Here is a 121896-nt window from a genome sequence, read left to right as displayed (position 1 = left end):
GGAGCTGGTGACATAGGAGAGGCTCTGTCTGTCCAAAGCTGGCCTCTTTTCTGGTCAAGGGTTTTTACTTGGGAGGGTGTGGGTGGGGAGTGGTGGTGCAGGGGATGGGACACTTCAATTTATACCTCATTTTAGCTGCTGTACCTGAGTTTATTTCTCCTCTGGTAAGAAAGTGACTGTACTTAACACCAAGCAAATAGTGAAAATTAAAGCTGTTTCACTTCACTGTCACAATATCTTTCTTTTATTTTTTGAGTTTTTTTTTTTAAGAAATGCACACAGAAACCGTGCAGAGAGTGCTTCAGGCTTGTGTTCTGGTTTATATTACCAAAAAAACTTTCCTTTCAATATAAAAAAAGGATTACAGTAGGGGATACAGGATAAATTAGCTCCACTATCTAATAAAAAGAACATTTACATTTTTTTAAAATATATTTCAAACATTATTTCACACGCAGCCCTTTTCCCAGGCATTTGTGATAGTCATTGGAGCATTAAATAGCAACCAGGAGGCAGGGATGCTGAGAGGGGCCGGGGGCTGGCCCAGGCTGGTCTCTGCTACTCCCTCCAAGGTGCTTGGGCCATGGTCACAGTGCTACAGCAAAGGAGACAGCAGCTCCTTCTGCTCTCCAGCCTGCCCAGAGTTCTCCAGCCAGCAGTCACTTCAGCTTGAGCCCCTGGCCCCATAATACTCACCAGAGCTGTTAAAAACAAATACAAAAATACAACTGCTTCTCCTGCCTACAGTTCTGAAAACTACTGTACCACAGAGGGGACAGCCACGAAACCAAGGGACAAAACCAACAAATTTACATGCTTTGCCATACAGTGGGAGTCTGCTTTCTGGGCTTGCTTGTTCATTAAATTCCCCCAAGGAAATTCCTTCTGCCTGTTACCAACTGCTAAAGATCCTCTCAGACTTGCACATATCTTTACAGCTATCTCCATTTCTTGTTTGGAATTGCTGCCTGGCCTTTTGAGCTGTGTTCCCAGTGGCACATGAGCCAGCCTGCAGAGAGAATTTGAAGTCTTCACACAGCAAAGAGCAGTGGGGGATCAAAAAAGGTAGAAGAGGAGAAACAGCTGTGCACAGCCCAGAATAACAGATGAAGAAGAGATCCTTTTGAAGGTACAGGGGACTACCACTAGGGAGAGAGGGAAAGCAAGAAAGCTAAAAACAGACAAAGCAATGAGTACAGAATTAGGAAAGCCAAAGAGAAACAAGCCAGCCAAGATCATACTTCAGGCATGTGTATTTAGTACTTAGTGCTCTGGCTGCTTTGGTCTGGTTGCCCCAGCTCTAACAGGTTTTTTTCCCCATGCCACTGGTGGCAGAAAAGGCTTTTAGGCTTTTTTCCCCTTCAGCCACCCACCATGCACAAATGAGGATAATTTGCCAGCCAGGCCCTGACCTGAGAACTCTACATAATAAACTGATGGGAAAGGAAGAAACTGGAGACTGGGGGAGGCAGTTCTGCTTCTTTCGATCACCTCCAGCCAAATTACCAACTCTGCTGACAGTTTTGTTCCTTCCCTGGGAATTGCTGTCCCAGAACAGTCACTGACACCAGCTCCTGAGGCAGAAGGAGAACAGATAAGCTTGCTTTCTGCTCAGCCCATTCCCTACAAGACTGGTAGATGGAACAGATTTTTCTTATCTTAAGTGCAGCATCTGCGGTCCAGGACAAATACTGCTGGGTTTTGGCTAACAAAACTGTTTTTCTTTATTAAACAACAGACCAGAGATTAATGCTAGAATGCCTCATTACAAGGAGGTCCAGAGGGAAATAGTTCTGAACAGATTTCCAGAAGGTTTAATGCAACATCTGACGCTGCTCAGCAGCCCTGGCAACATATTTTGTTGCTGGAATATGCTGACTGCAGCATGGGGAGGCTGCAGCTCTACCTGTCCAGCCCTCTCTTGCCATTGAATAAATTGTTCTCAAATGAAGCTTGGAAAAGCTCCTAATGCCTCCTTCCTGTTCCCTAGTATCCTGATTCCCCAATCTAGATACTTAGCCATAATCTTTGTCTATTGTGGCCCCAGCTTTCTGGTGCTTTCCTTCCTTGCCTGTAGTCTATGCAGTGCCGCTGGGAGAGCTCAAGGGACACAGCCTCAGGGGTGTAAGGCAACAGCCAGAGGATGAACGTGCTGCTGCTGCAAAACCTGGGCACAAAGTTTAATGCTCTGCTCCTTCCTTGCCAGAGATTACAGCTTTCCGAGGAGCTGGTTTGAGCCTATATAAAAGTGCTCCCATAATCTGAGCCTATAAAATTTGTAAAAAGACCTAATCTAAACAAGAAACCACATCCCCTTCTGTCATTCCCCAGTAAAATGAGTTTGGGGTCAGGGAGTAAGTGACCAGATGAACAATTAAGGCAGCAGGGATTGATGATTCCAGATGAGAAACTAGTCACCTGTGCAAATCAATATCCACGGCCGCAGCAGCAGCTGGAGCAGTGTGGCTGCACACAGGATGTTCTTGGATCATGCCTGGCGTCTCACTAGCTCCAGCTTAATCTCTGACCAAGGTCCAGTCCCAGCCATCTTTCTCAGGTTCACTTCCAAATGATTGAGCAGGTGACATGTTAGTTAAATACCAAACTATCTCAAGGGAGGAAACACTATCAACTAAAACAATTCTGACTTGATTACTTTCATCATAAGCCCATGGGAGAATCTCAGGGGAAATTCTCTGACCAGAAATGATTCCACCAGACTGGTCCAGGAAACCAGCATGGGAGTGGTTGACAAACTTCAGCCTCTTCAATCCAGCACCATGTCTGGACCTCTCCTTAAGGCTGGAAAAACATGCAGAAACCACTGCAAATATTTATGCTAACAGAGCACCACAAACCATTTTTTGCAAGTATCAGAGAAAAGGCAAAGGCTGACAAGATTTAAACAGTATATCCTCCCTTCTCAGGAAGGCAGCAGTATCAATGATGCTTGACCAGAGCCATTCTTTTCCCCAGGAGATGGGAACACAGCAGGGAACCACTTGGTCTCTTTCACAACAGTGAACAATAAATCTTAGTAAAAACAGAAAGGTAGGCACCAAACTCTTGACCCTCAGCCAGCCTTAGCTGAGTCCCATTGTTAAGTTAGATCACGCTGCTCCTGCTTGGAGTTCTAGAGAAAAGCCAGCCTCACTGAAGTGCTTGATATCTCTGACAAGTTTCACATGACAGGGGCAATGCTTCCACTGAAGAATGAGTGTTCTCATCCTGTGGCTGGGAATTAAAGCCAGAATCTTGCAGATGTTGACTACACCTGCTTAGACAAGCCACCACTGCTTGTTTCAAACCCACCTGGACAGATAAGGCCAACCTGTTGCCTTATGCAGCCCCTGCATGTCTGTTCTTGGGTCCTTTGTTGTCTAAAGCACGATGAAGTGGTGAATGTAGGCTCAGCCTGGTGTGAGAGGCAGCTGTGCTCCTCCTCCCTGACCCCCACCAGCTCCATCCGTCTCTAGTGCAATCGGCGGCTCTGGGCTCCTGCTCCACAGTTACTGCGGGTGGCTCTGGGCAAGGGTCCGGTGTACAGTGTAGTGCACATCACCTCAAAGTTCCAGCCCCTGAAGTACAATCCTTTTGGTCATTCATATATTACAACCCTCTTTTTTTCTTTTTATTTTTTTATCCCTGTCCCGTTTTGTTAAAAAAAATAAAGTTTTTTTGGGCGTTTTCAGGTTTTGTTTCTTCGGATTTTCCTTCTTTCTTCTGAGCATGTGGGGAACGTGGTGGTTCATGGGCCACTTACTGGATCCCTCGAAAGAGACACATAGCAAAGATCATGGCAAACAGCTGGGAAGAAGAGAGCAAAAACAAAACAGAGAACCATAAATGTCAACTGCATCTTCCATAACATCAGCAAAGCCCTCCCTGGCCCTGGGACCACCCCCATTGCTTCCTCCTACCCAGCAGTCAGTGATGCAGAGAGGGGGACCCATACCACCCACAGGAGGCTGTGGCAAAACTCCTCTGCCCCTCCCTGCCCCCCAAACTGTTAGTGGCTACAGCAGCAGCCTGACTTCATTCCCAAACTGCTCTTGGTGCCACAGGGGCACAGGATCCACAGTCCCTGCTCTGCACATCTCTGCTACTGCCTGGCATGGGCACAACATAGCCTTTGTGGGAGGCTGCTGCTCCTCTGCCCAGATCTCTCCTTTGCCCAAGATGGGGGGCTTTTAAAGTACCCAGCCTTTCTCTGCAATGCCACAGAGACATAATTTCTGGGCTAAAACCATGTCTGGTGGATGCCTGTTCTCCAGAGACATCGCCAAAGAAGTGGGTACTAATACAGGACAATGAAAGTGCTCTGGAGCCCATCTTTTCAGTCTCTAAACAGGTTTTAAAGCACAGGCAGGGTTTGAGCACATTAACCAAGTGACAGATTAGTCAGCTGGCCGGGGCACTGTGGCAGTGGGAGCAGTGGCTGTGCAGGGTCCTGTGGAGAGCACCAGGTCCCCAAAGCCCCTGTGGCCAGCGTGGCAGGGCATGAGCTCTGTGCAGGCCCAGCACGAGGTGGCACTGCAGGCATGTGGCACCCGTTACTTCCCTGCCCTTTGTGTCAAAGGCTCAAGGAGCCTCTTTCCAGGCAATTAAACCCACAAGCTGATAGCCTGCTTGCACTTTGCCAGAGCAGCTTTCCCTGGCGAGAGGGAGCAGCTGCCTGTTTGCCTTGCTGCTGGCACCTTACTGACACTGCTTTGTTCCAGTCACACAGCAGTCAGTACCTCAATAGCCAGCACTCCGATGGCAAGAGCTCCTGCCAGGTACACGTACGTCTCAAAGGAGTTCAGGATCACGGTGTAGCAGCCCTAGGGAAGACAAAGCATGGTGAGATACACCTGAGCAGCACATTGTGGTGTTCTCACAGCAGACACGAGGTGCTCTCAGACCAGGCACCACAAGCATGGCCCCCTCTCACCACCTCACCCAGCCCCACAGGAGGCAGAGGTCCATGGGACAGTGCAGGGGAAGAGGAAGGTGTTGCTGTAGTGCACTGGGAGTGGTTCACACCCCTCACTGACCATGAGGAACTGTGAGTTCCTGCAGGCCAGAGAGGAGCAGCACAGAGAGGAGCTCCATCTGCAAAGGGCAGAGACTAAGCACAGAGGGAAGGACACACTGCAGGTGACAGACATCCCAGACTGGCTAGAGAAAAGGATTATTTATTTAAAGCCAAGGTAGGAAATTCTTGATTCATCTCTCACAGCCAGCAGCTCTTTACCAACCCAGGACCTTTTCTCTGTGTTTCCACCCAAAGAGGCTGGCTGAACACCTGCTGATCTTGCTATAGAAGAAGAATTTCATTAGGAACTCAGGGCCATGCACTATGGCAATTATTCCATTTATGAAGCATAGCCACCATCACCCTTAATTAAATTTATGATTGCTAATACAATTAACAGCAGGTAGATCTTCTTGCAAAGTTTACAGGATATTTCTGGAAATCACCAGCTTACCCTGGCCTCAGTTTTCCCAGCCTAAAATTTCAACCCACTGGGAAATTTCTGCAAACATAAAGAAAAAAAAAAAAATAAAATTCTGCAAACATAAAGAGAAAAGCAGATTGGAGTTTGTCCAATATGAAAAGCAGATTCCTCTCCACAGAGAATATACTTCACACATACATTTTAATCCTATCTATACTGCTAGGATATTTCAATCACCTGTTTTTTTCCCTTCCACCAGTCTTGGAACTGCAAAGACAGCACAATAGTTATGTACCTGTATCCATGCCACACCCTGCTCACTGTGAGTGAGGCACAACTGGTGGAGAGTGATGGAGGGCATGAAGAAGATCCATTCATGAGGTTACCCCAGGGAACCCAGACTGCTGGGGCAGTAACTGAGCTGTTAAAACCATGCTCTTGCCAACATGAGACCACTCAGCATCAGTTTTCTTCCAGCCATGTTTCAGCCAAATCTTCAGAGAAAAGCATCCAGCTCAGCAACAAATATTTGTGTGCTTGCCAGACCTCCAACCTTAACCCAGCCTTCAGCATGCTCTGCTCAGCTGGCTACAAACCCGAGCAAGCACAAATGTGTCAGCACTGTCCTACCAGCATGGTGGCCCAAGAGCTTGACTTTGCTCCAGCAATGCCTCAATTCAGCTCTCAGTTGCTCAGGATTGTCTCTCCTGTTTTACAAAGTGTACCACTCTGTGCTTGATGACACCTGCTGTCTACACAGCTTCTTCCACCAACACTCTGGGACACGGGCTTGCAGGAAGCCTCCCTTTCAATGGAAATGGTAAGCTTCAGCATTGCCACTCAGGGAAAACTTTAACCCCCTTTCTCACAATGCATTTCTCTTTCCCTCCCTGCTGTCTGTCATCTCTCTCCTCCCCATCTATTCCCAGCAATCAGACCTGGCAGAAGCAGCATGGTGCTGTCTGCTATGATCTCTCACCCAGAGTGCCTTTGCCAACCATTTCCAGCTGCCAGGCAGGGAACAGTTGACATGCTGCTTCCAAAATCCTTTCCTCTCTTTCTCAATCTGCTCTTAAGTGCTGAAAAGAGGACCACTGCCTAGTCTGGAGGGAGAAGGAGGCTTGGTACATATGATCAGTACAGAGCTCATTTGGTTTAACTAATGCTGAGGTGAACACAATCAGAAACTTTGCTGGAAAGTTTCTTAAACATCACGTCTTGGTGACATTGGAAAGAAACTCAACCCTGCATCAATAGGATGAACTGTATTGTCATAGTCCAATACTGCAAAAAATTGCCAAGTAAAGAAGCCTGGCAAAAGAATCATAGATTAGAACTATAGAATGGTCTGGGTTGGGCAGGCCCTAAAGATCACCTAGTTCCAACCCCTCTGCTACAGTCAAACCACTGCCACTAGACCAGGATGCTCAAAGCCCCATCCAACCTGGCCATGAACATTTCTAGTGATGAGGCATCCACAACTTCTCTGAACAACCTTTCTCCACATCTCACCACCCTCACAGTCAATAATTTCCTCTGTAATATCTAGACTAAAGCTACACTCTTTCAGTGTAAGGCAATTCCTCCTTGGCCTATCATTACACGCCTTTGTAAAAAGTCTCTCCATCTTTCTTTGTAGGCCCCCTGCAGGTACTGGAAGACAGCTATATGAAATGCCCTTTTTCTGCAGTAAAGAGTAAAGAAGCAGAGAAATGCAGCTTTCCAAATTCTCTTCCTTAAAAAACAGACATGGTTTTCTGTGTCTGTTTAGCCCTTGATATTTTGATTGTATATATTGATTAGGAGTCTTTGTGAACTAAATTGGAACCATTCCTGCAGCAAGAGCCAACTCCATCTCATCCTACCTGACCTGTGCTAGCTTGCTAATTAACTTCTCAGAGGCAGTTCTAACCTTCATAAACACAACAGAACTTGATCTAAATTTCCACCTTACCTCTCAATCCCTTAGGAAAATATTTGTATTTCTGATGATACAGCACAACATGGACTTAGCAGTGTATACAATGAAAGGAGATTTTCAAAATCAGCCATATGCCATCACTTCAAAAGCTGTCAGCAGGAGCGTAATTAGGATGTGAGGTACAGTCAGGACCTGCCAGATTCACCATCTACCCAAGACCACTACAGCCATCTCTACCCACTGTGAAGCTCCTTCTTCTAGTGTTCAGCCTCCCTTACCTGCCGGTTCTGAAACCTCTCAATGCCTTCTAGACAAGCTTCCTTGTTGACAAACATCCCCTCCCGGCTCTGGAGCTCTCGCTGGCAGCAAGCCTCTGGTGTTGACTTTTCCAAAGAAGAATATGGCAGGTGACGAATATCTTCAAAATCTTCTGGTCCATTCACTCCACAGCAGGCAAACTGGAGAAAAGCACAGAGAAGAAAGGAAAACAGAATTGACACTTTTCCCTCAAAGCAAATTTGGGAAATCTAATACCTATTCCTGTAGGGATCGAAGTTTTAGTCAAAGCAGGGACAAAACAGCTATTGCTTCCCAAGAATTGGGTTGTGCTTGTTCCTTGGAGCTTCTGTTTCAATGAAACTTTATGAAGTCCCAATGTTTCTATGTCATACTGTAGATTCTAAGGTGCTACTGGGAATATTGCTGCAAACTACACGGGGCTTTGGGGCATATCCAGAATGACTTGAGATCACCCAGCAGTATGACCCAGGCTCCCAACCACCCTTTCTCCTCATAGCTAATGGCCAGAATTGTTGCTGCTCAAAGGCATTGCTAGGTGATTTGAGTAAGGTCCCTCTTTAGGATTCCAGTCAGATGCTTTTTAAGGATTCAAGTCATTCTCTGACTCCGTCTCCTTTCAGTCAGCCAAAGGAAATGTCTTTATTAAAGTCCTGAATCAGCATGAAGGGCAGCAATCATCCTTTCCTTTTAAGATTAAAATTGACTTTTCATCTGCAGAAGCTGGCATCCTGCTTTTCATTCCTGAAGGTATACACCATGGGGTGTACAGAGCACTAACACATGTGTACACATACACACACACACACACACAGAGATTGAATTCCTTGTGGTAGGTAATAACAACTGCAGTTCCAATGACAGTTGACCCGTAACCTGCCCAATTATGGGTGTAATAGCAAAGTCAGTTTTGATAGCTAATATTTCTGTAGTGAAAATACATCATTAGGCACACTCCTGCCTAAACTGCTGTTAACTACAAAACACAAGTTAATGCCAGCTTTTGGCTGCTGTTGGCTGGGAATAATTTCAAAGCAGTCTGCAAAGTGAAAGGCCCAGAGCAAATACAGTGATACCCAGTTGCAGACACCTCCACTGCTCTCTGTGCCCAATATTTGAAAAGTGAAGGTACTCCAATGCCTAAGGCTTTGGCAAATCAGGTGACCCTGATGCAGTCACTAGGAGTGTCTCTCTCAGGACTGGTGGCAGCTCCATTTGAGAAAGATTGACTGCCAGCCAAAGTCTCACCTCCCTTCAACCACAAGCCCTGGTGCTAGGCTGGACATGACAGGATGGTTGAAGCAGGCTGGCCCTGGGAGAGCTGAGGGTGTGGGCTGAGCAGTGTGTTGGTGGCCACTGACCACAGGCAGAATGGGACTGGCACGGTCTGACTCACTGTGATCATAACAGAGTTCCAGGTGGAAGAGAAGACGTCCGTGTCGTTGTTCCTCTGGTAGTGCTTCTTCAGCTCCTTGGTGAAGAACTCTCTGGTCAGCTGAAATGCACAGACAGGTGGAAATGTAAAGGCTATTGCCAACACCTTTTCCAAACATTTCCCAAAGCCCCCTTCTGTGAATGATGGGCGTTCTTTGTTTTTTGGGTTGTTTTTTTTTTTTTTTTTTTTTTTTGCAAACTTCAGAGAAGAAACATGTGAAAAGCCATTGGCTGAGCCATATCTATGCAGAGGGTGAAGGGTACCTGTTCAATACAACTGTCACTCATTAAAGTCAGGGACTAAACTATATCTGTACTTCTAAAATAATGTTTACACTTAAATGTTGGTTGGTTTTAGATTTTCTTGGGGTTTGTTGTTGTTGTTGTTTTTTAATTTTCAGCACTATTTGAAAGTATTTAATAAATTGAAACAGGCCTGAACCAGAGTTTAGAAAGATTGTCAAATCCACATCCAAACTGTATTTTCACTTGCTATGCTTTATGAGGTCTGCAAGCAAAGCTTGATTTTCCCCTCCACTTTTCAGTCAAACCAGTTAACTTCCTCCTAACAATAGAGGAACTGCTCTGGATTTACTTCAATATGTGAGAAAACAGAATGAAGCCTTAACATGAAACTTTATAGAAATTATAAAGTAAAAAAAAATTCATTAATAGCCACTAGTCAAGTCATCTTATGAATCAGAAAAAACGCTATTTGCTTGACAATGTTTTTGATTATCTAAATTAACCTGTATACATGAAGGAAAAAAACCCTCTTTATATTTAGATAATGTAAACATTTTTCCAAAAGTCAATAATATAAATTATTGGAATTTCATTTACCCCTGTCTATATTTACAGTAAAACAGATTAAATGCACAAACAATTTGTTCCAGAGTCTTCTTGAGAAGTTAGACACCTTGAAATTACATTTACTTATGATGAGTCTCTGGAGAAATAGTGAACATACAATCCTAATAATCATGTTAAACTGAACATCCCAGTTCAATCTTGTTGCCTTTCTGTCACTTCAGGACAAAAACTTCAAGAAATCCTCTTTCACGTTCCCAATAGATCTGGACTTGTGCGGTCCCTTCTCCAAAATGTCTTGTGATTTGTGATCCAAACAGACAAAATCTTCTGCCACTGCAAAAGCCACAGTGAAGGGGGCTGGCCTTGGCTGGCTGCAGCGCTGCTGTGATGTTGCATATTTGTAGGATCAGGAATTAAGCTGCCTGAAAAATACCCTTTCTATTCCCCCCCGTTGTTCATACAGCACTGCTGACGCAGTAACAGAGACTGCTACAAGCTGGTTTCAGGTTCTTGATATGCAACGTGAAATATCTCACATACACATACATATGTATGAGCTCTATGGGTGGGCACAAAAGCACAAGCACAAAACTGTTTATTTCATTTGTATTACAAAATTTAAGGACAAAACCCCCACTTTAGTGACTTTTTAAAAGACCCTGGATACCACCTAATATTGGCTTCTCTTTTACAAATACAAACAAAGGCCAAATGTAATTACTACATCAGTACTGGGTAAAACTTTGTCACAAATGCTTGAATTGTGCAATTAGCTCAATCTCACGACCTTTAATTAGTTATACCATTTAATTCCTAAATTACTTTTTAGTCACAGATATTAACTATTTTTTTTGCTTTTGAACATTAAAATACCAGAGGACATGGCATTTTTGGGAATTTGGTGCACTGAAGGAAGGTGAGGTTAGAAGATGCTGAAATATGAAATATGTCCTCAGTGTTCTCCTTTCCTTCCCTTTCTCTGAGTACTTTTATCTAGGCAGCACCCAACCCTGCAGAGAGCAGCACATTTTTTTGATGCTCGTCTGTTCCTGAAGCACACACTTTGAAACTGATATTACTGCTGGTAATAATCCCAGCCGGCTGCCTTTGTTGGGGTCTAAAACAAAAGAGTAATTTAAATATAAAGTGAAACCTTTATTTTGACAGCAGCAATCCCAGAGGAAATTGTTCAGAGTTTGTGTGTGATTTTTACAACACTTGGCCGAAAACAAAGCCTAGTACTGGAAGAGTACATTTGCCAGGAAAATAACTGATTCCATTTTGTTGGTCTTAAACTGCTTATCCTGAGCATCTCAAGTTCAGAAGAATGGGGCCAAAAAGAAAAAATTCCTGTTTTAAAGAATTGCTGACAAAGGAGGATGAAATAAGACAGTCCTATTGCCATGCCCAGGGCTCTCCTCTAGCTGAAACAAGTACCGGCCCTGATGAGATCAGTGCACATTGGACTGTTATGGCAAGAACCATTCAGAAAGGAGCACAGGATCTACTGATAAAACTAGAGCTTCACACAGGCTTTGACAACACAGTGGTGGCAGCCACAGCCATGAGCAATAAGGAGCTGTTCAGCTGTGCTTTGGGCGGGGCGCTTCCAGCGAAGCACATGCACGCATACATTTACATGGCAGTGAATGAAGTGACACTGCTTTGTCACACTGGTCAGAAAATAGCTTTGCTGGAATTAGTGCAGCCAGATAAAAGGGGTTTAGAAAAAGGAGGGCATTTCTGCGCAACACAGGCATGCTGGCACTGCCCAGGAAGGTCAGAGCCTCCTCAAGGATACTGAGTGCTGTGCAAGAAGCTGCCTTCATGGTGCCTGCTTGGGGAACAGGACACACTCCTGCCCATCTACATCAGCCTGGAACATTCTGCTGGGTCTGGCACAGTACAGGGCATGGAGGTGCAGTCACCAGTGCTGCACTTCCCTCTCCTACCATGCCTTCCATCTGAGACACCTCTGCTCAGCTGAGGAAGGTTCACGTTCTATGTCTGAGGACATAGAGGCACTAGTGTCCAGGGTGGCTTTCTTATTACATGTTAGAACTGGAGCTAAAATCCAAACATCTGGACTCCACCCAAAGCCTGCCACTGGACTCTTCTGTTCCCTACCATCCTGCTTTCTTGCTTGCTAAGACAGTTCACTAAGAATCAAATATCCCTCCAAGGTTTTTCCCATCCAGACCTCTCAATGGCATATAAAGAGCAATTCCTATTGCTCTTTCAGAGTCTCTCTCTAGTGTCCATGAAAGTCATTATTTTATGGAGACTCTTCTAGATGATAAAGGGTTCTCCACCCCCAAAACCTCCTTTTCTAAGGAAGATAAACTCTGGTAATCACCTAGCTAATTAACAGCAGCCTTCTTCTTCAGAGACTGTTTTTAAATAGCTCTTTGGAAGTGCAGCTGGACTTGCAGATCACAGTAGTTCACCTTTGTGAACACCATCTTCACTTACCCCACCACCTTGCTGCGCTTCACTGACTCTTCCTCTCATGTCAAATCTCAGCAGAAAACATCTCTTTTCTCCCCTATTTTTGTCTCTTGATTTCTCTCACTCCCTTAGCTGTTAATAATTTAACCCCATTGAGTGTTTGGGAGCTGGTTTGAGTGTAAAACTATACAAGAGAAAGCTGCACTGAACATAATCTGTAAAGCAAACAGATAAAGTGTATCTTTTGTCTCATTTTACACACGCAGAGAGGCCACAGCCATAAGGACTGGTGCAGCAACCATCACAGAATCCTGCTTGGTAAGCTTCGAAGAAATTTAAATTGGCTAAGTGTGCATTTGCCATCACATGCCCTGAAAGTAATATATTTCAAAAGAAAGAGAAAAGCAAATGTGATCTTGGCTTTAAATTGCTACTGTGAAGTATTCTTCCCACCATGGGATCAATGAAAGACCACCTCTGTACATCCGTATAGCTCACCCTAACTCACACGTGACAGCTAAATTGGCCACAAGTAGCTTCCAAGTCAGACAAGCTACCACCACAATATACAGCAATGCCAAAACAATGGTGTATTTTTTCTCTCTGAGGAGAGAACAAACCACAAGGACTCGCAGATCAAGTTTGACTTCTGCATAGAGCCATCTCCAGCTATGCTGGGATCTGACGTTCTTCATTCCTTCTCATTTAAGCCCTTCCTGTCAATCATTCTGACAGAGTGGGAAGCTGGTGCTACAAACAAGGAGACAAGCTCAAGAAAGATAGAAGTTTGTTCCCCTTCAAGTCTTATCTCACAAAACACTGCCAGATGCCACAGAAGTCTAGAATAACCACTGCGACCTTATCTTGCAAGATAACATGATCTTACATGTCCCGTGGCTCCCATGGGAGTGGAAGGTACCAATGCTTTGCCCAGAAGCAAGCTGTAGGCAGGAGGACAATCCCAGGACTTGCAGCAAGCCTGGGCAGTTTCTTGTACCTTTTACCAGTTTCCCACAGAGAAGGGGGGAGGTAGGAGCCATCAGCTGGGAGCTGCTTGCCCACCTCCTGCTCTCCAGGGACTGTGTTCTGTCTCTGTCACAAATGAATTCTCTAAAAACTCCCAACAGCAGAGCTGTAATCACCACCAGACACCGCATACTGCAATATGTTTATAGGTGTTTCCATAAGAGCATGGTCTAAAAGCCTAAACTGGAATGGGGTACCCATTCTATGTGCAGAGTGCCATCTCTTCCCCACTGCCTTCAGATCTGAGGCAAAGACAAAAGACCACCAGCTCATAAATAGAAGAAAGCCCTCTCACTACCTCCTCTCAAGGCCATCCTACTATACAAATACCACACTCTCCTGCTGTGAGCTTCCTATGTTTTGATTCTTTTCTATCAAAAATGAATGCCATTAGAAGCATATACTGCTTTAAGAAAATCATCATTATACATGGCCCTTCTTTGCTCCTGCCACATTTCTCTCAAGCTCAGTACAGCATATGTGCTGCATATTCTCTTGCTACTGGCAGAGGCAAAACAAGCAAAACAAATATTAACAATCACTAGTGACCCCCTCTACCAGCCAATGTTTTTTCACAGCCATCACTCCAAGAAGAATTGACCTGCTTCAGTCAGGCTCTCCTTTGCATATGTGTGAACATGAAAAAAAGTCCACAGACCTTTGCTATTTAGAGGAAGAAATGAGACTGTGGCTGCTACTACTGTAACAGAAGTTTACCACTAGCCCAGGGCAGGGATGATGGCCAGGTAACAATATTCATTGCAGAAGAATAGAGAAAGGCGACATCATATGAAGCTTTGGAGACAAGGACAAATCTAAGCAGGGCAATAAGTGGGGTGGGATTTGCTTAGGGCTGGAGGGGGGATATCTTACAAGCAACATTGGTAGGAGTCTGGTGAGCAGCAGAACACGGAAAATGAAGAATGAATATGATTAGAAGATTCATAAGCGATTTTTTGCACTGCAGAGCAAGCATCAGCTCTGTCTGGAAAACAGGAGTTTTCAACAATTAATATTATTATTAATCTTGGAAAAGGAAAATAGTTGCTTTTAATTGCAGTGTGACTTTTATCATAAAACTTCTCTCTGATGGAATGTGCAGCTGGTTTGGCTGCAAGAGTCAGGAAGACTTTAAAGGACTCTAAAAACTTCAGGGACAACTGTGTCACCATAAACTCTCCATCCTGCACCAGCCAGGTTAGCTGACATTCCTTGACGTGCTGGCAGTTCTGCAGACAGGCTAGTAATGAACAAGGTTTGCTGATATGTTTGAAACAGCCACTCTACAGACAAATCAGCCACTGTCTAACACTCTGCTCCAGCTGTGTATAACCCCATTGGGGTCCAGAGATTGCCCACCATCAGATACTTACGTTTTCTCTGAATATAAAAGCCAGGATTGCAGCTGAAAGCTCCGCCAGGAAGATTAGCAAAATAAACATGAAGAACTGGAAGAGAGAAGATAAAAACCACAAACGTAGCATTAAATGTCTGCAATAGGTGGTAGGAATACAGAGTTTTGCTAATCACCAATAGATGGAATAAATAACTGAGGAAACTTTTTTTCCCCCCCTGACAATTAAGAAACTGTATGAGAGAGTCACTTGAAGCACACATTCCCTCTCTGACCTCATCACAGGACATGGGAGCTTGTGACACTTTTGCCTGGTTCTAATGAGTAAAAGTGTATAAGGTTACAGAACCCAGAGCATCCCCTGATAAACCTGCACCAGGTTAAAACAGTAAAGCCTGCTTTGATGGAAAAGTTATATAAATTGAGAACATGCTCACAGAGGTTAAGCTGTCCAGACACAAGCATAGGTATCACATGTCAATGCACACACACACCCCTGATTGCAATACAAACAACACAGTTTTACTGTAATATAATCACACCTTATCTTGTGTGGAAGGAGGAAGTGGGACATACCCTCAAATATTTATACCTATGACCTAAAATGGACTGTTTTCATTTCAGAACAAAATTAGCCTTGGTTAATATCCCCCCCACGCAATGGGGTTGCACTGAGTGAAGTACTAACCACACAGGACCTCTACAGAAAGTTGATAACACACCATAATAATTTAATTTGGTTATGCAAGTATTATCCCTGTCTTGTATGGTATCCAAAGCGTGCATATTCACATTCTTAAGATAAGGGCATGCTGCAAACTTGACAGAAAGCACAGCCTGCACATCAAAAGATAGTAAAAAGGAAACAGGCCTCCAGGTTGGAGTAAAACTCTTTACACTTATGCAATCATAATTTTACAAAAAGGGAAGGAAAGCAAAACAGAGAGGCACGTGGCTGTCCAATCTAAGCTGGAACTATATTTCATTCTGTTGCCTTTGCAACCTTCTGCTGCTTCAATCTAAAAGTTTGGTTTTCAGTCTTGCCAAAGGCACCTTGTTTAGGTGAGGTTACCAAGCCTGGGTGATGCCCTGTACCTTCACCCCCCACCCCAGAGAAGTAAATCAGATGCACTTCAGAGGTCTCATCCCCAGAGACTGACATGCTGCTGGGAGGGTGCTGTTCCTGGGACCTTGTCTACTCAGAACACTCAGGTACTCGGGAGTGTCTCCAGCCCAGGATGAGTGATGGGACTCTTGTGGGCTTCCACTTCAGATTCTGCCTGCTCTTGTGGCCAGTTCTCATTGACACTGATGCCTTGTGCTAATTTGATGCTGCTTCAATCATTACAAACCAGTAAAAAGAACAAACAGGGATGTGCCATTTAACATCCTTAAAACAATGAATGCTGATGCTGAGGAATAGCTATAGGAACAGAGGAGAAAGTGGATAGATTCATACTCTCTCCCGAAATGGCATTTATTCTTGTAGAGAAAATCATGGACTTGAGTAACCATAAGTCTGAACTAGGTGGACAATTTTAACATTCTTATTGCCATAAAGAGAAATTACCATTTGAATCAGCCTGCCTAAAATTCAAACAGGCCGAGAATTTGCTCATAGACTTTGAGATTATTTTACAGAACTGAGAAAATGTTAAGACATTAACTCAGATTTTGGCATTGTGTGAGAAAGGCAAAAGTGAGCGGAGAACCCTGTAAGACCACATCATGTAGAGGGTAATAAACTTGGTACATGTTACCAGTGAAGATAGATGAAGCAACAAGTAAAAATAAACACAAGAGAAGTCTGGATTTGTGTGTGTGTGTGAGAGAGAGAAGTTTATAGAAGGTCTTTCTGAAACAGAAAACAGGCAGATAGGGCCAGAAGTACTATTGTGATCCCCAAGCAATTATTTATAAACACTGTCTGAAAGGCTGTTCATTGTGCACTTCAATAACGGAGAAAGAATTCAAACTATCTGCTTGGAATAGGCAAAATGTTGTTTTGTTGTCAATTATCAGAGCTTTAAGTGATTTTTCCCCACTGGAAAAGCACATGCACCACCCTATCACATTTGTGTTCCTGCTTCTGCAGTGGAAAAAAAAAGAAAAGGAGCCTGGGCTCAAATGACAAAACAAGAAAAGTCAGATGAGCAGGGATTTTTGGGTTTTAACAGCATGCTGTTGCTTGATTTTACTGAACTAGTTAACTCTCTAATTTATTCTTAATGCTGGAGTTTTCTGGGTGGCTTCTTTTTTTCCCTGCTCAGAGACTGTTTTAATTTCACCACAGGAGGGCAAAGAACAAGTGATGAGAATGAACAACGCTTTGCAAATTCACATCATCATCCATCAAGGGATCTCAGCATAGTCACTAAGGTCTAAGGTGGTGATCAAGTGATTAATCCCATCACCCTGCTAATTGCATTTCATTTACTGATTACTGGGAGGCACATGTTCACCCAAGCTCCAGCGCAGGTCTGTGCAGAAGTGGAAGCAGTCATTCCCAGATTATCTGTGATAAGCTTCATTATCATTCCCAAACTGATTTACACTTATATTGTGCACTCTGCATTACAGATTTGTAAGTTACAGTAGGAAAAAAACTCACAAGAAGCCATTAGGGTTGATGAGAAAAAGATGGATCATCAGTGTTTCAGAACTTACTCCCATTCTGCATTTGAAGGGTCAAAATCTGCTTAACGTGTTTTCCTTCCAAAAATTAAATTGATTACTGATATGTGAGAGCACAAAGGAGCCAGCTGGTTAATGCCTGGGACACAGTAACCTCACATTTAAATTCAGGCTTGATTCTTGACATTTGAACATGGGTACTCCCCACATCCAAAGTGAACATCCTAAGAAATGGAATCTCTCATACTGGTCAAAAATTTTGCCTCAGCTCCAAGTGATGGTTACAGGAGTTTTCACAGAAATGGTCTATCAGAAGTTTCCACAAATTAATGCTTTTTGTTTATTTTTCATAACTCATCCAATGTTCCAGTTTCAGAACTGCTGTTCCAAAAAAGTATCAACTGTCTTTAACTCAAAGGACCTGGACCTGCATTCTCATGCTGAGAAATTCGAGGGGCTACTACATCCATTTTACAGGAGTGCAAAACAGGATGTCTGCATTTGAAACTAAGCCAAATGAAGCTAACACGGGCTCTTCTTTTAACAGAGCTGAATTCAGTCCCTTGGTACACAATGTTGTACATTCAATAGTACTTTGGATTCTGATTTTTACAGTGCTGTTTTGCAGTCGGAGGACCTTCAGCACAAGTCATTCAATGTATGACTTGCAGGCCACTGTTTGTTCCTTTTTGTTTTTGTGAGTCAGGTCCAAATGCCAGGAAATCCTCACAGCCTTGTGCTTAATGCAACATGTTAGGTTCCATAGTGATGGGGTTACTTTTCACCAAAATACAAGCAGCTTAATGAAAAATAAAAGTCCTTGCAAACACTGAAACCAGAACCTAGGGAACATGAATCTCTCTTGTCCCCTCTATCTTCTGTTTACATTTGGACTAAAAGCTTCAGGCATACATTATGCATCACTGAAATCTCACTCAAGCAGCTCTCTGGCTCATCAATTCTTTAACAACTTTGTAAGTGGACTTGATTTGATCTAGCAACTTCTCCCCAGGTACCACACCCACAAAGACTTACACTCTCTGTTTCGCAAGTGTTCCCAGTCCCTCTGGCATACAGTCATGAATCTTTTGCCTATCCAGTGTCTAAAACTTACTCCTATCAGACTTTGCGTTTCACAGATGTTTTAAGATTGGCTGATTTTAACATCAGCTGCTGTGGCCCCAAAAAAGAAGTTAGAAACATATTTCTTCTCCCAGGTCCTCATCCAAGTGCTTCACACTGCTGAACATGAGATGGCTGGCTGTTTAGCTAAGTTGGTGTTGATACAAAAAGCCCTCGAAAATCTGACGGATTAAAATAGAACCATAATTCCTTATCCAGTAATTACTTTTAGAGTTTCTCATAGTCTGGGGCATTACTTCCAGCTCATATTTTTCTCACGTCTCAAAATAATAATGAAGGTAAATAAATAAAGCAGCAGGGCTCAGAACTACCTCTAGGAGTAAGAAAAGTAATAACCACAAAATTGAATGTACTGGAGTATAACTAAAATACATGGAGAAACATTCAAACCTGTAAATGCTGGTATATCAGGAAAGAACATGGCCCAGAGCTCCCTTTTTCCAGCCAGGTCACCAGTCTGTGTGCAGCAGACTGAAAATATTACTCTCCTCTTCACTTACAGCAACATTTCTCATCAAACTTCACTTTTACTTTCTTAATCTGACAAGGACAGGCTTTGAAGTAACTTCAGGCTCATTGGGCCTCATCCTTTCCATTTTATTAGGTTCCTCTGGGCAGATCTCCACAGGCTTCACAGGTGATACATTTGTTTTTCTGATTTACTTCTGAGATGAATCACTAGAAATCAAACCCAGAGTGGCTTCCCCAAAAGAGCTCTCATTTGCAGGCTATGAACTCAAGGCATATGGGAGCCAAGGGCCAGAGAGAATTCATCTCAGTGAAGCCACGCTCATCTCTAGGAAAGGATGGTTTTGCATTCAAGAAAGAGGACTTTCCTGTCCTGTTTAAAGTTAGAGACAGGCCTTTTTTTGAACCATGAAGCAGCTGTGCAAGACACAAGCCTAAAAATACAGTAAGACCGAGATTTTAAAAAAGAAAAAAACCAAACCAAAACCCACAACAAAGCCAAAGTGCCACCAGACCCATTGGGAGAAACAAAAGACCACATTTTACAAAGAAAAAAGAAGCACACCAAAAGAAAAAAAAGGAAAAGGAAAAGGAAAAGAAAAAGAAAAAGAAAACTAATGTTTTCTTTTCTAATACATAACTGGCAATGCTTTCCAGCAGGAGATAATGGCTGAAAATCCTTCAGCATCAGAGCTTGGGAGGAGTGGGGAGCAAGGGCAGAAGTGGCTTATTTTAGCTCTTTGTGATTATTGATGACCACTATGGGCTGAAATTTAATCCTGTTATTCAAGGGAAAATTTGTCCAAAGGTATCAAATCTGGTTCATTTTAGGAGCAGAGCAGGCTGTATCAGGGAGTGACCAGCTATTGAGAACAGCAATGACAGCAATGACTGCTGTGATGTAGTTTTGGGCTGAGCATTCCTGCTGGCATGGGGGGCTCCCTTGCACAGAGGCTGTGCCCCAGTGTTCCCTCCTTTGTTGTGAACCCTCAGGGAATGAATCTACAAGTGGAACAGTGGGTTTTGAGTAGCCAAGAAAGGCTACTCTTTTTTGGTCACTTTATAAATGTAGAAAAAGACCAAACAACCAAATGGGGTCAATTAGAATGAAAGCTTAAAAGGATTAAAGTACATTCCCAGACTGGGCTCAAATCTATATAGGTGAAAAAGCAAATTAGCTGTATTAGAAGCAGTGTGTAAAAGTATCCTAAGCCTACTTATCATCTGAAGGAAGAATGGCTACAACAGCAGACACCCATTCCTGTGCTTATCCCAGCACCATCTATCCAGTCACCCCTACAAAGCACCAAGAGGCCAACACACACTGCAAGGGCACTTACAAAGAGCAGGAGGCATTTGTTCTCACGGATGGCACCACAGCAGCCCAGGAAGCCCAGCAGGAAGAGCATGGCTCCCATGGCCAGCATGATGTACGCTCCCGTGAAGAGCAGGGGGTTGGCTGCCACTATCTCTCGAAAACCTGTGGGATCCACAATGACCCAGATTCCGAGTCCCAGCAGGCATGCTCCTCCCAGCTGTCACAGCACGAGGACAGGAGAGAGAGGGAGACAGGTCAACACAAAACAACTGCTGCAGAAAAACTGCTGTCTTTTGAAAAAAAAAAAAAACATTGCTGTCTTTTGATCAAAGATGTTGATTTGGGGAGTTTGTGTTTCTGCAAAAGCATGCTGTGCAGGTGACTTCTGACATGCTGCTCTTAGTATCTCTTGCTCAATAAATGAATCATTTGCAGCAAAAGCACCTTTCTTTCTTGACATGTCACTCTACCCACTGTTTACTCCCTCTGTACTGCTGAAAGACAGTCTTGGTCTGCTGCCACATCTGTGGAGGACAGTGAAGGGGTTCACATGAACCATACCTGCCACAGAGGCCAGGGTGGCTGGGCACTCCCACCCTGCCTTTCAAAAACAAAACCAGCTAAGAATGACTCCATATGTGGTAGGGAAATTACTACTCCTGAGTGAAAACCTCAGCAGGGCACCCAGGACTAGAAAACAATTTATTCTGCCATTCAAGGATGAACTATGTGCATCATTAGTTACAGCTTTCCCTGTGGTTTCCCCTGTCAAGGACAGCAATAACTCAGACAACAGTGACCACTGTGCTGCCTTGCTGAATGTTTGGGCATCTTTGGATGCTGCAAAACACTCGGTGATTGCTAGTGCACAACAGAGGGGATATTCTGTATTGTGGCATCTTTACCACACTATAGCCTATCCTGCTGGGCAACAGCAGGCTGCTGGAAATGGGGATCCAGAAAAGACAGTGAATTCCAAATACTTACAAATATAAAGAAATTGAAAAGAAACATCAGGTATTTCATGCAGCTCAGACAGTCTCCCTCCATGGTCTTCAGGGTCCTTTGTCCAATTCCTCCTGCAAAACAACAGCACTTTCTTAGCACGCTCATTTTTATTGGAATGACACAATCCTATCTCCAATCTATTTGTATTTCCCCCAAGACCCTGTGGAGTTCATTATAGAGAAGAGCTCTTTTCTTACCTGAAGGGGGAACACAGCACAGGCTAGTAAGAGATAATGATTGCTGCCTGGTGCCTTTGCGTTCTTTAAGGTCGGAAGGCGAACACAGTAGTGAAGGGGAAGGGTTGCAGGAGACCAAAGGTCTAGCTTTACTTGCAGACTGAGATACTGGGGAAAAAATATGCCTCTACACATGAAGAATTTTTTTCCCCCGCTCCTTAAAGCTTGTCAAGTCTGAGAATCACTGGATGTACCTGTCTATTTCATGCTGAGAAAAGGTCATATTGAAACAGGAGCCAGAGCAAGCTGCGCCCAGTTAGAAGATGCACAAAGACATTTGGGACAGCTATCTTCAGCTATCTCCATACAATCTCCCTCTACAGAATGAACACCACACTAACATGAACAGCTTCAGGGAAGCTTGTAGACACTTGGGCTTGGAATGACAGCAATGCAAGGACATGGCAGGGACCAAGGAGGACATCCTTACATGGTTACTCAGCCTGGGCACAGCACCTGCTTGCCATGCAGGGAGAGATGTTCCTGTGCCAGGGAGATCCTGCTGCTCTATACCCCACCCTGCACAGGTCCTTTGCAAGAAGAACACATGGATCGATATTGGAAAGCTTTTGAGGCCAGGAAAAAATGCTTAGGAATCTTAACCAGCTCTGAAACTCAGTGTCTGATTTAGACAACAAACTCTTTGGCCAGTGCTTCTGTTGGAAGAGCAGCAATAAATCCTGACCAGGTGAGGCTACACTGGAGGAAAGTTCCTGCTTGCATTCATTTATGCAATGAAGTGACTGTGTGTCCAACCATGCCAGTACATCACTAAGTACCCTAGAGGGACAGACAAATAAATACATTAAATAGTAAAACTTCCACTGAAACAACGCAGTCATGGCACTGTGCACAGATGGAGCCATACATTTGCAAACAAAGAGACACAGGTTTGCTTGGCTCCCCAGAGGAGCCTTCCCAAAGCCCACATGCTTCTTAATGCATCTCATTCCCTTTCTCCACTGCAAATACCATTCCCTAACAGACCTGTATCTAATGATATGCTATGGAAGCAAAGTCCATTTAATTCACTTAAAATAAAAAACTGAAATTATTCAAGATCTTTTCCAGGCCAGAAATAAAACTGCCTTTCACTCCATTGTTTTTGTTAAACCACAAAATCTGTGAGTGCTCTAGAGCCTCATGAGATGCTTTCCTCTGTGACCATAGGCACTGCTCTGCTTTAGCCAAAGAGCAGAGACAATCCGTGGCAGGCAGAGCTCCCAGCATGGGGCTGCCTGAAGTAAGAGCCAGATTTTTGTTACACAGTGTGTGTTGGATATACTGCTTTCACTTGATTATAATCAAATCTATTCCTTCTTTGTGAAAAAGCTGAAAGGCTGAGACACAAATGGTGTTTCACAGGAGCTCACGTGGGCTGTTTTCCCTCAGCAGCTGCCTGTACCTGGGGCAGAACAGCAGTGTGCCTCTGCTGGCTGTGTACTGCCTAGGGAACTCTCTTTGCTGCAGGAATTGCTTCTGGACAAACACAAACCTGAATCTAAACCTGAGAGTGAGGACAATGTTTTTTCTTTATAAAGTTTATTTTCTTATACCCCTGGTACATAATTGTTCTGCCCAGAGAAATTCAAGGACAAGATGGTGACTACAGGAGATGGGGTGGGACACAGAGCTCAGATGTGTGCCTGCAGGAAATGACCACAGCTCCCTGACACTGTTTAAAGCCATGTCTGCAAATCTGACAGAGAAAAGGGGTTCTTGAAGTCCAGAAGGCCAAGGAGCTGGGCAGGGAATTCTTCAGTTTTGTGGGAAAAGTGAGCCTTCAGCTCCACTATGACTTGGACACTAGGGAGGGATATGAAAATACAGACAACTCACTAGGGTACTGGGATTTCAGGAGTCCCACAATTAGTGTCACATAGATGTTCCCATCACCACACTAAAAATTCATGCTCCAGTGAAACATAGAATGGCTAAATCTTGGTAAATTAGTCAAAGTCTTAAAGTAATCTCAGAAATTTCAAAGTCCGGCTGCCTTAAGCACCCACCTGTGTGATCCATATTATAGTAGATTTTGTTAAAAAAAAACAAACAAAAGCCAAAACAGTTTAGCCTTGTTGTGACACTATGCATAATTCACACACCCAATACAGTCACCCACACAAAAAACAATGCCTGTGGTCCAAGCAAGAAGCAGCAGTTTCTAAGCCTAACACTGTCTTGCTGCTTTGTAGTGTTGATAAATCAGGTTCCTGCCTTACTTTCCTTTCCATGTCTAGGACAGCTTCCTCTGTAAGGTGAGCAAGCTCCCTTGGGACTGCTCCGATTTACATGAGCTGAATACAGGTCAACTTTTATTTACAAAGACAAACATAGGCTATGATTATTTGCATCTCTCCTGCCTGCCCATCCACTCAGTATGTTAAAATGTTTTCCAGGCATAAGAAGGGAAGGGAGATTTTAAATCCAATGAGCAATCAGATCCTGGAAACTTCACTGTCCAGAAAAACTAGTCGGTCACAAAAACCTGGGAGTAGCATGAACACATGCACACTCAGCTTTGACAAACAAGGGCTCCCTTCTTGTTTGCTTGGGAAAGAGATTGTCCCCAGCAGTGGTACTGGGCTCAGATTTGTAACTCCTGAACCTACGACACTTCTCACAGCCAAGCAATAACTAAGTGCAACCTTACTCATTATGCTGTGCTTCAGATCAAGACCACACTCACTGAGGCTTTCAGATTCCAAACTTCTTCCACTCCGGATGAGCAAATGGAGCACAGAGGCAATACTGTGAGGTCTGGGCTGGTAAAGCCAAGAACAAACCATATCAGTTTCCACATCAGAAGAACTCAATGCAAGCCTCCAATTAGCTTTGCTAATTAGCTGAAGGTACCTGGAATCCCAGTTGACAGGCTCCATGGCTAAAATAACTGACATTAAAGGACAGTCCTGACTCACAGAGATGGGTTTTCGTTCTACTTTTCTTTTTAAGCCATACACACAAAGAGCAAATTATTTGAGTTACTCCTACTACACATACAAGTGTGATAAGAACTGAATGCCTATGTGCTAATCTACCTTTTAAAAATACCTTTACCCCCCTCCTTCAGGCCCCAGATCTGTGAGAGATTGAGTTCTTCTTTGCAGGAGACATTTAAAGCTAAGCAAACACGAACAGTCAGAACTGCAGAAGACAGAGGCTGACAGATGCTCTCCCTGGCTTGTCCCATCTCAGACCTGTGAGACACATGAGATGCATTTGTTTTTGTCTGAAATGTAGCTATAAATGTTCAGCTTTTTCTAAGGCACATTATTCTACATTTCTCTCTCCCCTGTATCCCCCATTAATTTTATCTTGGAAAGGGATGGGGAGGCTAAAAGTCCCCAGCAGTGTAGCCAGGAAACACAGCCCAGCTGCTGTAATCAGTTAGGAATAAAGTCTAGTTTTTAAGGCAATGCATTTTTTTTGTTCTCCAGCCACTTCCTTCCTTTGGTCATTTGCTTTGCATGCCTTGCAGCTGCCTTGAACTTCACATTTCTAAAGGCAGCTGCCCAACCATACCCCTCCAAAAGGCCTCCAATTTTTCTCTTGGCTGACACTGACATTTCCCTCAACCCCCATATTCCTTAAACACTGGGTTGAAACCCATGGATTCACTTAGATTGCTTCTTTACCTTTGCTTTGAAGAAGGAATCACTGCAAAACTTAGGTTGGACAGGACCTCTGGGTTTCACTGAGTACAAGCACCCACTGCCTCTAGCCTGGGCCAGTTCCAAATCTGATCCAACTTCAAAGTTAGAGCATGCTGCTTAGGGTCACATTAGTTAAATTATTAATATCTCCAAGGACTGAGTCTCCCCATCTCCCTGGACACCTCTTCCAATGTTTGATGACTTTCCTTGGTAAAAAGACTATTCGAAACAGCTGCCCAAGGTGTGTCTGAGTTACCTGGTGGCAAATGGAACAAGAGCATCTCATGGATGTGCCAGTCTGTCAGAACTCTCAGGAGCACCTTATCTTCACCAGTCTCAAACCTCACCCCAAACCTCAATTTTCCTTGCCCATCCCTAACAGGCCACTGCAGACAATTTGTGTTTCAGTATAGAAATTCAGAAAGATTGACTGATTGCTCATCAGTCTCCCCATCTCAAATACTTTATAGAAAACACAGAATAACTGAGATTGAGAGAGATGTCTACAGGTTCTCTTGCCCTCATGCAAATCACTTTTTCAGTCACTGCTTTTCTATCACATGATCTGTGTATATCTTCTCTCAACATAAATATCTCTTTGCTGTCAACACGCATGAAGAACTTGTCCACTGAACCGATGCTGAACTGTTGCTTCTTCTAAAATGTCAGAACCAGTTCTGCAGTACTTCCTACAGAACATTAGCCATTAGCCTGTGGCTTGAGCAGGAAATTATGCCAACTCACATCTACATTTGTAGCCATTCACAATGCACCACCTAAAAGCAGATGTGTTTGAAGTTCTCCAGAATCAGTACCAGGTACCTTTAAAGGTATTAGAAAATATGGACTAGAATCTCTTTCAAGTAAATGTATTGATTTCTAGAGGCTGTCCCAGATAAGGCATCACTGGAAAAATGCCTGAAGCTCTATGCTACACCAGTGGCAAAGGATCACCACCACTTGGCTGGCTCCACGGTGTCCCCTCCCCAGCAGTGTGGCATCACCACTCTTTGGCTTGCAGGCATGGAGACTTGCCTCAGCACGCTTGCCTTCCTTCCCAAGTACACCTCTCGTAAGAGGATTTCTGGGTTCACTACCCGCAAGCAATATTCAGCTCTGGTGGGATCTCCTAAGAGAACATACCTAACAGGAAGAGCCTTCCAGAAAATCCTCTCAGAGCATTATTTTCTCACTGTCTGCTCCTCTAAATGCAACAGAGATTAGGGGCAGTTTCATAAGGAGTTTCATAAGGAAGGATGACTTTCTGCAGTACCTCACTGGTGACACCGTGGCAGATGAATCTGTATTTCTTATTGCCTCCAGCACACCATAGCCACCCTTAAGCTGCTCCAACAGAGATACAGAGAAAGTACCTGGCATTCAGAAAGAGCAAGCCATTAACAGCACTCACCTTTACTAATCTTGGGACTTGAAGCACAGTGTCTGTTCCAGTGTTTAATTGTCTGTGTGTCCCATGTATCTCTTTCTATCCAAGCTTGTCCTGTAAGAGAAAAATACACAATTACTGAAGTCAATAAAATGTAGTCATGTTAAATACGCAATTTATTAAAACACACCGTCCTGATGAAAGTGCTCAGTCTAATTGCCACCTTAATTTGGTGTACATTAGCACTAATGAAGAGCTTTTAATACCCAGTGAGGGATTCAATTCCTCAGAATCTCTGTAACAATCTTTGGGGGTGTTTTAAATGCCCACAGACCACATGTAAATGTATAGTCCCATTACACCTGCACTTCATACCACAAGAGGACTAGATTAATACCAGCTGCACCTTCAATATTTTATAGGAGGTTTAGACAAACTTTAATCTGCTGTGACTTTACAGCCCATTTACTGGGAAAATGGAAAAGGCAGGAAGGAAGATGGAATGCATCTTTGGGAAGCCCAGCCATTAGGAGCAGCAGCGTAAACGTTGGGTGCTATCCCTCGTTCTTCCAGCCAGTTGTCACGCCAAGTTGAGCAAACTATTTCCTCTCCCTCTGCCTCACGGTCACTGCCTGGAAAGCAGCGACAAAGGAACAGCAAAGCCACAGCCCTGGCCACCCAAAAGTATTAGATATAGGGGTGCAGGCAGAGGGACTCAGGTGCAGACTGCCACTCTCCTCAAAGTAACAATCACAGTTTTCTCAGTAAGTTTTAATTTCTGCCCACACAATGCTGAAGAGAGCCTTTGACTAGCCAAAGGTGACACTACAGACTGATGTGCAAGGCACACATGTTTGACTCTTGCTTTCTCAGGGCACCCGCTCCTAGATTGCTTTTTCCACACATCTGACACAGCCCAAACTCCATACTGCAGGGCCTGTCGGGAAGGAGCAGTCTTTCACTCTTCAGAGAGCACCCCATGCCATAAGAGTCTAATATTCACATAGGGCTCAGCACTGTAACTCACTCACTCATCCTTCAAACATGGTTTTGGCATACTCACAGCTTTGCTGGAGCTGCTGTTCCCTGTGAGGCACCAGATAAGTCACCTGGGTCTCTCCCTGCTTTCTCAGTGCCAGCATTTCATCATGATTTCTGGGAGTGGGTGCATTTAACATCTGTTTCCCACAAACATTAGTAAATGTGCCTTTGAAAATTGCCTGCCATTAAGACTTCTGTGAGTAAAAGTCTATCGTTTGTTGTTGGCAGGGAGCAAACAAGGAGTTTCAAGGTGGCTGAAACCATTACAATATAAAACATACAATGAATATTCATAGACCTTTTGTTTTGCATTAATTCCTCACATTTTATGTCCTTCCTCTGTCACTGTAAATCTACATCTCTAGATGAAGGACAGGGATGGCTTCCCCTTGGAAACCTGGAGGGTGCAAACATCTCGTGCCAATCCACCTGTCTGTGTTCAGAAGTGCTGGAGGCATGAGCTGAGCAGGGGCTGAGCTGCCCTACCTCACAATGCCAGGTACAAGGGCTGCTCCCAGTCAGTACAGCTTTTCCACCAGTGTCAAAGTTCACAGGGCGCTGTGGGACTGTCTGGGACATGGCTGCAGCAGGTTCAGCAGGTCTGAAGAGAGGGAACATCTAGGACAGGGGACAGTGCCTCACAGCAGAGAGCCCCTGTTTGGCAGTCAGAGCTCAGTGCCCATGCTGACCTTTGTCTCTATTTCTGTGGTGTGCAGGGAAGCTTCATCCTTTGCAGTGCACGTGTGATTGAGAGACAATTTCTTTGGTTGCCCTGTCCTGTGATGCCACTTTCTTGGGATAGATGCTGCCAAGAAAAGTTGGTTCTAACTTTAAAGCAGAGATGACACTGTGCTATATAAACCTATCATTAAGAAAATAACCAGAATGATAGGATTCCTGCTCCTACTGTGTGTGCATATAATTACATTCCTACGAGCCCTCAGAGGTCTGCGTGGGAGAGGAGTTTTATTTTTTTATCCATCATAAGTCACAATATTTTAAAGAAATTACAGCACCTCAGAGAAGAAGAGTTTAAATGCTTCAGTAGGTACCAGCAGGTACTGTGTCAGAAGGGATGAAAGACTGCATTTAGTGCCAAGCAGCAGCAATGATCCACCTGACTCTGTTGCCCTAAAGGAGAGGAAGTCCCTGCCAAACAGATTCTCTTTGGTTAATAGCTACGATTTTGTCATTAGGGAGAATTGCACAAAGTGCAAACCCACCATGCCTAATTGTGACTCCAGCAAGCTGATGCCTTTAATTACAGTCTCTGGGGAAGCACAGTGGGAACAGGAGCAACAGCTGAGGCTAAGCCTCATCCTTGGGCTGGCCAGCTATGGCTGGCACATTGTCCACAGCCACCACATCAACTCTCCTTGTTGAGCATTGCCTTCTCTTCCCATTCACAGTGCAGCCCATCAAGGAGCCGGCTTTGATGAAGGAACAGCAGCTAAACATGTGCCTCCTGCTGGTATCAGGCTGCAAGAAAGGCAGCTGGAGCTCCAGAGCAAAGAGGGATGGGACAGAGAGGGGTTGAAACAGACAACAGGCAGCAAGTGAAATGAGAAATTAATGGAGTGTGCAGGATGAAGAAGCAAGGTCTGTCTTTGTGAGAAGTCCAGCTTGTTGACTAGAAGAAGGGCCACCAGATGAACCCCTTAAAACTGTTGTGTGTCACAAGGACTTCTAGCTTCTGCCAGTCTCCTGTGCTCACCACATTTGCAGGGTCGAGATACACTTAAACACATGCCAGCCCCATGATCCATGGCTGGATCATGACTGCAGATCCAGAAGTCATGTCCTGCTGGATCTCTGTGTCAGGTCAGTGCTTTCCAGTGAAAGGTGAGGAGAAACGTGTCTGTGGAAGCTGGATCAGAATAATTTCATTCCCTTGCAGTGGCTTCAGAAAAGAGGTGAAACACTTTTTGATTTAGAGCTGGACCTTGGCACAAGCTGTCAGCCCCATGTGTTACCCTGTAACTATTGCTCCAACATAAATAAGTGTTTGTTCTGGAATCTCATAGCACTTGTGCAGCAGAATCGTTGCTATGACACAACTACATTACTTCATGTAAATCCAATTAGATTCCAAAGTGCACTGTGTAACTGTAATCGGCCCCTGTGGAGCAGCCGTGAGGGGACCTGTGCAAGGCCGTGCAACTGGATACTAAATTACAGTCAATCTACCTCCTCTTTAGTTGCATTAAAATGCTAATGTCACTGCAACGTGGGCCCATTTACCAGCCATGACCGCCTTGCCTTGCAGCACTGGAGTGAACGAGCCCGTTGCACTGCCTCAGAGCATTTAATTCCTCGGTACAGTTGAGTGAGCAAAGCCCTTAGGGGCATCTTATACCTGCAAACAGCAACCTGATTGGCTTTGATAACACTAAAAGCATATGAGGCTTGTGACAGTGTTTAAATGAATCGGAGCTGCCTCCAAAACTACCCCAAGTTTCCTACACAAGCAGAGCAGCTGGGTCTCATCTCATCCTGATTGCTGCTAACAAGAGCACACTTCTGCCACCAAAAGCCTGTGTGCGTAAGAGCACATCAGTCTCACACAGGAGGACAAAGAGGGCTGGACTAAAGCCCTCTAAATTTTCAAATAAATAACACCAACTTTGCAACATAGCTACTAATACAACTCTTACCCTCTGTTTTATATTTGCAACTTTGCACAATGTGTGCATAGAATACATGAGATCATATGGAGGTAAAATCTCCCACACGTGCAGAGACATTCAGAAGGGAAATTTAGAAGTCCCAGAGCAGAACCAATTCTAAATGCTGTAATGTTTCGAAAAGTGCTAGATTATGTGTTTGAAGTGCCAGCATGCCTTCAGGCCACAGACCACACCATTTCAGCTGGCGCAAATGTGCACACTGCACCGTTCAAAACATGAACTGCTTGCTCACTTTGGCCCCTTCCCAAGGAAAGTTCCATAGGTAATCACATCTGGCTCTTCCATACAGCTTCTCACACACAGGAACCAGCTGTCTCAGAAAAGAAGATCCTGCATACAGAACCAAAACATCTGATAGCCTGCAATTCTTTTGAGTTCTGTTCCTTTTAAAAAAGCCCTCAGACAGCTCACAGGTGGATTTTCCTTGTATTAACTGCAGTACAATGGAACCATATGGTACCGATTGTCTGCCTTTCTACACAGATGACCCAGAGATTATATACATTGATAATATAACAACATTAGTTTTGTTTATAAGATGAGAAAACCAGGGCTAAAAGGGGAATGGATGTGCTAAACCTCCTGACCCCTAATATAGCTCTCTCCCCATTAGTCCATACTGAGACCAGTCCCAAACCCATGAAAAGGACTATCACTTCTGGCTGACAAGCAGCACTCTTTGTCAGGCATCTCCTGTCCCAGAGAGCTGTTACTTAGCAAGCCCAAAGGGAGGCAGCTAACTTTGGCCTCCTCTTTCTGAAAGTGTTTCCCTTCCGGATGGAATCAATGTCGCCCTCCAGAGTGGATCACGGAGCTGCAACACAGGCCAAGGTGACATTACCCACTGTCATGTCAGGTACTGTCAGGCGTTGGAGCACTCCGTGCACGTGCACAGCATTGCAGACACTGAGGGGATTTAACACAAACTCCAAATGCCTGCCACGCTTTCCCTGAGCCTGCCACATCTCACCTTTACAACAACTGGCTCCTCAGTGCTCCTTTCTGTTCTCCTTTCCTATAGCCCTGCTTTGTTTGCAGCAAGTGCCTCAGCACTTTGTGGCATTCGTGATGGTTTCGAGAGATGCAGGAATAAATCTCAGGAACACTGGGCAGTTGCTGTGGCAACCTTGTCCTCCTCAGACCACGATTTTCAATATTTTAAGAATTTTCTCAATACTTGCGTGCTTCAGGGAAATAAGGCAGAGGAGAAAAAATATTTTAAAGTAAGGATGGTACCAAAAGGAATTATTACTATAAGCCACAGGGCTTACTTTGTCCTATCAGAAAGATGATGATGATAAGTCCTTAGCAGGAAAAAGAAGCCATGACTGTCTGAGCAGAGGCAGAGGCAAGGGGCCATGGGCAAGGGAATTTGAAATCTCTGCTTGTATCATCTGTTTTAATGCAGAACGGAGTTGCAGATCAATAAGTTACCTTTTTTTTGTTGTGTTTATTCTCAGTGTTTTCTCATAAGGTAGAGGTGTGGAAAAACTAACCCACTATTTAGGATCATCTGATTGGGGAAGTAATAACTTTAATTCCTTTTTAAAAAGAAATCCCAAACAGAACTTTGAACACATTAACTATTGTTAGCAAAAAAAAGAAGAAAAAACAAACAAACAAAAACCTCCACAACAACAACAAAAATACCCAAACAAACCCCCCCACCAAACCAAAACCAGACAGAAGTCCCCCAAACCCCAGAAAGCTAGCAAATTCTCTGTTCAAGGTAACCGCCTACTCAGACATAAAAACAAAACAATCAGTTCAGTCAGCCTAGAAAAGCCAAGATTAGGAAAAAGAGCCTGTAAGAAAAGCAGATCTTAAATGAGGGACCTCAATAATAGTAAATAATCCAGAAAATAATATTTCTGGAAATCTGAGAAGTGACATTATTTATCTGCTTCTGGTCATCTGTTAAATGTTTTTAATGAGAAGAATAATAATGCATCCCAAAGTGTTATGAATTCTAAACACAAGAGGATATTGTAGGAAATACATACATAGGTGTGATATGTGCAGGAAAACCTGAATGCAGCAAAAGACATGAGAAACGGCCTAGGAAGGAGAGGCAGACCTGAAGTCTAAGTTACCCTGCTTATAGTCAAACTGATACATATCTCATAAATATTTCATGAGCAAATCTAAACTGAGTTTCACTGCAATCAGCACCTTTAACTTACTCTAGCACATAAAATTGCAGCTAATGTGGTTTGTAAGGTAAATGTGACTGATCTGAACCACACCTGCCCCAATTAAGGTATGAACACCCAACCACTCAACATCTTTTACTACGGATATTTTTGATTTCAGATTAAGAGAGTGAACCATGGCCACAGCCCACGAGAGGGCTTCAGATGTTCTGCAGAAAAATAAATGAGAGTTAATAAATCCCATAGTCTTGGCATACGTGTTTCTAAATGTTCTCTCCTCCTCCATAAGACATATAATCTAAGTGCTCCAGCAGTCATCAGGTTCCAGGCGCACAAAAGACCCCAAGCACAATTCATACACAGATGACAGGAGCACAGGGACCAAGTGAGATATGAGCCAAGACTCAAAGGCTGGCTCCCAGCTGCTTTTGCTTTCCCAATGGATAACAGATTCTGCATCAATACACACAATGTCATGCTAGTGAGTTTGCTGCTCTCTTAACACCTCATTTTTCTCTCCACCTGAACGTATTTTGAAAGCATGCAGTTCACTGTCCCCTTCTCCTTTCTCTTTTGTCCTTACTCATGGCATGGTAAACATGAAAGACAGCATGGCTGGTTATTGTTAATGCATTTGAAAGTGCAGACCTTTAAAAGGGGGTTATTCTGGAACATGCCACGGTTTTCCTTGTTATTTGCACAGGCAGCTAATGATCATCCTAATAGCTTCTCTCTCTGAAGTCATAATAAGCTTACAAATGAACCCATTCAGCACATATTAAAAAGCAAGGGATGCTCCTTTGATTACAGCCTTTATGGAAATCTCCGAATATTTGTTTTGTTGCTGCACAGCCGCAATTAGGACATGCTGCTGGGAGCCGGCTCAGCTGCCAGAGCAGTGGGGCTTGGAGACACCTCCAGTGCCATAGCAACACCGCCACCTCTCCCAGCATCAGACACGGGGAGCCTGGCAGCCCTTCAGCCCAGGCAAGCGGCTTCAGCTCTCGCAGAAATTAGGAAATAAGAGGTGAATGAAACCCAGCGAAATTGCCTCTGCTGGCAGCCGCGGTTCTGAGGCAGCGCCGACAGCCCCGCATGCAGCTCTCACCGAGGGTCCTGCTGCGCGGTGTGGGGCACACAGCCCTGAGACACGGCTGCACTCCCCACCCTGCGGCCTGGAGCTGTCACACTGCGGGAAAAATGGGCAGCAAGGGCAACATAGGCAGGGGACACCTGAGGAGGCAGGAGCTTTACCTTGCTGAGGTGCCAGTATGGGGGAAACTCGCTTCCATCGCCCCTATAACACTTCCCCCTCCATGACCTCATCCTTCCACATGTGGGAGGGGACCCAAATAACCTTATGGAAATCTCCTTACCACTTAACTGCTCTGAGGTTGATCTAAATCCCACTTATATTGCTGACAGACTTAAACTTCTCCAAAGGGGGGCAGGGGAAGGGGAATTAAAGGATGTAAAAACCTGCAAAATTGGGGTTCTAGTTTTCATTTTGATTTTATCAAGCAATCCACAACAACTAAAAGTTAGAAGACTGTACCTTTTTTCCCCTAAAGGAAACACTATGAACAATATACCCTCTTTCTCAAAATATCCCCATTCCCTGAGCACAGTGCATATGTAAAAGTCTTAAGTGGAGAGACTTGGGGAGTAATTTATTTTTGCAAACAAAATCAGCAGCTTACGTGCTGATGACATGGATCCAGAGGCTTTCAGACAACCTCAGTGGGGTGACTTTCACCCACAAAAAGCATAACATCTCCTCTCACAAAGCTGGGACTCTAAACAAACTGCTTCTACTTTGCCTGAAAGCCAAGACCTTTGTATGGAACAGATATTTTCTAAATCTCCAGGAGACTGGCTGAGGTTAAAGCAGGTCAAACCATGTAATACAGATATCTTTGTGTTGATACTACCCACGGTGCCTATTAGGAAGGCCACAATTGTAAGAAACCTTTTCTTGTCAAGGATATTTAATACAGTGCCAGAGAGTCTCCCCAGGCACTCTTTGTTTTAAGGTTTGTGAGATTTGGGGGGAAAGGATTGAGTCTCTGATTGTGAAGTAGGTTTTTAGCTCTATTGTAACCTAAATAACACATGAGAGCAGCACTGGAAACTTCACTGCCAGCATGGCTTGCAAGAGCCCTGGGTAAAGCCTGGGGCAAAGCCTGGAACATAAAAACTAAACCTAAACTAAAACTAAACCTACACATAAAAACTGGCATGCACTCACAGCGCATCCTAAGGACTCTCTCAAAACTGAAGCAGCAAATGTAACTATGGAGATACTCTGGTTGCTTTACTCAGCCTTCACTTCTATTTTACCCACTGGAAATCAGGACTTACAAACTAAAGACATGAGACCTTTTCTAATTCAAATCAGAAGGGCTGGAACAATTACAAATGTGTCAGTGAATGGTGAAGGCACAAGCTGATCCCATGGCCTTAAACCAGAACAAAAACAATTTGTAGATGGACTGATGAGTACCTTCCTCTTCCCACCCAAAAGAAGCACAAAGCACACTCTGACTCAACTGGGCAATTCTGATTTTGAAAGTCTAGGCAACCTTCTTAGGGAGAACAAAATCAGATCTCTTATGAGGAACAGGACTCCACAGGCTAACTTCCACATCAGTCAGGACTGGGCTGAATTCTGAATGCAAAATCACACCAGTTTTCAGTGGCTGGAGCTCACTATACCCACACTTTGCTATGTCTCTTTTCTATGACTCTTTTCTTGATCAGCATGCACTTTGAAAGAAACACTGCATTTCAGCAAAAAGCCCCATATTTTAAGAGTCTCAAAATGAGGTTTGCAGAGCAAAGAGCCAAAGCAGCCTATATTAAGTCTGAGAAAACATAGGAAACAACAGGATGTTCAAACTATTCTGAGCACAGAGAGACAAGCCTTTGGGGACAATCTCCTGGGCAGGCTGCAGAGTTGCTCTGCATTAAGGACAAGAAAAGTTGTCTCAAGAAACACAGCATTTAACAGCCTCTTCTCCCATCCCTGCAGTCAGCACGGAGAGAAGAATCTTTCTGAAAACATTGTGGAGTCATGCCATGTAAATACATTTGACAATAAATTTTATGACAAATTTCATTACAAGATTTGTGGTTACCATTCCTCATGTCTGATGCACAAACCACCTTGCATCAGAACATTAATACCATTTAAGCCTTAGATTGCTTTCCACATTAGTCTGAAAGCCCTTTATGAAGCTGTGTCCTCTATAAAGCTGATGTGGCTTTGCTCCAGGATACCCAGCAGGTGTCCTGGGCAGCTTCTGTGGTCTCCTGTCTAGTGCTCAAACGACTTTAATATTCCACTTCTGCTAACATCTCTCACAGAAACTCACAGACATTAGCAAGTCATTTCAAGCTGGTGTTCCTCATCCTCCCCCACTGCCTGTATTTAGGATAATTAACAGCAACACTTATCTGTCACCCATGAGGTTTCAGAGATTTAGTTTGGTATCCTATGAGAGTGCCAGGCTGCCTCTACTGAAAACAGGAAAAAATGTACCCAGAAGACAGTATTCAAAATATTGTCATTTTTAGATGAAAACAAGTATTTTGAGTGACTGCTAGTATTTTTAAAAACTGTTCAAGTACAAAAACCCCAGGTGGGGTCCTTCATATGGACCACAAAATGTCAGATGGTTTGTACTCCACGTTCCTCTCAATGTGTTCAAAACTGTAGAAATATACATTTACAGCTGATGTCTCCAAAAATGCTCTCATGCAGCCCTCAAACAGACCATCCCTTTAAGTTTCCTCTACAGGTCATACCAGGAAATTTCTCACTGGGAGATCCCCAAGTCAATGATCTTCTGATGAATACACAGCAAGCTTTGTAATCTTACACTGTCCACAACACAGCTGAGGTCCCACACCAACCAGTACCACCAGGGCCCCCAGACAGTGAGAGGTCACATCACAGGGGTTGAGCATCCTGGTTACATCTGCAGGGCCACTGCCAACTCAGTGCACTTTGAAACTCCATGTCCAGCACCACAGGCACACACCACCCTCCACGCTGTTCCCCATTGAAAACGGTGTGAACCAGCTCTTTCAGGGAGCCAGCAGAGATAGGAGAGTCTTCAGGGCATTTGGGATCAAGGATCAGTGTCCTGGAAGCCCCAGTTGCTACTAAGGCATGGGGACATTTTTGGAAAATGTAGTCCCTCCAGAAGTACCTCAGGAACTAAATTTTTCCAGTCAGCACAGTATCAATCAGGAATTTGAAGCAGGCACTTCCAATAGTCTCATATTCATAGCAAAGAAGCTGCAGTGAAAAACTTCCCCCAGTAAGGGATTAGCTACTTGCACGGCTTGGAAAAACAGATTTGTTCTTACATCTTTTGGGTGAAGCACAATAATCTGAATACAGGATGCATTAACGTAAATCAGCCTTCCAGTATTTCTGTTTATTTGCACCAGCCTCCTCCAGCTCTGAGCCCATTCTTAACCTCCATCCTTTCAAGCTGTGCACCCAGGTGCTCTAGAGATGAGTGCAGTGTTACTCTGATGAGATGGAAGATGAAGTACCAGAGATGCACAGAGAAATATGAGAGGCAGGAGATGTGCTTAGGGATCTATCATTTTGATAGGCTGAGCTCCTTTTCTGAGCCTGCACACTCCCTATGGGCCAGGGGAAAGCAGGTGATGATGCTGGCCCACTGTGGAAAACCCTGCAGAATAGCTTTGACTCCGTTTGTCCTTCACCAGTTTCGCTGTTTAAATGCTGCAACTCATTGGAGCAGAGCACTCCCCAGCAGCAGAGCCAAGTTCTCCCCTTTCAGCCCCTTGAACCCCAAAGAGTGAGCACACAGAGATGTGCAACCTTTCCCCAAAGTTTTGCAGCTGCTGACACAAGCATGGGCTCACCTTGCCCTGACTGACTGGACTGTCCCCACTCCTCTCCTCCAAGCAGAGGCTTGTCTGTATTTCTCTTCCTCATCCATTCCACTGCTTCAAATTTTGAGAGGCTCGATTTTACCTTTTATTTCCTAAGTTTCCCTCTCTTCTGCAATGCATGGTGGTGACAGTGTTAGCCATGTATCATTACCATATTTCAATACCATATTAATCTTTTTTGTCATCTGATTTTTGCATATGAGTTGTCATTTGGAAAATCTGATTTTGCTCAGAAGTATCCAAACAAATCTGTGAGTCAAAAAGAATGAGAGAACAAAAGCAAGTGCCAAGTAAGCTTCCATTTAAGCACTTTATGTATCCTGTATGAAATACCAGCTCCTAAAATTCATTTTGTTGGTGAGATGACATCTCATATAATATGCTATCTTTCCATTATGTCAGGGTCACACTGCTCAGGTGTCTCAGCTAATACTTATCTGCAGCTTTCCCTGCTATCCTGGGAAGATTACAAATAAATTAGGTGACTCCAAAGTATTTTGGAGTAAAAGCCAGGATATTTTTCTGATAAAAAACTGCGGTCAGAGGTAACTACACTCTATCAGTACCAACCCAGGGAATTCATTTCTGTAAATCAATGAAATACTGCTAAATCTATATCAAACACCCAGAATAATGATTTTGTCACTACTTAAACTTTGCTTTTGGCTCAGTGAATCTGAAATTAGTCCTTTCAATTGGACTATTATTTGGTCCAGAGATTTTTTAAAAAAAAAATTCATTCTAGGATGGGATATTCCTGTAATGTCAGATTTCATTCAGCCATTTAATAAAAAAAAATTATTACACTGGTGGGTATGGTATAAGCTGCTAACCTACAAAATAAACTGATTTTAATTAAGGCACAGATGTGCAAGGTTTTGGCTGGAGACTTTAAATATCTGCTTCAAGAAGTATGATACATTTATATGAGTCATAGGCAAGATAGGGAGGAATTTACTTTACACATTCATTTTTTTAAGGATTGAAAATGCAGGATTCAGTTCATGAAGGCAGCTTTAAGTTACCACCTGTGGTTACTACCCCAGCTTTGCTTAGAGACCTGCATTTTCCAGCCTAGCTGTAGTGACTCTGATATAAACAAGGGAATTCGCCTGGGGCAAAGGGTGCTTAACCTCGATGGGTTTGACAATATCTCCAGTCAGACTGTGTTTCATTTTCCCAACCACACAAGCAGGCCACGGCCTCATCAGGGAAGCAGCTTATGCTCCAAGCAAGGACACATTTTTCTAGCTGAAATAAAGTGATATGTCATGACTCTGTTCCCTTTACAGCATCAGTTTCTTTCCTACTGTACCTAAAGGCTTAGTGAGCAATTTAATAGAAACTTTATAATGTGAGTGCTTTTCTCCTTTTTAAAGATGATGTATCTATCCTTTTTGTTAGAAGATCTAAATGGAAGTACACCAGAAAAAAATTATTCTTTCCCAAAAACTGGAGTAAGCCATATTGTAGTACGGATATTGCTACTTTAACTGTGCAGCTAAGAGTTTATTTAGCAACCCTGCATAACATAGCATAAGGTTTCTTAGCATCTGCCCACTTCATACAATGTACAAGAGCTCCTAAATCAATGAGCTTACTCCAAACTCTGAAGAAAAATACCGTCAGCCTTTTACCAAAGCCTTTTTGCTCCCCTGTTTTAAATATAGCCACTTTAGGCTTTACATGGCCACTAAAAAAAGTCCATGTAGGTCTGACCTGTGAACACATTACTTTACATATTAAAGAAAATGGCATTAATTACAAAGCTGAACAGATTCTGTGACCAACAAAACGTGAAACAGGCTCTTATAATTACACAGTTGGAAAAATAGCTAGAAACATTAAGAAAATACACAAAAATAGCTAAAATCAAAATCTACTAACCTTTCCGCAGCTCATCCTCCAGGTAAACATGAGTGGAGACCAAGTTCCCACTCAGCCCCAGAAGTCAGGTGCCTTGTCTGAGCCCCAGATGAGCCCCAGGTGGGAGTGGGATCCTCAGCCAGCACTCACAATGGGCACTTACTGCAAAAGGGCAAATGTGGCACCTGGGCCAAGCACAGATGTGCTTATGCTTGGAACTGCTTCAGATACACTTAATGTATCAAAAGTGAGAAAGCCACCAAGCTGGAAAGCTGGGGTAACGCTGCTTTATGGCTTTTCTCTTAAGAACACACTGCGCCCATTAACACCTGTAACATGTTTCCTTAGAACAGTAAGCTCTACTGAAACCCAAGTGACCTTTTAAGGATGTTCAGGGTACCTTACATTGACATCTATCCAATGTACCTTTTACAGGGCACCATCCTGCAGGAAGGCAGCCATTGGCATTTTTATTGGCTAACTGAGAAATGTAGTGTCGTTAGTTCAGAAGGAGAGAAATTTGTCCATGCTTTTGTGTTTATTTTTAGTATTATGCAATACACCAGGGAAGGATGGGATATTTTTTGTCAAGGACATACCACAACTTATCCTTTCTCTTCTCAAAGCTCTAATGTTATTTTCCAAATCAGTTGATAGCATACCAGTCAATCTAGCGATAGGAACTTCTTCCTAGATGCTCCAGCCAGCAACTACCTGGGAGCTACAGGTTGTAGGTAATAAGATTGCAACTATGCAGCATTCAAGTGGCACTACACTGGCAACCCCAGAACTATGTGATAGATTGTCTAGAAAAAAATGCACTTTTTGCCTAGTACACTACCTGAGATCACCACATTTGTCCATGGCAAAGGAAATGGACCGCAGAGGAGCACACCCTACCCTAATGAGTGACACCACCCAAGGTGGGCTCAGGGCACTCAGGGAGAGTTACCAAGTCAGGTTTCCAGTCAGTTCTGAAAAGACAGCTTCCATGAGGACACTCACCTGCTGGGCAGAGATTAGCAGCAGGGAAGTGCCATCATTCCCAACAGCAGGGTAATGAGACAGCCTCTACATTTTGCAGCCTCAATTCTTCAGTAACACTGGTTTTCAAAATACCAAAGGTACTGGGTGCAAGGAGAAGGTGTTTACTGCTTCAAACAATAGCACAGCGATAGGAGCTTTACAGACCTTGGATATTGCATGACCTACTCAAGCACTCGGGCCCTGAGCTCTTTGTCACAAGGTCTCTGTTCAGAACAAAGCCAAGTCCTTTCAGCTCCACTTAAGTGCCTCTACTAGCCTTCATTAAAAGGATAGTAAAAGGGGCAACAAATGGTTTGCTAATAAAGACTGATTCTGAGGTGCACTATGAATGGAGGAGAGGTAGCATAATTACATTAGTAAAGGTAACTGGGGTCACTGGCACATTGTTGTTCGCTCTTTAATTTAAGCAAAAATAGTGTAAGGTGGCCATAATTGGAGAGAGAGAGAAAAAAAAAAGACAGGAGAAACTGTTCTGCTTTTGGATGAGTCTGACTGCATGATTATAGGATGCTGGTTATGTCTAAGAGGGAGCTACTGAATATTTAACCTTAGAAATGGAAGCCTGGTTGTCTCTTGTCCTGTTAACATCCACACATATCTTCCATTAGCTCTAATTAGGGCTAACAGGGTGTTCACTAAGTATCTCCATAATTAATGCTAATAGTAGTTACAGGCAAACGTTGATAGAAGATGAAATGCCAAGGTTCTTCTCCAGGGTTAAATGCTCAGCAGCCTGTCTGTCTCTCATTTCCATTTCCTCCAGTAACAGCTCTTTAATCAATCCACGGATCCCAGACAGCCTTGCACACCCAGTCTTGCAGCAAGAGACACGTGCAGCCATAAGTAACAGCACATGCTGTTATTTATACAAAATATAAACACAGACACACAATACCTGACACATATTAGGCTGGTTCATGTCCCTGTGCTCACCACCCTACAGATATTCCAGCAACATACTAACAGCGCAGACTGACACAACCCTTTTTCCTACAAGATGCCCAGGCTTCACAGGGAAGTAATATTATTTCTATCATATATTAAGAAAAGTAATTTCTAATTAACAAACCAAAGAGCAAGCAGATCATAGAAGCACCTCAATTACCCTTATTAATGTCATTATGCCACCTTTAGTTGATAGACTATACTATATTCCCAAATCAGACGTTATTAACAAACCATTACATTTATGAATGAGAACAGAACAATTATCAGCCCTAATCAGAACAGCTATAATCATGCACCTTCTATTGTGCTTCTGGGTCAAGCCCTGAGCAGTAGTTCATTGAAAAAGTGTTAGCAGACTGCTTCCAGCCAGGGACCATTTGCTAGCACAAAGTCTCACTCTCTGCTCTCCTATCCCATCATAAGTGGAGAATATTCATCAAACATGCAATTCTGTGGCTGAGTAGATTTATAAACTGCCTTTAGTTGGGAATGTATTTATAAGGCCTCAGGGAACCAGGGGAGTACTCTGTTGTTTCCCTCAGGAGCTGCAGATACTATTTGTAGAAACCTTAGGATGTTGAAGTCCTTGCCAGAGATGTCTCAAAGAGGCAAAAAGCATCAGAAGAGGAGTGATGGGACAGCCTGTGCTGGCAGCCAGGAAGAGAGGAAGGAGCAGGACAGCATCCCACTGGAGCTGGCTGTTGGAGCCAGATGAGGAGCTGTGCTTGTGGAAAATGTGACTCAGGCATCTGAGCCCTCCCTGTGCCCCAGTGCTGGCTGTCACTGTCCTCCTGCACTTTGGGGCAGCTCCAGAAAAAAACACCACATGCAGACATGAGTCCCACAGAAAGGAATAGGTGCTCTCTATAGGGTGAGGAAATAAACCAATTTGTATATTTATCAACCCACCTCTACTGGTCCCATGTTACATTAAAGAGGAGACGGCTCCCACGACTCATCTTAAATCAGAACTGGAAATGTTTGGCTTTGCTATGTGAAAACAAACTTTTTTTGCCTGCTTTGTTTTCTGCCCCGGGGAATTAGTGACTCAAGCAGGATGCTGAGGACTCAGGGGGATTTATTTTTCATCATGTTTAGGGAGGTTTTTCTTCTACTAGGCATGCGGGCTTATTAGTGCAGCTTCACGGCATTTAAAGTACTTTTATTTAAAGTACTAGACTTTAAATAAATTATTTTTCCCCTCTATTTTTTCTTCATAGGTTTGTGAGGGGAGCCTGGGGAAGTTATTGTTCAGGAAAGCAGGGGATACGAAGCACAGAAGGCACTATCTGAGCTCTCTGCAATGGGGTCAGAGCCAGCCCCCTTTGTGATGCATCCCCCTTTGCCACAACTTTCTCAGCACTTCTAACAAGGGGAGGATCTCCCACAATCCCCAGGACAGGTCCCACTCTGGGCACCCTCACATTGCTCTTTTTGTGGCACTCAGTCCCTGTACCACATCCTTCCTCTTCTGGTTCCACATTTCACCCACTCTTCGCTGACAGTACATCCATGACTTGCACTGAAGCACCCACTTCACTGCTGGATGCTCAGACTAAGAAACTTTGTGAAAGAGGAAAGTGTCAGTAGGGTAAAAACCTTCCCATTTTCTTGGCCAGGTCTGATTTACCAGAAATACCTTGCTGTATCCACACAACTTTTCTCAGAAAAGGAACATAGAATATTCTTTTCCAGAGCTAGAGGACCAGCAAATAGTTTAGCTATAGGCAATCTGACCAAACATAGAATGTTTCTTCCCAAATAATGAGTTGCTTTCAATATATTTTGAATATTCATTATATGCATTATGATATGCAATCACCCAAAACAGAGGAAATATATTTAACAGTAGCAGGACCAAGAGTGTCCAGAGCTCTGTATTACCTGTTACAACACTGGTCCCTTTTCCAGCCTGCTCATACTCTTGGCATGTAGAAATGCACAGTGAAAAAGAATATGTACTCAGTAAAAGTAACACTTGTAAAATTGTATTTTAAAATCAGAATGTTGTAAAGCAGCAGCTACAAAATGAGCTGGAATCCTAAGCAATGACTTGTCTAGACATTTTTATAAGAGTTGCAGTGAATGTTGAGTGAGTGTTCAAGGAAATCTGAGTTGATTGAAACATCTGACTACTCTGTGTTTTAACTGCATGGCTGGTGCTGCTTCAGCGTCTTGCCAGCAGGATGAGAAGGATATTAAAATAGGAGGGTTTCAAGAAAAGTGAGAGGATAGTTCATCTCCTCTTCATTATTACTTAGTGAGAATGTTCTCTGATTGTGTTGGATATCCAGTTAATTTTATCCAGGTCTCTGCAAAGCACAAACCCACATTGGCAATACAGGTAGCACAGAGAGATGAACCATGTCTGAATGAATTTGTTCTCTCTGGATTTTTCTTTCTTTTTTTCTCAACACAAACAGAAACAATTGAAAAAGGTTTGAACTGAATATTTTCTGTAAGACAGCTTAGCCAGAAGCTGAAAACACAATCTCTGAGATGCATTTTCTAATTTGAATTCTTTGTATTTTTGCATTCTGATGCCTACTCACTTTCACCTATCATTCTGCATGATGGAATATCATGGACTTCCTGAGAGCTTGTTGCATCTTCCAGACGAAGCCTAAGTCTGAGCTGAGAATTTCTTTCTGGTTTGGAAGAGACATTTACTGCTTGGATTTGTTTTAAAACTCAAACCCAGGAATTTTGTGATATTTTTGTGCATCTAGGATGGAACTTCTAATCAAAACAAGACAGACTGTTAGAAATAGCCAGAGGTGTGGTCAATGGGGCAGGAATGTGGGAGACAGAAGATTCAGGTTGACATTCCTGGTCTTCCCAGTTCTCACCAGGGAACACAAGCAACCAGGCTATTGAGCTAAAATTAGATGAAAAACACACCTTTTCTGCACAACCCTAACTTACAGAAGTTGCAATGTACTACACAGATTAAAGTTCCTTATCTTTCAAGTCTGGTACTCTCCTTGCTCAAAAGGCCACTTGGAATTCCATTGTGTACAAGTTAGGAAGCATTTGGGGAATTTAGGATGAACAATAGTAACACAGTGAATAGTATATAAAAGAACTAACTAGTTAGATCTTAGCATCTTATACAGACCACTCTGCCCAGACATTGGGAGTTATTCTCCAACTCCAATGCACTGACAAATCCATGCTATAAGGGACAGAAACAAAACCAGCTGCAGACCTACTGATATACCAGAAAAAGCAGAGCATTTCTCCAGGGGCATGGAGCCCAAGTATCCCCTCAGAACTTCACACCAGGATAACAGCGCCATTTTTTACCCTACCAGATCCCCTCAGAACTTCACACCAGGATAACAGTGTCATTTTGTGCCCTACCAGATCAGCCTGTCTCTGGCAAAGCCCCGTGTCTGTGCACCCCTTTACTGTCCCACTGCAGTGGGGTCAGTGCTGGGGCTCTCCTCCCACTGCCCAGCCTCAGCTCCCTTTGCAGGGAAAAGGCACATGAGGACCAAAGTAACCACTGAAGTCATCTACATCCAGGAGCCACAAAGATATATTTATTTTCTTCCTCTCTCTAAAATAAAATAAACCCCAATTATAATCATCCTAACCATAACACTTCAGTTTGCAAACACTCTCAAAGCTGCAGTAGGCAATAAATCAGACATGTCACTTCCAGCAATTCATCTCTGGAGTTGGTTGCTACATGGCTGTAATATATAAAGAGGCTTTTTCCTGGTGATCCTCAGAGCCAAGATTCTTTTTGCTGGCTCTTCTTTAAACAAACACTCCTGTAAATTGCAGTTGAATTTAAATTTATCATTCAATCCTAATTATTTTCCTCTAATCAGTGGTTTGAGGGTGACTTTGGTTCTGTTAGGCTGATACATTGTCATACTCATTAAAAAAATTAATTTATTTAAGCCAACTCCAAATGTATGCATATGATATCTCTGCTGCAAACTCATCATTGCCACATAAGTCACACTGAAGGCAACCAAGACCTTTTGTTTTCAGGAAAATTGTCTCAAAAGAACAACAATAAAAATCAATAAGAGACAAAAGAAACTTCTGCAATGCCATGAAAGACCAGCAAAATGCACTGAGGCTCTGTCAAAACACAGCTGTAACATCCCATCCCTTCCACATCACTCAGAAGGATACGAGAGAATTTTCAAAAAAGCAACAGAACATGAAGGTTTATACATCTTTGATGTCCCACAGCTGGAGGGAAAGACAGCAGTTTACTAATCCTGTACCATTTCCCTTTCATTAGTTAAGGTTTTCAGTTTTGGATGGTGCTAAATTTAGAAGGAGAGGTTAATTGTTTAACCTTAGAAAAATAATTATGCTTCTTTTGGTGCTGCCTTAAAAAAAAATCATCTTTTTAGTTGCCCAAAGAATTTAAAGCTCAATGCAATGGTGAACTCTTTAGTGGAGACTGTACCTGATTCACTAAACAAAAAATCTGAGACTAGACTACAAGTTTTTATAGATTTTGGACCTGCCTGCCTATGCTGTGGGGAAAACAACCTCCCAACACTTATTTAAAACAAAACTTGAAATCAGGTTTGGGTTTTTTTATTTCTGTTTTGTTTTGGGGTTTTATTTTAAATCCAGTGTTTCAATACTGCACATGTACAATTTAATTTCTATTCCAGTTACTACTGTTATTTGGCTGGAAGAAGAGGGGGTGTGCCATACCTAAGTCTAGTTTGGAACTTTCAAAAAATTTTTCAATCAGAATTTCTTGCACTTCTTTAACTATCTGTCCTCCTACATGTTGTGATCTGTGGGGTTTTTTTTCCCCAGTAGAGGTGGTTGAGTAGTGATAATTCCTTACACTCTCAACAAAACTGGTGTTCAGCCCAGCCTTGTCAGTCACACAGATCTGTGTACAGAGGTAAGAATTTCAACCTCCATTCTGGTCACCGTTTTTTGCAAATTAATTGATACTAATATAGTTCCCAAAAATGTTAATCCACTCTTGACTTCAGCAGGAACCAGAGTGAACATTCACTCCTCCCATTTCAATTTTCCAGATATCACACAGGCCTTTCATATATTTTCTCTAGTTCTAAAAATAGAAATCAGGGAGGAGAAAGGGGTGTGGTTTCCATTTTAAACAGAAATATTTATATGGTGTAAAGTGCTTAATCCAACAGGTTGTTGGGATATTAATACTAAAATTTGATTAGGAGATGGAATTTTCTTGAGCATATTTTCTAGTTAGCATATACTTGGGTTACCTAAGTAAATAATAGGTAAAACATATAAGAAATTTATTTATGAAGATGGGAGGAAGAGAGCAATAAACAATTCATATGACAAAACCCCTGTACCAAAGTATAGCAGTTTAATGCCTAACTTCACCTTCAGTAGAGAGAAAAGGGTTTCTCATTTCTACCTACAATAGATACTAGCCTTCTGTGAATAGCTATTTACTGACAATCAGTGGCTTTGTGTGCATATCTGCATACATATATATGTATGTATGTATATATATATATTTATACACACACACACAGAGCCAAGACAAAGCACATTCACCTTCAGCCCAGCTTTTCAACAATTGCCTCACAAGGAATCTCAGTGAGCCCCATCTCTCATCCTCTGACACCCTTCATGCATGTGTAAATAGAAACACAAAGTGTGGACTGCAGCCTCAGAACAATGCGCTTGTGTCGTCAATCATCTGCACTCGTTTTGCAGACATGCAAATACCTTCATAAATAAGATTTTCTAAAGACCTAGGAAAAACTGCTCCACATTTCCTGACCTTCTACTGTTTGTCTTGAAAACCCTTCAGGTTTTCAGACTTCGAACAGTTTTGTTTCTAATATTACTTCAAAGTTTGGTGCTGTCCTCCTTCAGCAATGAAGACGAGCCAATCTTTCATGTGACTTTGCTCAGGTGTTCATCTCCCTGCCACAGGCACTTCATTACACTAATTTGTTTTCACATATTAAAGTAGATCAGGTAGTACATATTCATAGATCAGGTAGTATTCCTGTCATGGAAATTGACTGTACTTTGAGCAAGAGGACCCTGATCCATTATTTGACATCTTTCATGCTCTCTCAGTCTAAAGGTTAATTACCACTACTGACACAGTTCCTAAGTGCTGTTTGAAATAGCACAATGCTCTACAGATGTATACAGCAAAACCCATTGCAATATGAAATAGCCCAAATTTAAACTAGCTGAGCTTAAAAATTATTTTTGGTTTCTCTCAGTCAGTGAAGTTTATAGACATTTACCCATGTGCCAAACAACAGGTCATCCTCCTATCAATAAGCTTTCATGTGCTCAGCAAAGGAGAGGAGGTTTTTGCCCTACAGTCAGCATAGTCCCCTCTGAACACAAGAATAATGCATGACTTGGCCAGTCACTGTCACCAAGCAGTGATGTGTATGAGCTGCAAAGAGCATTTTCATGTTTAAGATGAAATCATTTATTTTTAAATATTCAGCAGTCAGTGCCTTCTTCGTATTATACTCACAGGGTCTCAAGTCACAGGCTGTGATTCCGTGTTGCCAGGGAGGCTACTTGTCAGCAGCTGTAGTGTGAGCAGCAGCAGGAGGCTCAGAACAAGCATGTGAAATAAAGTGCACACGCCACAGACAGCACAGTGGCTGCTTTGCTAAGTGGCACCAAGCGCTTCACCCTGCGGGAGCCCTCAGATCTCTGCGCCGAGCAGCTGGGCTGCACTTTCCTCCTATCGATAATAATGATAAATAATAACAACAGCAGCAAAGTAAAGGGAAGCTCTGAGCTTACACACTGCATCAGGTGGACTTTGTGCTCCTGCTTCCAAGCGCACAGGGATTACTTTGCCCACCTCTCCCCCCACGACCTCGCTTTTGCAGGGGTGGCTGGGGGGCTGAGATGCAGGACTGCCCTGTCTCCAGGCAACAGGCAACCCTGAGGCTCTGCAAACCTCTGCAGTGCACAACAGGAGAAGCTGGGACAGGTGCCTCCCCAGACTTCATGGAGTGTGGGATAGAAAGAGCTTTTTACAGTTCCAAATAATAAAGGCAGAGAGTAAAACAAGCTGCCAAACTACTTTCTGACAATGAAAGCATGTTCCAAGGTCTCCCTGGGGCTGCCTGGTCTCCCTGGGGCTGCCTGCTTTCCCAGCACTGCTCACTGGGAAGATATAAAACATACTGTGACCTTCTCTTTTCTTTCTCAGTGCTCTGTATGTTCTCACCTAGGTACACCTCTTCCTCCTGCAGGAATTTTCCAGATTAACTAGCCACCTTATTGGCAGCTGTCTCAATTCCTGGAGCCATGTTTTGACCCTACCAGTGTCATGATTAATGGACATGCACCCACATTACCAGGCTTCAGAGATGGTTTGTGGGAGGAAAAGATCAGCTGAGAACAGATGATTCATCAATCCTTATATTCACAAGGAGTTCTTCATCAGTAAAGGGATAAACTTCTGGGCCAGAGAGATATGTGGGAGTATGTACACCGACTCCAGCGGCATTCAGATTTCATACACAGTGCCTTGGGCAGCTTTACTCATAATGCACTGTTCCACTCAGCCTCCAGCTTCAGCTGATGTTGACAGAGACTGGGACAGTCTGATGAAGATTTCATACTTGAGGAAAGACCAAAGAACAACATGAGCTAAGTTATAGACAAACCTGGTCCCCAAGCATCTTCAATTCTCAGATAATCTACAGGCTTCTGATATTCAAAACATGAACTGCAGAGGATGAAGCTATTTGAAAAAGAACTGGAAATATGCTCAGAGAGCTTCTGTAGTGTTCAGCTGCCTTTCAAACAATTCTTCAACCTGCCATATGGACATTATGTAATTGCAAAATATACAGGGAAGAATGGTCATGAATAAAAAAGGTATGACAAATTACTGCATGAAAATAATCTGATCCAAACCAGGATTAATTCAAAGAAACCTTGTGTCTAGGATGAAAAAGGGGTCACAATGGCCCTTTCCTACCTTACTTGATGCTGTGTCAGCATTTGAGGTTCTTAGCCATAAACATAATTTGTGACACAATAACACTGCACAGCAAACACAACAGGTAGCCTAACCTTCCTCATCATCACAGCACTAATACACTGTCCAGTCAGGATTTTTACTTTCATTCACCATGACTAGAAACATTAAACAAACACTACCCCCAGAGCTGTATGAAAAGATAAAATCAGGAGCACTCTTCAGAGCTTGGGAATTCTCATGACTCCTGCTGCAATCTCAGCTCCTTGCCCATAGCTTTCCTTCTCTCTTACCAACTTTTACAGCCTCACTGTCTTGGCAAATAGCTTATTTTCCTTCTAGCACTGACAGCTGTTATTGTAGGAGACAGCACAGTATAAAGTTACTCATTAAGGGAGGTAAAGAACTACCTCCCTTCAACTCCAGTTGAACTTTGGGGAAAAATAAGTACAGTCCTTCTTTTCTCCTTTGTGAGCAATGGCATGGAACATCAGAAAATAATGGCCTAAGTGCACTTTGTACAGATGTCCTCGAGGAGATTAACTCAGGGCATGCCATTCCCATCCTTTGCAGTTCAGGGTGTGGCTTCCCAGCCAGCTACACCAATTTTACAGCAGTTTGCTTAAATCAGAAGGGTGAGGTGGAACCTGTGTACCAGGTAGGTGTCCTGGATTTCAATCTGAGTTTACCCGCTGACAGAGGAAGGGCAAAGCTTTCTAGCTTTTAAATCAGATAAGCTTTCCCCCCCACAGTCTTATGTTCATAAAGACTATCTTGAACCACGTAAATCTTTTTTACAGCTTTTCCCTTTCCCAACATGTCCATTTTGCAACACTGCCTCAGCTAAAGCAAGAAGAGTTGCAGCAAAGAATCTGGAGGAATGGTAAATGGAAGGACAGAAGGATAAATAAAGGGGAAGGACAGTGATGTGGCACCACTGTAAAGCTGAAGCTCAGGGGTGCTTTCTGAGACAAGATGTGCTCCAGGTCAGAGGTGACAGCAAAGATCCAAGGGGACAACTTCATCTTCCATTAGGAAACCACTGAGGTCTTCAGAGCACACTCAGCAAAGCACTGCCACCACTGTCTTCTTGAGGACCTACAACTTAAAATACCCATTTAAGTGCTCTGGAGAAAATACTCCAGATGCTTTCACCCACTGCAAACCCAACTCTTCTGCCTGGTGCTGTTTTGTGCAAATCGATCCCTCATTCAGAAATTAAAAACAAAATGAGCAGCACTGAAAGACACATCAGAGGAGCTCTGATGGAGAAGAAGCCCAGAGTGATGCTGATTGATGACTCCCAGAATGCCTTTCCCTGAAGCAATAATGAAGTACGTGCCTGGGACAGCAGCCCTGAGCACTGCATGGAAACACTTGAACAGCTCGCCTGCACCCACAGACCTCCCTGCCTGAGGACCACATCTAAAACAGTTCTGCAAAGCACTACTGCCAGGGTCTCTCCTGAAAAAAAACAAACATTCCCTTCCCTTCCATCCTCCTCCCCTTTAAATCAAGCTCAAACTCCAAATCTGGGGGCACCTCTACTGTGTGTATAATGGTATCCGTCCAACATTCCTCAGTAACAGAACCATTTGGAATGGGGAGGGGAGTGCTGCTCATCCTGGGCAGGCACAGTACAAGGGATACAGGGAAGATAAACAATGCCCTTTTGGGGGTTCCAAACAGAGCCTACTGCTGCTGCTGAAGGCAGTTATGTTAATCCTCAGCTGCAAGTCACCGGGACACAATAAAAGAGAATTAGCAAAGAAAACATTTAATGATAACAATGAGCATTCATGCCTTATTCCTTGACCTACAGCTGAGAGTATTCAGTAATTCAGAGGTGGATGAGAAATTAGGAACAGGAAAACCTAGAGCAGTCTCCCTGCCACTAAGAGTGACAAATGCAACTCATCAGCAGAACGAAGAGTAATGCCTAAATCATCATTTTCCTGCCAGACAAGCCCCAAACTCTTTCAGAAATGGGGCACAAAAAGAAATTTTATATCATAAAAAAACCAACCAAATGAAAATTACTCTACATCAGTATACTCAGAAGGAACATAGCAAGATGATCAAAAGATTCTGGTTTTTGGACGACAAAAAGAGAAAAAATAAAAGGCCAAACCAGATGGGAAGAATTGCTTCAGTTTGAACTGGTAAAGATTTTTTCTAAAACAAAAATAATACAAAGGCATTCCTTCACATTAATTCCCCAAAGTTTTTTTGAATCTAAGATGAAATTTTAGTTTTTACATTTTCTAACTTAAAAATCACCAACTACCCCAAACAAAATACCATCAATATTAAAAAGATCTGCTTCCGCATTTCTAAAAAAAAATTGCATTAAAAAATCTGGAAGTAAATATTTTAATGTTAGCAAATATATATATATATATATATATATATATATATATATATGTAGCCCTACTATTGATTGAATATATTTACTTAATTTTAACTTGATTTTATGAGGATGTATGGTCTCTGAGAAGATTCTTGGATATAAAAGTTTGTGCAATTTTTGTCTTTCATAAAAATTGTCTACTACAGAGATGTGATTCGCACACTTGATATGCACAGCTGATTTTCTATTCACAGGAAAAGAACCATCATAACACTAGACTTTTCATCAATTGTCATTACTACTGATCAATAGAAAAAAACACAGAGCAAAAGACCAAGATCCCAAGGAGCTCAGGCAGCACTTTGAGATTGGCTTTGTACATCTAACATTCAGGACTACTGAGTACCCCTGGGGATTTATATTGCTAGTCCTAAACATCTGGATTTACATTTAGTTAATTTGCACTTTTCCAAATTAGTTCTTTTCCAACTATATCTTGAAAAAAGAAAAACAAAAAACCAAAAAACAGAAAACATTTCATCACTGCTTTTTAGAAGTCACCAACACTTATCCGCATTTCCTGAGATGATTTGTGGAATATACACAACTTTTTCCACCGTGTGGTCACACTAAGTCTCCAGGAGAATCAGAGCTTTGCTGTACTGATCTTCAGGTATTTTAAACAACCATAAATTGTGCTCATGTGAGTAGTCTGTACTTACAGTCTTTACTTTGAACACTGGCTTTTGGCAGAAGGGCCCAGAATAGCAGAATGCCAACTCCTGGTTCCAATCAGTTCAGAGAGACTTTGGCCTTCAGTGCTGCTACCAGATAGCATACAGAACTGGGAGATGGAAAGGGAAATGGAAAAGCAAAGGCAGTCCTGGCAAATAACTGCACTTTCCAGTAACGTGATCCATACATGAATCCAACTCACAGGCCAATAATTGTGATAAACTTATAGCTCCATTCTGAGAGCTGAGCGCTTTAGTATGGGGGGAAAAAAAGAACAAACTCTTTCCTTCTTGTTAACTGAATCCTTGTGGGAGAAATAAGTTAAGGCTGGGGATATTATTTTTAGCTTTCTTGGAATGTACTCTTGGATACACTTTGCAGCCAGAAATGTTATAAATGGTCCAGGTCAGTTTGAGGAGTCAGTGACAAATTCTGCCTTGCCAAACATGTTCTCTGTACTGCACTGGGTCTCCATCTTTCCCTCTCTAGCACAGAAAGGTGCTACCTAGACAGCAGCAAGAATGCCCAAGTGTGACAACCCTGCTGCAGAGCATGGGGAAACCAGTGGGTTGGATGGCCACAAACTCTAATATCCTGTCATTAACAGTCACCAGGGAAAAGTGCCAGAAACAGTTCAAGGTGGCAATCACATAAGGCCAGTTCACAGGAAAAGCTTCCTCCCAGCCTCCTGTGCTCAGGGGCTGGCTCCTGCCATGCTGCAGGGAGGGACTAAGCCTGTTAATGCTCCTAGATACTTTAAAATGTCAAGACAGTGCTACAAGTCCATCTGAAAATTAGCACCTCGTTAGTGACTGGGCATTTGAAAATAAACCTTTCACAGATGATTAAAAAAGGAATTTTATGTTGCTTAAATATACTTTGAAATATATATTTGTACATGCTGCTGGAGGTGTTGGCCCACTCATTCGTGTGCTCTGCTCCATGCTTTTGGGACAGGAACAGCTGCAGACATGTTCAGCTCTAGACCTCTGTGTGCTGGGCACAGGAAGCTAAAATACAGGCAGAGCACTGCCTTTATGACCCCCTCCATCTCATCCAGCCACAAAATGCCTGCATACCCTCTCCCCCTCAGCTCTGCTGACCCTTTCTTCTGAGGAGAACAGCCCTGAATGTCCAGCACAAGCATGTCCAAGGCTGCTCCTATTTTTTTATCTGCCAACAGCTGTCAACAAATGTAATGTCTGCCAAGGACGCAACTCTCATCCATCAGAAGGTAACCGGAGCATGAGTCATCTTACTAAGGACAAACCAGACATTAGATTATCATTATTTTTACTGTGCACAAGCCTGGCCAGCAGCTGACCTGTGTGTAGGCTCCTCTCTCAAAAGAGCTCTCAAGATTTTGACTAAATAGATGCATCAATGCAAGCAAGAAAGAAACCTCAGCTTTAAAACAGGTCAGGGCACTTGATAGAAATAATAACCTTTTTCATGCTCTGCAAGTTTAAAAATCAACTAGTTTTCAATTTATTGTCTTTTTAATGTAAGCTGAATAGAATTTTTTGATATGCAGTTTTACAAGGGAGGAAAGGGAATTTCTGGATAAGTTCTTTAATATTTTCTTCCCGTTCCTGTTTTGCCACAGAAAGGAAGAACAACAGGGGAAAACAGGAAGATAAACCTTCCAGCAGTAAAACTTTTTCATCATCAGATTGCTATGAAGAGGAATGCAAAGTTCCACAAAGCTAGTTTCTACACAAAAGAAAATACATTTCCTACAAGAAAAATCTTATCAGCTATTTTACCGTCTTTACATAGATGAGGAAGGAAGGCAGAGAGGAATCAAGCTACTTCCCACTGTCAGTATGCAGTCTAGGCACAGAGCTAATAATTGAAAGCAAAATTCCCCGAAACCACTTCACTACTTAGAGTGTAATACTATCCTTATTACTGATTTTAGTAGTTATCACCTTTCACTGATCCCAGCTCTTACTCATAAGCCCAAGAATAAAAGCTTCAAATACATGCACATATACCCCTCTTATGTATCTGTTTCCTGAGAAGTCTCTACAGTGAGAGAATAGTTCTGGCAGCTTTTAAACTAAGTCCCCAGCTTTACTCAATAATTTTCAAAATGCATAAATCAAAAGTGACTGTACTTTTGTAGGTCTCAAAATAAGCAATGCAAAGCCTTCACTGCCGTTCTCAGGGACACCCTATCTCAGCCACTCCACCCAGGACATGGCACAACAGTGAAAGGCAGCTCTGCTTTCCTGTCCTGTCACATTGGGTTGACCTCATTTTTCCCTTCACAAAGCACTTTACCCATGACAGAGTTAGTCAAACAAGCTTTAAATTACTCTGTAGCATTCGATGTAAGTGACAGGAGCTGTTAGAGATATATTTCTAATGACAATTTATTTCCTCTTCAATCATGGTCATTTCCAGGTTACACAAGCTCCCAACTTCATAGGGAAACAGCATAGCCCAAACCAGTCCCCACATGCCTCACTGTTAGCATCAGAAGGATTATCTCCCAAGTTCCTGGGACAATATCTCCTAAAAGGTCAACCCACTGCTGGCAGAATCAGCTGTAGTGACATTTGAGTCCTCTAGAGCCATTAGAGACAGAAGTGGCAAACCCATGCCACACTGTCAGCAGCCACTTACAGCCTGATGAGCACCTCCTGCAGCAGAAGAGCTGAAACCTCCCTCTGTCCCAGCCGAGACCACAAGCTCTGCTCCTCAGAGAAGGTGCTCGGGATGCATGGCTGACCTGGCACTCACCCTCGATGCTCCTCTCTCCCCGCTTAGCGCGCACAGTGCTAGCAGGCTGCCACCAAAACACCTGGCCTGGGAGCTTGCAGGGAGCTTGGAACAGGAGCGTCCCATTTATCTGTGCAGAGCGAACTCAGACGTCCCACGCCAGCCATGTACATGTCAGAAGCCATTTGCCGCTTCACTGCTAATTTGAGAACCGAGCACACGGGGCATGGCATCGTTCCACACCGCTCACTGTGATGGCTCCTCTTGATACCACCGTGGACAGCATTTAGGAGGCACCAAATTGCCTTTCGTGAAGAGAAAGCTATGTGAGCTTATTCCCCTGCTTACCAAGCTCAGAGTAAAGTAAAGCCCAGAAGGCTTCCCCAGCTTTATCTGTAGTATAAATACAATTTAGGATAGAGGAAGGTTTTCTTGGAGACTAATTTTGTAGGTATTGGAGAGTAACACAGCTTCTCCAAACAATTTAATTCACAGTCAAAAGAAAAATCAAAGAAAATTAGAATTTCTCAGTATGATATCCAATTCTTTTGGTCAATGCAGCCTCCATTTACAGGCTTATATAAAAATTCTGAACCTTTAAAAAGTTCTTCCTCCATTCTCACAAAATTGCAGTTTCTTTAGAAGCTCTAAAACTGTTCCACATTTTAATAAGGAAAAAAAATGTATATTGTCACTTCACACACTGATAATCATCATAATAATATTGAACTATTAATATTATGCCCAAAAATGTGTTTATAGAAACTATTTTCCCTTTTTCCACTTCTTTAATCACACCTCAGCAAAACACATATTGAGTATTGTGACATAATTGTGGTAAATGAACCTCAAAATTTGTTGCTTCTTCTAAGAAGGAGTTGGGTTTTTTCTACTTTAATTTTTAACAAGTTTGAAACATAATCAGTTGTTAAACATATTTTTATGGGGACAATCAGCAGAGCATCACAAGGAACCAGAAGTGATAGCAACCATAGAAAGCACAACTAAAAACTGCATTTCAATTCAAGAGATTACAAGAGAATGCAAAAGGAAGAGTGCCCAAATCTTATGCTCACATGCACAAGCACACACTCATTCCTCTCCAAGATTTATCTGTTTCCCAGCTCCCAAACCTATGCTTTTCCCACCCCAGGATCTGCCTCTGCTTTCTGGAGTCAGGGGACTCGGCCTTTTTTGTGCTCATGTTGCTCCAGCTGTTCCTTTGTAGAGGTTGCTAAGTGGATGTGTTTGAAGTCAGAAGCAGGCAGCTTCTGCTCATCAACAAGTGACAGTTGCACCAGGAAAAAATCCCAAACTTGAGGAGTCCTTTCCCTGAGCTGGTGCATGTTTAGACTGACCCGTGCTACCCACAGAACTTCACCCCTGAAATACTGCTAGTCTCAGCCTGGCTTCCTGTGGCTCAAGGATTTCACCTGCCTGCTGGGATATCAGGCTGTGCTCATCCCCAGCAGTGGGATCGGCCTTCCAACAGAGAGCAAGCTGCTGGCCCAAACTGGGGCATGCCACCCGCTCACCACTCCAGCTGCAAACATGTATGAATATGAAGGGAGATTGTGAATGAAAAGGGGTGCAGAGGGGTGCTCTCTGCCTCTGTCCCATGGCCTGAGCATCCTCTTAAGCAAGAAAAAGAAGGCAAGAAAACAAACATCATTATTACTCATTGTTACTGAGTTAAAAATGCGGGAAAATGCAACATACTCTCCTCCTGTCATAGTAGTTGGACCTCATCATTTGCCATTTTGCTGCTTTGCCTCATCACCTGAACTGAGATAACAAAATCTTTTGCACACCCAAGATGCTACACCATGTGCACCATGAGCTACCATGTGTACTTTCCTTTTGCCTAGAGCTTGCATCAAAACAGAACAACTTTCAGCAAGAGGGGAAGAAAAAGTAACTGTAAGAAATCGATTTTTAGAAAGAATGTAACATTATGCCATTTTCCTTATATGGCCACTGGTATCCCATGAAGAGGCACAAACAATAGCCAGCTTGGCAGGGGGTGGAGTAAGAAGAAGACTTGGGGGGAAAAAATTATATATATATATATATTCCCTGCTGGCCCTCACCCTCCATTTCCTCTTGAATTTCTTTGTGACTGCACTGAAAGGGGTCAATAGCTCCCAGCTTGAGAAATGCCGTTTTGAAAGGACTATCACCAGCATCTGTATTTAAAGCATGCCTTTTACCTCACAGCCCTCCAGCTAATGCAAAGCTTTTAAAAGACAAGCGCAAGATAAACTTTCAGGGTAAAGAAAAAGCGAAAGGGAGAGGAGGAACAGTGCCCATCTGCCTTGGGCTTACTGACACTTTCACTGGAATAAAGCTTGCCTGGCAAAGCAGGGACAGGCAACATAAGCTGCAGATGATCCAGAGTGCCACGGATCATTACCCCCAGCTTTAGTCTCCACCTCCCCATGCTTTAAAGCACATTATGAAACCACGTGAAGCAGCCAAGCACTACATTGGAAAAGAGTTTCAAGTAATTAAAAACAATGGGAAGATTAGAGCAGTACTCATCATTGAGCATATCAAAGCTTCAAAATCTTCAGCGTGTAAGAATTTTGTATCTGACAAACACAGGCAACTTAGTCAGATTTTAATAAGTTTAATTAACTTATCTTGATAATGAAAGATTGCACCAGTGGCTAAGTGGCTAACATTATATTTAGGCTTTCTGTTTGAAGAAATACTCCAGAAAAGCAATGGCATTTTAGAGCCAGGATTTATTGAGAGGGAGGAGGAACAGGACTGTAACCTCCTTCTTTGAGTGCCAGAGGACAGAGCCCATGTGGAAGGCTGGCACACGCCCAGTTTTTCAGGACCCCCAGGCTCCATTTCACATTGAAACCTCATTCAAACATCCAATGGCAATTAAATTGCAGTTGCTTTTTCTATTAGGATGTTGTTTTTAAATCACTTTGGAAGTGGATGAATCCACACAAGGAATTTGTACAGCTCAGCTGTTGCTGTAGTCTCCAGGTGTAACCCGGTCATCTGCATTCCAGCATGCATCTGTCTTAGAAACTAACTGTTCTCCCTAATAAAACTTTTCCAAATATGAGGAAGAAAACCCAGATGAAATGTCACAGAAAGATGCTCTACTTTGTATTAACTAAATACAACCAGGTATGGTTTTCCATTTCAAATTTATTTGACTGTATCTGATTATTTAACTGGAGCCTTTCAGTAAACATTAGAAGAAGCCCACATCATTCATCTAAGACAAGCCTGAAATTCACAGATGGAAAGGTGCAGTAGTACCTCCAGCAGCACCACACACAGCAAAAAGGAATTTCATCCTACCAAATTGTCTGGGAGAAAAGCCAAAGAGACCAGAGAATGCTCCAGAAGCACAGAAGTAAATTGCCTCTGCGAGTCTCTAGCACTGGCAGCATATGAGTTTGCATTTCACTTTAGCTCCCAATCATGTTATCTTTCTCACAGGCATTCAAATACATTAGCCTGTACCTTATCAGATCCTGAATTACGACTGTAGAAAAGCTCCTAAGTCTGAGAAATGTAGTTCAGAGACATTTATGGGGCTGTAATGAGTACTGACAGATAAGCCACACTCATGCAAACACACTTGCAACTGATGTCTGGTTTAACACAATACAGCCCTAAGCCTTCAAAATATAGCCTAGGAAACAGAATCCCCCCATCACCTACTACTAATTGCATCTGCAGCGGTCAGGGGTTGAAAGAGAAGTAAGCAGATTAATTCTATTAGTCTGTGCAACAGTATCCCAAGGGGACAAGGGAAAATCCCATCATTTAAATCAGGGCTGGTAGACGCTGCTGGGAACGATGTTACATACTAGTAGGGGATTAAGAGTTTGGACTAAAGGGCCTAATTTTTTCTAGATCTGGTTTCCATGAGTCATAGCAATTAGAACTGCAAGGTTTTTGTGCTTGTTTTTTTCCACTTACAGATGACCTGATACATCTTTCCAAGTTGAAAACAACATTATTAAATTAATTTCTTACTAAACCCTTTATCCACAACATACATTCCTGTGTTCCTTTTTCTTAAAAAGTTTTCTGTTTAAATTAAGGTATTTTCAATACAAAATTAGTTTAGAATACAAAATCTAAGTATTACTTTATTAATCCCTCATATGTCAAATTTTTCTTTTTTCAGCACATTCCTCTCACGCTTTTAACCTATATTTATCTCAACCATATGGGCAGTCTTGATCCTCTGAAAGTACATTTTTGCTGAGAAACGTTCCCCATGCTGTAAATACATTGTAAGCTTTCATCCCTGCAGACGTGGCAGGCAGTGGTGACAAAGCCCTTCTTGAGCCAAATGAAGGGAAAAAGTAATTTGCTCAATCCAGTGCAAGTGAGCCTGAGCATCAGAAGCACTGTCTGCCTTACCTGTGTGCTACTTTGAGGGGACAGACTTTCAGGGAAATACTTGTTCTCCTCAAGAAGTCAGGCTGTACTGCATATGCATCTGTCAGGATCCTTGCTTCAGGTCTCTAACACTGTGATCGAGGCTGGTCAACCTGTCAGAAACAGCAAGGAAAATACATAAGACACATACTGGACCTGAGGAGAAGGCTGCCACCTTGTTTTACTTCCTCCTGCTTGGGAAAGACCAACTCTTTCTTGTACACCTGAAGAAATGAGGGGAAGCATCTCCTAGTGACCATGAAGACCCTGTCAAGGTCAGGACTAAAGGCAAAATCTTCTTCCCTACTCTCCAGTTCATAAGGCTGACCAGAAAAGGGCTTTGACTGGAAGGCAATAGGAGGACAGGACTATTTCTAGCAGCATAAGGAGGAAACAATGAAGTTGCTCTGCATCTTCCCCTCTTACTCCTCTGCACAGCAGAGGAGAGTCATGCCCAGGAAGAGATGGTGCAAGTCCCAAAAGGCAAGTTCCAGAACAAGGGATGGAGTGGTATGTGATAAAACACTGGTAGTTAAGTGTTTAACACACACACACACCCTTTCTGTGTCGTAGGCAACAAATGTGCACACATCTGTTCACCTGCTCGATAGATGCTAAAGTGCCACTTATTCTGAATGGAGGGAGCCAGAAATGATTGAGGATCAAAAAAAGGTGATGGAGTTAAGAGGCAGGTAAGGGTGGGAGGAAAACACCAACAGATGCTCGAGGGGTGAAAGCAATAAGGCAAGCAAAAGAAGGTAAATCAGAGCCTGCAGAACAGCATGAAAGACCAGTGGGAGAGGAGAAGGGATCATGCCAGATTGCATCTGTTTTCTACTTGCAGAAATCAGCCAGACACGGGGCACAGAGGTGGGGCCATCACTTTAACTGAGCAATGCTTCCATAGCAGCTCCTCTCTGGAGAACAGCAGCGAGTCTGGATCTCATTCTCCCTGACAGCTCCAGTTCAGATATGAAGGTGGCGCCATGTAAATCCATTTCATGATATTAATTCTCTCCTCTCTAGTCTACATTGTTGATTTGCTTTCTTTCGAAGCCCAAATCCTCTGCCCTACCCAGCCTCTCCAGATCTCGGGGCCAACACCAACTGTCCATGTGAAACATCAGGCAGCATCTCTGACCCGTCTGCATCACTCAACACTTCGCACCTCCTTCAGGATCGAGATGAAAAGTTGGGAGAGAGGATCTTGTCACAGCAACTCCTCCCTGAGGCAGGGCTGCAGAGGACATGTCAAGCTCCCCGTCTCTGTCATGCAGTCTGAAGATGACAGCCATACTGAGCTGAACTGCCATTTGTCAATCCAGGGATTACAAAGCCACCTACAAGCCAGCTGGAAAGTGCTAATGTCACAGCAGACCACATGAAAGGAAATTCCTCCCCCGCACAGGGTACCAGCCCTCTGTCAGCAGCTCCCAGCTCCCCAGCACAAAGGTGTGATTTCACACTCGCCCAGGATGAGAGAGGGGTTTTAGTGGGAGCACAGGGGCGTTGGTGAGGAGTGCTCTGCACCCTGGACATCCATCTTACATGCAACAGAGGGGCAGCATGGTCTAGTGAGCAGAACAAGGGCCCACCAAATGGTACTTGGGCAGATGTTCGCCATGCCTGTGTCTCCAGTGGACTCTTTCAGCACTTTCAGGGTGGTTCAGCCTCCCATGGGTGTTTGTTTACAAAACTCCTCTGCTCTGTATATCCTGGCATTTCAAATACACACATACCAGCCACATCCTGGTTTCTTTGAAGAGGAAGGGCAAATATCTGTGAAGTGCGAGTGCTTTTATGCAGAAAATGCACATCCATACACTTCTGCACAGGACAAAGTGCCTGCTGCCTAACAAAAACATGTCCTGTTACACACAGTCCTAGTCCTTTCAGACATAAGGTACTGAATATTAATTCCCAGCCTTTGAAGACAGTGAGGGGAAAAGTTTATTCAAGTTTGTAAAGTGGTATGAAACCACAACACAGAAAGTGGCCCAGGTAGGCATACCAAGAGTCGTCGAAATTTTGATTCAATGGCATCTTCAGTAGCAATTTTCCCTATCCATTATGGAAGAACAGGCCTATCCATGTAAGCAAGCCCCATTCATCCCCTATTACTATTCCAGCTGATGCACTACTGTGATCAGAAGCAGAAGCTATCATATATTTAGGGTCACTAATAATGTATTTTGTCTTCTGTGTGTGCTTGCTCAGATGAGAGATTTCAATCATCTCTATTCAAGGAACATTAAGAAACACAAGATATATCAGGTTATATAAATCCTCCTCTCCAGTGGAGGATCATGCCTCTCCTCTCCCCTCTGCTTTGTTTAATCCAATTGAAAGTGTCTCGGGCAGCAGGAATATTCTTCTTTTTCTCAGCAGACTCCAAAAAAGTCTGATAGAGAGCTGTCTTAAACACTTGTTTCATGCATAAAGAGTCTGTCTGGTTTTGGTTTTTTAAAAAATGTGATTCCTTAGTATCTCACCAGAGTAAAAGCAGTAGCATGGGAAAAATGTGAATTAAGGAAATAAAAAGCAGGCTTCTTCTCCAAGGCTGATGTGGAGGGACAGAGATGGACAACAGCACTAGAGCATCCAACACTCCTCTAGTCTGCAGGTGAATTTTCAATAGAGGTCTATGGATCATCTGGGCTCAATACATTTTTAATATGAAAACAAAAATAAACAAAAGCTCAATGAGGAATTTCTCCCAGTTGTTGCCCCGGTCTCGCATTCTCCCTAATCAGCACTGGCTGCTATCAGAGACAAGCCCCTGGATTAGACATGACCTGACCTGGGCCAGCAGCTCACGGTGCTGCTCCCACAGCACTGCACAGAGCCCCACACCCTTGAGGCTTTAGACTGTGCGGCTCCTGAGTTTGATTTAAGGGGCACAACTACTGGAATTTAGTTTCTTAAAAAAAGTTTTCTTTTAAGTCCAACCCTCGTCACAGCTTTCTCCCCACCTCAATGTTTCTATGCTTTGGGGCCACAGTGGTGGTATGTTTTTCAAATTAATTTTTTTTCTTCCTTGTATACTTGTACAACCACACACATGGTTGTGTTAAGCCACTTAATCAAGCATAAGCAACTTTGAGAGTTTGCACTGCACACTGACACAGACATCAGGAGGAACACAAAGCATTCCCATTTAACATTTTATGCATCAGAAATAACACCAAAACAGATGTAAAGCAAGCCAATTCTTCATTACTTAACACAACACAAATCTTTGTGCATTAAATACAAGTGAAAGGGAGCTGTGGAGTTGGCATTAGCTTGACAGATGTTGAGATGAGCTGCACCGGAACTGAGTATCTCAGCCTGAAACAGTGCATGTTAAAAAGGTGTCTGCTTATTGTTTGATATGTGTATTTATTTACATAGACAGCTTGCTGACATGCTAAAGGGCTGGGGAGGGTGGTGTAGGCTGGCATTTTAAGCCCTCAGCAGGCATTCAGCAAGTGGTCTGTTATCCTTTGGTCATGTCACTAGCTTCCATTTTATTGCTGAGTGGTAGCAAAAGAGGGGAGCAGGGAAGGAACCAGGATCCTCTCCACTGTGCAGACTTAACTCCCCTCCAGGAGCTCGCCCTTAGCACACAAGGCAGCATTCCCAAGCTCAGCCTCCACAAGCATGTTGCCCCTAGGGCTCACCCTCCAATTTCTGGGGCCTCTGTGCCTTTGACACAGACATGGGAAGGGTCTCTGAAAAGCAAGTCAAGTGCAGCTCCTTGTTGCATAAAGAGATTTTTCTTAACAAGAAAGAAAATTAATTAAGTGGATAAAATCCCACAGGTTGGAACAACAGCTGAGGAATTATCTTTCTATCAGGTTGGTAATGAGGACTAAAAAACCTCACACAAACATTAACAGCTTCATATGGGCTCATTGGCATTTCAGATCAGATGTGAGATTTGGCATTCCCAGGAGCACCAGATGCGACTCCAGTTACAGACCAGACTATGGGCAAAATGCATTTTGCCCTGCTGAAATGTCTTATGACAATGTCTGAAAATTAAAGGTACATATCTACCTACACAATAATTTTTTCCCACAGAAATTACACCCAGGGAGACCGTAGGTCACAACATCCAATGCCTCAGGTTAATCTGACTCACCTCTGACGCCTGAGTTTAGATATGTCAAGTGTGTGAGAGAGTTCTGCAACATGCTGTGTTGAGCCAGCACACATCTGGGTGCACATCAAATGACATGATCAGACACTGGCCAAATCCAGCACCTCTACACACAGCACTGCACTGAGCCCCACACCCAGGAGTTTCCCCACCAACACACTGGCTGCTCAACTGTTAACACTCACAATTACTTCTTAATGCCAACAAAATAATACAGATTTTTTTTTCCCCATACCCTGAAATGGAAAAACTACCTGATCTGGGATCAATTACAAGAATGGCAATCATATTCATGGTAACCACCTGCTACTGGGGTTCCTACAACAAAGAAGCCATGTGGCCTACTGAGCACCATGCTGAACTGTGGCAAACTATTCAAAGCTACATTTCAGAAATACTTTAACTTCCCTGGCAACTAAGGCAAAGGAATTTGTCCCCTACCCCCAAAAGAGAAAGGGGAAAAAAAAAAGTGAACTACTGGCCATCTTTCCCAAACATGCCTTTGAACATCTTCCTGCACCTTTGTTACTGTTGATATCACAAGAGGTGATAATCCCTTGGTCCCACAGAACCAAGCTTCTTACTGTGTGCAGCATAAAAGAGCTCCCTGCCCAAAAAGCTAGCTGACTAAACAAATAAAAAGCAGGGAAAAAAAATTGCATTTCCCTTGTTACAGATGGGAAGCAGAAATCCAGAGAGACATTGGCAGTAAAGATCCGGCAAGAAGCCAGTGAATGAACTGGGAAGAAAACATCTTCAGTCTTGAAGCTTATTCCTTCAGTGTGGAGAACACTGTTTCTTCCTTTCCTGTTCTCCTGTTTTTCACTCAAATTTGTTCCTTTTACAGCTTGTAAAGTTCACCCTTAAAAACAAAGCTGATGGGCTACTGATGCTTCTCATTTTTACGGGGAGGAGATTTAGGGATTCTGATGTAAACAATCACAAGGAATTCTTAGCTGGCACCCAAATACTGCCCCAAAGAGGCCAAATGCCCCCCATAGCCTTAAATGAACAAGTGCTGGCAGGTGCAGTTTTGGGAAGTTTTTTAATATACCTAATCATGGGGCTTTCAGTTTACCAACTCAGAACCACTTCAGTGCAGGTACTTCCAAGGTAGATGTTTCATATATTACCCATGTGTTACCAGTCAACACACAGGATAACCCTATCAGATTAAAAAAATATTTTGAAATTGCATGGAAATGAAAGACATCTCTTTCAAGTGTTTCACTAATTAGCCAGACTTACCAAAGGCTAAGGATAATGGAGTATTTCCCCACTATGTCTGCCTCTCATTAATTCAAATGCCCTCTGTGCCCTAAACCTATTGGAAAAAGAAACCAACTGCACTTCTGAGCAATAGGATTAAATTACCTGCCCCAAGGAAGCAGGTTGCCTAACAGAAGCATTTGCAATATTAATAGCTACTTCAAATAATTTTAAACCATCATTTAACAACCATCAGGACTTCCTCAGTTTTTCTTGAGTTTGAAATATCTGTAGTGCATAAACAACAGTCAATCTAACTGCTTTTCAAGTTTTTTTTTCTTGTTTGACTCAGAAATGATGCTTTCTGTCAGCCTGAATTGTTAATTTAGGTTTGCTATTGCAGCTCTCTCCTCTTTCCTTGAATAAAGGGCTGGCTGATCCCTGGGATACTGCAGCACAGCACTTGGGTTTTCACACTCAAGCTGTCGCTCTATTAGCTCTACAATCTGGCAGTTTTCTCTCTTACTTTTTAAAGGCTCTCATCTACCTCTTGTAGCTTTTTCCTCAGATTCACCTGGGAAGGTACACTGAAAATTTTGGGCAGGATGTTCCCAGAATTACAGGAGCATCTAAGGGGAGAAAAAAACCCAGACATTCAAGGCAGCACACACTGCATGTGCAGCAAGGGTGTATGTCTATTATAGCAATTCAAACATCTGCTGGTAATGAGGTTAGTTTGGAAAGGCTTTGATTCCTGTCTAGGGAATTTAGTGTAGTTTGCTTGCTCCATGAGAATGCCATGGGCTTCCTCATGCAGGGTTAGATTCAAATATACTTTCATGTATTACAGATTTTTATGTATAATACACGTGTGTGTGATTCTGGTCCTTCAAAAGATTTCCCAGTGAAAAAGCTAATACAGAGTGGAGCACTTCATGGAGTTGTATAGCTCTTCAACTCTCCTTTGGAATGTGTCATTAGTTCTGCATAACTGATATCTCTGTTTTATCTTCTTCAGATCCCCTTTCTTTAAACAAACTCCAGATTCCCCCACTCCCAAAAAAATGTCTCTTAAGTCCCGATTGTTTTCCTTGAAACACACAATAATTTTAAAGGGCTTAGCAGGAGTATTTCAAGAGGAAAAAGTACACAAAACCCAATAATCAAGTGATAAAGGCCAAAGAGAAAGTCACAGTCAGTTATGGAAAAGGACATGCAATGTTGTTCCATTATCCTCTTGAAATGAAGAGTTAAATCTTGCAAAATTCCATTCCAGTGCCTGCTACTCCACCTAAATCCTCCTGACCACAGCAACAAAGCCATTCTATAGCACATCCTGGCATTTTCATCATGTTCCCAACATCTAGCTCATGGTTCAAAGGTTTTGGTCCTTCAAAGTAATGAAACTGGTGATGAGCACATGAAATCAAATTGCCAAGTGCGAAGAGAAAAGAAAGTTGATTTTCCAAGACCTAGAGGAAACCACCCTCTCCCCTCAAATCCTTCTCTATATTCCCGACCGAGCAGGTCAGGTCTCCTTGCCCACATGTTACATCATTTCTGTATCACCTCAGTGTCCAAACTTGTGCTGTTCTTAACTGCTTCTTCCTGGAGTCTGGAGTAGCTCTGGCTGTGCACAGGTAAGCCTCAGGCAAGCCACAATAAAGTTGTGATTCTTGCAAATTACTGAACTTTACTTCTGAATAAAGGTTATCATGGAAGAGTACAGGGCAAATACACCAGCATAAGTCAAAATTAGAGCAACTTTAAAAATTACCAGTGAATAAACTTCCTTGGAACATGAAAGCCAGCAAAGCCACATGTCACACATGGAAGTACAGTTTAACTGGCCAGGATGGAAATCATACTGTCATTGAACAATAGGGCTGTCCACGGCAGAAAACTGAGTAAAGGCAGAGCTGAGCCCTACAGAAATAGCCACTAGATTTTCAAGTACCAAGAATCAAATGCCAAAATGTAAATACTATTAACAACTTAAAGGCCTCGGAAGGGTTTGTTCTGTCTGCACAACAGAGAGGCACCTATTAATGACAGAAATTCCTTCCTGTAACTGGAAGAAATTAAGAACATACAGAATCACCCAAAGAGTTTTGCAAGATAAAGAACTCTAAGTCAATACCAGGCAAAGACATACATCCATTCTATTCCTCTCCCAGAAAACAAAAATAAAAAGTTGCCGTAAGACCTGTGTTTTTCTTTTCCCTTCTACTCTCTGTATGTTTAAAAAAAAAAAAAAACAAAAAACTAAAAAACCAACAAAGAAAAAAAAAAACCACAACAAAACCAAAAAACCACCCCAAAACCGAAAACAAATACAATGCTCTTTCTGACCACCAATCTTTCAGGAAAGAACAAATCTGACAGAATTTTTTTCCAGAATTCAGTGTTAAAAATGGTCAAAACTTCAAAACTTTTCAATGGTCCAAAAGCAACATGACTATCAGTAAATGTATTAGCAACTCCAGCACATGTTACATAGGGATGAGGTAATTGTTTCTTTAGTTAAGGCTCAATTGTTTGAGCACCTTACAGCCATTTTGAGTTGCATGGCATTCAGCAGAATTATAGCACATCAGAATGGACTGACTAGGGAGAAGGCAGATTTTAATTTCTTGCTGGTATTTTCTGCTGATGGTGCTTTTAAGGACTCATACCAGCTTTCATTACAAGGGCATCTTCCCTATTTGCAAATGTTTTTCATCACCAACTTTCCCCCCAACCCATCCCACTGTTTTTCTCTTCTATCCTCTCATTCAGCTGTTTAAAGAGCTAGTAATCAAAAACAGTGTAGCATAATGGAAATTGCAATTGTGGAGTTGCTCATGCAGTTTAGATCAAGGACAATTGTTTTTATTACATGGCACAATACGCTGAAGATTCTGCAAGAACTCTGGATGAATCCCAAAAGATCTCCCAGAACTGGAGCAATGGGATGCCACCCCTCTGAAAGCTGCAGAAGTCAAGCTCTTTGGCTCACTGTCACAGTGTGTCAGCGAACAAACATCTTTCTCTAGCTTTCCCAATTATTAATACACTTATTAAAATGTGAGACAATGTTTTCTGTTCTAAAAACACTGTATTGTCAGTGAATACCCTTTTGGAGAAGTCAGGCAATTAGAGAAGAAGCAATTCTGAGCCTTGAACACAAGAGAGAGAGGGATGCCAAGGGAAACTACAATTCCATTGAAATTGAGGGCAAAGCACTCTGTCTGCAATAGTAGCAGAAACATATCCCAAACAGATGTATAGAGGCTAGCTTCACAAAGTTTTAGAAGTGGTCAGTGGTTTGGGGATGCATCAATACAAATGTTTCAAATGTTTCAGTCTGGGTGTTCAAGCCTCCTGAGGCAAGAAATACTTAACTGTTTCTGAAAAACCTGGCCCTCTGGAAGTGTTTCAAATGAAACCAAAATAATCTGTCCCCCTCTCAAAACTTTAGATGTCACTGACATAAATGGTGGGACTTCTGCCTCTCTCATTAGCCCAAAATTTTAGAAGTATTCCCAAAATGCTGCACATGCTGATATGCCTGTCTTTCCAAGCCTGGTCATGTAATTGTCTGTAGAAGCCAAAATACAACTTTGTATCAGCCTGAACAATAGAGAGGGGTTCTGACTCTCACGTTTCCTCCAGACAAGGGGGACCCAAGGCTATTCCTTCCAACCAAGACCTTGCATTCTGTTTTTCCTATTACAGAGCTGCTTGCAAAGGTATGTCTTGAAAATAACTATGGCCTTATCTTTTGCCTGACCTTCCCCTGTGCCTTTTTCTATAATTTCAGCTTCAATTTTTTTTCAGCACTTCAATAAAGGGCACATCTGCAATTCAGCGTTTTGCACCAGGAAACTGAGAGACGGGGAAAAGAAAAGACCAACACAACTTGTAAAACAGTTTGGCAAAGACAGCGTGAGCTAATATAAGCCTATTGGCCTTACAATTGCAACAAGAGCTTTTACTAGTACTTAGCTTTTAACTGCAGCATTCCACAAGAATCTAGAGGAGGACACGTCCCAACTAATTAGGTAGGCATTGCCACCAGGAAAACATGACAAGGAAACAACTGCACAAAAACCCTTTCCTGCATCATTTGTCTTGGTCTCTTGGGCCACACAAGCACACAAAAATTCCAGATGAGCTGTGGCATAGCTCCTAAGACAGCTGCTCTGGACAGACAGCTGTATTTCATTTTGGGTGGAGTTAGGTGTTTAAAGGCCCTCAGAAAGCAGCTCTTAGTTGCAAGATGCCAAAGAGAGCTCCTGCATGGGGAAACTTTTGTTCCCTTTGACTCACCAGGGGAAAGCTGCTGCTTATAATAGATTACTTAAGTCAGCTCTAATGTCTAGCTACCAGCTGGCAAGGCACAGCAGTCTGCACAGAGCTCAAGCTAGGACCATGGACGAGCTTTCTATCAGAAAAATGCTTTTTGGAGCACGGAAAGTGAGCACAGCAACTGGGAGAAAGGACAAAGCCTTGGGAGGCTGTGAAACCCTGGTCTTTCACACCGATGGATAGTGCAATCAAGATTTACAGACTCTGAAAGCTTTCTCAACACTCGCACAGCTCCAGCCCATCCGGGCAAATTACCAGACAGCTCCTCCAAGGCACAAGCATGTCAGTCTCAAGACAGTAAGGAGAGGTGTAGCATGCATATCCCTCACCTAAGTACACCTCAGAGGGAGCTTGCCAGAGTTTTTACATGCTGCTAGAGCATTCAGAACACTCCATCTCCTAGCTACAGCAGAAACCAGCTGCACTTAAATAAAGGTAGGTGGGAAGGAAAGCTAAGGCTCAGTCACCAGCTGCCATCCCAGGTAAAAGCAGTCAGAGCCATGCTACGGCACAAGTGTCTACAACTAAAGTTTTCTTTCCCTCCTGGGTCTCACCTCAGGAGCAAGACAGATGGAGGAAGTATTTGGATCACTTTGGGCTTTGCTTTCTCAGTGTCTCTCTCCTCTGAACAGCTGCCACAGCGTCCTGCTGGAACCAGGGCAGCTGAGTCAGGGATCTCCTTTGACTGTCCTGTCTCACAGCTCCCTCCCACTGCAGTGGGCTCCTGTACCAGGGATTAACTGGAAATGAAGAACGTCAAACAAAATAATCAGTGTCAGCTCTGCCAAATGAGCTGGCAACCAGTAAGACAAGGAAGCCCTCACTAAAAGCAATAACAAGACGCAGGAACTACTCTCAGGGCCCAGATAATGCCCCACAGGGCCCTTCTCCACTGCAACCAGAAATTCCAAGCCAGACAAGAAGCTTTCCAAGGCAGACATTAAACATTCATTTGTAATAAACACCCTCCTGACCCCCAGGGACCAGTGAGAGGTGTAAGGAAACACAGCAAACAGAATCCAGAGAGGCCAGATGCCTTGCACTGTGGTTATTTTAATATGTGAAGAAAAATAATAGTAGTGTTTTCAAAATGGTTCATGGACCATACTAAGAAACAGCAACGATATTTTTTATTTTGAACACCTTAGTTCTTCGAGGGCAGTCTTCCCTTATCTCTGAACAGCAGAAGGGCATGTTTCTCAATGTTATTTTAGAAACGTGTACAAGAATTTCAAACATGCTCTCTGCTTTCCAGTGCAATACTTGGACTGAAATGTCTCCACATTTGCAATCATTTTATCTCTACAGAGCAAGGGGCAATTGGGGACAGCAGGGGTAAAAGGGATCTGTGGGACCACAAACCAGAGATTGGAACCCATAAGAGCAGCTGGCTATTGCTCATTTAACGGCTCTGGCTGGTCCAGTTAGTGTTGGATTTTATTTGTCTATTGATTTTGTATTCATGGTATTGTGCTTTTAAACAGAACTGTGGAGTTCTAGCAACATATAACAGGAAAAGTCTTGCAAAATCAGATGGAAGGGCACATATAGGGCACTCTGCAACCATCACTGAGGGTGGAGGTCACTATATGCAGTTTCCACAGGAAATGTTTATAACTCAACAATTTATATGTATAAATTTTTCATAAAATTACTCAATTTCACATATGCCAAAAAATAAATATTTAAATGATTAATATTTTGAGATCATAGCAGGAAGACGCACAAAGACAGTGAAATTAATAAAAATGCAGCTGAGTGCATAGCTGAAGCTTTACAGCAAATTTGTTCATTTATGGTAATGTCCACTGTGCATTAGCATTTCCATAAATACTCTGTAAATAAGATTAAAAAGGATTGTTTCAGTTTCTGCTGATAATCAAGTGCTAAAGAATGGCTGCAGAATAAGAATTTTGTAATTCAATGCAAATATTCGTGCAAGAAGCTAGATCCTATGAATTATACGCATTTAGTCAGGGAGCAGAAATACTATTGTGTGACCTATGTGTCAAAATACGAACTGAATTGTGCAGCTGGAAGCTGAACACTTGAATACCAGCCACTGAATACTAAAAAGGAATTGCCTGTAAACAATCAGCAAACCAAGAAGCAATCTATGAATAATTTCAAATAAGTTGTGCAGTTGAAAAGTCAGTAAGTTATTTGTAGACAATTTGTCAATAGAAGAACTCACATAAAAATGTATTTTAAAAATTCTACAAATTATCATGTAGATATCAAAAGAGCATTTATGATTCATCATGAAAAGACATAAGTAATTATAGCAGGGGTTGAAAAGGCATTTTCTTTCTTGTATTATATTCTATAACCAATCAGGTGCATTAGAACAATACCTTTAGTTATAATTCTGCTGATCCCCAAGGCATAAGCCATTAGTGTGTGATGGAGACACGATGATGAAACTTGATGGCTGAGTAATCTGATTCGCTCTCACCAAATTTAAGCAAAATCTGACGTCAATGAATCTGTACTTGAATGTACTAATGTCATTATTCAATTTCATTCCTGCAGGTGACCATACCAGATAACAATTTCATTCTCTTGATTTGGAGAAGAGCAATGACCTGTGATTCAATACACAGCATAGCCCTCTTTAATCCTGTAAAAATTTAAAGCACCTGATTTGCCACCATTGTGCTGTGGGGAAAAAAAAAACCACAAGCCCTCCTAGTGAGGTATTTTCCAAGAGCTAAGAGCTGCAGAACAGGGATCTCAAGCTGTACATGACAGCTGTAAAAAGAAGATTTGGTGACCTTCCTGCACTGCTAAATCAATTATTTGTTGAATTTACCACAATACTATATGGAGAGGCAGCAAGTAGTCACCAACAAGCCTCAGTCCCTCAGGTTCATGGCAGCAGTTCCGGATGGAAAATTCATGAGTCTCCCAGTTCATGAGGAAAACAGCAGGTTATGGAATACAAGGAAAGCTGGCCCTGTTCAACTTAATGAGATCTACTCCAGGAGAAAAAGGAAATACATTTTTAGAAGGATCTTATTCTGAAGGAGAATTCCTGGAGCCACAGATCTTGCAGAAACACTAGGTTTCCTTAACCTCAGTAATAAAATGCAGGAGCCAACATTGCTGCAGAGATTTTGCAACATTTTAAAATTATTTTATCATTCTGCTTCTCTCATCAATTTTGAATTTCACTTGATCTTTGTTTGGTTATTACACCAGTTCCTCTACTGCTGTAACAATGGAGACCAGTACGTGACATCCTTTGTTTCACACAGAAGCCTTTGCTTCCTTCCTCTTGACCTGAAATTAGGAGCACTGCAGTGATGGTCTGAGAGGAATGAATCACATTGACTAAATAACCCAGTTTGCTAAATCACAGAAACCAGAGCAGCAGAAGGGCGGAAGCAACCTCCCACCCACACAATTTGAGGGTTTTGGGATTCTACATTGCGTCATGTATCTTCATTCATTTGGGGTTGTACCACCTGACCCTCCTAAAAAGTTTAGATCTCTACTTGTTACACCTCAGCAGTGCAGCATATCTCCACAGCGTTCCATGAATTACACATTTGGGGAAATGTAACCACCGTGAGACTTGTTGCATTTCCCCAAATGTTTTACAAGTGCTGCTCCCTTCATGTCAGGTACTAGACCAGATGAAGAACTTGCTCTCGGGTGTATCTTGATATCTCCCAGAAAGCAGAAGGGCAACTTAAGAAAAGGGTTACTTTTTGCTAAATACTGCTTTTCCCTGCAATTGTACCTGTCCTTGTCCACATGAGCTTTACTGGCAGTAAGTGTTGTAACAAGGACAGATTACAACTTGCATTAGCACATCAGTGGGGTGTAAGGAAGCCTTCAAACATGACTGATGTATTTGGAATTGAGAGAGAGACAAAGTAATTGAAAAGGACAGGAGAGTCATCACAAGTATGCTATGTGTTTGGTTTGCAGTCCAGCACTTTGGAAGAGGCTCTGGCACATTTGTCTAGTCAAGATTAATCACACTTCTGCCAGCACTCAGCCAGGCTTCAGTGACGTCCCTTCCCTGGACACTCTCTTCTCCTGTTTGGGTCAGCAGTTAGAGGAAATCCTAGGAAAACAAGCACCTCCTTTGGGGCTGTATTTAAACAAACAGACAGCTCCTCCTGAGCAAATGCCACTGTCATAAAGACATCCAAATAATTTTTCAACATTTCACAATGTGTTTAAGGAGGAGAGATGCTGTCAGGCTGAAAAGCTCAGGCAGCAGGCCGTTAGGAACCAGCCACACTTCTTGGGGTGACTGACTTTAACTCTTCTGTACACTTCTTGCCCTCCTGCCTCTCAGGATAAAGTAGCAGTGTAGCTGTTTCACACTCCCCAGCTGCAGAGGCTGGGCAGAGTTTGCCCAGGAACCCTTGGAGATCTCCCAGCCCAGGCAGGGCTACAAGCAAGGAAGATCCTAACCTCATCCTCCTGCTAAACTGAGGAACTTTGCTGTCATGAGAACACCAAGCCAATATAGCACAATTTTGGAGCCTCACAGAAAATTTATCTTTAAAAAATGAACAAAACATCTTTTTTACTTTTAAAAAGGATCTGTAACACCACCAGGAAAAGCAAGTAATTCTCAAAAACTTTCCTCTGTCGTAGAGCAACAAACAATTTTATTATCTCCTCTCTCACTAATGTGCCACTAACCTATCCTGGCTTCACAACTACATTTTCTCCAGCAGATGGTCTAAGTGATTAACATAACTTTGCTAAACTTGGGGAAAGTGTTCTCAACATGTACTTATTTAGTTTCAAAGCCTGATGCTTCTATTTCAGATATGAGAAACCACATTTACATGTTTAAAAGACCACCTCCCCCAACAGTATCAATAGACCTAATAAAAGATCCAACCTACTTTCCCTGTCAGCCTTATCCAAGACACTGACACTGATAGTTGTGTTGCAGTACAGGTCTTCCCACTGAATCTGCTTACATGTCTCTGCTGGCCTGTGTTCATATTTCAGTCAATAAAGGATGAAACACTAAAAGCAACAGCTTCCCCCTTGAAGCATACCAAAGCATTTTCTTGCTGTAGCATTTGTATTTCTACCAGTATAGGTAGGGTTGTGTATTCCTCCTCTTAGACCAAGTGCTCAAGAAGGAAAAGATCAGCAGGAGCTGAGCTTGCATTCACAAGCAAGAGGCCTTGCTTTCAAGTCCTTTGTACAGTATATTTACAAAGCATCAATGGAAACCAAAGGTGGCAGCTGGTTAACATCCTCTAACACCACTACAGAATAGTTTCATCCAGAAGTTAGCAAGAGCCTCATAATTAATTGAGGCTGCAGAAGGAATGCAGGCAGACTGACTAATTACCTCCCATACTCTGGCTAGGACTCTTGCTTTGGAACACGTGTTAGGGGATCTCTAGTGCTCACAAGCAGTCAGATCTCTTTTTCGTGTCCCCATTAAAGATGTATTTCTAAGTACCCAACACAGCTCCCTCAGCCAGAGCTTTCACTCTGTGTTGTATTGCTATAGCCACTACTTTCCTTTGCCTTGCTCAGAGCTGCCATCCGCTCCTGCAGCTCCAGGATTCACCTGTTACATACTGACCAGCAGGAGAAATTAAGTGTGAATACTGAGGGCAGCATAAAATAACGTCAGAATTGCCACCACCAGCCCTCCGAGCTGGACATTTACTTGGAAACAATCAGAACATCATTCTTGCACTGAGAACCTTGTCAGGTTCAGCAAAGTGAGCACAAGGCAAGTGGAGCAGGAATTTTAAAAAACCCAAATCACATCTTTGAGTGGAAGGAAAAAAAATAGCCTAATTTAAGACAAACTTCAATACAGCATTGGCCAAAATGCCTGCTAAGGGTACTTATGCAATAAATCAGCTTCTGATTTCTGCTTAACCTTGTGACCTTTTAAATCTGTACATGGAAAACTCTCTGGTTAGAAAAAAACTAAAAGGAGAGATCAAGTTAAATAGTTCACCTAGCAAATATGCAAGAGGCTTAAAAACTACTAGCCTCATTTCCCCAGATTAATCTGCAGTGCAAATCTGAAGATGCTAATGATTTATTTCTCACCCCTTGGCACCAACTCCCTCTCGGTCTCTTTAAGACAGAAAAATGAATAATAATAATGATAATAATAACAAATTTATGTGCTCTTTTCATCAACAATTCTGAGCTCTCATTTCTGACTTGGAACTAAAACATCAAAAACAAGCTCCCCAGCCCCCATCCCACAGGGTGATCAATGATTCTTTACCACTTATAGAAGATCTAAAGAGGCACTTATTACATTTATTATGTTACAGTCACCAGCACAAATTCTTTTCAAAACGTAATAATCCTGTCCACGTGACACTTAACTCCCCAGTAGGTCCATTTGCACTCAGGTTAATAACCTTCATATTATGTAGGTAAAGGAAGATTAACTCTGAATATGTTGAAACCAAATTTATAGTATGAAACCTCCTCCTTTTGTTCAGTTCTAGGCCCCGCTGGCCTCTACCTAGGACTTGACAAATCTCATTTGACAGTGCTGGCAAATGCTTCTTGATTGAGCATTTGGGATCAAAGAGGGTCCTCTCATTTCCTCCTGCTGCAGCTCTGCTGGTCTAGTCTCACCTTAATTTGTCTTCCTAGTCCAGGAGAAATAGCTAGCAAGCAAGCAAAAATCATTCCTTTTCCACTAGAAATTCAGCTCTCAAAAATTTATTTCGAAGTTCTGTGTTTTATCCACACTGACTTTAGAGCAAAATATTATATTTTCAGAACATAATACCCTATTTCCAAACTTCAACGGGCACCAGAACTCCTATAAGCTAATAAAATCCTCAAAATAAGATGGAGGAGGAAACTCTAAATATTACATTGCATTTTTAACAGAAGGTAGGTGATTTTTCTCTCCCGTTTTTCCATGCTAAAACAGCACCCAGCAGATGTGCAAGCACAGCTTGTTCTGCCCAAGTCAGGAAACTCTCAGAACGGTGGCCTCCCCTTTGAACCAAAGCAGCAAAAATTCTCATATCAACAAGGTAAGGAATAGAAACAGCCACCTCACTCCCCCAAGCAAGGATAAGCCAAATGACCCAGCTGGATTGTCCAGCAAAACACTCCCACCACATCTTTGCTCCAGCTTGTTCTCCTTGGGGCTCCTCCATCCAGAGGCTTTTGTGCTGGTAACACGTGCAGCCCCCAGGAGCAGGCAAGAGCAACAGGGCTCATTCAGCACAGTGCAGGAGGTGCTTGGGGAGGAAAAGACATAAGGGATAAGAGAAGAAGGCAGCAGGTCCTGAAACTCTGAAGTGCTTTAACCTAATGAGAAGAGGATTTTACAAAAGGCAGCTATGAACCTGCTCAAAATCAGAAGCATCTGAATGGAAAACAGGCTGCCAAAACCCACCTGCCACCACATGGAGACCTACCAAGCACCCTTCCCCAAAGGAAACAGGAGCCTTGTATTTCAGGGGGCCAATCCTCTTTACAAAATGAAACACTGATAATAAAGAGCTCATAACTAACAAAACCCCAAGTAGCCATGAAACACAGAGTCACTCAGGGATACAGACTTCCAGCTCTCTACTTGACAGTGGCCACCAAGGACAAATCCTTGCTTTGAGGAGGGAATAGACTTCAAAAGCAGCCAGGGTATCATTTTTATTGGGTGCTGTCAGGAGTTTTGAGCTGGATTAGGCAGAATGCCTGATCCTTTTCCTCCATCCACTCCAGTCAGATCCTGGACTGCCAGAGATCCATTTTCAAGGATGTCTAAAATGAGATCTGAGAAGTGGAACTAGAACTTCCTTACCTGAGTCATCTCCTTAGATGACAGGATGCAAATTCACTGGCACCCCAGAGATGGACCAGATGAGCACTATTATAAGACACAGGCACAATAGCAGGACTTGTGTGGGCTAGAAAAACAGAGGCCTAGGTGAACAGGAAAGAAGACTTTGTAAAAAACCTTCAGTTCCTGATTTTCAGATGTTGAACAGACTCAAAATCCTGTCACACTCCACCCCCTTCAAAACAAAGCAAGTTGGAAGGAGGAGAGGTTATTTGTTTGTTTTAGTGATTGACCTTTTTTTCCAATCACAGGTCTAACTGATAATTTTTAGCCAAAATTCTTCTCAGATTAAAAACAAACAAACAAACAAACAAGCTCAAAGCATTAAAACACTAATCTTACAGGTTTTAGATTTTAACATTTTGACTTCATAGAAATTCCACAGAAAAGAGTGTATCCTCCTAGACCTCAAAATAATTGGGAAGAGAAGACTCTGGCATTTAGGCAAAATGCATATTGCTGGCTCAAACTAAACTGAATAATCAGCAGAGCTCCTAACCCCAGGCTGGCTGGAGGCCTGGATTCCCTTAGCTTAGACACTAACTGTAGTCACTCATTATTATTCAGCACTGGCTCAGCACAGACAATACACACACTTAGCATTGTAAAAAAGCAAAGGAAGGTACTCTTCCTGCCTCCGTGGATTTATTTTCTAAGGCCATCAATCTCATTCTGACACTTGGTACACGTGGCAATCAGCAGATAGATAACTGTCAAAGCACTGCATCCTTTTTACCTTTCTTATACTAAAGAGAACACAGCTACATTTAGGGACTCTTTTATGAAAACAAAGCTGGTCAAAACATTTTGAATTCATACTTCCTCTCAAAATGAGAGAGGAAAAAAACACCCTGTGGTAATCTCCTGGTTTTCAACTCACTCTACCTGAAAAGCAGCTTTGAAGAAGATAGTGTTCAAAGAATATTTGGAGCTAACAGAGCACAGCTTATGAGGAGCCAGCAGAGTTCGAAGCATTCTGATTCTCACTTGGTAAGGAGGTGCTGGTTTTAATGTGATTGCTACAAAAGCAGAGACAGGAAACCCTCTGCAGGGCTGCCATGAGGCACTCCAAACTTGGCAGATTTAGTTGCAAATGTATCTTAATTTATGGGGATAGGATAAGGTAAATGGAAAGAAACTTTGTGCTGACTTAGCCAAGGCAGTGACCTTTGTGATGGATGAGTAATGCGATGGTTGACCCTCACAATTAAAAGGCAAATATAATGTATATATATTAAGAGGAGTTCTATAGACTTATGTTTTACCCACCCTTGTGTTGTTATCAGGGGACAGCCTGGATTTGGGACATTTGGGAGGGTCAGCTTGCTGCTATGGCAACACTGGACCTCCAATCAAGATTTAAGGAAGTACACTCCACCACCACTGGACAGTGAAGAAGGAGTCAACAGCCAGAACTTTGGGAGGGGCTAAAAGTCAAAACATCCATTGTGTGGGTGAGCACATGGTGAGAAAGATCCTTTGCTCCCGGCACTGTAACATTTTCTCTATTCAGTCTTCTGTTGTGTTTTTGATAAACACAGGTTTTAATAAACCTTTCTACATTTTTGGAAGTGAGCAGCATTTCTCACACCTTGATGTGCCAAGCCTGTGTGTGCTGAGCTGCAGCCAGGTCAGTCCCCCATGGCAGCCAGCAATGCCTTGCTCCACTTTGTGAGCCACACCAGTGCCAAGCCATGCTGCAAATCAAACTTCTCTCTTCTTGGCCACAGATAAGGATGAGCTAAAGCCTTCATCTGATAGGGTAGATAGGAATAAACACACCTGTTTTTTTTCTCCAAGATGTTAAGTCTGTGATAATGTGCACACAAGAATGAACACAAGGGGAAATCGACCCCGAGGGAAGTGCTTTAAACATTACTGAAAGGAAACCTGCCTCAATTCCCACTTAAGGGAGCTGGAGGAAGCAGAGATCCAACCATGTATGCAGCCACAGCAGCTGACTACATTGCTACAATTTTCTCCATCACTTCTTTGGTTCTAACAATCATATCTATCCTTTATGCATATAATTTTTGGATGCCCAGACCACAGCTACAAACACCCATAGTATGGTGCTGTCAGAATGCAAACAACCTCCTGTTCCTCCTGAACACAAAGGCCCTTTTCGCCAGCAGTTTTTCCCATTCTGTGGAAATCATTCAGTCATTCAGGAGTAGCTAACAGCTATGCTGAATCAACTGGACTGTGAACCCTACATATTGAAATTCCTCCATTTCTGAGGCAAAACATCTAATGACTTTATTTCATGGAGAGCAGAAACGGATAGCAGAGTAACTAAAAAGAAAGTATCCTGCAATGCAAGGAGATTTCTATCCCCCTGTGGTCTTTGTTCAAATACGTAAAGGAGAGCCCAGATCAAGGAAAAGAGACAGACTGGAGGAAGTTCAAAAAGCCTGAAGTTTTTACTCTCTCACAAGACACTGGGTTTACTCCATGGACAATTCTCTCTTCTCTCTTCTCTTCTCTTCTCTTCTCTTCTCTTCTCTTCTCTTTCATCCCATATGTTGCCTCTGAATTTGAAAGACTGCCCTGTCCCTCCTATAGCTCTATGCCACTTTACCTAGCCAGCTTAGGCAGAACTGAGTTGAGTTTGTTGCCTGCTCTCCTAGCACAAGCACCATGGATGCTGCCAGGCACTTTAGAGAGGCTGGAAGGAGTGGCTTTTACCCTCGTCAGCATCTTCTGGAAGGGGAGTATGCCCTTTGGAGCCTGTGGGCAGCCACATCAATGTGACATCACACCAGTATGAAGCTGTCAATTTAAAAGCTGAAAAGAGACATAGCCCAGCCCTGGCACACTCCATAGGTGCAGTCAAAGGGGAGATAGGCAGTAGCTGAGCAGGTACACACTGTATTCCCTATTTCTTCGCTCCTCTAGGCAGCGAAAGAAGAGACTTCTGGGCCTCTGCCCCACCCATATCTCTGCAGAGGAAATACCAGAGGGTGCTGCCTGAGCCCAGCCACAGCTGCCGGAGAGAGGACAGCCACCAGTAGAGTCAGCAGCCCAGCACAGAGCTGGACTCAAGGCTACACTCAGATTGTGATTTCAGGTTTACATTTGGGTGCAGGCAGTGTCTCTGGATGCCAAGTCACGCAGGCAAGGGCCGAGCGCTGCTGGCCAGGCTCCATCCCCGGGGCCTCCAGCCCAGCGCTGACGCAGAGCTCCATTGTGAGCGAGCGATCTTGGGGGAAATGCTCGCATCCGGGCAAACATCCCTTTGGAAAATCCGAACCAGCCATTAAGCCCTCGCCTTTCTGAGCAGGCTGAAGCACACAGAAATTTAGAGTCCCAACTGGCAGTGTAGCAAATCAAGTACTTAATGATCATCACACCCAGTGCATGGACAACTATCCTCTAAAGGTGCCAAGTGTGTGCAGAAGATGAGCCTCCTTTCCATCTGAGGGTAACAACATCCTCCACCTCACTGAGCTGAGCCAAGCACACCACAAGCCAGGGTGGCAAATGACAGCACTGTGCATCAGAACATGAATTATGTAAAATTATGCACACAAACACAAAATTATCCAACTTCTTCTCCCAGTTGTGGCAGGTATTAGCTCTTCAGCACGGGCTTGCAAACTGCTTAAAATACTCAAAGAATATCTTTCCTATCTCCTCCCTACCCTCCTTTTCACAAAAATTTCTCCTAGCAAAAATAGCCAGCAATGAGCATACACTAGAGAATACAGGCTGGATTTCTGCTTGCTGACTTCAGTTTCACAACCCTGTGGCTCCGTTTGCTTTGGTGGTGTCACTTCTGCTTTGTGAGGGAGGGAAGTCTCAGGTCCCCAGTGTGCAACTCAGGCACAACACTGTAAGTGTTTTCCTGTAAAGTGGTTCAGTCATACTCTCAGAAAATAACTAGAGCCAAGAGTGATTTTATAAGCTTAGAGGAAAGTGTCTCAAGCAAGATACAATGGTGTGGGTTGTGAAAGGCACAAAACACCATCTATACCCTTCGCCCTAGGCTCGGTGTAGCAATCTCTGACTGCTGACATTTGTTAACTTTAGCAGACTTTCTGTTTTTAAAATAGATAAAAATGAGTAAATGAGTAAACCATCTTGACAAGAAACCCTAATTTCCATGCCCATTAAACCTTAAACCTTTCCAAATCTTCTCCAGCAGCTGCAAGCATCTTCCCAATCATTTCTGGGATGCCTGTTGGCAGGCTGCACTGCAAGCCACAGAAGTCTCTAATGATTCCTGTCTCTGTCCTTGCAGAAGTAAAGACAGATTAGATTTGTCAAATGGGGATAAGAAGTTAACGGGGCCGATAAGGTTAGACATGCCAAGCGATTCAGCAAACAATTCTGGAAAGAACGATTAGATCTGGGCTAACTAAGTATGATAAATTCTGACTTTAACCCAATTACTTACAATGATTTTAGACGTCTGGGAAGAGCTGAGCACTACAGTGCTGTAATCAATGAATGTGCGTGAAACTGGGCAGGCTCCCTTCCTCACTGCACCTCCCAAAGACATTGAAATTCAAGTTGAACAGTTTTTGAGGAAAAAAGGTCTGAGAATTTTTCTAAATCTAAAACCTCTGTCTGGGTCATAGGCAGGCTCTAGCAGCAGGAAAATCAAGATCAGTTCCTGGCTTTATTTAATTATTTTTAATTGCAGAAAATAAACTTGTCTCAAAGACTTCCACAGTCTGATGTTAGTAAGAGGCCAATAGAGACAAACGCTTGGTCTCTGCTCTGTCTGAAGAAAGCCTTTTCCCCCTACAAATGCCATCAACTGGAATAGTCAAAAGAAAATATTTGTCTTAGGGAAATGCTCTATTTCTTTTTCTCTAACCTACAATCCAAAGACCCTGAGGTCATTCTCTCCTCCAGCTGATGCCTCCCCACTTTCTGTGGCTCTGCACCATCACCCTCTAAGAGTGAAAGTCACCCCAGGCAGAGGCCAGCCTGAGGTCTGGGGTTCACTGAAGTCATACAGGCTTAATGCAAAGATCAAGGGGGTTCTAAAACCAAGACCATTTACATCAGATTTTAAAAACTCTAGATGGGAAAACTATCCTGGTTTTCTTAGCCACTCACCAACACATGACATTTAATAATAGCAAAGACAACAACTGTAGGTTAGGCCAAAAACTTTCTCAGTCAAGTTGGCTTTGATGTACATGTCTTCAATAATAAACTCATTTGCTGTTCATGTTTTCATGCTGAGGCCTTATCCAGAAGGAATACTGCCTCTCTGTTTTTTCCAAAGCATCTTTAATTTATGTCATGAAACATATCAACCTAGTTGTTTTCATCTAATTTAATTTGTGGTCCTGGCTTGTCCTAGCACCAAAATATTTCTTCAGTGTGTTGTTAAAGAGCATATATACGTTCACACGAGCTTCAACAAACTATTATGGACAGGGAAGTTTTTGGGGAAATTGCTTGGAGAGGTTTAAAAGAAATTAGTGCTCTTTTATTATAAGGACTTGTAGATCATAAATACAACTCCCAGACATTTTTCCTTTTTCAAAAACTTCTGTACTCTAGGAAAAGCCTTGAAGCTACCACAAACTGGCAAACTGCAGACCCAAGGATTATTTTGTAGAAAAGAGTATGAAAATACTTTCATTGCATGCATTCAGAGCTACAGTGTTCTTGAATTATGTTCTTGAATTATGATGTCTAAAACAGAGCTGAATGTAAATAGAATGCACCAGTATGGCATGTGTTGAAATTAAATACAAAATATACGAAAGAAAAGTTTGCTTCAAGACTGTGCATTCCCTTACTGCACCAGGATTACAATATTTTATGTGTATTCTCTCTTAGCAATGCTTTTACCAGCCAGGGAAACTGAAGACAGTACAGAGAGCATCTGAACAGAGCTCAGAGGTCTCTGGTTGCCCAGAAATCCCTGCACTTCCACTCTGTAACCACATGCTTGGTCTCTGTGTACCCAGGGCAGTGCCTGCCAGCAGCCCCACTAACGAGCTGCTTGGAGACAGTTCTTTATTAGTAGAAGCAGAATTCTGTATTTCTAAGCCTAAATGACTTCCAGGCTAAGATAGCATGCAAATAGTAGTAAGCAAAATTTCTCCAAGTCAGCTGTGATAGCTCCTAAAACAGCACTGTACTCCTTAGGATGTGCAGGTACACACACTTAATTCAGGACCATCAGCAGAAGGTAAGAAAGAAAGGTGTAGGAATTTAAGGACCTGCATTTTTCCTGTAGAGTTCGTTTAAGGAATTCTGGCTGGCAAGCAGGTCAAGGAAGAAAAGGCTTGGAAGGATAACATTAGTTGATTTAAAAGATATTATATTTCAGTCATGGTCAGAAATCTATCTACTTCAGAATCATTGGAAGGGATACATCTGGATCATCAAACGTCCAGTTTCTGGGTGCCTCTGGGGTGCTGAGAAAAACTGAGAGAAGATTTGAGTGTGAAACAGAACTAGCTAGAAGAATTATCCAAGAATGAGCTACTGAGATGCACAAGTAATGCATTATCTCTAGGATGAAGGGTGTGGCATTAAAATGGTGTGGGAAAGAAACCAGGACAAGTGAGGAGTCAGCAAATAATCGGTTAAAACCTCTGGCTTTAGCTGTGAGGCACTGGCCTGCTCAAAATCATACTTGGAGCAAAGCCTAATACTCTCCAGCTGCTCCCTTCCACCATAAACTCAGGGGCACTAATTTTGACCAAAAAGGCTGGGGCAGGCCCAGGAGAGTCAGTCCTAGCAGTATTCCCATCAGAAACAAGGCATGCAGCTACTCCTTCACTCCCCAGCTCGCCAGGTGACATGGACACCGCTGGCTCTGCTGGGAACCAGTGCAGCACCGCAACTATTTCTCTTCTCTAAACAAAACTCTGCTGGGCTTGGGTGATTAAATGCTTAGAGCCAAGAAGCAGGTGGAATAATTTTGTTTGGCAGTGATTCAGATCTGGCAGTGCCTCAAGGGACAACAAACCCAAGCAATGTTCAAGGGTTTAACAACACTCAGGCCAAGGCAAATTATGAAGACCACAGGGCGGTGTGAATTGAGAAGCCCCCATTAGGCAGCAGATGTGTGAGGGGTTCTTCTGGTAGGGCACAGGCAGGCCCAGCAGGTCCTGAGAGGAGGGCTGAGGGGCAGAGAAAGCTGTGCTGGCCAGCTCTGCCCCAGACACCAGGATCACAAACCCAGCCTGACACTTGGTGCCGGCTGGCAGTGAAGTACGACTGACCTAAGCTGTCAAAAGCAGGTTCTTTATTAGTACAACCAAAAAGTCATCCCTGGCCAGCTTAGCTCAAAACATCAAATAAAGCTGATATCAACACCAAAGTGTTGAATTTGTCTATGCAGCCAGAAAAAAGGAGTAAAGAGAGCAGTCTCCAAAGAAATTAGGCTGCCTGCAGCCCTGCTTATTGTCAATTAGAGCATTTGATGGCTCATTCAACAAAGGTCTAAGTATCATTCTGCCCTAGCCCTAAATTCCCACACAAGGTATCACTTTTGCTTGGCCCACAACTTCAGACTTTGCTAACAACTGTTCCTGCTGGATCCTATGGATCATTCCCATAGGAGAAAATTATTTTGGGTAGGAGGTACTCAAATCCAGAACAATGGTTCTGAGGCTCTTTGGCCCTCTTGATTCTGCACCTTGTTTTGCTGAACTCTTCAAGGACATTGAAGAAGACATTGACAGGAAACTTGGGAGAACTACATTTACAAGAATTCCTCGTAATCACCAGCCCCTGAAAACCAGACTGGGATACTGCTGCTTATAGGAAAGTAGAAATAAATGCTCTTGGTATATTGCTTTCTAAAAGTTTGGAATAACTTTCTTTTCATTACACATGAAGATTTATAGTGAGCTCTTATTCCCTGCAAAGGAGCAGGGAGTACTCCATAAGGGATGGACATGGAAACTATGCAGACAAACTGGTGTTGGGTTAACATTTACTTTAACTCTAATTTTCTGGTGAGACATACAAGTGTTTGAAAATAATAAAGGTTGTCAAAATATTTTCCATAATAAACTCCTACGCACAGCACATGTACAAGACCAGCACAGTTTCCTACCCAGCTGGTGCACTAGCTGCTATCAAGATATTATCTGATTACTAAGATGCCATTGCAGCTTGTGTGGGAGCTTGCCTTCTCAGAATGGGCTGAAGCATTTCCCCTCCTTGTCCATACATCTCTCAGCATGCACAGTGCCCTGCATTCTCACAAGTGGCAGCACCCAGGAAGTGGAGGATTTCTCATGTAGGGGTAACCGGTGATCCCAAAGTTATCAGCTACCCCAAAACCAAGGCAGGGGAAGGCAGTATAGCTCTGATGTATGATGCCTCTGGGCAGACTGTGGAAGACAAGAACAAGTCACAACTCCCCTACTTTACTCCACACTCACATGGTTAGATGTGCAGGATGCAAGGGTATGGGGGATTTCCATTTTTGCTACACACAGCAGCAAGACAGAAAAAAAATTTAAGATGTACTCTCAGTTTGAGAACAGCAGATTCATTCCCACTGGCTCCTATATCTGGCTTGGGATACAAGCTCTGGAACAGGGATCCTGAGGCTGTTTATTTCAGAAGTTCATTTTATGCCTTAGTAAATCTTCTTTACTCCTCCTTCCCCCCAGCCACCCCTTGCCCTTTATTAATTGGAGATATAAAAAGAGAAACAAACAAAAAAGTCCTCAAAACCCCATAACAGGGTGAGGCACCCATGCTTTCTGCCATAATAACATTCTCTAATTAAAACACAAAGCAGCCAGGGCTACAGGATTAATGAACATGGTTTCCTCTTTTCAAGTCTTGCCTGCTGACAGATCGCCTCATTCCTTCCTTGCTCTCGAACCTCTCAGGGAAAAAAAATAATCCAGTTTGCTTATCTTACAGTGTGGGGTTGCCATGGAAACCGCATCCCCCTGTGAGATGCTCTGTCATAACATTTCAGCACTGTATGGAAGGCTTAAAGACACAGCATCCTCTACTCTGAGGGCTCCTGAGCTAGCCAGAGTCTGCAGATGAGCAGCTGTCAAATCTAGTGGAAGTCTAAAGTTGGGAGGGAGAGATAGAAAAGTAATAGTAGAAATACTCAGTTGCCTGGTTCTTTGCAAAAATCCTCCTGCACTGGCAGTTAATATTGACCAAGATGTCCTTCAGTTTGGTGTAAGGCACATTTTGCTCTTTGGAGAACCTGTCCCCTGACAGCCTGTTGGAAAAAAAAGAGTGCTGGCACCAAAACATAACCCATCATTCTACCATGGTGTAGCACAAAGCACCTCTTTAGTCAGGGTTTTATGTCAGATTAGTCTTTGAGCCCTATTTTCTGAGTCCTTTTGTAAGAAAGGAGGGGAAAAGTAGCAAGCACAATAATTGCCCATAATGGGAACAGGCCTCCTATAGCCTGCTCCTTAATTACAGGGATGGCTTCCAGGCTGTAATCACTAGGGGTCCAGATGGAAGTTCTCCAAGCTCTTTGAGGGACAGAATGTGTCAGTTATTAATTAAACATATGAGGCAATTAGCCTCAAAACTTCATAGTAAATCACTACAGCTGTGTTACTTTCACTTTTTCCTTTGGTGAGTGCAAGTCAAATGCACAGTGCATTTCCCAGGGGGGTCACAAAGACTGCAGCCAAAAAGCATTCCCAAACAAGACCTTTGTTGTTGGGAGGAAAAAGTATCTGCAGAAAGCTTGTTTTCAGAAGTCAGCTACTTCACAGTCACATCCCTCATGAGAGACGATGGATTCTGTGTACAAAAGCTATTCACCACTCAAGCTGTCTGGTGTGGAAGGCAGCTGAACTCTCTCTGCCACCCCAAATAGCAGCCTGAAGTTGTTCTGGTACGGCAGCAGGAGGAAACCATTCCTGTGATTGACATGGCCCATATTCCAGCATCAGCTATCAACTGTAATTAATTGGTTTGGACCTTGTCAAGATTTGTGTCTTGGTAGACTCCCAGCACATACAGGACCCTGTTGCTGGTTGGTCAAAAGAGATTGAAAATGAGATGCTGTGTTGCAATCCTTTGTCTATCTCCAAGTTCAGAAACCAGGCCAAAACCACCACAGTTGTTAAAACCCAGTTAGTGATTTATTCCAGTATTTGTCTTCGCAGACAAAAACTCTCTCAGTCACATCAAGGCAGCCTGACATCAGTGCATTGTTAGTCGGCTTTTTACTCTGTAGTTCAGTGCCACAGTTGGAGATTTTATCAACTACAAAAACCCCAGTTAGTTTCCCTACACTTTTCTCACATGTAGCTGACAAAAGATGCAGTAAGTCATAATTGACAACAGTAAGAACTGGGTGGTGACCTCAGCCCTGTTTTACTCTAACAGAAAAAGAACTTCAACCCAATTTTACTCTAATATATAAAGAACTTTGACCCTTTCTTTAGACATTTTAGCATGCTTGGAGAAAACACTTTGAGAAAACTCACAGGCAAAGTGGAGAAGAACAGCACGTGCAGGCTGTAATCATTTGCTGCAAGCTCGCCCTGGTACTTGAAAAAACACAGCAAGAGGAGTCAAGGAGGCTTTTCTGGAGTGAGCAGCCACTGGATTCTCAAGAAGGATCAGTGATGATTGCTTGCCCAGTTCAGAGAAAACAGCAGCCTGAAGGAGCCTTGAGCCTCTGGAGGTTATGTAAGTTAGGAGGAGGACACACATATCCTCTTGCCATGGAGGAGGATAGAACAGAGCCAAGAGCACGCCAAGCAAACCTTTAGTACTCTTGAATTTAACAAGATGACGGATGACTGATGTGCAGAATAGTAAGTACTTCATGTGCAAGCCATTCTCATTTATAAATTTACATCCCACATTTGCTCAACAGGCCAGATATGAACAAAATAAAGGAGCTTTCTCGCTTTCTGTGGCAAACCAGATTATTGTGTTGAGCTTTTTATGACAAAAACTGGATGCAGCTTCTCATGTCCACCTCATCCTTGTCTCGGCATTGTAACTCATGTTTGACTGCCATGTAAGCAGAGACATTTTTGCAGATTTTCTGAAATTATTTCTATCAAATTCAAACTGAAATAATAAATATTGCTCAAAGTAAGACCTTTCAGAATGTTTGCCATGAACAGAAAGTAAAGTAAAATATTATCATCATTTTTGATCTTAAAAGTTTGAGTAAAGTTGAATGACTTTACAGCAGATGTGCAATGTCTCTAAAGCTTCACACTTAAAAAGGGGTAGATAATACATGTAGCCACACACATGTGGGACTTTTAATAGGGCACTGTCCCTACTCTACCTTGGAACAAACTTCTCACTTCTCTGCACAGCCAGTGCCATTCTCAATGTAAACTTGATAGCATTTGCTCAGCACTCAAAAAAAAAACCAATCAGGAACTAAGAGAGCTTGTGTTCCCTAAGAATAGAAATGGACCTTAGTTTAATATATTTAAGGATTATTCCAGAAGGGAAAACAAAAAAAACCAAACAAAAATAACAAAAACCCAAACAAATAACACAAAACCCAAACAAATAAGCAAAATAAGAAACAAACAAACAAAATCCCCCCAAAACCAAAAAAAAAAATGAAAAGAGAGAAAAAAGAGAGAAAAAAGAGAGAAAAAAGAGAGAAAAAAGAGAGAAAAAAGAGAGGGAAAAATAGAGGGAAAAAAAGAGGGAAAAAAAAGAGAAAAAAAAGAGAAAAAAAATCTCACCCCCAGGAACTAAGGCACTTATCATCTCCTTATAAAAAGGGGAAAGAAGGATCTTTCAGCAGACATAAATTTTAAGCTGGGTTTCTAAATTGGGTGTAAGAAGTCCAACATTGTACAGCCCTGCCCAGAGTATTCAGAATGTTACAGTAAAGGGATATTTTCATTTTCTCTAATGAAAAAGAATTCAACATGAAACTTAAAAAATGAAAGTGATTTAACCACAGCAGTATATTTAAACCTTGAGAGTCTTTGACATTCATGAAAGCAGGGAAGTTGTTCTGTATACAGAGGGTTACCCAAGAGTAACCTGATAAAAAACAAACCTCAAAATCAACCCAAACATCAGAAGAATAATCTCTAATTATATATGCTGGGGATTTTTTCAGCCTATTACTCAGATCTTGATGGTCTTTTCTGAATTCCCAGGGCTCAGACAGGAATAATGACATTAAACATTCTGTGTGTTACTGGAAGAAAAGAAATAAGAGAAAACTGACATATTTTCACTGCCAAACAAGCCCTAAGAACACTGTGGCCAAGGAGCTTCTGTTTTCTGGAGGTCATTGGCAAGGTGTTACATCATTTTGTGATGCACTGGGAGACTGTTTTTGCCCTTCAGAGCTTTTTTTGTTTGGTAATGGTTCTGGACCTCTCTGCCTAATTGCACTCACTTCATCTGTGAAGAGAGATTTATAATGGAACATAATTTTGAGGGATTAACTTTGACGCTGGTACATGGCCCATGCAGAAGTGACAGTAAAAAATTTATATTAGCTGTTGCTCCTGCCAAAGAATAACAGAGAAGCTTATTACACAGGCAATCTAACTCCCAAATTAGTGTTGATTTTCACCCCATGGCACTTTACTGCTGTTGCTGATGGAAAGCAGCAGCAAATATGAAGCAAAAAGCCATCAGGAACCGAGCTGCCAATTTTTACAATTGAATGGGGTGAACAAAGTCTTTGTTCAGGTACAAGTGTCAAAGGCAGCGAGAGCTGAAAACAGAGCACAGAAATTACTGCAGGAATCAGGGACCTTACTGAAAGGTTCTTGGGGAACTTCTAGTCTAGCATTTCTAATTCAGAAGTCTGTCAGAGCATCAGTCTTCTCCCTACTACTGAAGAATTCTCCTACAAACTGTGTCCAAGTCAAAGCTGGATGATTTTGGGACCCACAGCCACGTTTTACCAGCACTCCTATCTCTGGGAAGCAAGAGCTTCACTTGAAACTTCTAGGTGTGGTGTTTAACCTATGGAGGCTTCAGTACCAATTATAATGGCAGCAATCATGATCCCTGCAGAAGGACACAGGAGGAAGACAGGGCTCCATTTAGACTTTCTCTGCCACAATTCTCTTGGAACAGAGCTCAAGTGGCCAAGACATTCACTAGGAACAAACTGTGGGGCTGCAAATATTGCCAGTGCTGTGATCCACTACTCGTGTGATACTACTAACAGACCTAAACTGCTGCAAGCAATGGAAGAGAAATAAATCTGGAAAAACAAGATAAACTGGGTCCCTTTCTAGTATTCAACACAAGAAAGGAGGGTTCTTTAGCAACTGTCGTTTGAGAAACACCCAAAGGCACAAGCCAGTCTTAAACATTCACAACATGATGTGGTTAATCGGAAGCAAGGCTAGAAACTCTGCCCTGGAAAGACCATGACACGTTGTAACCAGAAAGTTTACATTTGGCTTCACTTCAAAGGAATCCTGACTCCCCAGATCACCTGAACCGTTTTCTGTTCCCTGTGTTTTCCCATGTGCTGTTGATGCCTCCCTGTAGTTAGTTGAAAACGTATTTCCTCTCTCCTGACCTTTATGCTTTAAGGGGAAAAGGCAACTTCTGTGAAGAAAGCGTGTTGTAGGGCTCAAGTGCCCACCTACACAAAATAATTTCTTCTGAAGTTCTCTTTCAAAAGCAGGCTAGAGCCTTCTGCAGCTCTCACTGAAATCAGCTGTAGTTCTTCACCAAGTTCCAAGCTAGAGCCATCTTAACTGAATTGGTGTATATGCATATAAAGTTTGTCCATAGTTCTCACAGATCCTCTGAGGATTAATCCAACCAAATAAAAATCATTATCATAGATAAATGAAGACCCATACAAAATGAGACAAATCTCCCTGCAACACATCTAAGAGGTTACAAGTAAAATATTTCTTCTCACTCTTTTATTTTCTGCTATTTCATACTATGCTTCCCACATGGATTTGTTGTTGGCCTCAACAATAAATCTCTCTATGTATTCTCTTTTAAAATTCCTGCTTATCAAGACTTGTTACCCCTATTCACACTGTGCATGCCTATTCTAAGTAGAACTTGTTTATGGTGAATTCTCAACTATCTCAGCATCTCCAACTGCTACTGAAAGGCAGCATAGCAGTTGGAGGCGTCAAGGGAGAGAGTTGTCCTCAGATCAACTCCAACCGAGGAACTCCTCAGTCACATCCTGTACTCCTGAGCATGGCAAGACCAGGCTGACAGTCTGGCCTGACAGCTCGGTGACATCTCTTGTTAATAGAGTCTAGAAAAGCTTTTTATGGTAACTGACAGAAGGCATAGTAGTAACTTAAGACAGGTTCATGCTCCACTTATTTTGCTAGTGTTTGGTTTAGTGAAGTACTTCCATAAATTTTCAGGGTAGACCCCATTAGAGAATTCCCAGATTAGACAGGGACAGGTACCTTAAAGGATTCAAAGCCCAGCCTTGTAATTTTGCTAAAGAGTAACCGTGATTCCCCACTCTGAAAACTGGTGGGTCAGTCCAAGGTCCAGCATGAAGGGGCTATATTCTGATATTTAAAGTTATGGCATCAAAAATCATTCCTATGGACTGGATAAGCAGAGCAGTGGGTGCCAGATGGGAGGCTAGCAATAAAGAGGGCAGATGGAGCCATGAGCTGAGGGAGGGGAGGGAGCAGACACAGGGTTATATCCTGAGCTGTGGGCACTGCACAGGGCTAACGCTGGAGAAAGGGAGCAGGCAGGGACTGCAGCTCACCACCAGCCCCTCCAGAGAAATCTGCTCCCAGCCTCCAAAAGCATGCTTTTCATAAATCAGCCAACGGCTCCTTAATGCGCAACTTCACCCTCAACACCACAACATGGGCAGAGATGCATCCAATCAGGGATGGCTCCAGAGTGCTCTGCCAGCAGAAGTAGCTGAGTAAATTACAACACTCTCCTCAGGATCATTACAGAGAAAGAACAGCTGGAGACAAGATCCTGGAATATGAATGGTTCACAAAGAAATCCAGATAACAAAGCACAGCTAATGTATGTAGAGCTGTGGTGTCTGATAACATGAGAGCCCATTAAAGGACCAAGGGGTGCCAAAAATATGCTTCAAGGGAAAAAACAAAACATAACTGCACAACAAAAAACAACAACAAAACCCCCAAAAAACCATAAGCAACACATGTAATGGTAAAAAGGGGAAAAAAAAATAAAATTCCTTAGCATGAGGACACAAACCATACAAAGGGGCCCTTAAGACCACAAGCTCTACTGCTGGACACTGATATCTGTGGCATGTTCAGCAGCGCCAAGTCAAATACACCACAGCTAGGTCCAAGTTAGTCGATATTGCAGTTTTGTGTGGGGATGCAAACTCGAGTTCTGGAGGCAGTAGGATGGCCACACAATCCTACACATCTAAGGCTCTGTTTACTTGTTGTCCTGATACCATTGTATCACTTCCAGTTCCAGAAGCACTTTTCTAAACACTGTCCCTGGCATCTCTTCAGTGCAATATAGGCAAAGGTGAAAACAGCTTTTCCATCTCATTTTATCTCTCTTCCTCTCTTTCTGCAAGTCTGTTTCTCTCTTTGTACAAAGAAGTGCAACATCAGTTAAGTCTTCCAGCAAATGGAAAGTGGTTACAGTTTCTGCTGAAAGGGACACTGTAGCCATGAAACTACCACTACAATTAGTGATTTGAAGTCTAATGGAGCAGGAAGCAGCAAAGTATGCAATAAAACTTCCAGAGAATATCCACACTAAGCACACATTAGGCTAGAAGCAGCTGTGGTCATACCAAATTCAAGGTCCCCAAAATGACATTTGCCTGTGCCTGAAAGAACCTGTTTCATTCAACATCCTTTAAACCTGATTGAATCAGACAGTCTCAGCGGTTCTCACACACAAGCCATGCAAGTTCAGCAGCTGTGAGCACTCTCCTCAGTTGCATGCCCTTGCCCTTTGAGCTTGCTTTAGGTATCACACTTGAAAGCTCTAGAGAAACTTCAAACCATCCAGGGGCACAGGTCTGATCAAGCCAGACATCATCTCCACAGCAGCAACGCCACTAAGGGCAGGTCCCATGTCTTGTTTTCCCTGCAGTGCTGGTGATTGGAGCTGGGAGATGGCAATCCAGACCAGAAATCAGGAGCACCCACTGGCAGTGTGGCTCTGGCACAGACCTTATCTGCACAGTTCTGCTTTGGCAGCTCCCATAGCAGCCCATGGTACCTCTGAGTCTCAGTTTTCTCACCGTGTACCAGGGGCAGCACACACCATTTCTGTATCTCACTGGAGTGCTGCATTACCTGTGGTTTGCTCACTCCCACAGAGAGACCAAACAGCACATTTCCTCAGGTAAGCACATTAAGAGACAAATTCTAGTCCCAACTTGAAGGATATATATGAAAAGTTAATATCTTTGAGTCTCCTTTATACCCACCAGCAAAATCCACCCACTCCTGCAATTTGCTTTGAAATAAGGGGAAAAGCACTAATTGTTCAGATTTATTTGCTGGCTGCAGCACCTAAGAGTATGCATTCTCTGCAGACATGAACTTACTCTGGCCCAGGGCTTGAGAAAATACCAGTTTTGCTGGTGCACAGCATTATCTACTGAAAAACTCACCACATCATGCACTACATGCACTTGCCTGACTGAACTTGGACTCTAAACCAGAACAAATATATTGCTGTGAAAAGCCCAAGACACGTCTGAGCAAGTTATTTCCAGATGATTTTCCTGTGAACATTTAACAAAACTGAAGTTTACATTAAATATACACTGAGGATTTTCTCTTTTGAGAGTAATCAACATCCAAGTTCCTCTGCCCCAGGAGGTACTGGTACAATCCACTCTGATTAGACTCAGAAGGGGGAGCAAACAGACAATTATTCTGATAACAATCTTATCTGAGGACAGAAATGAGATTAGCGGCCTAACTGCAGTGATTCTTACCCAGATACACTGTTAAATTCTGACTAACCCAGCATGGGACAGGGAAGGAATTTCCCTATGAAGCCTGTTGGCAAGTAAAGTGAGATGAAATTCTTCCCCTGCGAGTCCTTTTGCAGCAAAGAGAATTATCTGTCAGGACCCAGTGACCATGAACAGCACAGGTTTCAGGCTAAACATGTTCCTGATATTGCAGCAGCTGAGCAACTTGTTCCCTCTAGTCTCCAACTGTTAGAATCTTGTAAGCGAAAAACAGAGTAAAGTTGGCTGGGACCCTTCCCTGCCAATGGGGAACAATTCCATCCTGCTGCCTCTTGTGTTATTTAATTTTTTCAAGTTTACTCTCAAAATTCTCAGAAAGTACAAATTAACTTCTCATGAACCTAATGACCAATACTGTTGTGAAATCCTCCATGAACAGTTTTGATTGTACTTCTGTAACTTGATCTCATTGTTTTTAATTATTCCATTTAAAATAGCCAAATTAACTCCTGCCCCCAGAGTGTTTATTGCCTTCACAGCTCTGGAACAATGAACAGTAACAGACAGGGCAACATGATGGGATATTAACAGAACTTCTCCGAGATAAGGATCCCAAATAAGTCTGCACTTCAATCTCACAAAGACAGATAATTAATACAGTAACAGGACAGAAGCCTAGCTGCTCAGAAGGCTGCTTGCACCCTGCCTATACCAAGAGGTTTACGCAGGGGTCTTGTGAGTATTGCCTGCAGTGGGCACGGCACCGCAGCCCTGAGATGTCAGCTTTAAGGCTGGTAAATCCGGATGCTGCAGGCTCTGCTCTGCAGCTGGGAATGTGCCTGTGGAGGGGTGGGGACACACTCAGCAACGGACCTGGTACCGTTAAATGAACTCTTTACATTGCACAATTGCAGGAAGAGGTTAAAGACCAAAAAAGACACCCCACAGATTCACCAGAAATGCCATACCCGAAAGGAATAATAATTTCAACAATCTGGGTAAATCAAGCTGATGGTGATTTGAAAACTGATAAAAGGCAGAGGGTTAAACTTTCCTCACGCAGTATATGACAGCATCGTGCTTCAGTATTTGCAGTTTTCTTTACACATCTATCTAGACCAAGATGAATAACCTTATAAAAATACATAAGTAAGCAGCAGAAGAAATGGGCCAACTGCTGTACTGCTTTGCTGATCTGAATTCACAGCATTTAGCTATAATCCTTCATATAGGAAGTTTATTTATACAGACAGGGATTTGGAGAATTCTGCAGGATTAGTCAATCTACAGCATTCTCAGGGCATGAATTTTAGCATCAGAGTTACACTGCCTGGATATTCAATGCCTAGAGTAAATATTTGGGTTGATGAAGGTTAAACAGATTAGACAAGACGAAGCCAGGGTTCTCTGCTTATTTACACACAAGCTTAAATATTGCTGCTCTTCATTTAAGAAGCCTAGTTTAAAAGGAAATCCCACAAAAGCAACAAACATAATATACTTACCCAACCTGAAGTGAGATAGCACCAAGATTTCTATCATCTTCAGCCTGGGTAGGCATGTGACAAAGCCACACACTGAATCACAAATCTCACACTCCTTGGCCTCCTTATGGGAAACACGCAGAGGAAACAACAGCTTCAGCACAGGCTTGCTGCTCTGAGTTTCAGCTGCACCAGGGAAATGGGATAAACAACCCCCCTCCCGGTTCTATTCAAAAACAAGAGGGAAATAATTGGTGTGAAAACCATTTACAGTTCAGTTACACTTTTGTGATGTGAAGAGGCAGTTATGCACAAGGCTGTCTGGGACCTGAGCGTGTCCATCAGTCCTACTGTGGAGAGGATTTCCAAACGTTCCCAGCAACGCCACTCATCAGCTTTCATCAAAATCAGCAATGAATTCCCATCCATAACAGGCAGAGCAGTGTTAAACTAAGTCCAGTTCCTACATCCACCTGCTGTATCCTCCAGGCTTAGTGACATTTTCTGTGTCATTTCAAGTCCCTGATCTAAGGCCCCTCCACTGCCAATAGGTTTTGGATCAGCTGGTGAAGGACCAAGCACTAGACACAAAAGCAAAATTTTGATTTCACTATTTGATACACAGATGAAGATTGAAAGCAAACTGATAAGGCAGGTATGCCAGCAGGCACACAGCTAGCACAAGCAGGGTTTGAGGAGGAGTGGCCAAGCATTCATTCACATTTCAGTCCATTTGTACAGTTTCAATTTCTGAAACAATTTTATTAAAAGGAACAGACATTAAACTGTTTTCTATTAAGGCATCAAGAAAAATACCCCACTTGTGTCTAAATTTAATGCCTCTGCAGAACACTCCTCTCACTTGCCGGATTCCCACCCTTCACTACTACACATCACTCAGCCCTGACCCCGCTGAGGTTGTGTTTTGTTTAGCACAGCCTCAAGAAAATTTGTGTACAAATTTCGGACACTTTGGAGGAAGGATTTCTACCAATCCACATTTACTCTGAACAGATGTAACATTCCTAAGAAGCTCTCAGCTGACTGCCTTTGAAGTCTGAAGAAAAAGGGAGGGGTGGGATGGGTTGGGGGAGCATATTAAAAAAAAAAAAAAAAAAAAAAGCTCGACCTTGAAAGCTGCATTTCTTCCCTTAAAAGAAGAAGTCTCCAGGGACTCGTGAGCAAAATAAAAAGCAAATTCTCCAGATCCTTATCTCATGTTATTTTTGAGAGTGTTTTCTTTTGTTCCTTTGCTCTTGTCATCTTTTGGATTAAAGGACTTTCACAGAGGCAGCACATGTGCAAGCAAACCATTCGCCATTCCAGATCTGTGCCCCCCATGCCAGGCCAGGGCAACTCCCCCCACTTCAGCTTTTCCTTTTCAACAAAAGCACAGCCCAGCCTCAGACCCAAGCACGACAAGAAAAATTTCATGACAGGCAGCTTGCTAAGATGAGTTCTGCAAAGATAAAGCACGGACCCACAGTGAATTCCCACCCACAAAAGCACCCTCACAGCCAGTCACGCCTTGTGATGGGTCAGGGTCTGCACAGCACGTACACAGCACTCAGACTTGCACACCGGCTGCCCTCGGAGCTGCACTGTGACCTCTCACACAGCCATGGCTGAAAATATTATTTCATCAGACACAGCTTACACTTACCCCAAAAATCTCAGTGGGGACTAAGTTAACTTTAACATGGCAAAAAGGGGCTGCCTTTCCTATTTTGCTTCCCTCTGTCTGCTGCCATGTCTTCGGCATTCTTCTCCTCCTCTCTCAAACTCAGCTCCTCCTCTGTTAGCCTGCCCTATTAACCTTCTCCATATCCCACCCACCCAAATTTGCACATTATTAAGCATCCAGAGCCTTTTGTTCAGGTCCTTAAACAAAAACATGGCTACTGCATTTCCTGGCAAGAGGTGTCTCATACCCAGCAATCACTTAGGGCAGCTCTCATAGACTCATTACTCCCAAATACAAAATCCGGGCACGCCAGACAGGCGAATTCAAGGACATGTCCTTCCCCGAATTCCACAGAGCAAGATAAGCCTGCGAGCCTTGCGCTTACTTTATCTTAACTAAGAGGCTTCCCCCGTTTTCTCACTCAGTAAGAAACTAATTATTTGCCACTGAGGCATGGAATAGGTTAAAGTTTCCTCTGTCCTGTCTCAGTTCCCTTTGCAGATTAGGGGAAAACAATGGAGTCTCCGCACTTTGTGATATTGCTAATGCTTCCTGTGGGGATAGCAGCGCCGGCTGCAAAGAGGATTATGATCACAGTTTAAAAGGAGTGTGCACTGCACTGCCGCAAGAGGCTCGGGCTTATCAGGAAAGAAACCGAGCTGCCCCCAAACTATGCACTCGGGACTCCTGCCTGCCTTCGGCTCTGGCTGGTGGCTGTGCCTCAGATCACACACCAGCTTATCGGGAGCGATAAAGCCGAGGCTGATCTTGGAGGGGCGGGGGGGATAAATGAGTAACCCTGGGCAAACAGCTTGTAAACATTCACCGTCAGAACACACAGCCGTGTTTACAGATCGTCCCACCACATTCATCTGCAACAAAACACCGGGCTGGCAGGGTGCAGGGGCTGTGCATTCCTGGCCACAGCTGGGGAATCTGAGAGAAAAAGTGGTGGAGCAGCACTGGCCCTGGTGATGTTGGCTGGCCTTCCAGAGGCAAGGCTGCAAACGCTTTGGAAAGCACAGCATCACCAGTGGGATCTGCTACTAGCAGGTTTAGCTTTGAGGTGCAGCTTCAGGGCTGGTAAAGAGCCTCTGCCAGTCTCAGTACTGAGCACAGAGGAGACTCATTGGTGGATAATAAGAAATTGCTGCTGTGGAATCATAAGGTGCATTTCTATCACTGGGCCCTCTAAGGTACCAGGAACAAGACACAAGTTTATTCACACCCATTCATCTCTACCAGCACAACTGCTTGTTTATAATGACAAGGCTTTGGCCAAAACAGCAATCAAAAATTCATTGACTTCAAATAGTGCCTAACCTACATGGCAGGATGCAACTACAGGTCAGCATGGCACTTTCTTCCCCCTTGCATAGTTCAGCCAGCATGAAAACCTGTATCCTTTTGGTAGACACACACTGACATGTGTCGAGAGGGCTTTGTTGTTCCTGTTGGTTTGATTTGGTTGTTTGTTTCTTTTTTAAAACGCTATGCCTGTGCTTGCTCTCCTCCAAGTAATTTGTACAACTGATACAAGCTGAAGTTATTAGATATTCCCCCTCACCCTTAGTTCTGTTCAGAGAGGTTTAATAGCTCCCTATCTGCTTGCTAGAGGCTACAACAACAAGCAGTAGCATTAATGCATGTTCTCCTGAATTTTTATAGGCTTAAAAATCCCTGAGCTTCACCCAGCATGGCACTGTCTCATTACACACTGCTGTTCCAAGCAGTTTTTGCCAACTCCCACCACACTCCAGAAACACCACAGACCAAACCTCCCAACCAGCCATAACACTGAACAAAACGACAGTTTTAAGATGCTCACAAGGCACTTCCATGAATTGTTGCATGCTTTAAACCAAGCTGTTTGACTTCTGCAGAGGGATAAGGTCTCTTTCAGTCAGCGAAAGCTTGGATGATTTTTGCCGACTGAAATAAACCTTCTTGTGCTGGTAGAGCTCAGACATCTCTACTGACCTTTGCTGCTGGATGCCAGGCTTGCCCAGGTTCCCTCTCTATCCACTGCTCCTTACCAATAATCTCTGCTGAAGAGTAAAGGGAGTAGAGCTGAAAGACCAAAGACTTCCCTGGCTTACGGTTGTTACAAAACAGAGCAGAAATTTTCCCATCAACGTGACCCCAACCAGCTTGTGCTTTTAGGGACTTGAGAGCCCCAGTAGAGACCTGAATTCCAGCTGGCCTAATGGTTGAGATGCTCCCTTTAACTTTGAGAATAATGGGGCCAGAGACATTCATTATTAAATTAAATAAAGTCACTGTCTTTCAAATTTTAATCAGGTCATCATGTGGGCCCTGAGCCTTGGAAAGGACAAACTTCAGTGCACGTCTCAATTTCACATGCTGAGAGCCAGGTCACTTAAGGTATGCAAGGAAACTTCACACCTCAGAAAAAATGTCCTGCTTGATGGTAAGTGTTTTAGAGATTGCTAAAAAGAGTAATAGGATTATTTGATAACAGGTTCTACACAAGGCATCAGTGAGAGGAAAAGCAGCCTAAGCAAGGAGGACCAGCACAGAAGGAAAGAGAAGCAATCAAAAAAAATCTATCTAGGTGGAGTTTCAATATGTAGGCTTGAGAAAAAACAAATTGATAAGACTGGATCCACGTCTAGTTAGAGGCACTTCATCACCATGTTTCTGCATCATCTGCAGGAAAGTCATTCTTGTTAGCAACATGGATATTGAATTGTATCAGCAGCACTCCTCAAGCTTTCCACTCAAATCCAGTCAATGTGTCTCTGCTCCTTCCATCCTCAGTGGCTCAGAGCCCTCTTGACTGACAGTGGCATCCATCCTCATACTGAAGAGATCTTTGATACCCCCCTTAAAGGGGACCCATCCACAGGATGGGCTGTTAATTTAAAACAAAGGAAAAGCAGACACACTTTGCCAGGCTATTACTGGCAGAGACAATCAAAACTGCTGTCAAAGAGAAAGCTGGGTACAAGGAATCAGGAGTAGCTATACAGGCAAACTTGACACACCTCTGTCCTGTTTGACAATGCAGGACAAAGACTACATAAAGTCTACCTTAAGATTTTACTGAAAAACAAGTTATTTAGATTACAATGTCTGACTTTCAGAAAAGACTAGGTACACAGAAGAATTGCAGCCACAATAAACAGGAGAAGCGTCAACATTTCATGTTAAAACATGTTATTTTTCAACATGGGCCTTAATGTCAAATGTAGTGATTAATTTTAGGACCTGCACAGACTCAGCAATGCATTTCTCACATTTCTCACCAGTCATCTCTACCACAGCAAAAGACAAACCAGGCTGGACTGAGCTGACCACCCAGGAGCTCCACACATCTATGGTCTCCTGAGCCTGCTTACCTGAAAGACATTAAGCACTCTCAACACTTTAAACTGGGAAGTGTTTGCTGCCCTGCTTGGATTTATCTCGCTCTGCCTATACAGAGAATTTGGCATGTCAACTTTCAGAATGCAATTTATACATTTCTAAAATCAATCAGAATCCCTAAGCTTTTACAAAAGGAAATGAAAAATATTACTGTCAAACGTCCATCAGACCTAGAAGCCTAGGTGACTGTCATATATTAAAGAAATTAAAAGGCTGCATTTGAGATAGTATATGCTCTTCCCATCCCTATCTTGAAAGGCTATGATTAAAGTGCTCTAAGAATCAAAATTCAATTTCTTTCAGGTCTTGCAAACAACATTGGCCTTGAGCTGAATGCTGCCAGCCTGCCTGCAGCCTTTGAGGAGATTAGGCTTTTACCAGCCAGCTATGAGAATCTTAAATCCAGTATTAATCCTAATTCCCATTTACCCACATCTTCATTGTGCAGTGAAAGCAGGCTGTACATGAACTTGCACGTTCACTCTTCCATGTGCAATGATCTGTGTCACCAACAACAGATGCTAAGCTTCATATATGTTTAAGAAACACATTCCAGCCCTGGTTTACAGAAAATCACAGCAAAAGAGAGACTGGAGCTAGAAAGAGTTTGTCACACTGGGATGATTTCTGACAGATTGCATGAACGGGAAATTTTCAGCACAAAAGCTTTAGTCAGTCAATAACAGGAGATTTCAGACCTGGCTTGGAAGAAAACAGGATGAACAAGCAGGTCACAAGGACACAGAAGCACCTGTGACCCTGACTCCATAATCAAGGTGCAGTGGTGCTGCCAGCATCACCTCACCAGTACCAAACTATCGCATGACAACCACTGGGACTGCAGACTGTCCGTCATCACCATGATCAGGGTCACTGCCAGGATAAGTTTCTGGGGACAAGAGACTCAGCATTTCCCCTGAGCAAGCCCTTGTTCCCCTCTCCTCTTAGAGGTTCTGCAGCTGGCACAGCCCACCTTGCCACCCTCTCACCACTATGAGCCCAGGGGTCAGGTCAGAACAAAGGCATCGCCTGCCATGGTCTCCTGAGGCTGAGCTCACAGACTGGCTACAGAGGCTTTTGCTAAAGTTGCCTCTTCCTAGCTGTCCTGGGGTGTCTCTATGATTCTTGTATCCCCCTTCATCTGTTTAGCCCAGAAATAAGTTTTGTACCTTTGAGACTGGTCCTGAGAGTGAAGGTGGGGAAGAAGAAGCGCGGAGTTTGTTATCAGAAATTGCACCTGCTCCCTGCATCCTGCTCCTGGACTGTGCTGTCTGCAGACAGACAGACAGCAGGACAGAGCTCTCCTTTGCTTATAGTTAGTTTTTAGCTAGATGAGGCAGAGAAGTTCCCTGGACTGTGGTTGTCTTTTTTCTTGGAACTGTTTAAACCTACTCTGGACAGAACACCCAAAGGAGCACCAGCAGCTCACACCTGATAGCAGACTGAGTGAGCTGAGCTACAGCCCAGCAAAGAGACTTTCTGAGTTTGTAATCTCTTTAGATAGGCAAGAGGTTTTATTTTTTCATATTGGGGTTTTTTTTTGTTTTTTGGGGTTTTTTTGTGCTGCTGAATGCTTTGCCTGTTAAATAAACAGGTTTTTTCCTACTTTTCTCCAAGGAAATCTTTTCCCAAACCAGCTGGGGAGGGGCTGCTTAAATCTGCTTTCTAGAGGAGCCCTTTGGAGGTTTCCTCCCAAATTTGCCCTAAACCAAAACAGCAGTGTAAAGACCAAGGAGCCAAAGTGACTATTCCTGTGTCCTTTTTAACATCACTTTACAGCAATTCCCTTTCAAATCCCATTTTGGCAGCCAAATTGGACATCTCCATGCTGCCAAGCTTGCTGGATCATCCATGGCAAGGTCAGATCATTCAGTGCCTCTTGGTATTCCTAGACAAGGAATACTGATCTCAGAGACAAAGCAACTGGAAGTGAGGACAGACTGCTGCTTCATCTGCTATCAAATGGGACAATTTCAATTCATTTACAAAGAAGTTCTCACAGATATTTGGAAAAAAACCCATTAATATTTCCTGTGTTTAAAGCACAAGAATTCATTGCAGATGAAAGGAATCTTTCAGGAAACACATTCCCTAGAGAACAAAAAATGCATTTGGCACCACTGCCTGTTACAAGCAAAAGGACAGGCAAGGGAGCCAACAACAATTATGATTTTTTTTTAGTGAGTACAGCAATTGGTGAAAACCTTTCTTTCCATCAACTTCTAAAAAAAAGCCACCTGAACTTCCCAAGCTAAAAATGTGATGAGATTTAGGGACTATATTCTCCAAATGGAGACACAGCTATAATTCCTTCTCCTTGCAACTGGCTATTACTTGCTGCTTGCCCACTGGGACTCTCCAGTGGAGATCCCCGTGAAGTTGTGGTGCACTGCAGTAACAGCAGGCTGGGCATCAGCTGAGCTGTGGTAACTCTCCATGTTCATGCTCATCCTCTGAAGATGATGTGAGGTAGTTTAATTTAGCAGTGATAGAGCTTAGTTAAATTGCATTACCTTTCATTTGCCATGGGCTAAGACCACACACATGGACAACAACCACAGCTCACCCAGCAAGTAATTTGACCGAGTACCTGGCATCTGGAATACTGCAGACTGGTTTGTATAGACTTTTTGCCTAAAGTTCAAGCCAATATTTGAACTGAGAACTTTCTCTTTCCCAGAAGGTTTTCTACCCATCATGCTGCTACATGTCCTGGGGTAAGGTATCTTCAGCCTTGGGAATTTGGAAACACAAAGACTCTTGGTGGAAATAATTATTGCTACACTGAAGACTGAAATCTTTCAAAGCACAACAACTCCAATGCTTTAAACCATGTCAGTTTCTCTGAGAGGAGAGCAGAGATATGTCCAGTATGAGCAAATAGGGAACTTTGCCTCTTTACTGTCATGGCTGCATCTCCTACAACGCTTCTCACCTCAGAAACATAGACTAGTACATGCAGAGGATCCACAGCCAACTTCTGAAAGATGGCAACTCGCAAGATCAAGACTCTGGTTGCTGTTAACCAGCCCTTCCACACCCCTTCTTTGCTCATGCAGTCAAAAGAAAGGAGAATTATGGTTTTAGAACCAAGCAGGCATGTAAAGGAAATAAAAAAGTCAGAAGCCATCTATCAAAGAGGGTGACCCATTTCCTTCCAATAAATACCCTTTACAGACCATGCCTGCACATCCCACTGCCCTTTTGGCTAGTCCAGCAACCTGCTTCACAGGCTCATCCAAAAGCCTGACTTTGCCTGGCACATTCCTTCAGACATAGTAGAGGATTTTGTTTTGCATTGGTATTTAGCATTTAATCTGCAGAGATTACCTGCATACTTAATCACACAAGTGACATTGACATGCCATGTACTTACACTCCCTGTAAATCCTGCTCTTCCCACTGCCAACACCTTCATCTTGTAGCATGCAAGGAGGGATTGTGGTGGAAAAATACAGCTCAAGCTCTCTTCTCTTCACACACACAAAAACACAAATGGAAAATGCAAAGAAGTTGCACAGTTTAAAATTCATGTCTGCAAACCAACTGTGGACACATTAGGTGACACCTGTTTATTCATGCAACCTTAAATTTTCAAGATTAAGTGAAAAGCACATGTTGTGAGAAATAAGAATTAGAAAAAGGTATAGATTTTTTTTTCCCAGTGATCACAAAAATTTCAGAGGGAACCATTTCTCATAAAAAAATATTGTTTGCAATTTTCTAAAGCCACCCACTGAGAAATGTAAGAATTAAAGAAAAAAGAGTCCACTGAAAACAGCCTTTTAATATACATGAGATTGGCAAGTGAATTGTAACTGTCTATGATGGGGAAAAACACAAGGAGATGGGCTGAATAGCTATTTCTTCTCACACACACACTGACTAAAGTAATAAATTTGCTGAAAGCCAAACATGAAACCATGGTCAACATGATGCTTAGTGCACTATGCACCAGCCATATCTTCACATTATTTAGAACAATCCACGTTAAAACAACTTTCCCTAAAGCTGGCTTCCCAAATGTCCTATCCAATCTACTTTAGGATGTCCCAAGCTATACAACACCTCAACAAACTCATGGCAAATGAGAAAGGAAAAGCCTATTCCACAGTGTCTCACCGCTATCTGCTCTCTTTACCTTGCTCCATCCAGTGTCTCCCTGGTCCCAAGCCCAAACAAATCCCTGCAGCAATCCTTTCCATACTGCCTGCCCTCTCTCCTGCCACCAGGAGCAACCAAAATGGAAAAGACTGACGCTTTGAACATTTGAAATAAGCTGGCAGCTCTTATTTAACAGTAAATATGCCTTAAAAATAATAAATAAATAACATTACAGGTTCACAGAAACCTGAAAGCCATAAGCTTATTGGCCTAGATAGCCCTGCAGCTCAGTGAGTTGGGCTCTCCTGAGGACTAAAATTGCCTGGCTAGTCCTGATTAAAAAGATAAGCACAGACAGATCCATTGCTCTAAAATATTTCCGAGACTGCTAAAGGAATGACTGAGTCTCATGAGCCTAATAATACACAATTTCTGCCACTTATATCATTGGCTAGCCAAGTATTTACCTGGTTCCAAAGCAGAACTTTAACAGAATCTCTGTAGAGTTGAATGAGGTATTCCTAACAGGTCAAAAACTTCAAACAAAAACCTAAATAAATGGAACAGCGGCTCCTGCACAGATCTCACCAGCCCAGCCAGTTATGGCAGCAGCAGCAGGGCAGCCCCAGCACTGCAGAGCCACTGCAAACACAGCACTTGCTCAGCACCTCAGACACGCATTGCTGCCCAGCTCAGGGCAGCCATGGAGAAAACACTCCCAACCCGCGTGTCCTCCCTGGCTTAGGATGGTGAGGCAAGGCACCCAGGAGAAGCAGAGTCTCCTTGGTGAAACACAGTGTCCTGTGCCACTGTAGGACGCTCGCGTTCCATCTGTGCAGGGAGGCCATCAATCCACCCTGTCCCAGGGCCCTCAGCAATGTGCAGGACTGGATGAGTTGCTGTGGCAGGGACAGACCTGCCCCACAACAGAGGTGTCCTTGGCAGTGCAGGCATGTCCCACAAAGCGGGTGGGGGGCAGGAGTGGCACCAATGTGAGCTCTTCAGCCTTTCCCGTAGGGTGATGGCTGCAGGGAGTACCTGGCCTACACAACAGCTGCAGGTGGGCCCAACTCTTCATACAGAATTGGTCTATCCAGATGATGGGTGCATCAGTCCTCCTTATCACTGGGAGAAGTGGCTAACAGATGAAAAGCTACTTAAAACTTAATTTCTGACTGAACCATCCTTTCACAGTTGAATGTCATCATTCTCACTTCCCCTCCATCAGCTCCATATATTGAAAGGGTTAAAAAAGACAGCAGAACCATTAGCATTTTGATAGCTTTCCACACATGTATAGCAAAAAGTCTTTAAAATTCATTGCACTGAGATAATCCTTCAAGTCTAGCATTTCCTCCTCAGCTTGAGGCAACCAACTGGTTTTCCTCCCCTTAATACCTTAATAGAAAGCTCCAAGGAGTTGCCAGGCTAGAAGTCTCATATATGCTCAAGAAAAGCAGAGTCCTGAAGTTCAAGAGAAGCCATGTAAGGTGTCTGGGGCTTAATTAAGAAGCAACTGTAGGGGGCATCTTATTAGATATTGCAAACCCCTAGAGATCCTGGCTTCTGTACATCACAGCTCACAACACATGCACACGCTGTTTTCCTTCCAAAATGCTGAGCACACACAGCTCCCACTAATTTCAGCTGCCACAGAAGGTGCTCAGCATCTCTGAGCAATGAACAAATTAAAAACCTTGACCCTGATTCCACTCAAGCTCGGGGACTCGAGCTCTCATCAAGATCAAGGCTGAATTTTTTAATAGTGTTAAAAAATCTCGAGAACAAAGCTGTGATTTTGAACTGCACAACTGGCATTAATACTCAGCAGCTCCCCACCTGTGCCTGGGATGTTATTTTTTTTTTACAGCATGTTTTAATAACTCCAAAGCAAATTGCTTTCTCAAGGAAGCACCCGGGAGTGCCTCGGGGCAGGGAAAGAGGCCATCTCGCTTTGTGCCTTTGATTAGGTTTGCTGCAGTGAAAGCAGGCAGATGCTGCAGGACCACATCACTCCTCAGATAACACTAAAGCATAGGACTCAAGGAGCCACTAACTTGTTAGGGGCTATTAGGCCTGATAATATGCTCTTCCCAAACACTATTTTCAGGGAAAATCAGTCTGAAAAACCAGTCTGTTCAAAGGAAAATACTTGTTATGAACCTCTACACACTTCTAAGGAAGTTTAACGGGCAAGAAGTTGACATTCCAAAGAAAGAAAAAGTAGCAGTGAATGCACTGCAGTACTATGAGGAAAAGAAGGTTCAGATCTCAGGGCCACCACCTGTAGTCTGCCACACTCTAGTGCATATCCCAAACCATGAAATGTTGATTATTTTGGCTGATTATTTTGGCTAAAAATTTCCCCACCCCTAACTCCATTCCTTCCTTAAAAGTTCAGAACATCTTTATTTTCTATGAGAAAAAACCAATCAACCAAGCCTTGCCCCTAATATCCCCCTGCAAAAAAAAAATAAATTCCAGACACCTCACAAATTGAGCTTCATTTACAGAAAAAAAGTTGTCCTATCCAAATTTAGTAAATGCACAATTAACACAGCAAAACCTCAGAAACATATCACTGAGTTAGGTGGGACATTTGGCTCCAAGAGCACAGCAAAGCAAATAATTAATTAGGGATAAATTTAGCTGGGAAAAATCTTCTTATGACACAGGAAATACTCCCTCCCAATTTTTTAAACCTGAGCTGTCTTTCCTAGGAGCAAAATTTGGATAGGTATTATTCTGTTATTTTCTAGTGTGTTACATGTTTCCCTTAATACCCTCAGCAAGTTATTTAGATTTCACATTGGTAAAATGGGAATTCTCTGCCTCAAAAAGGTGCTACAAGGATACAAGCCATTTGCAACTGTGAGAGGTTCAGATAATGTGGACCACACAGACACTCAATAAACAAGTGGTAGATAATTGCTGTGACATGAAACAGAGAGGCTGCATCTGCCAGAAAATTTCTGAGCAACTGACTCATTGTGGTGGGCCAGTCCAGGGTAGTTCAGATGCCTGCCCAATCTGTTCCTGCAGGCACAGTGCTCTGCTGCATTATCCAGCAGCCAATCTCTGATCTCTATCTCAGGGTGCGCACACAACACCAAATGCTACCAGCACCACAAATCCTCTTTCAAAAACGCATTTGCAGCTTTTGGAAGGGTGAGAAAATTACCTTATCATCAGTTCCAACAACTGCATCTGTTTCACCACCTCCTTGCTAGACAACAGTGTATCTGGACAAATCTCTGCTTCACTTAGGCAGAATTCATCTCAAGGAATAAAGCTCAGGGATAGTAGAGCAGAAAGGGGAAAGGAAGAAACAAATCTTGTCTATGAAGAGTTACCTATGAAACTATAGACAGCCAGATTCAAGCAGTCTAACATTTAATCATGTTCCATTTAGAAAAAATCAGTGTTTGCTCCTACTCCACACTGCTGCACTCCATAAAGAATCCAGGATTACAGGTGAAGATTGTAGTTTCTTGTTAAAGCACAGTCTACAGATGTAATCCTGTAGGATGTTAAGGGAAACAGATCCACTGCATGGCTTCTCTTGGGCTCCTTCAGCTTTCAATTAAAGTCCTAGACAGTGACATTGAAGTCCACAAGAATACAGCTCCAGCCACAAAAAGGATTTTGCAAGCCCATGTCAGGGAACAGCTGGAGCATGCAGCCCTGCCCTGTGTTATGGCAAACCCTTTACAACACTATCCCAGTGCAGCCTGACTTTATTTCAACAGGACAAGTGTAGAGTGTGGCTCAATCATACATCCAAGACCTCAGCTTGCTGGAACTATCTTCAGACTAATCTACTTTTTTTTTCAATTCACCATCCCTGATTCGGAAGAAAAGAGTGAAATCTTACATCAATAGCTTGCTTTTCCCAATAATTTAGGTATACTTAAAAAATGGGCAGAATTTAGACATGAAATGGATGCAAAGTAGTCAGGTCATTCTGTGATTAGAAGATGCAAACTGACTTTACAGGGCAAAGGATGCAGTCCTTGAAAAGGCCTCATATTACAGCTATCATTGAGAGAACAGGTTCACAGTTGAAGGCTCTGAAGAAAGGTAGCAGCTTACCTTTGTCTTCCTGGGGATCTATGGAGTCTTAGCAATCAGCCTCCTAGAGGTTCCTTTAAAGGCTCCTTTGATGACTGTAACCAAAAGCAAGACCAAAAATCTGCTGTCATGTCAGCCCTAGAAGTCCTAGACTTGATTAATTTAAGAGGAATATTTTCTTAGGTAATTTTTTTGTGAACACTTATTAAGATATTATTGTTAACTTGTATTTTAAGATAAGTATTACTTGTTTATTACCAAAAAAAAAACCAAACAAACAAACCAAATAAAAAAAAAAAAAACCCCACCAAACCATAAAAGCAAGGCTTATGGTGTTTTAATTTAGTCTTTCAAACACTATGTATCTGGGGTCTGCATCTCTGCAGACAGACACAGTGGAGCTCATCTCACATCCAGGACTGCTTTAACACGATATGATTTCCAGAGCTGGCTGTTGTGGATCCAAATGCTATGCTGCATCCAAAACAGCTGTGTGGTAATCCTGGTTCTGATTTCCACCAGGTCAGGCCTTCCACTGCTGCTCCTGTGTGCTGTAAACACACCTTATGCCTCCTCATTTAACTTGAATGAAAAGAAGGGGTGAAACCAAAAGGGCAAGCTCAGACTCCTCATCCACCACAAGGTGAACAGAAGTTTTCTTAAAACAGGTTAGAGGAGGCCATCTGAGGATAAATTTGGCTTCCTTGAAACAGGAAACTTCCATTATTTAAACCTCAAGAACACAGCAAGGGCTCGGAATTTTTTGCCTTTAAGAGAAGTGTTTTGTCTTTCTCTATGCAACGATGAAGCTTCAACCTTCAGCCTTTTCCCCTCCTTTTTCTAAAAATGGCAAGAACAAAATACAAAGTAAAGGCAGAGCAGCATTCCCATATAGTCAGAACTAGAGTGTGCACCTCAATTTTGCAATCCCACCTCTTATTACAGAGGGATCCCCTGAAAGGTCCCCTTGGCAGCCAAGCAGGAGAGAGCACATCACGGTTCAGGGAGCTGAGCTGCCCTGGAATAACCAGGCTCAGGTCTTTGGTGGAACAGAGCACAACCACAGAGAACAAACACCCTCACTAAGCACACACCCAGCTCAGCTCAGATCCCCTCTTGACTTTCTTCCTGCTATCTCCTTACTCTCCTAGGAGAATTACGAAAGGATCAAGACAGGACTACTTTCTCCTCCTCTCTATAAAACACAAGGAAAGAAGAAATTGGAAGAAAGAGGCCTATTACTGAAACCATGTGCTAGCCTTGCCTTTGCTGGGCTCACTGCAATCAGATCAGCACAAGATTGTTTCATGCTGTTCCAAAAAGCTCCTCTCTTGCCCCAAGCATTATTTTTCCTACCCTGCCCAATAACAATGGCCCAAACATTGCAGCAGTGTTCAGCTCTATTTTCCTTGGCTGCTCAAGTTGAGTCTCTAATAATATTCCTCAGAGGCAGCAGTGGTTTAGGAGTTATAAATCCTTGTACAGCCTTGACCCTGACAAAATACACCAGCAGTGCTTCAGGGTCAGTCTTTCCCCTCCTGTCACTGACAAGCTGATTGCTTTGCCAGGGTCTCCAGGGATTCTTTGCTCCACTCCATAAGAGCACATCCAGGGGAGACACAAACCTGCAGAACCAGTGAGGAAAGACAGTAAGACCATTGAAGAAGACACAAGGACACCTGGATAGGAACTCAGTTTTTGGAGGGAACCACATTTTTTGAGACTTGAAATATTTTTTTTTATTTCACATAGGGACGAAAACTTGGAATACACCTTGGAATCCTTCATACATAAACGCATGTGCTCTAGAACAGCAGTTCTGTGGTTAGGATTGGTATTTCTGGCATGTAGGAAAGCTGCTTTCAGGACCCTGTTTTGGATTTGTGACAGCATAGGTGAAAACCCCAAACCACTTGGCTCCTGTCTGTTTTGACTAAGAAATTTTATCCAATATGCAAGAAATTCACCCAGGAGAACTGAATGGAGACCAGTCCTTTCCCACAAAGCAGAAATGGTTTTAGTAAATCAGCATCTTCTGCAGGCAAATTGTTTCCTTGAAGACTCCTAGCAAGTCCTAGCCTCAAGTAGCAACCAGTGTGGTTTCTGCTGAAGACATAAGCCTGGAATTAACCCACCCAGCAGAGGCTCTGCTTAGGAACAGCTTGTCTCCCCTGAGTAGGGCCACTGCAACATGGTGTAGAAGAGGCAAATAAAGCTTCATGAAATTTGCCCTGCTAACTCAGGATTCTGCCGTTTTCTCCTACTCCAGTAGCTTGCCTTGTTAAACAGAGGGAAGGAGGTATGGTGGGAAAACCTCATGCTCTCTGTTCGTGTTTACTTTATTCATTCCTTAGTCTGGGGCTGTAAAAATGTTGCTGATATCCAAAAGAGCATGTGCCTGTGTGTGTGTGGCAAAAGCTTTGGAGCCTGGGCTGTACATGATGCGGTCAATTTTACTCACCAGGGGCAGACAGCATCTTTTTCTTCTGCAGCTCTAAGGAGTAGTAAACCTGTCTCTACAAGGAATTCAAAGCAAACACAGTAATACCACAGATGTATGCCATAGTTTGTCTTGCTGATTTAAGACACTTCCTATGAAATGGCTTGAAAGAATCTCCAAAGGTGCAGTCTTCTTAAAATGTGTCCTCCAGAAAGAATGTTTTTCTACTTCTAAACACAGCATTTTTTTAATGTGCAGTACAGGATTACCCTATATAGGTCACTGACACTCCATGGAAACCTAGATAAATAGCTCTATTCCCACACTAAATTTTGTTAGCTTCTCTTCCTTTATTGCTAAGAATATTTCAACTGGAACAACATATTTGTGCCTTTGAGGTTCTCTGTTCCTGCTGCCACTTCCCCACCTGGGGCTATAATCCTACGCTTGTCACAAACCCAGCCACTGCTTCAGAACTTATTACAGCTACAATCTGCAGATTATAGCAACTTCTAATAGGGGATAAGCAGCAGGGAAAGGTGAGTTTAAGCTGCAAAGAACCTGCTGGTTCAAAGGGCCCTATTATTAATATTTATTATTTTTAAGCATTCATTGAGTGCTGTAGAAGATAAAAGAATGAATTGAAAGCAAGAACCAAGGAACCAACTTTATACAAGACAAGAAAATGTGAAAGCTTAAAGAATAAGTGCAGTGTCTGGGGAGGAGGGGAGCCAAAGAAAAAGTAGTAACAGCAATGGGAAGAAAAGCCACACCTTTTATCAGCACAATGCCCCTAGCATTAATAAGTATGAAGAGAATTAAAGAATTCTTCAGTGTCTAATCAGAACTGCTGTCCATAGGGGACCTTCTGAGCATTATTACAAGGCATTGGCATATATTTAAAGAATGGAGCTTTGATCATAAAAAGCAAGTGTGTGGAGGAGAGGGGGGCTGCAAAAACAGCAGAAGGAAATGCAACTGGTGTTAGGGAAAAATCCAGCCCTGGACAGGTGCTTTAAAAAAGCTCCAAATAAATCCATTTAGATTTTGTGTAAATGGTTAGAATGAGGCATAATTCTCACTCATGTCCTTTCATTACAGGCAAATTTCTCCTCTTTTCCACAAAGCCTTTTTGCCTGTTGCCAAAGGTCTCTCAGCTGATACTTCTCTTCCCTAACAAAGATGCAAGCTCATGGCTTACACCATTTTAAACCTTCACACTTTCAAACAACAACCCTCAACGCTTCACAGTTCCAATGCACTTTAGCAAGATTAGCTAACAAGAATTTTCATCATACCCAGTGCTGAGGGTACTGTCTTCATTTTCACAGCTGGTGAAACAGATGCTCAGAAAAGCAATGCAACTTTCCCACAGCTAAGGAGTGTGTACAGCAGGCTGATGTTAGGAATGCTGGCATTCACCCACCTCAGTTCTGAGCACTAAAATCCGTGATAGCGCTTGGGAGTGAGAGTCCAACCCCCCTCCCAAAGCCCTCTGCTCCCCAAGGCTAGTGCAGAGCTTCAAAGCACTTCCCAAAGAGCATCACATTACAGAAATACTGTAAGAAATCCTCTATAAACTGAAACTTGGAACTATCTGCAGCAGCATTAACAAAGAAAATTAATGTTTTTAAACTAACTCTGACTCTTCTCCTGCCAAACCTTCCCCACTGCAGTATCAAAATATGAACACATAAACTGAAAAGCCTGAAACCTTCTGCTCCCCTCAGCACAGTGAGGAGATAGAATAAGACTTCCAAGAGACTGGCTGGATTAACTAGATTTTTTCATTTGTTTTGTGTCTTCTCTGTTTTTTCTTTCTTAATCGCATCAGAATGCTGTTCCTGACTGATGTTTCCCTTAACATTTAAAAGAAGAAAAACATTTCTTAATTAACAAAGCATCACTGTAAGCTGAAATCCTTATCAGTTTTGCAGGTTTTTTCCAATCCTATGAACCCAGAGTGATTTGTCACATCAGCAAGGTATTACATTGTCAACTCTCAGGTTGCCAAAGCAAAGAGATCTTTTGGTGCTTCGAGCATTGTGCCTCAAGCACTTCCAGAATTATCTCTCAGTTTTCCCTGTAACTTATTCTGAAAAACAGCTTAGTGTAACTCTAGAAGATTCATGTTACATGCCATATTCCCATCAGAAAGAAAAGTTTTGTTGATCAACACAAAATAAGCGCCTCAACCTAAGCAGCTTTGACAATCCTATCTGACGTTAACAGGAAAAAAGGACAGTCAGCAGTTTAAAAATACATCATATCTAAAGTTCACCTCTTTCAATGATATTCTGAGACATTCAATCCTTTATTCGCCATCATTTCTCAAACATGTCCATGTTGTACCCATGACATTATTATTACCATTAAGCTCCATCAATTTTTATCAGCAAGATCAACATTAAAACACATTACAGTTTCAAATGACCACAGAAATAAACACATCAACAGTGACAGTGATTCTCATTCCAAAATCCACTGAATTTCCATTCAGTGGAAATCCCATTGTCTCATTTATACTGGCAACAAGTTTTGAGGACTTCATCTGAAAGATGCCCACAGGTCCCAAAGATTTCCATGGGAAACACATTCTCAGCAGGCCTGAGAAAGCAGTCCAGTACAGGCACAAAATCCCTCTGTACAAGAAGATCTGGTTTATTTTCACTCCACAAGAAAACGAGATGTGCCAAGAACAAACTCTATCATTGCTTTCCCAGCATAGAGTGTTCCAGTTCAGTGCCCTGTGAGGTCCATGTCTCAGGAACAGGCAAAATGCCAGTCAGTTCATTTGGGCCATTTTCCTGAAGAAGTGTAGACACGATGATTTAGTGCAATATTTATTACTCTAGAACACTCTCCTCATAGACTGTCTTACACTGAGCTTTCTGTAAGGAGTAAATATAGTAACTGTTTCCATAATAATGTTAAAAATACCCCAACAGATTAAATTCAACAGATGAAACAGGGCCATAAATACGTACGTCTAGCAACATGACCAAAATCACCCTTCTTCAAACTGGGCATTGGGCCATGAAAAGAAAGCTGCTAGCATTACAATTTCAGTGTTGAGCCTTAGGAGCAGCACAGAGCCGCAGGAACAGTCAGTACAGCAATCATGCACAATATACAGAACCCGAGCAGCAGCCAGGGCCTCTAAGCTCCTGAGCCCCTGCCAAGCTGTGCCACTGACCCACAGCCAACAAGTCACCATGCGGTCCCATACCCCATTCCAGTCCTCTGTCTTGTGGGCTTTTCAGACATCTGGGATGGCATAAGATGTGTTTAAAGCTGTTTACAGCTCAAGTGAGGAGCCTGAGAAAATATAAGAACTGTTATTAACTGTGCTGTACTACACAACTTTTCACATTAGCAATTTGGTTTGGTTCCACTTCCCTGGAACCACCAACCACTCGAAGGTTTATTTCCTGACAGTAACACCACAGCAACAGCAGTAAGGAGGGTATGGTTAACCTGCTTCCAGAAGAGCAATCAGGGCAAACTCCAGATCACGCTGGCACCACAGATGACCCAACAAAGTCCTTCTCTAACACAGCCATGCACCAACTAAATGAGGGCAAGGAAAGCGGGAATAGAGATGAACGAAACACGGTTGATCAGAAGCTGAGCTACTACGCAAACTCAGACCTAAACCCTAATTCACATAAAAATGCAGCATTTTGATAACCAAGTAATATCAAGCACACAGATGAGATTCAGTTTCAGCACGACTTATTTCATCAAAAAGCATCCTGTCTTTCTGTCTGAAGTGATAGACTAGTCTAAAAAATCTGAACTCCATTTAAGTTTAAAAACTGACTCTTTTACAGTGATTTTAATTTATTTCTCAAGAAACAGAAAATCCATTTTAGACCAGGCTTATTTAGTAAATACACAACAAAGGGAAGATCCTGATAGCAATAAATAAATAAAAGCCCCAAACACAAGAACTACCAGAGACTTATCAGTCATTGGAGTACTTGTTGGAAGGACTACACAGTCAGCAAGATTCCTGTGCAGAAAAAAATCCTTACTAAAAACCCAGGCAGTCAGAACCCCACTTCCAACACCTCTGAGGACAATGACAAGATACTGGTTATGGTTTTCTTTGAAATTAACTTGGTGGGGATAAACTGACACCACATGACTACTCCCAATTGTCATACAATATTAGCTGCATATCAGTCCACCAGAAAAGAAGCATTCAGATCAGGCACTTGGTCACCCAGATCTTCCTGTATCAAGACACCTGCAGAGGCAATCCAAATCCAAAACACCCTGCACATACACAGCTCGCCAGGACGGTGAGACTCTCTGCCTCTAGCTCTGAGGAAGACCAGTGAAGGGCAGCCCATTGGTAAAGAACAGAATGTGGCAGAGGTGCAGAAGCAAATCCCATTGAAAGAGCAAAACATCTTAACAATAGCTTGTTTCTTTAAATTTTATCTGTGCAAAAATAAATAAAAACATGCTGACAAACTGGTTTAGCAGATGGTGTGGTTAACACAAAAAGATCAACGCACTGCCTTCCTATAGCCACTTCTTTCAGTCTCAGAAGATTTACACTGCATTAGCCCATGACAGATATTTACCACTGCAGAAATGATAAACAGCAAAGCAGCTGTTAAATGCTCCAAGACAAGAGATGGGACGGGGAGGAGACCCATGGACTGTTTGGTGGGCACTGAATTCATCCCCTGAAACTCCCAGGGGATGGGTTAACTCATTCACCAGTTTGGAAGCTCAAGACTGAAAGAACAGCGAAAAGAAAATCAAAAATGCAGGTGTAGGGGAAGGAATGGACCCAGGTGGAATGCTGAACTGTGCAGTCATGAGCCAAGGTAGCACCAAACAGAACCTGGCTGCCACATCAGTTACCAGTGAGGCGGCAGTGACCATCTGAAAGCTAAGCTCTGGCCATCTGGAATATATCCTCAAATGAAATACAATTAAAGCCCAACCATCTTCCCAGTGCTGAGAAGTGGACAGTGTGAAGGGAAAGAACAACACAAAGCATTAAAGTTTTAGAAGGAACAAGGAGCATAAGAAAGAATGGAGTTGTCTGTACTGACTTTTCTGTGCTACTATTTTCTTCCTTCATTTGCCACTTCCAATTAAAATTAATAATTATTTCCAGGGGAAAAAAAAAGAAGAAGAAAAGGAGAAAACACATAAGAAACAGCTTGAAAGGGAATGAGCATTTTCAGATCTGAAACAGCTCATTTCTATGCCTCTTGAGGGAGGAACACACAGGCTTTGCCCTCTCATGCAAATACACTGCTTGCTTTTGAGTCATTATTTTAAAGTGACAGCTAAAGACCACCCCTTCCCAAACAAGGTATTTTCAACTCTCACTGTACCACTTGTGGGGTTTTCCCCCTATAAAAACCAAGAAAAATGGATCTATTTTATTGATGTCAATTATTAATTTAAACAAACAAACAAACAAACAAACAAATCATACTGAAATGAGTCAGAAATTCTTGAGAAGGTAAAAGCAGGGGTTGTCTCGCAAGAGTATTCCCAGACAAGGACTGCTTCAGCAGCCTCACAGGGTTAGCAAGGAGTATGATATCCATCTGTTTTAATTATAACTCCCAAACAGACCTCAGACCTACTACCACCTCATGCAATGACTCATCTTCAAGATGTCAAGAACTATGCACTACCTCAGGAAACTCTAAATACAACTTGGACCACCATTTGCTTTTTTTAGATACCTCAGGCCCATTAGGCCTCAATTTTGTAGCATCTGAACTTTTCTTTTCAAGTCCTTCCTCTCCTCTAAGACCTACAGGCCCATAAATCCAGTAGCTTCTGTCCCCAGAGCTGTTGTGCCTGTTTTCCTGCAGCCTGGTGAGAACAGACAGGACTCAAGATAATTAAATAAAAACACAGGAACTTCATTATTTATTTTAAAGGAAAATGTGTTTTCTAGGAAGAAAGTCCTTTAGTTGGGCAAATCTGTAAGCTGTTTATCAGCTTAAACTCATTATCTGTCCATATGGTCTTAGCACTGTGGTTTGAAAAAAATGGGCATGCACTAGCTGATGAAATGTCATCTGCCCTTATGCCAGAAACTACTATTTTTTTCATTGACGTCAAATTAGGATCCATGCCATGAGTGAAGGGCTACCATAAGCACAGTCATAATATTTTAATTAAGAAATGATCTTGCAGAAGGCAGCAAGGAAGGCAGGGGCAATGCAAGAAAATCCATTCACAAAAAAATACAAAGTCACTTCATTCACATTTCGCCTCTGTTCTAATTCTTTTTTGTTTGGGGAGGTGGGGTGGAAAGAGAGCAGCGCAGCTTAAAAAAAAAAAAAAAAACAAACCAAAAAACAACATGGCAAGGGAATGAGATGCTAAAGCAAATAAACACACATCAAAGCATGAGATGGCTCTGCTTCAACTGCCTACAGTATCCAACCTGGGATAGATTAAGGCAAGACAAAAGGTGCTATGAGGGAAAACACTGCCCCTAGAGCAGGGCAGACCATCTCCCTCACTTGCTCAGCCCTAACAGCGAGACCCCAGCCAGCTCTGCTGCACTGTAAGGGGCAAGGGCACATGATAGGCCTAGCTTTGCAAAAACCCATATTTGTTCCCCGTGGTCTGCTGCTGTGATTTGAAGCCCTTCCCACTCCCCCGCCGAGGCGCTGCAGAGAAGCAGGAGCTGGGTTTATTGATTCTGTGAGTCACAATTAGCCGTGGGACACACGACCAAAGGTTTAGCACAGGACATTAAACCTGACTGAGCTGTCAACTCGGTTATTCCAAGGAGAGAGAAACAAATTGAAGTCACAGTAACAGATGTTTCTCATGTTTTATGAACTGCAATATTATTACTAGTCACAGACACAGTTTCTGCCTTTTAAAACAGACCTGCAACGCTGCGCGTGTGAAATTATTTGAACTAACACACAGACAACTTGGCAAAGGATTTACAGATAGCATTTTCTCACTCATACAATGATTCCCGTTTCCCTTTCGCCTAGCCCCACCCTGAGAAGTAGAATAGAAGTTAAAGCAGCCAAAAATGAGATCACGGCAGGATAGAGTACTCCGTTCCCATCATCTGCGACGAGGATGCAAACACTGTAACCCCTCTCCTCTCTTGTGAGAAACACACTCAGCCTCTTCTCGGTTTCCACTGTGGGGAAATTAACTTGTTGGGATCGTTCTGAGTTTTAAGGGAGCCTGGAAACTGAAGACTGGTGTTCTTCCCAGGATGTCTTATCCTTACACCTCAGGGGCAATAAAGGGATTTCCCCCTAATTTACAAAGGAAATCTGAAACACCCTGCGAGCGCAAACCACCCCCGAGCCCATCCTGCTCCTCCGTGCGGAGGAGCGAGCGGAGGGGCTGGCAGGGCACGGCGAGAAAGCCCTCTCGTGGAAAGCCTCAGCATCTCCCACCCGAGCCGCCCCGGCCCCGCTCATCCCCGGGCTCTGCCCCTTCCCCAAGAAGCAGCTCCGCGCCCACCTGCGCATCTCGCAGGCTTACACAGCGCACAGCGCGGGGAGCCGAGCGAGCTGTGCACAGCTCTGCCCTGCAGAAAGGGTGGGATTTTGGTGTGGATTTTGCTGGCAGTCTGCAACGTCTCAGAGAAGTTAAAGCTCTTCCTTTCTCCTCACCCCGCTACGCTTGAATTCGTGGCAACTGTATCACATGGTATTTTAGCCTGCGCCAACAAAAGCTGTACCTCGGCCACAACAAATACAGAAACATTAACTGCCTTCCAAGGAGGGTCAAACATTCGAATCATTTTAACATACTATAAAAATACTTCAGTGAAAGCAGATGATAAAGAAGCGCATATTTACATTATGCTACACAGTCGAATTTGAAAGATTGCCCCCAAATTACCCAAAAAACCCAAAGAAAGTACCCATTTCTCCAAATGATATCCCTACCGTTTACTCTGTTTTTATACTTTTGTGACAGAACAACTACTGCTCCTTACAAAACCACTGAGTACCAAAATAAGCATTTTACAGGTAGAATCCATCAAACACTTGCATACATCCTGTTGAATTAAGACAACTCTTTAACAACTCCAACTTTTTACCCGCTAGCAAAAGTCCAAGGCGAGCCCATGGTCACAATTAGCCTGTACCCTGTCAGGCACACAATCGTCTCCAGCACATTTCTGCCCAACCAGCTTTGGTAGCCACGGGCTATTCAGCGAATTATGTGCCTAGAGTCTATTAACTGGATCCAAATTTGCTCTTATTATAGAAATACAAACAGTTATCAGGCCGAGCTTACTAATTACTGAGAGAAGTGCTAGAGAAAAAAAAAAATATGATTATCAAACATACTTCACAGAAAACCGCCCAAGTACAACATATATGGAAATGCTATTTACTCACTCACTATAACCTTTAAATACAAAAGTTAAGACAAAACTTGAAGTGCCTAGCTCAGTTTACCAAACCCCCATGTGGTACCTCGCTAACATGTTGCTGCAGCTACAGATCTCTATTAAAGAGCGGGCATTGACCCAGGGTAGCGGGATGGAAGATCAGCAAAGTGTGAAAGAGAAAATTCCTCCCAGCCCGCGCTGAAGTGAAAAGCACGGGGAACCGTCCCACCTTCCTCATCCGAATTTCGGGGGCGGTGCACACCCCAACCCGCGACAGACGCGGCGCAGGGCGCTCCGGGCACAGCTCCGCGCTCCCCGGCTCTCCGCTCGTCGTGACCGTAGGAGGGATCCCGGAGGGAGGGGTGCCGGGCGGAGGCAGCAGAACACAGAAACACCGAGGACAGGCTCTGAGGCTCCCCAAGACGCTCCCGAGGCCCGACCCCGGGGAGGTGCTACCAGCGGGGCGAGTTCAGCTGGCTGGGGCAGCCGGGGCGCCCTCCCCCGGCCCCCGTGCCGGCGGTGCTGGCGGGCTGGGCTGGGCTGGGCTGGGCTGCCTTCTCAGCCCCACAAACTTGCACGCCCAGCACCCCGGGAGTCACGGCGCCCCCGCACACCCTCCCGCCCCGAGGGAACAGCGCAGCGCCGGGGTGGGCGAGCAGCCCCCCGTGGCACCCCGAGCGCCCCGGGGCACGGCAGGGCGCTGGGCGCGGAGCCGGAGCGGCACCGGGGCCGCGGGCACGAGAGGGGAGCCCCGCCCGTTACCTGGCGGCTCCCGCGGCGGCGGCTCCGGGCACGGACCGGCCGGACCGAGCGGCGGCGGCTCCCGGCAGCGCTGGGCTCCCACTGCCGTGCGCGCCCCGTGCCCGCAGCCGCGGAGCGCCGGAGCCGCCAGCGCAGCCGGCTCCACCTCCCGGCCGTGCCCCCTCCTCCGCCCCCGCCCGGCCCGGCACGGCCCCGGCCCGCGCTCCGCCGCTCCCGCCCGTGCCGCTCGTCTGCTTCTCCTTGGCCGGAAAACTTGCCGGGTGCCCTCGGCAGGAGCCGCCAAGGGCAGCCCGGGGTGACTCGTCCCTCCTGTACCGTGTCTCGGCCGCTCGGGGTGCAGGAATTCCGGCCCAGGGACAGCTTAACCTGGGACCCGAGAGCAGCCCCGAGCCCGCTGAGCTCGCAGCAGGCGCCGGTGGGAAGGAGAGCTGCCTGCTCCTCATCTGCAGGGTGACCCCGGTAACATCTGATGCACCGGGGGGATCCTTGGAACGCAAAAGGAGGAGACCTGGGAGGTGGGAGAGAGGTCACTCGTGTACCGGTACCTCAGTGAGAGCCGCTGAAATGCCTTCAAAGATCTGCCGGAGAAACTTCAAAGGATGACACTGAGGGACTGGGAAGCCTTTCCAGAATGCATACGAAACCAAGGGAAGAGCCTATGTTTGCAACATGGGAAAAGCCTAGGGAAATAAGGCTTGTGCCGTTGTGTGTGCTGTGTGTGCGTACCAATAACTTCTGAGCCTGTCAAAAAAATTCAATAGCATTTGACAGCTACAAATTCCATAGAAATAGATAACTGTCTAGAAGAGGTCATCTTTTTTACTGCTCCTGCACATAGAGTGACTGTATTTCATGTCCAACAGCATCTGACAAGGGAATCCACAAGGGGGTTCATTTCAATTATCCCCTAGGAAAACTACTCTTCACTGTTCCTAATACTTATAAAGTCCTTACCGAGTTGGAGTAAAAGAAACTGAGAGTAAAAAGAGTGCAGAAGTAACACTGTTACTCTTAATAACAATCAATAGCTCAGGATTAGTAAATTGGACTTTGGTGAATTGGACATTATATCCTTATACAACAACAGAGAGAACAATCCTACAAGGGCCAGATCATGCAAGTGATATACAGATGTGTCCTGGTGCTGATAACCCTGCTTATCTCATGATGCTTTGCAAGATGGGGATGCAGATTTTCACCCTCAAAGCTTTGGAGAAGAACAAGAGAAAACAGGAATGTCTAACAGTGCAGTGCAAGGGAAAAATAGATGTGCCAGCATCCCTGCATAATCTCTGCTAATGCCCCATATATCTGGTAATGAACAGTTACAAGGCTCCCCAGGTGCAGATAGCTGTTGGCGGTGGCTCTCTTTTACTTCCTGATGTGAAATAAAAATAGGGAGATACACATAGAATGTAACAGTTATGGTCCCAAATCTATTTCTGTGTTATGGCAAAACTAGATTACACAACCAGACTGTATTTGAAGCGTATGTTTTGTTATAGTCTATTGCTTAAGACAGGCAATCATTTCAGGGTCTGATATTTTCTTGTAATGTTCGGGCCCATGTTTTTCCATTTCTGTTTTGCGATTCATTTATTTGTGTCACACAGCATGATCCTAGCTCTGCTTGGTCTTTGTGGCAGAGTAGGGGATTTCCATTTCTTTATTAGACACAGTGTGACACAAGGTAATAGCCTTGTTCCTTATTTGATTCCTTTGCAAAGGACTCACAGTGCTATTTTCCAGGAGGCTGGCTTGTCATGCCCCTTAAGC

General features: G+C 43.2%; 1 protein-coding gene across 2 annotated transcripts; it reads right to left on the bottom strand.

Annotated features, from left to right (window-relative positions):
• Positions 1-836: 836 nt before the first annotated feature.
• On the bottom strand, positions 837-120196 carry TSPAN18 (tetraspanin 18). 2 transcript variants are annotated; one of them, XM_054275268.1, is made up of 11 exons: positions 120121-120196; positions 108566-108639; positions 59438-59568; positions 26609-26698; positions 21285-21376; positions 20320-20514; positions 14754-14828; positions 9056-9154; positions 7641-7820; positions 4740-4823; positions 837-3807 (listed from the first exon to the last, which is right to left on the bottom strand). In XM_054275268.1, exons 5-11 carry the CDS (start codon positions 21345-21347, stop codon positions 3760-3762), a joined length of 744 nt encoding a protein of 247 aa, XP_054131243.1. In that variant the 5' UTR covers positions 21348-21376; positions 26609-26698; positions 59438-59568; positions 108566-108639; positions 120121-120196; the 3' UTR covers positions 837-3759. The 2 variants fall into 2 exon arrangements, with proteins under 2 accessions (XP_054131243.1, XP_054131244.1); XM_054275269.1 differs by lacking the exon at positions 108566-108639 and having other exon boundaries at positions 120121-120189.
• Positions 120197-121896: the final 1700 nt, after the last annotated feature.

Source organism: Melozone crissalis, unplaced genomic scaffold (genome assembly GCF_028551555.1).
Source record: "Melozone crissalis strain CALT ecotype California unplaced genomic scaffold, PUWL_Pcris_2 ptg000018l_1, whole genome shotgun sequence".
Classification (NCBI taxonomy): domain Eukaryota; kingdom Metazoa; phylum Chordata; class Aves; order Passeriformes; family Passerellidae; genus Melozone; species Melozone crissalis.
The sequence above is the reverse complement of the archived record's forward strand: the minus strand, read 5'-3'. Positions and strand labels throughout refer to the sequence as shown.

Bases quoted from the DNA above. Each gene is read 5' to 3' on its own strand.
- TSPAN18 (XM_054275268.1), bottom strand. From the start codon at position 21,347: ATGGAGGGAGACTGTCTGAGCTGCATGAAATACCTGATGTTTCTTTTC. The intron at 9,155-14,753 runs GTAAGTATCTGA...TGTGCATTTCAG, and splicing joins CTTTTATATTCAGAGAAAAC to CTGACCAGAGAGTTCTTCAC. The intron at 7,821-9,055 runs GTGAGTCAGACC...GCTTTTCTCCAG, and splicing joins GGAACTCTGTTATGATCACA to TTTGCCTGCTGTGGAGTGAA.